General features: G+C 37.0%; 5 protein-coding genes and 3 non-coding genes across 11 annotated transcripts; 2 read left to right on the top strand and 6 right to left on the bottom strand.

Moving 5' to 3' along the window:
- Positions 1-1,751: 1,751 nt before the first annotated feature.
- Trnah-gug lies at positions 1,752-1,823 on the bottom strand. Its single transcript has one exon. It is a non-coding gene; the product is annotated as a tRNA-His (tRNA).
- Positions 1,824-1,942: 119 nt separating this feature from the next.
- Trnav-aac lies at positions 1,943-2,015 on the top strand. Its single transcript has one exon. It is a non-coding gene; the product is annotated as a tRNA-Val (tRNA).
- Positions 2,016-3,038: 1,023 nt separating this feature from the next.
- Trnav-aac lies at positions 3,039-3,111 on the bottom strand. The gene has a single exon. It is a non-coding gene; the product is annotated as a tRNA-Val (tRNA).
- A 10,250-nt stretch (positions 3,112-13,361) lies between these two features.
- On the bottom strand, positions 13,362-23,261 carry LOC6046033 (GATOR complex protein MIOS). Its single transcript, XM_001863259.2, has 6 exons — positions 22,974-23,261; positions 22,729-22,911; positions 22,529-22,669; positions 22,346-22,465; positions 17,590-19,483; positions 13,362-13,770 (listed from the first exon to the last, which is right to left on the bottom strand). The coding sequence occupies exons 1-6, from the start codon at positions 23,101-23,103 to the stop codon at positions 13,671-13,673; spliced, it is 2,568 nt and encodes an 855-aa protein (XP_001863294.2). The 5' UTR covers positions 23,104-23,261; the 3' UTR covers positions 13,362-13,670.
- A 371-nt stretch (positions 23,262-23,632) lies between these two features.
- On the bottom strand, positions 23,633-24,207 carry LOC119767253 (speckle-type POZ protein-like). The gene is made up of 2 exons (XM_038255423.1): positions 23,822-24,207; positions 23,633-23,662 (listed from the first exon to the last, which is right to left on the bottom strand). The coding sequence occupies exons 1-2, from the start codon at positions 24,191-24,193 to the stop codon at positions 23,633-23,635; spliced, it is 402 nt and encodes a 133-aa protein (XP_038111351.1). The 5' UTR covers positions 24,194-24,207.
- A 2,530-nt stretch (positions 24,208-26,737) lies between these two features.
- LOC119766357 (speckle-type POZ protein B-like) lies at positions 26,738-27,271 on the bottom strand. The gene has a single exon (XM_038250848.1). It carries the CDS (start codon positions 27,269-27,271, stop codon positions 26,738-26,740), a length of 534 nt encoding a protein of 177 aa, XP_038106776.1.
- Positions 27,272-32,199: 4,928 nt separating this feature from the next.
- Positions 32,200-140,883, bottom strand: LOC6046031 (leucine-rich repeat and calponin homology domain-containing protein). 4 transcript variants are annotated; one of them, XM_038250434.1, is made up of 10 exons: positions 139,787-140,883; positions 46,703-46,847; positions 46,208-46,577; positions 45,931-46,147; positions 45,579-45,768; positions 44,767-45,519; positions 44,602-44,710; positions 44,402-44,539; positions 40,932-41,009; positions 36,489-40,132 (listed from the first exon to the last, which is right to left on the bottom strand). In XM_038250434.1, exons 1-10 carry the CDS (start codon positions 140,091-140,093, stop codon positions 39,110-39,112), a joined length of 3,330 nt encoding a protein of 1,109 aa, XP_038106362.1. In that variant the 5' UTR covers positions 140,094-140,883; the 3' UTR covers positions 36,489-39,109. The 4 variants fall into 4 exon arrangements, with proteins under 4 accessions (XP_038106363.1, XP_038106362.1, XP_038106361.1 ...); XM_038250433.1 differs by having other exon boundaries at positions 45,579-46,147; positions 139,787-140,472; positions 140,738-140,883; XM_038250435.1 differs by lacking the exon at positions 36,489-40,132 and adding an exon at positions 32,200-35,155 and having other exon boundaries at positions 45,579-46,147.
- On the top strand, positions 67,302-68,831 carry LOC6046032. Its single transcript, XM_001863262.2, has 2 exons — positions 67,302-67,896; positions 68,191-68,831. The coding sequence occupies exons 1-2, from the start codon at positions 67,854-67,856 to the stop codon at positions 68,712-68,714; spliced, it is 567 nt and encodes a 188-aa protein (XP_001863297.2). The 5' UTR covers positions 67,302-67,853; the 3' UTR covers positions 68,715-68,831.
- Positions 140,884-144,179: the final 3,296 nt, after the last annotated feature.

Here is a 144,179-nt window from a genome sequence, read left to right as displayed (position 1 = left end):
AGCCAAAAACTTTTTGAACAAAAAACGACTGTTGAAATAATTCTCACGAATATTAGTTTCCATGGTGTTATCACATCCGCCTAACACGCGGAAGGCCCCCGGTTCGATCCCGGGTGGAAACAATTTTTTGAAAATACAGTCGTTTAAAAAAATCCATATCTACAGTAGTTCAAAAATGTGTTCACTCACGCCTCTACTCTTTTTATGTAGGGAGAGGGGGCTTTCAAAAAGCGATACATGGTACAGTCTATACTCGATTATCCGAAGTAGAGGTGGGCAAAACCGTTCTTTTTTAGGAACCGCTCATTTTCGCTCGCTCTTTGAAGGAAATGTCTATCAATTTTACGAAATTGCTTTCATTTTTGCTAAAATTCAACAAATTCTGGTATTTTATTTTGAGAAAATATTCGGCGAACCTTTTTCTACATTCTGATTTGATCAAAAAAGTCTATAAATGCCAAAGTTTTATCGGGCAGGAGGAGTTAGGATACGGCGTCAACTGGGGCGAATCAGGACACATGGGGCGAATTGGGCAGTTTTAACCATGTATGAGCACAATATTTTGATTTAGATTAGAACAGACTCAGGCCAACAAAATGTGTACATCCATTTCCAAATTTAAAACCATTAAATGCTCTAAACAATGCTGTTCCTATTCAGAGTGTAGTCCCGATTTGCCCCAGATGACGGTTATTTTTTCGGCTAAATTTTCCAAGTTAATCATTTTAAAATGCTCATATTTGTACTCGAGTAACTCTTTAATTTTTGTTTACGATCAGTTGTGCAATGAAAAGTTTTTTATTTTGTTCAGAAATCATTCACTTTTGAAAAAATTTAAGTACATGAAAAAGTACACCGTGTTCACAATTCTGACAAATTTGACTTTAATTTGTAAGCATTGAAACATTTTAAACTGCATTTTCAATTCTCAAAAACAAGTTTTATGTTACAGTTTGTTGGAAATACAAATAATTATATTTATGAACTTGAAAACATACAAAGGCCTAAAAATTGTTCCATTGTGGAATGGTTCTATCAAAATACCGGAGTTTCAAAAAGAACCGTGGCTCTTTTTTCGTGAGCCATGATTCGTTCGCTCTTTTTAGTGAACCGACTCTTTGAGCGGCTCGCTCCTTTTTTGCCCACTTCTAATCCAAAGCCTCGATTATCCGAAGTTTCGATAATCCGAAGTTCGATTATCCGAAGGTTTGTATGGGACTTCGGATGATCAAATCACGAACAAAAACAAATAAATTTACTTTCGTATTTTTTTTTTTCATTTTCTTTCTTTTAACATTAAATTCGAATTCTGCGACCCAATTTTAGTCAAATTTGAATAGTTGCTTGCCTTAAAAATTGAAAAATACATTTTCTCAATATTTTATCACCGCCATCTTGGATTCAAAAATTCTAAAATCACTTTAGAGTAGTTAAGGGGTGATACTTGAACCCGACAATTAAAAAAGACAAAGATTTTTTTTTTGGAGGTCTTTGGATAATAGAGTCTGGACTGTAATTTCAAATTTCAACCCTAATTTTGAAAAGTACGCAAAATGTCAAAGACAGTAATGTTTCAGCAATAGGTTTTCAAAATATTGCCTAAAATGCAGTTTACCAAATTTAGGTAAAACAATGTGAGTGCGTGTGAGTGTATATTCTTAGCTCTATGCTCAACTAAAACTTTACAATGATTATTGAAATTTATCCTAACTTCCAAATTATTAAAATGCCAAATGAAAAAAAATAACAACTGCCGTGACCAGGATTCGAACCTGGGTTACTACGGCCACAACGTAGGGTCCTAACCACTAGACGATCACGGCTGCGTTGGGTGATTAATCTCTAACTTTTCACTTCAAATTCACAATTATTGTAACTGAACAACTTGTTAATTATTCATGTTCGGACATGGCAAACATAAAATATTTCAACAATTTCATCTGTTTCCGTGGTGTAGTGGTTATCACATCCGCCTAACACGCGTAAGGCCCCCGGTTCGATCCCGGGCGGAAACAAGTTTTTTTTTGTAAAAAAAAAATAATCCAAAGACGAACTCAATCTTAACAACAACACCAGCCTGGTGGTCTTGAACTTTACAACACGTGTAATTGATTAAAATGACCCCGTTTTCCGTGGCGCGATCGTTTTACGGGGGGACACCACAAGCCATCTTGGTTCCCCTTCGAAGGCGGTGGTCACATTGGACAGATTGTCCGGGGCCGATGTGCGCGGTTTCATAATTGATACTGGAAGCTGGTCCATAACCATTAACCGAAAAACACTTCTGCGCTACCCCGATCGGCCCATCAAGAAGAGGTCATTCCGGAGGGGGACCGCAAAGAGGTCATAAAAGTTAATTTAATACCCCTCGAGGCGGAATCCGAAAGGAAATTGAAGCTCTATCCTGCCCCCGGCCGAAAGGATTCGCCAAGGAGAGCTCTGGGGGACTGTGTCTTTTTTCCGAAATGAGAGCTGATTGAAAGGAAATTCAGCCCATATTCATCACCAAATTGGAGCGTTTATTTTATGACCCGTAAGTGTATAGGACCACGTGTATTGCAAGTAGGTTGAGGCAGCAGCACATGTGTATTTAAAATTGGTTGCCACGAAATTGAATTCAATTTTGAAAAATTCAATTTCGTGACCTGGCACTTTGCGTCCGAACGCGCCGCACGGCTAATGAATGAGAGCAGTGGGTTGATGAATGGGGCAAACTTGGGGAGCGCAAGCACAAGCTTCTGGAAGTGGGATTGATTAATAAGAGCGTCCACGGTATGTTGGATCCGGTGGAGACTGGTGTGTGCTATAGTGAGGATCATGATGATGATGATGATGATTATGATGACAGGAAATAGGATCAATTTGGCGTGTGGTGGCAGACATAAATTTCGGTAAATCATATTACCGAAAAGGTGCTACCAAAAGAGAGAATGAGTTTTTTTCCGAAGTTTTGACCAAGTGATCAGTGAGAAAAGTATAAAATTTAAAATGGAAACAAAGTTGATATACACCACGAATTAAATCAACTTAAAAAAGTTTGTTTCCGCCCGGGATCGAACCGCGGGCCTTCCGCGTGTTAGGCGGATGTGATAACCACTACACCACGGAAACTTATACATACAGTATGTAAAAAAAGTATTTACACCCCTTGGGCACTATGCACATTTTGTGATAAAACATGTAAACAATTTAATGTTGACATAAACCTAGTACTACGTTTTGTTCAGAAACTTATGCCGAACATTTTGCTGCAAAAAGCTCATGAAAAGATGTTTTCTATAAAAAGTTATATAAAAAATACTATTACGAAAATAAAAAAAGGTGCAAAAAAAGTTTGTACACCTTTCGAAAAATTAACATAAATAAAGTTATTTGTTGACAAATCACCATAAATCCAGTCTCCCAACTCCAAATAGGCATCCTTGACTGATTAAAAAATAATTTGGATTGAATATAAAGTTTACTAATTAATCCGACGACGTAATTCCGGGTTGGTACGAAATTCCAACGAAAAATCTATTCTAGCGATACAAAGACCCCCAAAACGGTGTTATACCCACTCCAGAATGTTTATTTAGCAATTCTATAGTAATATATTGACATTTAGTTAAATTTAAAGTTTGCAAAATTAAGTTTAGATAAGTTTTATATAGAATTTCCAGAGTTATATAAACTTTTATACTAAGTAATTAGTAAACTTTATATTCAATCCAAATTATTTTTTTAATCAGTCAAGGATGCCTTTTTGGAGTTGGGAGACTGGATTTTTGGTGATTTGTCAACAAATAACTTTATTTATGTTAATTTTTCGAAAGGTGTACAAACTTTTTTTGCACCTTTTTTATTTTTGTAATAGTATTTGTTATATAACTTTTTATAAAAAACATCTTTTCATGTGCTTTTTGCAGCAAAATGTTCGGCATGAGTTTCTGAACAAAACGTAGTACTAGGTTTATGTCAACATTAAATTGTTTACATGTTTCATCACAAAATGTGCATAGTGCCCAAGGGGTGTAAATACTTTTTTTACATACTGTATATAGTTTGTTCGAATGTTAACAAGTGATTATACAACTAAGCCTTTTCTTGAGAATCTTCATATTGAACATTTTGTACTATATATTTTTGAATTCATTACATTGCTGCAATCATTTTGTCCTACTTACCGAGATGACTTTTTTTGTGGATCTATATAGTCAAAATATATACCGTCATCTGGGGCGAAACGGGAGACATGGGGCGAATTGGGACAGCTGTTTTAGCTTTGTTGCTGCACAATATTTGAATATTTCTATTAGTTTCGGATAGTTTTCCAAATTTCAAGCTTTCAAGTGCTCTAAAAACTGGTGTCCCTATTCAGACTGTAGTCCCAATTCGCCTTAGTTGACGGTAGAAATGAAAGCTGTACAAAATGGCATCCGTAACTCAAAACTCACGTGAAATAGGAAAAAATACAACCACTCTTTGGTTTGCGTCTAACTTTGCTACATGGAGTAAATTTTGGCTCCTGATCACAAATCCAAGTTCCTTTTTTGATAATCGAATCACGACAAAAAAGTATTTTCGCTGTCTTATTTTTGATTGTCGAGAAGTATTACGAGCAATTCCAGCTCAAGTGGTCAAAGACATACTTGTACACGCAGAAAAATATTTTGTAGAATCAGCCTGTGCGAGGTTTGATTCAACAAAATTTTTGTTGAATATAATCAACGTCGATTTTGCGTTGAAACAAACCTTGATTTTGTCAATTCCACAAAAATCTTTTGTTGTTTTGAAAAAGTTGCTTTGACGTTTAGCGTTGATTCAACAAAAATCTTGATTTTCTAATCAACAAAACGTTTTGTTGATTCAAATATGCCTTATTTTTCTGCGTGTAGGAAATTGTACGGGTTTTTTTGAAAGAATTTTACATTTTGCAATCACTTTAAAAATTAATTTTAATTTTTTTCAGTGTATTTTTTCAAAATTTCATACAAGTTTGTCTTTGGCCTCTTTTTAATACAACGCAACGGCTTCGAGGTACAGTATTTTTTAAATTACAAAATACAAAAAATATTGGAATAACATACGCCCTTCTTAAATGTCATTTTCGAGTTCAACTGACTCCATATACACAAAAATGGCTTATTTAAGCCTAGGATAACATGTCTACAAACTTTCATTGAAATCAGAGAGGGTCGGGTACAAAAGTAGTGCTTTAAACTTTTTAAATCCAAGATGGTGGCCAAATCCGCAGCGACAAAATTTAGAAAAAAAAATGCTTTTTGTAATTAAGGGTGCACAGCAACCAAGAAAGTTGGTGTCTTCTTCTTTCAAAATCTCCAAACTTACGGATCCAATCCTGCACCAATCTGATTGTAAAAATAGAAAAACTTTGTCGTCAACAATTTTGTAACAGTACTTTAGGTACCCCCTCCTGGACAATTGTCCATACAAAAAAACTTTTTTGTGTGGATCGTGGACAATCGCAAAAATAACAGAATCGAAAATTAATTCCTGTGCTGAAAAGTTGAACTTTTCAACACTAGTATTGAAAAGTATCATTTATCAGTATTTTTTTGTTTTGAACGATGAATTTACTAAACACATGAATGTTTGACATAAAATTCCATTAAAAAAGCGTTTTTCGGAATTGCAAAAAAAAAGGTAAGCAACTTGTTGCAAAACTTGATTTTTTCAGCACTCGTCGTATTTATCCAACTCGGTAAACCTCGTTGGATCAATGTACAACTCGTGCTGAAATAATCTTCTTTTTGCAACTTTTTGCATAAACTACTATTTTTTGTACTTTTTGCAACTCCGTTTTAAAACTTTCTGCTTTGCCTGACATTTTCAAATGACGAAACGGCCTACTTATCTTCATCAAAATCAACAGAATCATAAAGTAATACTTTTTGATACAAAGGTTGAAATTTTCTACTTTGCTTTACTGGAATAGGTGGTGAGAAGTGGAACTATAAAATACTTGCATCGAAAAGTAATACTTTTCGACATTATTTTGATTTGAACCGTGAATTGATGAGGCTGGATCATAATTGTTAAAGTTTGAGGTAAAAATAATAATCTGTCTTTAACATTCCAACTCCCAAGGCTAAAAAAAAGTTGGAACGGTAACTTCAAATCGCTGGTTCTCGGGAACAACTAAACCAATCGCGACGATTATTTTCTCCAGTGATTTGTAACGATGTCTAGATAACCCTAGATCTTTGCAGAACTCGATATTATCAAATCTTCAATTTTTATGATCAAAAAACATCGTTCCACCTTGTTTATGTACGCTAAAAAAACACCCAAAATTCTAAAGAGGCAGCGCGTTAGAAGAAGGTGGAACGATTTTTTTGATCGTAAAAATCACAGATTTGATCAAATCGAGTTCTGCAAAGTTCTAGAATCATCTAGACATCCTTACAAATCGTTCCGATTGGTTAAGTTATGCCCGAGAACCAGCGAGTTGAAGTTACCGTTCCAACTTTTTTGGAGGCTTGAGCGTCCGTGTAAGTTTGACGTGCGTTGGGCGCTCCAGTGTGAATGAATTTTGCAAGATGTTTCAGATTGATCAATTTGTACCTGACAAAATTGATAATAAAAGCCTAGCAGATGCAGTTCACCAGCGCAGCTTCCTCTTTTTGACCGATGATGTGTAGTCCAGAACCGGCAATTTTAAATAATTTAAATAATTTTAAATCAAATGATTTCCCGCACTTTGTCTTCCAGTGCTGATCAATATAGATTGTTCGGTATACATTTCTAAAAAAGAGATAAATAAAAGCTTATACATTGGAAAAAAACTAAAACCTTTGATGATTAGTATATTTTTTTCATTGAGGAGAACTTCAAGTACATATTTAAATAAACATAAACAGGTATTCTCATGACACCCTAACAAAAAACAAGTTTCACGACTTATCTCCTCGGCACTTTCATCATTTGAATAAAACTACATCGCATAGAACTGCCAAAACTAACAGTGCAGCTCAAGACCTCGTTACGAGTCGTACCTTTCCCTAAGTACTAACTCCCCTTCGAAGAAACGATGATATCACTCAGGTGTTTCAAGCCCAAACCTGTAATAAAAAATGTCAGTACCATAATAAAGCAAAATGGAGTCGAGTTAGTTTAGGCCATTTCTGAACGAATTGTAGCTGGAACTGTTAGTTTCTCAGAAAACAATTATGAATAATCACCTTTTTTTTAGGGGGGAATGTGAAAAAGCACCAATCTAGGGAAATTATGAGTGCAGTTTTCGGAAGGTTTCGTTATTGGGTTATGACTAGCCAACATTTAGGCTACTTTTCGAGTCGTAAGTCGCTCAAGCTTGGTTTATGCTAATAGAGTCATTAAAGGAAGATAAGGGACCATCCATAAACCACGTGGACACTTTTTTGGGAATCTTTTACCCCCCCCCCCCCCTTCGTGGACAATTGTCCATACAAAAAAAAACTTTTTTGTATGGATCGTGGACAATCGCCCCATACCCCCCCCCCCCTAAAGTGTCCACGTGGTTTATGGATGGTCCCTAACCAGAAACGTAATTTAATTTTTGAATTTTTGGAAAGGAAATTAAGGCAATTCATAACTTGGAATTGGACTTGAGTAGATGCAAGAAAACTATTAGTGTAACGGTTTGAAATAAATCTTGAAGAGAATCTTACAAAATTATTTAAAAATCTTTTTAATTGGAAACAAATTCACAAAATCCACCATCCTCGTCCATACTGCTTGCGTGCAGCCTTGAGCAATCATTACTCGGAATGACATGTTACAGTTTCAATTAGCTTCTATTAGTTCTGTTTTTCCTCGGAATAGCCGCACTAGAGGGGCAGTCGCAAGTCACATAACAAGTGCACACGAGGCTGCCCCCCTTTGCGAAGGGAAATGGCCGCATAGGTATGTAAAAATTATGGAAACGGATTTAATTAGCAACGAGCCATTGCAACTGTCAGCCAATTTCCTCTGTCCATTCGTTTTGCGTTTTGTTGCTGCTGCTGCCGGGGTTGCACCAGTTAGGATGGGGACCGTTAACGAGTGTAGCTTTGGCATGATAGGGACTTGAATAAAAAATTAAAAACGTTTAAGAAACAATTATTTTGAACCAGCTCAATTAAAGTTTTTACCATTTTTGGATGATGTTATAAATTCAAATCCAGAGTTTTTTTTTGATAGGTCCTATAAAAACATCTAGCTTTTTTTTTTTGAAAATGTCCTATAAGCTATTGTCTTTCATACGATTAGGCTGGTACCATTTTGTGTCTCCCTCCCTTCAAAGTTGGCCCGAGAAATCAGGGAACAAAAAACATATTTTCTCAAAAAACATCAAAATTTCAATGGAAATTTAAGTGCGATCAACTGAAATCAATATAAAATGCATTCCCCTGCGTTTAGAATCATTTCTAGCATATTTGGGTTGATTTAAAAATCTTTTTAATTTTTAAAAGTTTCGATGTTAATAATAATAATCCCAAAAAGTTTTTTTCGCTAAACATTTTTGTTTTCGACAAATCTTACATTTTTTGAAAACTAATGATTGTAAAACAACTGTACTAATGTAAAATGCATTTTGAAACACTTTTTCCATACAATTTATTTTATTTTTTCGCATGAAAAAACTAGGTAGGCAGTTTTAGATAAGACTAATGTAAATTAAAATACTAAAAATGAAATAAGAAAAACATAAAACAAGAGAATTAAAGTTTTTCGTAAAAATAACGATTGTAGTACAAATATGTCTAATTGTCTACGCATTCAAAAATACAAAGATCGGGAGTCAACTATCATCATTGCACCGATCGTAGGATGTTCACTGACAGCGACCGTTATCTAACACACGCGAAGGAGACCCGATAGAATGTCGAGCTCATCACTCAAACAGCCCGGCGACACGACGAAACATGCTCTTTCTCTTTCTCTTCATTCTCTTCTCTTTTCCTATCTCTTTCGTGTTTGTGCGGGTAAGTGTGGTGACAGCAATCATTTGAATGTAGTCATGGGCAAAATGATTAAAATTTTGGTAGAATTCGAACGAACGAGCTTTACACGATTAAAATAGGTGGTGAGAGTCAAATGACTGTATGAGTAACTTTGCGGTGCGCTCATTCGTTCGGATTTTTGTGAGCAAGAGCAGGGTATCAAAGTCAGGCAATATTAATGTTTATTGACATAAACGTTTTTTGGATTTTTCTTTTTACATTAGTATTAAAAAATATTTGCATCGGCCAAAAAAAGGCAAGAAAAACCTGTTTTTTTAATTATAGAAGTTCATCCAAACGAAATTACTATTTAAGCTCAGTAAATCTAGTCAAATATTGTTGAACCTCATTCAAATAATACTTAAATTGAAGACATAAAAAACAATTTACACATGAATTCAAATCTTTACGGAAATGTTTTCATTCGATTCAGCGCACCAAAAAACCATAAACAACCATCGAACCGATGAAGATGTTTGCCGCTAACTGTAAAGAAAAACTTTTTTTGAGCAATGGATTTTTCGAAAAAAAAAATGCCTTGATTTTGACCTTTAGTTTCGAATTGAGACTACAGTCAAAGTAAGGACATTAGTTTTTAGAGTACTTAAATGCTTAAAATTTAGAAACCTATTTAATTATGTACGTTTTTACATGAACAAATTGAAAATATGATCTATTGAGTAAAAGCATAGTTGAAATAGCTGTCCCTATTTACCCTATATGTACAGATTTGCCTCAGATGATTGTACATTCGGCTCGAATAAAATCTTACTTTGTTTGGCCTGTAAATAAGGCTTATTTCTGAAGTTTCAGCTTTGCAGATTTTTAACTGAAATTTGACCAATCTTCTGATAATTATGATAACATTACTTTTTTCATGTTGATCTTATGCAAAATTGTCTCAACTTGCTAATGAAAACGGTTACGAACACGGTCAAAATTTAAAATTAAGAGTAAGTGTCACAAAAACCCTAAGAATTGCCCTTGAAAAAATATTTTTTGAAATTTTTAACAATGTGTGAAAGAAAGCCTTCGCGATTACCTTCCAACTATATTTAACATTTTGATGTTTGGTAATGTATTTCGAGAGATATCTTTAGTCAAAATTGCAGCATTTTTCGATAAAATCCATTGTTCAAAAAAAGTTTTTTTGCTCATGTTGATTTCTGTCAATGACTGCTGAGATGAAAATGTCAACTGCCATTCCCGCAGCTGCCACTTGCAGTAGGATTTCTGTCAGAGTAACCTAAATTAACGCAAAATTAACAAAAAAAAAATGCTGGTTATTTCCTGTCGAAAATGTTCAGCTGTGAGGTTGTTGAAACTATTTTTTTTATTTATGTTCCTCGACTCGACAAAGTTTCAACATTTGGATGATTTAAGTGTTTGAAATTTTTTTTGAAATTAAATATGTCTTTATTGAACTTTCTTATAATAATTACATTTCATTTACATTCTAAGTGGTATGGCTACATGCTCTTCATCTTTGTTATATTTTTCGTTTTCTTATTAACTGTTCACATTCATTTATTTACTTCAAATTGTTTTACATTTTTGCATTGAATCGAATACATTTGGGTAAAAAAGAAAAAAAATCACTTTAACAACTAATCCTAACTTAAAACTAAAAAAGTAAATTCATTGAAATATTCAAAATCATCAGAACGAGTAAACTACGAACTGTATTTTAAGATAAATCCTCCAAGCGTTCTTACTTGTTCCGCACGAGTTTTGCAACCACGCAGTGTTGTTGTCATTTCGATGAAAATGTTCAAAAGTTCTTGTGGTGAAAACAGGTCACTACTGCCTTCATCCGTTGATGCTGGTTGGTTTTCCTTCGGTTGCTGACTGAAAACAGGAGGTGTTGTATTCTCTGCAACTTTTTGCCGCTGATTCAACGGCAATGGCTGCAGATTTGGAACCACTCGAACAGATCCCACTCCAGGTGACGCCAAAGCAGGAAAATCCACGTTCGTGTAAGTTGGTGGTGTTTTGCGACGATTTGGTTGGTGCCTCGTCGTCGCTTGCTGCCGAATTTTTACAAACTCAGCTCGTTTTGGGCAGCTTCGATTCTTTGTCGAATGGTCGCCGCCGCAATTGAAGCATTTGGCTTCGATGTTCTCGTTGATTGTTTCGCAAGCTTGAGTTTTGTGCTCACCTCCGCAGGTTGCACAACGACTCTTGATGAAACAGTTCCTTCCACCATGTCCAAACTGCAAACAGTTCGAACACTGTGTCACGTCACGGTGCACTGGACGATAACGTTCCCAAGTCACGATGATGTTGAAAATTGCCCGAACTGCTTTCAGCTCAGACGGCGTTGTCGATCCTCTCTCGAGATGAACCAGGTACAGTTGATCACGATACTTGATGTCCTTGTTGTGTCTCGTCATCTTGAAGACTTCGATCACGTTCAACTTAAGAGTTTTGAGCTCTTCTTTCAGCACACTCACATCCATGTCGTACAGGCCACGGAGGACCTGTTTCATGGGGCGTTTACCTGGATCGTCATGGCTGTAGTATTCAATCTTTGTGTTGTTCAGGAAATCCCGAACGTAGTTGTAATCCTTTCTGGTAGGTAGCAGAATTTTGAGTCCATCAGCACACAAGCGAATGGAAGCTCGTAAAGCACCAGATTTGATAAACCCGGTCAGCCACTTTCGCACCGAATCCGATGACGATGTTTTCACAAAAATGGGTGGCAACTTTTCCCGTCGTTCAAATTCTTCCTTCTCGCTCACGTCCACAGGGAGGGTAGCGAACTGGTTTCCAGACAATTTTGAGCGTCCTTGCTCAAACTGCCTGGCTTTGCAGGTAGCGCTTCGGCATTCTTCAGCTTCTTCAAATCTGCCGATCCTGCTGGTGAGGACCGCCTCTTTTTCTTGCCGTGAGGCATTTTTGCACTTTTTAAGCACTTTTTGGTTTGTGAGGGACGCACGTCTGACTCGCTTCTCTGCTGATCGCAGACTGATTTAAGTGTTTTGAAATGCATTGTACACCAATCCAGTTGTTTTGCAAACTTTTTTTTTTCAAAATATCAAAATATTTTCATGAAAATCAAAATATTTTAAACGTGCCCAAACATGGTAAGTAAATATGATTACAAACGCAGGAGAATGCATCTTAAATTGTTTTCAGTTGACTTCATTTCTGTTTCCAGCAAACTTTGAAGTTTTTCGAAAAAATATTTTTGTCGCCTGATTTTTCGAGTTGATTTTGAAGGGGCTTGCTTAACGATTTTTTCTGCATATACAGTGGACTCTCTCGTTGTCGATATTGAAGGGACCGTCGAGAGCGGGAGTTATCAAATTATAGAACGGAAAATCAAAGCAATCTATTTGAAGGGACTGAAAAATTTATTGACAGCTGGAGCAATATTGATATCGAGAAGATCGACAGCCAGAGAGTCCACTGTATTAGCAAAATCAAATGAAGAAAATCTCTCCTGATTTGTCGATGGATCCCTTTCCGTGCAAATGAAATAACAGTTTGTTAAAGCCATTAATAATTTTTAAAAAATACCATAAATTCTAGGAACGCAATAGCATCCAAAGTCCCTCCGACCTACAATATCAAACATTCACATGATTCCTTGCGGGCCAAACGCTGAAATTGTTATGTATTGGCACAATTAACATACACGCACCAAGTACGGACGGAGCAAATAGTATTACAACCAGTCATGCAAAATACCTTCACGATTCCCCAGCTCCCATCGATATGAACCGCAACGATTTAAACTTTATGGGGTAAACGAACCAACTGTTGGTAAAACAACACTTTAGTTACACACAAAAAAAGAAAAGAATCCTATTACCATAAATTATCAAAAAGCGGAGATAAATTCAATCGAGCACCGCAACAAACTAGTTAAAATTTAATAAAGGTAAAAACAGCCACGACGACGATGCCGCCGCCGTCACGTGAATTATGTACCCGCGGTAATAAATGATAAATTTAAATCAATTATTTTGCCGCGCTCCCATTCCCACTAAACGATGCACAGCAGTGTTTGTGTGTGTAATTGGAATCACAGGCCAATAATTGTGTACTGTCTACCTCAGTGTGTAACCACAACACACACCTTTCGATCGAAACGAACGACAATAAAATACCTTTACAGCAATTTATCCATCGGATTAATCGCACCGCAGTGGTATTGGTGCAATGAGAGAAAGAGACAACCACAGCAAACGGGAAAAAGTTTGCCGTTTCCTTCGCACTCCTAACCAATAAAAAATCGACAAAAAAAAAGAGTGGAAAAGAAAAAAGAGAAGGCGTGGCCAACATTTTCAACATGAAGGAATGGAAACGAATTTGAAACTGCGCAAGACATCCCTAGCTTCACCCAATGAAGTTAAATGGAGTATTTCGAAGCAATCAAAAAGGCAAACATAATCTGGGCATATTTTATTTTACGTAATTGCGTTTACCGTTCTTAATGTTATTTACAAAAATCTGCAGAACATAAAAAACAATCTCTTACAAACGAAAAAAAAATAGTTCATCAAGTTAAGGGAAAACATGAGCAAAAAAACATTTAAAAACTATTTCACATTACGAGAAAACGAAACTTATTACAAGAACTTTCACCTTAATCTGGCAGCACGATAAAGGAAACGATATTTGTATAACAGCTTTGCCAAAACACTGAGCTAGACAATCTTTTTCTGCTTCTTCTTAGAACGATGTGGTCAGTTGGTATCAGGACAGGGCGTACTTCTCGCGCGGAAACTGCGGCATCGGAAGATCTTTGGCGTAGCACTTGCAGCTGCACGACGTCACCGGACACTCGGTGTTTTCGCTGTGATTCGGGAGAAAAAGGTTTGAAGAAAATGATATTTTATTTATTGATATCATCTTTTTATGTTTTTGTATAGACTATTTTCAATCATAAACTAAACCATATTGTAACTGATAGGAATAAAAAAATAATTTAAAACATCATTAGAACGATTCGGTGAAGAATAAAAATGTTTAGATTAAAGTCATCCTAAATAAATAAACAACAACAAAGTTCAAATTTAAAGGTGATGCCACGATTTTTTTTGTTCATTTTTGTTGTGGAAATATCCTTAGATATTGCAAAAAGCCTCACAAAAAATATAGGATGATATATCTTTCCTAAAAAAAAATACAAAAATCATGTATTAAAACTGTCAGGGGAATCTTTTCTCCGGACAATTTTGAATAAAAGTCTCCATATTCACTATTGTCCTAATATACCTAAGTCGAATGCTTGTGAAAATATAGCGTATCAATTTTTCAGTCTCAAAAATAATTTTAACGGGAAAGCACGTCAAATTTTCAACAAAAAATTGAACTTATAAAAATCGTGGCATCACCTTTAAATTTGGCTTTTAAGCTTTAAAAATAAAAATCTCATAGAAGTGTCGTGTTTTTTTTTTTTTTTTTTCTTGTGGTACATTATGTTTTTTTTTCTTGCCATGTAATTTGTATGGTAACACTCTGAAACTAAGCAATAAATTTTTTATCATCCGTTTCGTAAAATTTATCTTTTTAAAACTATTTACAGCACAGCAAATATAAACATTAATAGTCAATAAAGGTTATATCACTGGTTATATCACTGGCTTTTTAAAGTAAGGGTCAATTACAGTGTTTTAAAACGTGAGTTTACTGGAATATAAAATATAATTAAACTTAAATAACATAAAAAGAGTAATATAGAGTAAAAATTAACTTGCTCAAATTGAGCAAACAAACATTATCGATTTCACTCGATTAAAAGTTGGTCGGTTATTTTTAAAGACTGTTTAAGCCATGATGAAAGATGTTGACTTTATTCGTTATCGTCGTATACTTGCCAATACACATTTGGTTACACATTAGGGTGATATCGAAATCGGTATTTTTTCTTGAATTTTTAATTTTTGTATTTTTTAATCCGACTGAAACTTTCATGGTGCCTTTGGTATGCCCGAAGAAGCAATTTTGCATCATTAGTTTGTCCATATAATTTTCCATACAAATTTGGCAATGATATATGAAAATTCAAAAATCTGCATCTTTTGAAGGAATTTTTTGATCGATTTGGTGTCTTCGGCAAAGTTTTAGGTATAGATGAGGACTACACTGAAAAAATGATACACGGTAAATAAATAGCTGGGACCGTGGTGTAGGGGTAAGCGTGATTGCCTCTCACCCAGTCGGCCTGGGTTCGATCCCAGACGGTCCCGGTGGCATTTTTCGAGACGAGATTTGTCTGAACACGCCTTCCGTCGGATGGGGAAGTAAATGTTGGTCCCGGACTAACCTACAAAGGTTAGGTTGTTAGCTCAGTCCAGGTGTAGGAGTCGTCTCCCTGGGTCCTGTCTCGGTGGATTCGCTGGTAGGCAGTTGGACTAACAATCCAAAGGTCGTCAGTTCGAATCCCGGGGTGGATGGAAGCTAAGGTGTAAAAAGAGGTTTGCAATTGCCTCAACAATCAAGCCTTCGAACACCTAGTTTCGAGTAGGAATCTCGCAATCGAGAACGCCAAGGCAATGCTGTAGAGCGAATAATTTGATTTGATTTTTTTTTTTGGTAAATAAATGGTGATTTTTAATATAACTTTTTGTCACAAAAACTTGATTTGCAAAAAAAACACTATTTTTTATTTTTTGATATGTTTTAGGGTAAAAAAAATATTGAAAAATTTAATTTTGAGTCATTAAAAAAATTTTTTTTTTAAATTTCCAGGTTGTGCGAAATTTGTTTTGCCCGAGTTATGAATTTTTGAATCGATACTAATTTAATCAAAAATCAAAATATTGGTCTCAAAAATTTTTCAACTTAATTTTTCGATGTAAAATCAAATTTGCAATCAAAAAGTACTTTAGTGAAATGTTGATAAAGTGCACCGTTTTCAAGTTATAGCCATTTTTAGGTAACTTTTGTGGAAATAGTCGCAGTTTTTCATTTTTTTTAATTAGTGCGCATGATTGCTCATCTTTGAAAAAATATTTTTGAAGAGCTGAGAAAATTCTCTATATTTTTCTTTTTTGAACTTTGTTGATAAAACAGGAAAATTGATGTTTTCTAAGTCTATATCTAAGTCGATATCTCAGCAACTAATGGTCCGATTTACAATGCTAAAATATGAAATATTCGTGAAATTTTCCGATATTTTCGAAAACAATATTTTCATTTTTTTTAAATCAAGACTAGCATTTCAAAACGGCGTAATATTGAATGTTGGGAATATAGAGTTTTGTGACTTTAAATAGCCTACTTTATATTTTGATATAGAGTTGAATTAAAGTTACTTTTTAGTGTCCCGTGGTTACTTGAGCAATTCTACTACAGCAAAAACACAAAATACCACAAAATCAATTATCCCAATATTCAAAATTTGAAAGAAGACCAAAAGTGCCTTATTTGATAAAAAAAACCAAAATAAAAATTTAACAATGTATTCTCAATACAGTAATTGTTCGGTATTGAGCGTTGTTCAAAAGGGCTGCTTTTTAAATGGACGCTCGATAACTGGGCCCAGCCCAGTTAAAAAGCAAACGAACGTCAAAAACCTAGTCAAAAACCCAAAACAAACCGAAATTACCGAGAGGTCAATGGATGCAAAAATCAATAAATAAAAAAAACTTATTCCAAAATTTTATTATATCAAGTCTCAGTTAAAGAAATATAAAGAGTAAGCATTGTAAATAAATTTGAGTAACTTTTATTTTTATACTTCATCTGGAAAATATTATGCATCCGTGTTCCCCTCGTAATTTTTCGTTTAGCCCTGCCCAGTCACGACGTTCTAGCAGGATTCTAGCAGAGTTCTTACAGAGCTGGATATTCTAACAGCATTCTAGCAGAAATATTTTGCCGTTCTAGCAGGATTCTGGCAGAACCAGCTCTGCTAGAATATTTCGTGACTGGGTGTTAGCGAGCAGCATTCGGTGATTGAGCTAAGTTCTCATCTCAGCCCAATTTCCGAACGAGTACTGTAGTTCACAATCGATTGTTTACGTTTTTTTCAATAAAAATAAAATAAAATTTGTTGGTCCTATGCAACTTTTCAAAAATTACATTTTCAATAAAATGATAGCTGGGCCGAAATAAAAACGTTCGTCATGCTTCATGCACTATTAGGTTTTACGCCGACTCGGTTTTTAGGTTAGAAATTTGACAGCTTGGCTGCACTGTTTACATTTTTTGCACGTGTCTCAGTGAAAATGTGTGTGCGTGTGCGCTCGTGACGTCACGCTGTAAAACCTAATAGCTCAGAAGTTGCCACGTTTGATCCACTAATATATAAAAAAAAATCGGGATGGGCAAAGATCGTCCAAATCGAGTTTGTGTAATAAAAAGTGTTGTGAAAACATCAGGATTTTATGTTCGTTCAAAATCGTCCTTCTTCTATTGTTGAAGACACCAAACCAAGCATCTCTTCTCAAGTTATGGATTTTCTAATGTTTTCATAGCACACTATTATGGACCGCCCTCAAATTTGTATGGAAACAAATTATGGACAAAATTTCATCTAAATATAAAATACAAATTTTGGAATCGCGGAAAAATAGCGGAAACTTAAGAATTGCGCACAACAGAAAATGTGATTACCAAAACGGTTAGTAGAACATTTTTCATTAATGTCATAATAAGATATACTCACTTGAACCACTCAGCCAGATGCTCCGTATGCCCTCCGTGACGACACGTCTGACACCACGAGAACCACTTCGAGAACGGCTTCGACTGCCAGCCGGCCTGACCGGTCTGGATGCCAGCGTGTCCTTGCGAGACCGCTCCCATGGTGGTTCCCATGTGCAGCAAACAAAGCGCACACCTCGGCAACGGCTTCCTGCAGTTCGGGCACGAGGACAGTTTGTGCATCACTGCGGTGTTGCTGCGAAGTCGTTGATCCTCCTGCAGGGTCATCGAGACGTTCTTGCCGCAAAAGTTGCACAGGAGAAACACCGAGCGGGAGTTTTGCGGGGGTGAGCGGATTTTACCGAGGTTTATGTCCAGCTGGGCGCGTTGCTCCCACAGACCCCAAATGTCCAGCAGGTCGCGGTAGGTGCAAATCCAGTACTGGACGCGGTAGTCGGTGAGCAGGTCGGAGGTGAGGAATCGAGCCGCGATCAGGGCGACCGTTTGGACGTCCTCCGTTCGATCGAGATGGCTTTGGAGCAGCTTGATTCCGTCGTTGGTGGCTCCGGTGAGTAGGAGGCCGTTGAGATCTCCCGTCTCGATGCAGTTCGCGACCATTCCCTTGATGTACTCGGCCAGCTTGAGGTCGGACAGGAAGTTGCACGCGAACGCCATTCGATCGCTGAGGGAGATTTCCGTTTCGTTGGTGACCGTTTCGAAGCCGTCTTTTTCGTGCGCCAGGAAGGAGAACATGCACCGCAGGTACGGATCGTCGATTTGGGTTCGTGCGGCACCACACTGCTTTCGCCACAGGCCGGAACGTTCGGCACTGAATCCGGACAGGGCAATCGCGGCTACTCGAAGGAGTGAGCTTGGATCGGCGGATTGTTCGGCGCCTCTGCCGAGGATGTCGATGGCCTGTTTGATTTTGAAGTGGAAACAGGTGATGAGGGCGGCCCGGGTGAACTCTTTGTTCGTGCACAGTTCGTCGATGAACGACGCGAAGGAGGACTCTTTGGTTCGGTCGAACGTCCAACCGCACAGCAGCTGGGCCGTGTCACGATGTTCGCTTCGGTACACGACCAATCCGCTACCAATCGCGAAATCTGTCCACTTCATCATAACAGGATCCGATCGGGACATGGCCGGACCATCGGGAGCGCTGCAAACTCCGAGGATTGTGTTTAACCCGAGCTTGCAGTCCTCCTTGGTCATGTGATCCAGCTGTTTCCAGACTCCCTTCAAGTTGGCATTCCCCGCCAAATCCCCATTCCGATGCATCTCCGCCGTCAGTCCGTAGTTGTTGATTGCCCGCTTCTGGATCGTTTCCGCTACGTCTTCTTCGTAGCTGTCAATCCCACAATCCCACTGGTTCAACGAATCCGATGGCGTCGTCGGCGGCGATGGCGACGTAAACTGTCGCAACTCGTTCCCGTTGTTCCCGTACAGATTGTTGTTGTTATCCCAAGATATCGCCACCCGCTGCGGAATCCTATAATCGCAGATCATCCCCGTCCCGGACAACGCCAACATCCGCTCCAAGTCATACGGATGCCACGAGAGATAACTCATCGAAGGCACCCGACTGCCGTGTCTCGTCGGAAACGGTGAAACGAACCGCTTCACCGAGTGCGGTTCCCCGCCGTCCATCTCCGAGCCCGGCCAGTGCAGATCGATCAGGTTGATCAGCGGCGAGTCGCGCTGCAGCGTTGTGAGGACCGACGACCGAGTCGGACACCACGACAGGTGGGTGATGTTCTTTTGCATCTGAATTTGACTGATGGCCTTGTCCAGCGAGCGCAGGTCCCACAGGTTGATCACGTTGTCCACGTAGCTGGCCAGGTAGCGCCCGTTCGGTGCGATGCACAGCCCGTTGACGGTGCGCGCGTTGGCCACCGTGACCGTGGCGGGGTTTTCTGTGGAATGGAAAAAAATTGATGGTTTAAACATTAATCTAACTGATGTTGTTTTCTTATACATTCTAACTGACTTTATTTGTTTTAACCCTCTACCGACCGAATACGGGAATCGATTCTCCAGACAATTTTACATAAAAGTCTCCATAGTGACCATTGTCCTAAGTCCAAACCTTGTAAAGATACAGCGGTTTTAAAAATAAAAATGTTAAAAAAATTGGATTTTGATGGTTTTTGGCAATTTCTATATGACAGACTTGATTTTTCAGTTTCGAAAATATTTTTACCGGAAGGCTCGTCCAATTTCCCATAAGATTGTCTTTGACCACATTGCAATGGAGCATTTCCATTCGAGCAGTTTTTGCTTTTTTCTACAATGTAGGGGAACTATACCCTTTCTCAGCCTCAGCGATGGAATAATCATCATCAAAAGAAAATCTCTGGACGTTCATCACGAGAAAAAATCCGAAGGGAGCATGGCGCTCCTCTCTCGCGCACGAAAGATCGGTAGAAAGGATCTAAAGAAATCATCATCTTGATTATTCGCTAGAACATCTTTTTCACCTCTACACTTGCAAGTGTAACGTCACACGTCGTAAAATGACCTGTCACATTTTGTGGATGGGCAATGTGTGTAAACAAAGTAAAATAAATGTTATTAAGTGGTGCTGACAAGGAAATTCACAAAAATCATCAGCAGATTGATTTTCTTGGAGAATTTCGGGAGCGATTTTCTTTTGCGTGATTTGCCTCCTCTCTCTTTCGCGGGTGAAAAAAGTTCGCAAGCGAAATTGATTTTTTTGCGATTATTCCATCCCTGCTCAGCCTATTTCTATTATCGGCCTATCAGCACTTTAATCATGAATTACAGTTTTCATAAAGTGTTTTTGACTGTTCCAAAGTAATAAATAGCTCAAACAAAAGTGAGCAAGCAACTCTTCATTGTTGATACATTTGAAAATGTTGATTTAATAACGAAAAACGGCAAAAGTGATGAAAATTGGTCGAACGGCTTAGAGAGATTAAAATGGGCATATTTCCCCTATTTCTTATGGAGCGAACTGTCAAAAACTGCTCGACTGCGGGTACTCCAATATAATAAATATGGGCTTACAGATATAAGCTAATAACGTTGCTCATAACTGAAAACAGATTATTTTTTCAGTGTAGTTCAGTGGATGGTAGTAACCTTTTATGTAAAATTGTCTGAAGAATCCCGAGAATCGATTTTTACGTTTCGAGCACTTTTCAAAAAACAGTTTCAGAAAATGATTTTTATGTTTTTTTAGTTGAGTAGCTCCACCCTGCATTTTTCGTGAGTCTTTTTGTAACATCATAGCTATTTTCACAAAAAATTTTAACGAAAAAAAATCGTGGGCTCACCTTCAAATTTGACTTTTGAACGTAAAAATCAAAAAATCTCATAAAAGTGGCGTGTTTTTTTCTTTCAGTGTATTTTTTTACAAGTTTGTCTCTGACCACTTTTTTTACGATGCAACGGCTTCGAGATACAGCGATATTTGAATTACGAAATTTAAAAATATTTAAAACACTCACGCCCTTCTCAAGTGTTATTATCGATATACACAAAAATGGCTTACCTAAGCGTAGGACAACATGTCGACAAAGTTTCATTGAAATCGGAGAGGGACGGGAAAACCGATTCCTTATTTGACACGGAATTGCTCTTCTACGAAAAACTTTATTTCTCTTGTTTTATGTTTTTTGTGTTTCATTTTTAGTATTTTAATTTGCATTTATCATGTTAGTTTATGTTTGTTTTTGGTAGTATTTGGGTACCAAACTTCTTATCATTGCATTTTGCCTATCTAATTTTTTCATGTTTTTACATTCACTTTTTTAATTTTTTGATTGTTTTTCAAATTTTCTGCTATAAAATGGCACGATTATCATTTAAATTGTAAAAAAAAATCCTAGAGGCATAGTCTGGGACACTAGAAAAATTACTGCATACTTATTTTTACTTAAATATAAGAAATGTTAGTAAAAAACACACCAAAAGTTGACACCTAAAAAAATACATTTTTAAAAACATTGGCAAAGTCACATAAAACAAGTAAAACTTCCAACCCATGAGTTTTCTAAAATTTTCTTCTTTCCAATGCTTTTTAAATATCAAAAATTGGTTGAAAAATGTTTTTTTGTGATTTTTTTAATCGAAGCCTGTCTAAAGGCGGGTTAGGTTGTAGAGGGTTAACATGTATCCCCCCGGTATTTCCCTAACACAGACCGTCTGTGACAGACGTAATATTCAAGTGATTTAGTTGCCAATAACATGAACATTTATTTTATGAAGATATACTAATACCAGTACGCTTGTAATATACCCTCGATAACCTCCTACAATTAAAAAAAATCGTGTATACAAGCTACAGGTTTCCTGAATTAAACAGATTAAATTCAATTCAAATCTATTCTTATTATAGTGCGAGTATCCTGTTGCTGATTCTACATTTGGTCCCAAATCAATGTATGTTTCTCAAATTCACGGACCTTAAAATGTCCTCCAATATTTTTTTATGATCATACTCAGTAAAAAAAGGAAGCTGAACTCAAATCAGATAGTTTTGCTCAATTTAATTCCAATACAATAATATGTACCACGATTTTGAAGGTAGAGGTAATTTTGTTCTTTGGTTTGTTGATTAAATGTTCAGTTACTATTCAATCATTTATCAACTAGGACAAAATTAAGTGAAGGGTATTATGTCTTTAACTATAAAATATCGGTTCCTTCCACAGTATTCACACCAACTGCACATCTATAATTCTAAGGTTGGTAGAACTAGTAGACGCTCTTGTTCTGCACCACGCAATGCAATTCGCATTCATTACACTTACGCCTGAAATCCATCATCTTGATGTACTTGTGGCTCATCCCGGCAATCATAACCTGCGGGAAGGTCCGATCCCAGCAGATCGAGTGCGCCGTTTCCGACAGGCCAATCAGCTGAAGAATAGCTAAAACAAAAAATGCAATTTAAATTACGTAACATCCGAGACAACCCTCAAGTTCCTGCATACACGTCTGGTTTGGCACGCCCCGCTCGGTGTCCCAGATGGTGATGCAGTGGTCGGACCGGTTCCGGTCGTGGCCCATCGCAATGATGCTCGGTTCCAGCTCGCTCCAGGCGAGACATGTGCAGGGCCGAGACACGCGAGGTGCTGGAAAGAAAATGGACTGATTAAATTGGAAAAGACCAACGAATCCGTTGACGCCATACTGAATTCCACATTATTTTCGTTGGCAAAGTTGCACAGCGCCACCTTCCCGTTGGGGAAGCCGGCCGCGAACAGAATCTCCCCGGACCCGTGGTAGGACGGTGCGACCGACCGGATAAACTGGTAACGCGTCTCGAAGGCAATCAGTGTGGCAGTAGTGCTCTTGGAAATGTCCAAGTTGATGTCTGCAAAGTAAAGATCGATCAATAATCACCAAACACAAGACTAAAACAATTTCTAAACTCACTTGTATTGATCCCATGGTCGACGAGGTCACGATTCTTCACCTGATAAAGATTAATCTCCGATCCGGCCGTCGTCAGAAAGCGGTCCGAGTACTTGGGGAACCAGTGCAGTTCCACAACGGTTTGGGTCATCCTGGACGTTGGCGTTCACTGGGCGCACATTACACGCAACAAAAACAGATCAATTACGATGCGTAACGAGACGTTTTTCCTAGAAAAACAGCAGATTTACACACAGAAATACACGCACTACTGATAACAGCTTGTCCAATGTTGTTGTTTTGGTTCTACGCGGCTCACGAGGCGCATGTGATTTTGACAGCTGGCGGAGGAGAAGTGTGCGCCACGTTAGCCCCATAAAATGAAAGCGTTGAGCAGTGTGGCAGCTCACATTGAAATAAAACATTTTTTGAATACTGTCATCTGGGGTGAATCGGGACACAAGGGTCGAATTGAGACAGCTGTTCTAACTATATTGGAACATTTTATAAGTTACTTTTAAAATGTTCGGAAATTTTTCGATAAAATGCAAATTCAAAACAACCAAAGCACATTAAAGCTATTTATTTTCATGTTTTCAAGTTTATTCAAAATTTCAACACATTTAAATCATGAATTATTTTAGAATTCGAAAAAAACAATCGCCGAAAATCATAAACTTCTAGCGTAGTTTAGTAAGTTCTGAGAACATTTCTGGAGTTTTTTTTGAAAAGGTCCTATAAACAAATTTTCAAATTTTTGCTTTTTGGGTATTTTAAGAACCGCCTTGAGTCAGGGGTATTCAAAAATACCCAAAAAGCAAAAAATGAAAATATTGTTTATAGGACCTTTTCAAAAAAAAACTCCAGATTTCAGCCGCAACGTCCGCATTGTTCGTGAGCAGGTCCTTCCAATCGTGCGTCTGCATCGACTTGATGTTCTTGGCAATGAACTGAACCGCCAGCTGATGCAACTGCTTGGCGTGGTACAGGTCCGCTAGGTGTAGCGTTTTCGTGACCGTTTCCACCGACAGATTTTTGCCCAAACATTCCTCGCACATGTTCCTCAAACGGTCCAGCGCGTACTTGTCGGCCGCTGCCAGCAGCTCATGAGCCAGCTTGTCCAGCCCTTGAACGGTGTCCGTGTAGATGAATCGAAGAACTTCCTCGAAGACGTGCGGTTCGATATCATGAATGACCACACGCTTCTGCTGCGATTCCGCCATCTCGGTGTGCTTAAACATGGCAGCAAAAACGGGACTTCAAACGGCCAGGATAACACGGTGAGCCGGAAATTCCCGCTTACCGATGACCACCGTCAGGTCACTGAAGAATTCGTTCGATGAAAACAGGCTAGCGTAGTTGTCCAGCAGCTGGGAATCCTTTTGCAGCATTTGCAGGGGTTTTTGCATTTCCGAAACGATCTCATGGAGCGAAATCCTAAACCGAAGTGAAAGTGTATCATCCTGAAGCAGATACCTCTCCCAGTCCGTCCGGCTCATGCTCATATCACAACCAATCTTTGTAAAACCCGACACATCAGTGGAACCTGTGGTATTCGGATTGTCCTTCTAGCGTTTGTTGAGTTCGAGCTCAACGTCTGCGTAGAACTTGGATGAGCCACCGTTATCTATTTTCAACATTACATCAACGTATGCCCTATCAGAATGGCCTTGCGGGTAAAATGAAAAGTACCAGAATACAGCACGGGATGTAAACGCGGATAATCCGGTGAATATGGCCGAACTGTACTTATCCGTCTGGATAGAGGAGAATCCTTTGATGATCCAGATTGAGTGGAAGACTGCCGTTTTCATTTCTGTTTTGCAGGCCGGATCCATCGTTACCTGTTGGAAATGATAGAACATCGAAAACAATCTTGCGAACAAAATTAACTTCAATTAAGAGCGAGTTTTTCACCGATGTGAAACAGGTCGTATCGAGGTGCTCCGATTTGGATGAAACTTTCAGGGTTTGTTTGTCTATACATGAGATGAACTCATGCCAAATATGAGCCCTCTACGACAAAGGGAAGTGGGGTAAAACGGGCACTGAAGTTTGAGGTCTAAAAAACATGAAAAATCTTAAAATAGCTCGCATTTCCGTAAAACTTCATCAATTCCAACTCTCTTAGATGCATTCGAATGGTCTTTTGAAGCCCTTCAAAATGTGCTATAGACATCCAGGATTGGTTTGACTTTTTCTCATAGCTTTTGCAAATTACTGTTAAAAATGGATTTTTTTAAATCCTTAATAACTTTGCCAACAGCCTCCAACACCCATACTCCCATAGGTCAAAAGTTAGGGAATTTCATGGACTATAAGCCTACAGCAATAACTTTGGCCAATCGCAGTTTTCTCATAGTTTTACGATTTTTCTAGAACAAACATTTTACAACGTTAGTTTTTGCCCTGTAGGCCTCCATAGCGGCACTTTTTGGTCTCAATTTTGACATATTCGGAATCCTCAGAAAATTTTACATTAGATTGAAGTGTTGTAATTTTGAATTTGATTGTAAAAAATGCCATTTAGAATTAATTAAAATATTATTTAGCATTTTGTCGGATTAGGGGTAAAACAAGTTTTCGCCTACTTGATACAGCATTTGACGTATTGATCACAGGGTAAATATGATCTATTTCTTTTTTCAAAAATGTTTTATTTAATTATTTTTTAAAGCAATATTACAACTCCAATAGTTCTAACTTACGTGAAATTGTCCGAGGATTCCAAATATGACAAAATTGAGACCAAAAAGTGCCGTCTTCTTGGCCTACAGGGCAAAAACTAACGTTGTAAAATGTTTGTTCTAGGAAAATCATAAAACTATGAGAAAAACTGCGATTGGCCAAAAAGTTAATACCGTAGGCTTATAGTCCATGAAATTCCCTAACTTTTGACCTATGGGAGTATGGGTGTTGGAGGCTGTTGGCAAAAGTTATTAAGGATTTAAAAAAATCCATTTTTAACAGTAATTTGCAAAGCTATGAGAAAAGTCAAACCAATCCTGGATGTCTATAGCACATTTTGAAGGGCTTCAAAGACCATTCGAATGCATCTAAGAGAGTTGGAATTGATGAAGTTTTACGGAAATGCGCTATTTTAAGATTTTTCATGTTTTAGACCTCAAACTTCAGTGCCCGTTTTACCCCACTTCCCTTTGTCGTAGAGGGCTCATATTTGGCATGAGTTCATCTCATGTATAGACAAACAAACCCTGAAAGTTTCATCCAAATCGGAGCACCTCGATACGACCTCTAGAACAAACCGAGCAGAATCTACAAATACTGCCTCTTAAACATACTTCTGTAATATTTCTTCTGAATCACAGTTAAAAAATGATTCCCAGGTACAACACTCTTTGCTGAAGACTACCACGTTAACAACAACAGTGCTGACAAATGAAACAATGCCTACTATCAAGACGAAGTGGTATAATATTAGTTGCGTACTCTCTTGGCTCATGTGCCATTTAAAATGAGTTATCAAATTATAGAATGAAAGATTAAAAGATGCTACATACTTGCAGGGACAAAAAAAATTAATAACAGCTGAAGCAATATTGATATCAAGAAGATCGACAGCCAGAGTGCAAAAATGTGTAACAAATAGGTAAGAAGCCCTGTGAAGAACCAGGTCCAAGAACGGTCAACAGTTATTTATGAAACCTGGAATGAAACTGACGCATTTACAATATTTTTTAAATATTTTTCCAACTTTATTTATTGCTGTACTGAAACTGAATCGATCAACTACCATTACAAAAACCTAATACAAACTTATATCCCTAATTCAACATTTTCGTTAGTTCGGAAAACATTTCAGCCGCCACGTCGGGATTGTTCGCCAGAAGGCTCTTCCAATCGCTCGTCTGCATTGCCTTGATGTTTTTAGCGATAAACTGAATCGCTCGGTGTCGCAACTGCTTAGCGTTGTGCATGTCCGCCAAATGCAACGTTCTGGTGACCGTTGCCACCGAAAGGTGTTTGCCCAGGAACTCCTCACACATCGTCCCAAGCCTGTCGAGCGCGTACTTGTCGGCAGCTGCCAGCAGCTCATGAGCCAGCTTGTCCAGCCCTTGTACTGTATCGGTGTAGATAAACCGAAGCACCTCTTGAAACACGTGCGGCTCAATGTCCGGGATGGTCACCTGATTCTTTTGAGACTCCTTCATTTCGGCGTGTTCGAACATGGCCGCAAACACGGGACTACGAACCGCCAGGATGGCCCTGTGGACGGTGAATGTTTCCCCATCGACGATAAGCGTCGTATCGCTGAAGTTTTTGGCCATCGACAGCAAGCTGGCAAAGTGATCTAACATCTGTGGATCGGGATGCGACTCTGTTTTGGGATTCAGAGGATCTCCGACGACCACTTCGTGTAGAGCGACCTTGATGTTCAGTGTCAACACGTCGTTCTTCAACAAATACTTTTCCACAAGTTCTCATTCCTGGTCCGATTGATTTGTCTTCTTGATCGAATGTGCCCGATGACACTTGTTTAGATTTTTCAGCTAAATTGAACTCAACTTCAAAGTCTGCGTGAAATTGCGATTGCCCGACGTTATCCTGACCTCCAGAAATAACCTTAATTGATGTCCAGCTCGTACTCACCCCAACCTCTATTGGAACTAATTTGTACCTCCATGTTAGCGTTCGCGATGTGTGGGCAGATGTTCCGGCAAATTTGGGCGACAACAGATGTCCAACTTTGATGGCAGAGAAACCTTTGATAGTCCATTTTGTTTCAACCAGGGCCGTTTTGATCTCTGTTGTGTGGCTTTGCTCCATTGTGTTTCTGATCTGGAATAAGTCAACCAGTTAGTCTAAACGATGCCCTGCTAAATCATTAAAATAAAACTCGGCTTACTTGCTTGTAAAGACAAAATACAGAAAAAAAACAAATGGAATCCCTTGATCTGATAGAATACAATTCTCAAACAAACTCAGCTATAGTGCAGTCTATGTTCAACAAAGCAAAGAACGAAATCGAAACAATAGGTCAGAATGTGATTAGGACTAGCCTGTCCCATTTTGGTAAGCTTCAAGAGCAAATTTTCATAGACAAGAAACAAATTATAAAATACTTTTTGTAATTTCGTTTTGAAAATTTTCTGTTATATTACAATGACGAAATAGCCTGTTTATCATCACCAAAAATAACAGTTCTCAAAAATTCATTATGCCACCCATTTGAGTGCTGAAAAGTAAGTTTGTCAGCACTAGTATTGAAATAGTAGTTTATGCAACAGAAGATTTTTTTCAGGACGAGTTGGACAAATATGACGAGTGCTGAAAAAATCAAGTTTTGTACCGAGTTTCATTGCAATTCTGAAACAAAAAATCCTTGAAAGAATTTTTGAAAGAGAAAAAAAATCTCCTACCACGCGGTGGCTGAATGACATGTGGCGTCCTCTGATCGAGGCAGCCTTCTTAGTGTGCTTTGATTTATCCCTGTACATTTTGTTGGGACCATGAGAATTTCGGTGACGCCGGAATGAATCTGCTTCTAGGCAAGATTAGAGGCCTCGGATCATCTTGCACCCTTCAGAGGAATTGTTTCCCAGATCATCCCCTTAGACCCCATGGTATGCAAAAGTCGTTAAATTTCAACGACAGACTTGTACATAGCAATGTACCCGATTGCTCAAGTTTTACGGGTTAATTCCCATTTAAATTTGTTCCTGCTCAAGGCAAGCCAATTTTCAACCAAATGGGCTGAAATTTGGGCTGGAGGCCCCATTTTGAGTACTCTTTCGGGCAATCTCATACACTTTTCGATTTGAGCAATTTTATTTTTTTTTGACCCGGGCTAATAAATATGTGACTACTCAAAATTGTTCACAAAATACTGTATTTTTACGAAAATACTAAATTTTTCATAATTTGCCATAGGGGTATCAAACGAAGCGAAATTTTGTAAAAATTCTTAGTTATAATTCCGGGGTGACTTTGATAGTCATAGTTTTTCTTGTTAAAATCATATTTAGGATGTTCAAACTTTATTTGTACGCTAAAAGTACCATCACTAAAGTAGCTTATATAGTTTTTAAGAAAAAAATCAATGTTTATATTTTGTTAACTAAGTGTATAAGCTTTTTAGCAAAATACATATAAATTTTAAATAAAATTGTTAAAAAGTCGGAATTTTGCCTGAAATTTGTTAAAACTAGTTTTGTTTATAAAATTATTGATTTATATTGCATTTTATACTGAATTCGAAGCACGAATCACAAATTTTCACATTTTACATGAAATTTGTTCAACTGAAATTGCCTATAAATTTGAAGATGTTTTTTAATTGTGTTTCAAAAACACATATTATTTATTATTTACAGACTTTTTTAACCTTCTCCTAGTGGAAAATTGTCCAAAGAATTCGAAAATGCATCGCGTTTTCCGATTAAAAATCATGTTCATTGAGAAAATCATGACACTTTGAGAAGTTTAAAATAATGACTTTCATCAACATTTTCTTAACTATAGTAAACTAACTTTTTAAACTTGTCAAAATTTTATGAAAAGTTTTTCTTGAGGTACTTTGAACACTTCTCTACCACGGTCAGTATGTTTCTAAACCATTCCTTACGTATTTTAATTGTACTCTTCATTTTGCGGAAAAATCGCAAACCTATCAAAGTCACCCCGGCTATCAAAGTCACCCCGTTTTACGGTACCATTGAGCCAAAGTTTTGAAATATTGATTTTTGGAAATATTTTTGGTTTATATGTAAAATTATCATAAAATACTAAATATAATAAATATATAAAAATACAAATATTTTTTGAAGATTTTGGGGGGAGGGAGGGGCAAAAAAAAAATATAAAAATTGAAATAACAAGCCATGGCCTCAACATTTGAATGAAAAAAGTTTTTTAAAGTGCATTTTACACCTGCCCAGTTGTTTTGCAATCATTAGTTTTCAAAATATCCAAGTATTGATTAGATTTTTTTTTCTCGCCGAAAAAAAAAATAGTGGTGCTGTACATTGGAATCCCACAAAAATTGAAAATATTTTTGATCGATCCCAGACATGCTAAATATGATTTTAAACACAGAAAAATGCATTTCTAATTGTTTTCAGTTGGTAAGACTCATATTTTCTATAAAATTTTGAAGTTTTTTGATTTTTTTTTTGTTTTGCCCCCTGATTTTTCGAACCGATTTCAAAGACATAAACTTTGAAAAATATTTGCAACGGCCTAAGAATAAAAATAAAAAAAGGCGTTACAGTATCAGCAAAACAAATAAAACCATATGAATCCAAAACATTGCTGAAAAGTAACACTTTGTAGCACTTAAAAACATGCTGAAAAGTTCTAAAAATTCAAATAAAAAATTGATAGTTTCACAACGGAATTGCAAAAAGTAATACTTTTAGACACTATCCAACGCCAGAGCCACGTCAATTTAATTTAAATTTATTTTGATAAATTATCAAATTGGGAGGAGTCATCATACAACCTTGCAAGAAAAAATATATAAATCGAAACTTTTGCTTGACTTCAAGAAATGTTTTATTTGCAATTTGTGTATTTCACCTGGCTTCGTCCTTCAATTTAAACCTGCATCGCTAAACATTGCAGCGATTTTCATGGATAGCATTTTTTTGTTTTTGCGTTTACCTTTATCGACAGATTGATACTTAAATTTTTCACCTTTCTTCTAAATTTTGGCATTCGCAGTGTGCTTCATCATTCCGGATAATACAATATACGATAGTGTTTGTTTTTTGCTGCTGCTGATTATTACTTTGTATTGGGTTGGCCTAAACACAGTAAATATTTGTGCCAGGCCACCAAATCCGTAACGGGGAAACCAGATTTTGATTCAACTTCAGAGGAGACGTCAGTTTGCACGGCTTGTTAAAGCCTGTGTGATATTTTTTGTGTATCTGAGTATTTTACGTAACTTTTGAAAACAACTAAAAGGGCCCTGTTTCTTACCCATCGGATGTGCAGGGTTGAAAAATGAACTACATTTGCGTGTTTGTGTGTATGTGTTGGAAGAGTAATAGTAGTTAGTTATCACTTCGATGCTCGGGTTAAATTGTGTATTGTTTTCTCGCGGAAACAAACAAATCTCTATTCGACTATTGCTCTTAGGAATTTGATTTCGATTGCTAGATTACTTCCACTTTTCTTTGCTCTGTCCCTCAAACGAAACTAGTCTACTCTAGAAATATATATTGCCATAGCACGACTTTACACTATCCTTTCCTCACTATTATTCAGCATAATCCACGTTTTGTTTGGCCATTTCTCTCAGCTACTTCACTCCTTCAGCGAAAGGACGTCCAATCGAAATACAACGACTACGACGACGACGACAAAGTACAAACAGTTTTGTGTAAAAATCTTGCGCTACAGTCATCCCACATATTCGGAACACCCACAAATTCGGAACACTTTTGTGATAATTTATCAATAACATGGCAAATGCAGCTTTTTTGTCGACCCTACTATTTTTAGGACCTTTATTTGGACATTCTCTTGCTATTTCACTAGTAAAGTTAGTACTTTTTGAACAAAAAACCTAATTTCAAGACTATTTTATCCAGAGCAGCAAAACACTGCCTCCAAATTGCCTGTTCCATAATTGTGGGATGTTATTGTGCCTCCCACAATTGTGGAACACCTGAATTTAACTGATATTTTCATAAAAAAAGTTATCAGACCACTTATAAAACATCACTTAGCTTGAGTTTCGTTGGTTTCAGTGCGAGAAGTCATTATTTTTTAAAAATTATGTACTCACGGAGAGAACCAAAGTTTGTTTACATCCGTAAGAAAAAGTGTTCCGAATTTGTGGATTTCAAGGGTCAAAGTTTTTCTTCAAAACTTGATATAAAAGTTAAAATTTTGCTGTTGTTCGATACATCATTCGAAAGATCTCAAGAAAAGCTTTCAAATGAAGGTAAAAGCGAATTATTAAGTTCAATGATCAATTTGCTATGATTTTTTGAGCATTGGCCGATCTGTAAACCGTTCCGAATATGTGGGATGGCTGTACTTACAAAAAAAGTCTACCGGTAAAATTCGAGAGGAAGAGCGCGAGATACCGTGATTCGCCGAGTTTTACAAAAATACCAGTCAGTTTGGTTGATCCGCTTATCCGTTTGCCCGCATTTTCCTTTATCATTGTGTCCTCTAGATCAGCGATTCTCAACCTTGTTCTAGGCTGGTACCCCCTACCATGTAAATCAAGTAGGCCCGGTACCCCCGTTGAGAATCGCTGCTCTAGATTGTGTTGCTTACCTTTTTTTTTTTTTTTGCTTCTGTAAACAGTGGTGTCTGTAATTTGTTTTTTTTTACGGAAAGTATGTAAATTTACTAGAGATTTTCCATTTCGTATGTAGTTTGCTGTACACAACATCAAAATGGTGTAAAACATGACTAGGTTGATATTTTTTGTTTATTTTATATCCTGCGAATTTTGTTTAACCCATTTCAAACCTAGCTTTGAGACCCTAACGAAACAAACTGCCTTTTCAACGCATTCGCCGTGCCAAATTTGACTGACAATCGCTTTAAATTGAACTATCTTTTGGGTTTCGTCCCGCACTTGTACAGTTGAGTAATTCTCTAAAAATTGAAGATTGCTTTCGAAATTTTTAATTTTGTAATTTTTGAGTTGGTTAAAAAAATTATCTGATAGTTCACAATAGTTCAGAAAAGATGTACCCATTCCCAGATGTAATTTTATCTCAGAAAGTTTGTAATATTACACATTTTTTTCTATTTCACTTCATCTAATGTGTAATTTCGATTTATCCTCTAAAATTAGGGTAATTTTACACCATAAAAGGTAATTCTACAGCAGTAAACGCAGTAAAAAATGTGTAAATTTAGAAGGTGTAATTTTGGAATTTTGAAAGGTTGAATATTACCTCTTTTATGATGTAATCTTACATAAAAGATGCACCCCTTCCCAGATCTAATATAACCATGATTGTTTTTACTGTGTACGGTATTGGGGTCCATTTCGACCCCAAACTTTCTAAAATTTCCAAAAATCCCATTTTTGATCAATTCTTATTTCCTTTATCTCGAATAGAAGCTTAACATGTCCCATTTTCGAAACCGACTTGAGAAACCGGATTTGGTCACTGTGGCTACCGGAAACCTGCTTCAACCGAAAAAGAAACCTTTTGATACCCGTGCTTTGACAACCTGGCCATCCGGCAAATCGAGTAGTATACTTTGACCATTAATGTCATGGCCAGATGAACTTCCGGTTCCGGAAATCCGGAACATCCGAATGTTTATTTTTTTAATGTTTTCCACGTATATGCGATACCCATACCATTTCACTAATGATAGTTGAAATTGATCCATAAAACTCACTAAAAACAGAACACCTGATTGCCAGAACCACTTTGTAGTCATATTGACCAGTTCCGGTTAACCTGTAACCGGTTCCTGTATTCTTAAAGAATCACCAATTTGACTATTCTGATGAAACGTCAGCATGTTGTATTACAAACTTCATTAAATTGAAAGATATGACAATATCCGTTGTTTTCTGGCCCATCCTGGTCATTCCGGAACCGGTCACCGGTGGCCACTTAGGGGCACTTTCGGAATATGGAACAAATCCGACATATCAAACTTCATGAAGTTGAAAGTTATGAAAATCCACGACCAGTCTATTGTTCTCTGACACATCCTGGCCACTCCGGAACCGGTGACCGGTGGCCACTTGGGGACACTTCCGGAATACGTAAGAAACCGTATCATCCGACATATCAAACTTCGTGAAATTGAAAGATAGGACAAGCTATGGTCATGCCGTTGTTCTCTGGCCAATCCTGGTCAGTCCGGAACCGGTTACCGTTGGCCACTTGCGGACACTTCCGGAATACGTAAGAAACCGTATCATCCGACATATCAAACTTCGTGAAATTTAATGTTATGACAATCTATGGTCATACCGTTGTTCTCTGACCCATTCTGGTCAGTCCGGAACAAGTTACCGATGGCCACTTGGGGACACTTCCGGAATATGAAAGAAATCTATAATCCGACATACCAAACTTCATGAAATTGAAAGGTATGACAATCTACAGTCAGGACGGTTATTTTTTACCCGTCCTGGTCACTCCGGAAACGATGACCGATGGCCACTTAAGACACTTCCGTAATTAAATTGAAAGTTATCTAACACATCCTGGAACCAAAAAAATGGGAAAATTTCGAATTGCACGTAATTCTAAGTCCCATTTTATTTATTAAAAATGTGCAGGAAAATTTTAAATTAAATAAAAATAAAACAAAGATTAGGCACAACCCTACAAGTGCGGAACGAAACGTTCTGTTTTCTTCAATGCTTTAGTCTTTTCTGCGAAAAAGTTCGACTCCAGTTGATTATGCTCGTGGTATAAGAATAAATAGTATACCAAATTTGCAAATGATTACAATCAATTGTTGATATTTAAACTGTAGCTTACTTTATACAACGGGGAAACCCTAAACGTCATCCCATGGTACAAATCCGTCCGGAATCCTAGAAAAACTCGACTTACGTCAAGCTAACTTATGTTTTCAATGGAATAACAAAGGAGAAATTTTGAACGTTTAGTTTGATCGTTCTTTTTTTTAATATTTACAGTGTAATGATCAAACCTAAAGTAAATTGATTTTTAACCCTTTGTTCTATTGCTTAAAACGTAAACAAAACGCAAAAAAGGTGTGTGCTGTGCAGTCTCTCTAAACCTAAACCGAGTAGTAATAGTTTTTGGGCTGTCGTATGTCACTTGAGGTCCGCGTTGCCGAACGGGTCGAAAAATTCCCGCGCCGTTCGCACGCCATCTATTTATTGTTACAACTTAAAAAAAAAACCCCTATCCTTAAATCCGCCAAACCTCGTCGTTCGGCGACTTGTGAGCACTCATCTCGACCAGTCCGTACCCACCGCTTCCCGGAGGGCCGGAGGTGGGCGATCCCAGCTCCGGTCAGGTACTGCTTGCCAGCGTCGAAATCGGTGACGAGCCCGCACTCTTTGGTCCACTGCCGGAACTGCCACTGCCGCTGCTGCTGATGGTCGTCGTCGTGGTCGGTGACATCGATTGGCCGTTGTAGAAGCTTCGCGTCGGCGATCGCATGTGGTTCGCCGGGTTGTGGAACTTGAGCAGCTCCACCACGGTTATGGCCACCTGGACGATGCCGCGGCCCTCGAGGACGTCCGCCGCGCAGCAGAGCAGATTCTGTGGGAGGGGTGAAAAAGAAAGAATTGAGAGTTATTTTTTTTCAGTGTATAATTTGTATGGGTCACGCGGAAAGTAAAATGTCTTGCTTTATTTTTAAGTAAATTTATTAACTTTCTCGAAATGTTGGTTTTAGTTTAAGCACATTAAATGATGGAATCGCGATGAATGTTTTGTTCTTTTACACAAATTAAAACTTGAATTTAATGTTTTCTCAAAACTATTATTTTTAATCTTATATAGACTGAATGTATATTTTATATCATATTGACAAACTGTAGGACAGCTGACGGAAAAAAGGCAACCTTAAAAGTAAGTACAAGGTATATTGTCTTGTGTGTATTTGTTTTAGTGTACGTGTTTTTATGAGACTCTTATTTGCTTGTTTTAAATCAAATCATTATTATTTTCAGGGGACAGGACACTGAAAAAAGGTGTTTCACAAATCAGCAGATCCAACAATTCCAACAAATATTTAAAATGATATAACAAGTATTTTTAAAAGTTTTGAAATTTTTAGTTAAAAATATTACTGCAATGTACAATGTAAATACTAAACAAACTCTAAAATTCTAAAATTCTAAAATTCTAAAATTCTAAAATTCTAAAATTCTAAAATTCTAAAATTCTAAAATTCTAAAATTCTAAAATTCTAAAATTCTAAAATTCTAAAATTCTAAAATTCTAAAATTCTAAAATTCTAAAATTCTAAAATTCTAAAATTCTAAAATTCTAAATTCTAAAATTTAAAATTTCTAAAATTCTAAAATCTAAAATTCTAAAATTTAAATTCTAAATTAAAATTAAAATTCTAAAATTCTAAAATTCTAAAATTTAAATTTAAATTCACAAATTCTAAAATTCTAAAATTCTAAAATTTAAAAGGTTCTAAATTCAAAATTCTAAAATTTAAAATTCTAAAATTCTAAAATTCAAATTCTAAATTCTAAAATTCTAAAATTTAAAATTCAAAAATTTAAAATTCTAAAATTCTAAAATTCTAAAATTTAAAATTAAAAATTCTAAAATTCTAAAATTCTAAAAAAATTCTAAAATTCTAAAATTCTAAAATTCTAAAATTCTAAAATTCTAAAATTCTAGAATTCTAAAATTCTAAAATTCTAAAATTCTAAAATTCTAAAATTCTAAAATTCTAAAATTCTAAAATTCTAAAATTCTAAAATTCTAATATTCTAAAATTCTAAAATTCTAGATTTTGCATGAAATTGCGAGTTTCGAAAGAAAAGTTCAGCACAAACAAAAATTTGATTTTATTACTGTGTTTTTACCCAGAATTTTATTTTCGTTTAAAAAAATTCAGATTGTTTTTTTATTTGTTGGATCGACTTATTTGTGAAACACAATTTTCAAAACTGTAATAAACTCATCTTGAATAAAGCGCCATCCACAGATAACGTAGCATTTTAGGTGGGAAGGGACGGGGATCTAGAGGTTAGTGATAAGGCTTATAAAATTACATAGTTTTGTATGCGGAAATGCTTTGACGAGGAAGGGAGTTCAAAAATCCATGGAAAAATGATACGTCATTTGTGGTTGCTTCTCAAAATGCTGCATAAGTATGATTAAAGCGTTTTTGCTGGTTTCCTTCAACAGATTTTTCAAATAAAAAGTGGAACTTGATAGTCGGAGTCACCACAACCTCCGTGTGTGTTTCTGTGATTTCAGTCTGCTTAAAACGAGTGTGATTAACGTTCGATAGGAGAGCACTCTTGCTGCTAGAAGGCTTGAACTAAACTAAAAGCTCTAATTCTTTTCACTGTGTGTGTGTTGTGTAATCCATGCATGGTTTTATTAATTTTTCATTCCTACAATGCTGCGTACAATCAGCCCAACAACTAACCTAGCCACTTTTTAGCGTGCTCAAATTTCATACCCTAAAGGAGTGTGTTTATGTGTGTGTATTTTTTTAAGTAGTTGCTAAATAGTGTAAGCTAAAACCTAACCAGCTTACATAGGATAATATGCGTCGCAAATGGTGAATAAATATAGTGTGGCATTTTTTGATGATTTTAATGATAAATACTCATGCTCGTGGTTTTAAGTAATAAGTACAATACTTTTCACTGGAATCAACACAAAGTGTTTCGCCTTTTTTTCACTGTGCAAAACTTGCCGCCATGTGTTCGTGCGTGTGTGTGGAATGAGTTTTTGTTTTGTGTGTGTGTTTTTTATGAATTCTAAAGCTACCGATAGTCAGTTTGTTCCTGGGAGATCTCGTTTTGGTAAAAATGACGTAAAATTACGTGGGTGTAAAATTATGGGTGAAAGTGTAAAATTGTAAAACTTTAAAACAATAAAAATATACGTTGAAGCCATCGAGATTACGCACTATTTCTTTGAACTTAAGTCGTTTTTTTGTAGTTGTAATTGTGTGGTTTTTGGTAAATTTAATACAGTTTTTTTTTCGTCTTATGAAATCTTACTTCATTTTCCATGTAAACGCGCGAGTAAAAGTAAAAGTGTAAATAAAGTCATAAAATAAAATATACGCACTTGGGCTCAGGGAAATAAAAATAAGTACTCTTTCTTTCTTGCTGACTAGACCAAAAGTTAGAGAGATTCGTGTAGTTAAATCTTTTTTCAAAAAATAGAGAGATTCACTCGCAGCTGCGTGGGAGAGTAGTTTTCCCGGGGAAAAGTGTGAGTAGGAAAATAACGTGTCATTTCTATCTAGTTTTACACACGCAGATTTGGGTTGCTGCCTTGCTTCGCAAGGTTCATTAGTTATTAAAATAAGGCAACTGCTTTCCCTTCAAGTTGGTTGTTTTTGCTTTGTTTTGTAAGACATTTTTCGTATGAGTGTGCTTATGTGTCTGTGACGTAAATGTACGTGGTGTTGCATGTAAAATTACTTCTCGTTCGTATGTTGCGTGATTGTTCACTGGTTTGCTCGCACATTAATAGCGTTGTTTTAGTAACTTTTTTAAATTTTGATTATACTTTTTTTTTGCAAATTTTGCCTAATCTACGACCTAATTTATTTAGTTTTCAAAATTGTATGATTTTCGATAATAAATAATCCTAAAGTAAAAGCTTATGAACGAAACGAAACTAAATTCACACACTCAAAAGCAGGAGAAAACTGAAAACCTCGCGAGATATGAGATGAACTCGAGTGCCGTGAAATGATTTACTTTTTTTCTTAAAAAAAAGTGCAATTTATTATTTTTTTCGGGAAAGTGAAATGGAATGTTGCATCAAAACTGGCAATGTTTGGAAAATTTTGCATCACTTACCGCTTGCGATTTGGGGAATGCCGATTTTCTACTACGGGGGAAAAGAAGGGTGAAACATGACGATTTTAACAGTTCTTTTGACGGTGAAAGGAATGAAAAATCGTTTTTGGGGGTGGGTGGGAAAATGCATCTTTTTTATATAGCTCTCAAACATTCCTCGCACAATCTCACAATAATAACGCGTAACTTTTCACGCACGTAAGTAAATCAATTCACATTCCTTCGAAACAACAACAAAAATTACAGAGTGTGTGTGTTTTAATACTAAAATTATAAAATAGTTTGCGCACAGAAAGACGATTCTTAAACTAAAATGTAAACAAAAGTTGGCCGCTTGGTATTAGCGTGTTTTCCCGCAGGGAAATAACGCCACTTTTGACAGCTATGAATCCGTTAAACGGTTAATTTTTAACGCGTGGAAAGTGAAACATTTCCGCTATAAGACACTTGAAATGTTTCGGAAACAGCTTTCGTTGGAAAATTACGCCACATTTGACAGCGGCGAATCCGTTAAACGGCTGAAGAGTGAAACATTTCAGAACCGTTTTCCTGCGCGTTAAGTACACGCTTAAACACAATAAATTGTACTGAAATTAAAATCTGGGAAATCTTCGTTCTGTTCTCGCCAACAGAATGTAACAAAAAAAAAATAAGAAAAAAAAATCTCTGCTCAAAAATCAACAAAAATTGCCCCCGCCTAGTAATTGGGCAGCGGGTACAAGTACAGATACACCACGGCAAACAGGAACGTCCCCAGGCACAGAATGGTCGACAGAACCGGATGCTCCGATTTGCGCGGCTCCCACGCCTTCACGGCATTGTCCTCCTCGCTAACGCTCCGTCTCAGCTGGGCACCACCGTTGACAATCTTGTCCCCTCCTCCGCCATTCTCAAAGAACTCGATCCGCTTGCTGACAATCTTCCGGCCGCCAGCCTCCCCGTCCTCTTCCGCCGCGTTAATGTTAAAGTCCACCACCGAGGTCGTCACCGCCGCCGCCACCGGACTCATCGTGTTCAAATCGTTGATCGGAGCGTTGGTCGGCGTAAAGGCCGTCGCCGAGTCCTCGTCGTTCACCGACGATTCCGAGTCCTCGTAGTCGCTGGTGCTGCGGCACCGAAACTTGCCAATGTCGCTGTCGTACTCGCACTCCTCTTCGACGATTTCGTTCAGGTTACGCCCGGATTGATCGAATCGCTTGCCGTCGGTGCCTCCGCCACCGCCAAACTTGGAAGCCGGAAATTTACGCTTCCGACGCGAAACGGTTCCCCTCCCCGAGGAACTCAAGTCCAGTGAACCCGGCACGTGCCGTTCTGGTCTGTCTTCCTCAGCCTGCGGCTGCAGGTCAAAGTGGTACTCGAGCAGCTTCTTGGGCTGTTGAGATTCGGCGTCACAATGTTCTACTTGTTGGACTAGCTCTGTTGTTGTTGTGGTATTGGTGTTGGCTGCAGTGAGTGTAGTGGTGTGGGACCGGGGTGGCGGAGGCGGAGGGGGACCGGAAGGTCGGGCCAACTGGTGGACGACCGCGGGGACGTTCCACAACTCGGCAGCGCGCAGCAGTGCCACAATCGTACCGTACATGGCCGCGGGGTTCGGAGGTTCTACCGAGTCCGGTTCCGACGCTTGCTGCTGGTTCTGGTGCTCCCAGTCCCCGGCGGCTGCGGCGGCCGGAAGTGGTGCGGATGGCGCCGGGACGATGTCCTGACAGGAGCATATCAACTCCTGCAACCAACACCAATAACAACAGGAGAGAGAGTTAGTGTTCCGCGTGGTCATTCGGTGGGTCGATAATCGTCTTACGCGCCGTTGCGAGACGATTCGAGCCTTTTGAGAAATTAGCCTAAATCTAGGGGTTTGTTTTGGTATTGGTATATGTACACAACAACAGAACAGAGAACCTGCCTAATGCGCTCTATCGCTATTGCACATAATACTTGTTGAATGAAAATTACAGAATACATAAGAAGCACCACCCTAGTGAACATGTGTGTGTGTGTTGTTTTGTGCGAGTGTGTGTGCGCGCGTGTGTATTACAGACAGATAGATTGTTGAAGAATAGAACAATCGCAGAAAGTCAGGTTAGTTTTTGTTAGTTTTTTTCTATTCTAAGTCCCTGCCAATATCTACCGCATCTACTTATACAAGAGTTGAATAGTTTGTGCTACGCCAATACTTCAAGAAAGTCGTCCTAATCTTCTCGTAATACCAATTGCGATTTTGCTTTTGCTTGGTGAAGGTGAAAATTTGAAGTTTTTTTTTTTTTTTTTGCTTGTTTAGATGATCCTTGAAGAAACGCACACGTGTAACAACAGTTCCGGAAGAGTGAAACCAAAAAGGAGCAACCAAGGAATTGAGAAAAGAAAAAACAGAAAAGAAAAGATATACAAAAGAATTGAGGAAAATAAAATAAAATGTTTCCGAAATAATAAACCCCAAAAGATTCTACGATCAACAGATAAAGAAAGGAAAAATAGAATTGCAAACACACAAAACGAAAACAGGTGGTGGTTACGAAACTTACCTCATCGACTCCGATTCGACGGCACGCGTCCAGGAAGTTGTCCACGTTTCGCCGGCAGCGGGCCATCGTTAGTTTTGGCTAAAATAGAGGTGGAGGAAATTAGCGCGACATTTCATGGCTTTGGAACGGATTCTAAACAAATGGATTTGAAGTTTCTTTGGAGAATTCTTAGTTTCTCGTTTCAAAAGTTATTATTTACACTATCATTTCCAATTTCAAGGTTAAGCAAAGTACGGAGCTCGGAAGGAACGCGATAAAGAAAAGCAAAAACAATAAAATATTTAACATTCTACTCTACATGTAAATAAAACATCAAAAAATATTCCTAAACTTTAGAAAAATTAAAGTTTGAAATGTCAAAATATCAAAAAAATAATAAAAAAAACATCAAAATCAAGCTTCCCATGCGCCAGTGTCAACGCACACCGCGGGTTTGGTTTTCTAGCTTCGGCACGAGCCTGAACCCATTGTGTGTTGGTATTTTGGTTCATCGTACCAGCGCACCACGACAATCTCGGCTCGTCGCCTCGGTTGTGTGTCTGGCACTCACCCGAGGCATGAACCCAGCGTGCCGTGGTACGCGCCGTGGTATTGAAACCGGTTTGTACCGCCAGCGCGTACCACGGCACGTACCTCGGCTCGTGCCGAGTGAAGCACCTTGGTTCATACGTTGGGTTCATGCCTCGGGTGAGTGCCAGACACACAACCGAGGCGACGAACCGAGAGTCGTGGTGCGCTGGTACGTTGAACCAAAATACCCTCGGCTCGAGAGAGTCGGGTACGGGTGTAAACCGAACAAAGCAGGCGCAAAGCAAAACCGAGGTATAAGTGAACCGCGTGTACCGCACGGTGCAGGGAAGCTTGATCAAAATTAATATTTTAAACTCGATTTCCAAATTTCTTAAATTCTAGAACTTTTAAATTTCTAAATTTTTAAGTTTTTTTTCTTTTCTAAATTTTAAAAACGTTTAGAATTTTAGGATTTTTAAAGAATTTTGTGATTTATAAGAAATTTGAGAATAAAAAGAAATTATCGATTTTTGGGATTTTATAAAATTTTAGGAATTAAGAAAATTTTAGAATTTGCAAATTTTGTGTATTTTTGAGAATTTGGAGTAATTTTGAGATTTTCTGAAAAATTTGAAAATATAAAGAAAATATGAATTTTGAGAATAAAGAGAAATTTGACAATTTTGGGTATTTTGAAAATTTTGGGTATTTAGAAAATTTTGAGTATTTTAGAATTTGCAAATTTTGAATATTTCTGAGAATTTAGATAATTTTTGATAATTTAGAAAATTTTGATAATTTTGAGAGTTTTTACAATTTTGAGAATCAAGAAAAATTTAAAAAATTTAAGGATTTTTTGAAAATTTTGGGAATTGAGAGGATTTTGAGAATTTTAGAATTTACAAATTTTAAGTATTTTTGAGAATTTTGAGTAATTTTGAGATTATTTGGATAATTTTGAAAATAAAAAGAATTTAAGAATTTTAAGAATTTTGGGAAGTAGAAGAGTTTTGAGAATAAAAAGAAATTTGAGAATTTTAGGATTTTTGGAAATTTTGGGCATTTGGAAAATGTTGAGAATTTTAGAATTTGTAAATTTTGAGTATTTTTGAGAATTTTGATTAATTTTGAGATTTTTTGATAATTATAAAATGTTTTAAAATTCTGGGAATTCAGAAAATTTTGAGTATTTTAGAATTTGCAAATTATGAATATCTCTTAAGAATTTTAAGAGTTTTGAGAATTATAAGAATTTGAGAATTTCAGGATTTTTAGAAAATTTGGAATTTTGAGTAATTTTGAGATTTTTATGATAATTTTGAAAATAATTTTTTTTAACAATTTTAAGAATTTTGTGAAGTATAAGAGTTTTGAGAATAAAGAGACATTTGAGAATTTTAGGATTGTTGAAAATTTTGGGAATTTAGAAAATGTTGAGGATTTTTGAATTTGCAAATTTTAAGTATTTTTTGAAAATTTAGAGAATTTTTGATAATTTTTAGAATTTTGAGAACAAAGAAAAAATGAGAATTTCAGGATTTTTGAATATTTTGAGAATTTAGACAACTTTGCGGATTTAAGAATTTAAAAGTTTTGAGTAAAATTTAGAGAATTAAGAGAATTTTGAGAATTTTGAGAATGTAGAGACTTCTTAGAACTAATGTTGGTAAAAGTTCAAAATAGTAATTTTTTTTCATAAAGTTTATTTTATTAGGTTGTTTCAAGTAAACAAATAAATAGATTAGTGCTGCAAATTATATTCATATATTTTGATTTTAAGAAAGTAAAACAAAGATTACTTTCAAAAATGTGTTTATTTAATTAATTTTTATTTTGTTTTGGTAAAAATTGTATTGTGATTGTTTTTGTCGATTGAAATTAGATAACCTGATATCATTAACTTTAAATATTCAAATCTCGTCGTTGCAAGTTTTTATCAAGTTTGAGAATCAACGAGACAAGATAACATTTACTGAAATGAAATTTGAATTCAAAAATTCTTTACGAAAAAAACATTGTTTGCGTTGTTGTGAACCTTTATTCAAATATTTTACAAAACATTTCAAAATGATTTTAAAGACACGAAATTTAAAAAAAATTATAGTTTTTAATTCGTCTTTCTTCAAATATCTTAGAATTATTCAAGTAAATGAAAAAAATGCTGTCTCTAAGATATTTTTTGATATTTTCAAAAAATTTACAGCGATTTTTATTTTCGGTATGATTAATTTGCTTTTTTAGCTTTTTTCAACAAACTTTATCATTGAAAAGTTATTCTGAAAAAAATACATTATTTTAGCTAACTCATTTATGAAAAATCAATTTTAATTCAAATCCTCAAAAATGTAACAATTCAATTAGAAGTAAAAACAGCCAAAACATTAAGAAATTTTTGCACATTTTTCAAGTTATTGTTATAGAAATATATAGAAATGATAAGAATTAAATTCAAACATAATGAATGTTTAAATGTGAAATAAAATCAAAAGAAGAATCCAAACAATACGTTGAATTAGCAACATTTTATGTCAAAAGCAAATAAATGTTTCGTTATCGGTAATATCTGAAAATAAGATCTCAAGATTTTTTTTAATTTCGACGCTAAATTTATTTACAATTTATGAACAGCCTTTAGGGCCAGTCCTAGAACTATTTTGAAAAGCCGTCGCGGGCCGTATGAAATGGCTTCACGGGCCGGACGTTGGGCAGGCCTGTATTAGAGGATTTAAAAATTTGCAAATTTTGAGTATTTTTAGAGTTTATAATTTTTTTAAAATTTGAAAATTTAGAGATTTTTTTTTATATTGTAGAATCAAGAGAATTTGGAGAAATTCGATAATTTCGAGAATGTAGAGATTTTTTAGATTTTAGAATTTGATAGTTTTAGAATTTTGGAATTATTAAATTTTAGAATGATAAAAGTTGAGAAGTTTAGAATTTTAAGGAATTGTTTAACTTACCACAGCCGGTGACGGCACGTGGATGCTTCCAACCGAGCGCGGTCGCACGTGGTTCGCCAGGTGGCACAACACGACGCCGTCGGTCAGCGCCGGCGCAATGTCCTCCGGAAGCGTCATCTTCAAACGAGTTTCGATAATCTGGAGAAGAATTAATTTCGTTAGGTTTAACTATTTAACACTAGATTTTACTCAAATTATACCTGTCGAAGCTGTTCGATCAATTCGGTTTCCTCCTTCTGCTTGTCAAACTCCCGCCGCATCGTAAAGCTCAGCTTGTCCGTTGGCACGTCCCGGTTCCAGGAGACAGTTCTACAAGTAGATTTAATTTAGTTTTAGTTATTGAGAAAGACTTCGAATGAACTCACTTGTTTGTTTTCTGTCCCGGTTTGGCGTTGTTCACGTACCCGACGGTGGCCGTCAGCGGCTTCTGGTTGCCGTTGCTCGGTGAGTGCGCGCCGTTGGCCGTCGGTTTCGGAATCGACGAAGGAACACTGTTGTGCGACAGGATGCCGCTGGACGCCTTGCACGGGCTGTTTGGTTTCACGTACGCGTAGTCCACCGAGCAGCTGCTGTTGGTGAGGGCCGTCTTGACGGGGGTTCCACCGTTCGCGACGGGGATTTTCCCCCCGTTGGCCGCCGGGGAAGCGCCGCCGTTGGTCGAGAGGTGATTTCCGTTGAGGTGCGTCGGCGATTGATATGTGGAGGTAATGTTGCGCGACGGGATGACCTTCTGGACGGGCCGCTTGTTCGGGGTCGAGCTGGCGCTGGAGGTGCTGGTCGTGGTCGCCGTCCCGTCTTCGAACATGACGTTCCGGTTGGGCGACATCAGGGGACTAGAGTTGACGGGCGGGTTGAACCCGTTGTTCCCGTTGGCGGCGTTCATTTGGTTCAGCTTGGCGATGTTGGCGTGGTGCGGAGACAGGGGAGAACTTTGGTTGCTGCTGGTGAACACCGACGGTGACGGGGTGGTCGCTGCGGATTTACTGCTGTACGGGGAGAAATTACTCAGCGGAGACTCCGCCGTCGACCCGCCACTGTCCGGCGTCTGGGGCAGTGCTTCTTTGGGCCGGTAGATGTCGGTTTGGTTGCGCTGCTGACGAAGTGCTTCTTTGTATTCCCTGTGGAAATAAACCCCCAAATTAGCTCCTGTCGACACTCAGAACAGTTTGACTCTTACCTGTAAGTTTGAATATTTCCCAGCGATCGCATCTTGTCGTCAGCCTTCATACTGTCCGGCGTGAGATCACCGCCCTCGGGGGAAATGTCGTTAGCCTTGTTCCTCTGCTCCTGCAGCGCCATTCCCTTCTTGAACTCCTCCTCGAGCGTTCCCTCGCGCCCGTTTGAATCCAACAACTCCGGCCTAGACCCTGCAGCGGATAACAACAACAACGGATTAGCGCCCGTGGCCGCGGGAAGAACCGCGTGACCACCGGCTGGCGGTTTACCGGCAAAGCCAGTGTGCATCGGGATGGGTGACCACTTGGGTGAGTTGGTGCCGTCGTGCGGGTCGTCCTGCGACCATCGCTTACCCTCGAATCCGCCGCCGTCGCTGGTGCTGTACCCGGAGTCGACGTGCGCTCGCCGGTTCCGGCTGGTACCGTCCAGCAGACTGCCGGAAGAGTTTTTCGAGGAGAGCGCCGACCGCCGCAGGGTGGCGTGCCCGTCGAGGCCGGTTTTGGATTTTTCCTCCCGGGCAGCGGCCGTCTCGAGGTACTTGAAGACGTGTACGAGCCCGCGTACGCAGAGCTGGAAGAGGCGAAAGGAATCAGTTTTGTGAATATAAAAGAGAGATGTAACTATACTCACGCTAGCCGGCGGCGACGTCAGCGGGTTGTTGCCCAGCTCCAGGTCAACCAGCGAGCTCATCAGCCGCAGCTCCACCGGCAGCGTCGCGATCCGGTTCGAGCTGACGTCCAGAAACACCAGCTGCAGACAGGTGAGATCGCGCGGCAGGTAGACCAGCTGGTTGTTGCGCAGCGTGAGCGACCGCAGATTGCGCAGGTCGCCCATCCGGGGAGGAAGATGGGTGATTTGGTTGCACGCCGCGTCCAGCTCGGTCAGCTCCTCCATCCGGCCGAGCTCGTCCGGGAGCGTCACGAGCCTGTTGTTGGACAGCAGCAGCACCTGCAGCGGCAGAAAGCAAATCTCCCGCGGCAGCACCGCCAGCTGGTTGTTCCTGGTGGTGGGAGAGGGAAATTCAATTGCGTTAGTAATCAATTAAAAACGCGCTAATTGAGTTGCAGTGAATCGCGTTGATTGTAATTGCGCAAACATCTGGCGGACCGTTCATGGGAGACTAACCTTAGGTCTAGGTAGGTGAGTGAGTGCAGTCCGCGGATGGTGTCCGGAATCGACCGGATCGTGTTGTGAAAGACGAGTAGCCGCTCCAGGAAGGCCAGCGATGTGATGTCCTCGGGCAGTTCGCAGAACCGATTGCGGGACAGATCTGTGAAGCGAACAAAAAGAGACAAAGAAACGCATCAGTTACCGAGCACAGTGGAGGAGGTTGTACGTGATTCGATTGACTATAGATGGTATAGGCACGAATTTGGAAGGGCACCCTTCGGGGGGGGCGAGCTCGCAATTGTGACCGGAATAATCAAGCTTCATTGATCATCGGAAGCGAGTAACAAATTCAAGGAAATGCGTGTTCCCATTTCAACGGCGCGAGCGTCCAATTAAGTTTATATTAGAGAGGCGAAATTTCCTGCCCTCTAAACAAAAAACATCCACCCAATCATGCGAGAGAGGGTATCAAGTGCTTCAAGAGTGCTGCTGGTATCCAATCATGTTTACTCGCCTATCTAAACTCTATCCATACGCACAGTTGTTTATTAATAGCTTTTATATCTTCCGCTCATCAACGTCTTTCAAAATGCGGAATAAGTGGGTGCAAGTGTAATTAGCAAGGTTTTATGAATTGAGCAATTGGTAATTAACTAACTTGTGGGTATCTTTTTTGAAGAACGCGCGCCGCAGGAGAGTTTTGTTTAAACTTCTATGTTTGCAGACATAAATTATGTTACAAAATTTGACTTGCAAATAAATTGCTAAGGGATTTGTTTGTTTATTTGTGAATTTTCATCGCTTGTTTGCTATCTTGTGACAATGCCATTTTGGTCAAAAAGGATTAATAATGACATTTTGTTAAACTCAACAAACCCTACAAGATGCTTTGAATCGATTTTGGAAATTCGCTTCCGATTCCCGGATATCGCAAAACATGCATGATTTGAAGAAGGCGGATAAGCATTTTGACAGCTAAACTATTTTGCAAAAACAATAGGTAATTTATTTATTAATTTGAAATTTAAGCCAATAGCTATTTACCGTTTAACACTGTCGGTTTTGTTAAATAATACCTTGTTGTCTCGGAATTTGCAAAACAATTCTAGCTGTCAAATGATTTTGCGCCCTTTTCAAATGTTGCTCCGGATTTCATTTTGGAAAAAGTTATTTACTGTAATTCAAAAATAGCAGTGCTGAAAAGTTCATTATAGCACTTATTTGATTGAGTGTGGAAATGCTCAACTTTTCAACACTAGAAAATATAAGTTTTCGACAGTGTTTTTTTTTTGTTTTTTTGTTGACGTAAAACTAAAACTAAAATTCCATGAAAAATTATATTCAAAAGTTTTTTTGAGTTGTGCAAAAAAAAGAAGATGTGTGCAACTATTTGCAAAACTCGATTGTCGCAGCACTTATCATATCTATTCAGCTTTGAAGAGCGACTTGTGCTATAAAATAGTAGTTTATGCAACAAGTTGCAAAAAGAAGATTTTTTCAGCACGAGTTGTACATTTATCCAACGAGGTTTACCGAGTTGGATAAATACGACGAGTGTTGAAAAAATCATGTTTTGCAACGAGTTGCTTACAAAATTTTTTGCAATTCCGAAAAACGCTTCTTTAATTGAATTTTATGTCAAACATTCATGTGTTTAGTAAAATCATCGTTCAAAACAAAAAAATATTGAAAAATGTTACTTTTCGATACTAGTGTTGAAAAGTTCAACTTTTCAGCACCCATTTCAGTGCTGAAAAGTAGAACTTTTCAGCACTATTATTGAAAGATATTAATTTTCTATTCTGTTATTTTTGGTAGGGAAAAGCAGGCCGTTTCGTTTCTCCAGAAGGACAGGAAAAGTTGACAGTTTCACAGTGGAATTGCAAAAAATATCATTTTGCAACATGTGGCATTCCTCGTCTCAGACTAGCGTCAGTGTGTTTGGTCAACTCAAAAATCTAAGCAGTGTCGAAAAATATTACTTTTCAATACAAGTGAAGAATAGTTAAACTTTCCAGCACGGAAATGAGTTCTGAAATGAACTTTCTAGAACTGTGTTTCTTTTATGGAAAGGTAAGTATTTTTTTAAACTTCTGTTATAAGGATTTTTTTGCTAAAAGTGTAAAAACAACTAATATTTCAACAGGTCGTAATACTGAAATTTGGCCTTTTCAAATGATAGTCCTGATGATTGTTTAGCACCTTTAGTTGCTGAGATATTGGAATTAGAAAAAGGGGGAAGGGTGATTTGGGTGAGACTTTGGAAACGTAAATTTTCCTGTTTGTTTTTCTTTAATCCACGGTATCTCAGCAACCAGAAGCCCAATCTTCATAAATTCATAGACTTAATTTTAGGAAATTTTCTAAACTGCAAAACAAAAATATTTTCAGCAATGGTCACGTATGGGCAAGATTAAAAAAAATCGAAAAACATCAGTTAGTAATAAAAATTAAACCTCACAAATTAAATAGAGAAGAGAAGTGTTCAAAGTACTTCAAGAAGAAGTTTTCAGAAATTTTTGAACAGTTTCAAAAATTAGTTAACCATGGTTAAGACAATATTGAATAATAGGATTATTTTGAAATTCTCAAATTGTCATAATTTTCTCACAAAAATGAGTTCGAATCGGAAAACGGAGTAGAACAAGTTTTATATAAAATGTGAAATCTATTGATTCGTATTTTGAAATCTTTTTTGAATGCAATATAGATCGATTTTTTTACAAGCCAAACTTTGAATGCAATATAGATCGATTTTTTTACAAGCCAAACTAATTTTGAAAAAATTTAGCCAAAATTTCGATTTTTTTACAATTTTACCTAAATTTTTTATTATTTTGTGTAAAAGCTTCAAACTTATTAAGGGACCATCCATAAACCACGTGGACACCTTAGGGGGCTATGGCGATTGTCCACGCTCCATACAAAAAGATTTTTTTGGTATGGACAATTGTCCACGAAGGGGGGGGGGGGGGGTTGAGATTTCCTAAAAAGTGTCCACGTGGTTTATGAATGGTCCATAACTACATAAAAACATTGATTTTTTTTCTTTAGCACTATACCAGCAACCTAAGTGATGTTATACATTTGACGCACTTAGCAGCATATCATTTTTGTTATAGCTGGCAAAAAATCATGTAATTAGTTGGAAATGTTGAAATATTATCAGGATGTAGTATAAACTGTCAGTTGTAAGAGTTTGCATGCAAAATTTGTCTTTTCTAACATTTTTTCATCAGAATTTTAAAATTAAAATGACTTGTTGTGCTTCGAATCCCGGGCACTGATAAAAGCTGATTCGAAATCCGGACAGTTTTGCTTCGAATTCCGGACACTCGATTTTGCTTATGAATTGCCAAAATTTGGACTGAATTTTAGTGAATGGCATTCTTTAGATCTCAAATAAGCTGTTGACATCAAAACAATCGATATTTTATATTAAAAATTGCTAGAATTTAAGAAAATTAAAACCATAAATTTCTGCTTTGCCCGGTGCTTCAGATGCCTATGAAATATTTCAGAGAAATGTTTCACATTTTCGGTAAACTTATAATTTTGTTTCATTTTTTAGGCATTAACTACAGTGCAGTGTTCAAACAAACTTTAAAAGAAAGTTGATGTTAGAATTCATCAAATAACACAGTTTTGGCATTCATAATGCGAACTTATATCCAAATAATTGGAGCCTAACATTTCAAAAGGGCACATAACTTTTGTAAACAATAGTGTATCCCTTTCACTCGAATGACAGTTTACATAAGGTGTGAAAGGGACACACTCTTGTCTATAAAAGTTATGTGCCCTAATGAAATGGCAAGCACGAATTGATAAAACAAGTTGAAGTGTCCGGATTTTCGAAGCGTCCGGTAATTCAAATCACGTTATTTAGACAAGCCTTACAAGTTGAAAAATATTTAAAAAATAAATTGAAATCCTATCAATGCCACCCCGGTTTACGGTACATATTATTTCTGAATAGTCCTCAAATTTGCCGTAGACACCAAATCGATCAGAGCATTCCTTCAAAAGATACAGATTTCCGAATATTTACGTACCATGACCATGGACAGCTGTCAAAATTGTATAAAGACTAAAGGTCATAGGAAAAGCCCCAACAAAGTTTGAGCCAAATAAAAAAAAATACAAAAAATAGAAATGCGCAAAATCGGCCGATTTCATAGAGAATTGCTTAAAACTGTTATTTTTGACGATGCAAAGCAGGCCGCTTGGTTATTCGAGAGAGTATGTTGTATTTCCATTCTAGAAGTTTTGTTTACAAAGTATGTCCAAATAGCCAAATTATTAGCAGCTTTTTTTTTTTAATTTATATTTATTGAGTTTTCTTTTCCATGTACATTCATTCAGTTAAAATATTATTGAGTGTCCAATCACAATCGATGACTTTTCACCTCAATAATTATTAGCAGCTGACAACTCTCCCAAAGTGTTCAATCCACTTGACCATCAAACTCGATTCGAGGGTAGTTCGATGGTCCATTTCGCGTATAATTTATTCCTCCTCCAAAAGAGTTCTCAGAAAATCATCTCTCCCGCCTCTTGCCCCAAAATCCATCGAACCCAGACTAATGGCACTTGTATTCAAATTAGTACCAATTACTTTCCGTTGTTCGATCCCACGTCGCCAACGTCCAAGTGGCGCCCACTTTGTCCTCTTCTTCTTCTTCTTGAATGGACCACCTCCTCCGGTTGATGAAGTGCGCTGCATATCTACATAATTTGTTCCAAACCCGACGCTATGTCGGTGTGTCCTGGTTGGCACGAAACGCCGTAAAATATATGCTCACAAGTTGCACATGCGACGACGACGACCTAAAGTTATGAATGAAAAGTGCGAAGGCGTCGTCTAGGTGGCGTCGGAGTGGTCATACCGGTTCGGGGACCGAAACCACAAGAAGAAGAAAAACTCGTTCCATGTGGGACAGTCGTGAATTCTGTGGGTTGCGCACCGTGTGGGATCAATCAATTGGGACATGATTTTATGGCGCATAAACAAATCTACTTTTTTTTTTTTGACACAATGCGAATTTCAGCAGCTTTTCAATGTCGACCGCATATAAATGAGCAAATGAGCGAAAAACGATAAATAAACACAACATCAACATTTGATGTGACTAATGATCGTGACATTCGACGACCGAGAGACGAAAATAGTGCATGACCTCTCGGTTTGTGGAAATCGTCCTGGGGTTGACAAATGTGTGTGTGTGTGTTTTCCATCAACAAACAAGACACGTTGTGTGGAAAAATGAACGAAAATCGCGCTTCAGTTTGAAGGTAAACATCTGCTACCACTTGGCACTCATGTCTTGGTTTTGTGGTGGGAGGATGAGCGAAAGCATTCCATAGAACTACATACTACTAGCGTTTTGCTACTTTTTAATTAATTAAGGTCAATTAGATTTTGATTGGTTCTAACAAAAATGGTAAATTTGATGGGGCCAAATCTTGGAGTTGAAATCAAGTTTGATAGCCAATGTGTATCGCATATTTTTGTGTTACGATTGAAACAAAAATTAATTTGTTGAAGTTTACAAATATAAAGAAAAAATAATGGTCTAAAAATATTTTTAATTTAATATGAAAACATCTTGAAACTTATAGATCCAAATTGTAATGCAATAATAGTAGTTTGTAAAACAAGTTCAAAATGATAACTTTCTCAGCGCGAAGCTCTACCATGTTGTATAAATACGATGAATCATGAGAAAAACAAGTTTTAAAACGAATCGCATGATTTGTTTTCGAAATTCCGCTTTTAAGCTGTTTTGAAAAGTAATACTTTTAACAATTCCATTATCAAACTATATACTTTTTTTCTGTCATTCTAGAATTACGAAACGGAAAAGTAGGCCGAAAGAGGCAGCAATAAATAACCGCAGATTAATTCTTTACGATTTCGCCATTTTTTCGCGATTTTTCTAATTTTCATTGTTTGATTTAGATGAAACTTTGTCCATACATTCTTCTAGTCAAAGGAAGCAATTCTGCATCATAAGTTTTTCCATCCAAGTCTCCATACAACTTTGGGAGTTGATCATACAATATGGGTATGTAAATGCAGCATGATAAAATCGCACGAAAAAAGACACGTAATATTACACACTGCATGTACAATTTTTGAAACCGCAAAAAAAAGTTACAATCGACGGGATTCAAAGCCAGGACTAAGAGTAAGGACTGGCGCCTTAGCCCGCTCGGCTATCAGACCTTTGAAGAATGATGTATGAGCTTGACAATTCGGTCAAGTAGGTTTTCCATACTGGTGGGCTACATGTTTTAAGGTGTAATAAGACATAAAATTTTATTTATTATAAAAAATGCTGTGTGTATAAAATTCTGTATCTGATTGATTTGGTGTATTTTGTAAAGTTTTAGGTTATGATTAAGACTTTTTAAAACTTAAGTTACAAAAATACGAATTTTAAAAAATTCGATTTTTTAAATATGCTTTAGGGGACTTAAAAAGACATCTTCTGAGCCATTGATAGTGGAAAATCTGGTTCAAGAGATATGATTTTCTGAAAAAAAAACCCTGTTTTTCTTAGAAAAATATCGAAACCATGACAAAAAAAAAATTTAACACAATTTTTAAAGGCAAATGAAATTTGCAATCGAAAAGTGCTTCAGATTTTTTTTAAATAAAATGTTCGAATGTACCGTTTTAAAGTAATAGCTACTCTTAGGTTAAAAAAAACGTTTTTTTTTCACTTTAAAAAGCACCCCAGAAAAAATATTTTTGAAAACTTTGAACTTTGAAAATCGCATAATTAGTTTCTAGAACAGCCTCACAGAGAATTCTAATCGATGAAAATAAAACTTTCTAAGTGTCACCTAATTATCCTGAAATTTGCAATGTGAAAAAATTGAAACTTTTGCAAACTTTTCTGATCTTTTCAATACATTTTTTTCAAAAGTTTTATAATTTAGTCTAAACTATGTAATATAGTTAATTATGTATTGGTGGACATTTTCAATAGTAAAGCTTGTTTTTAAATTTTTTAAATATTTTTATTGAAGCCTCCAAAGTTGATTTTATCAACCTTCGTCGTATTTATCAAACTCAGTAAACCTTGTTAAATAGATGTTCGACTCGTGCACCCATTTCAGTGCTGAAAAGTAGAACTTTTCAGCACTGGTATTGAAAGGTATTAATTTTCCATTCTGTTATTTTTGTTAAAGAGAAGTAGGCCGTTTCGTCGCTCGAGAATGACAGGAAAAGTAAGTAGTTTCACGACAGAATTGCAAAAACTACTATTTCGATATGAGTGCTATAAAGATTAATTTTTCAGTACGTGTAGCGATAAGAAATACTTTTCAAGATTGTTTTGATTGCATATGAAAGTTTCACTTATTCAAATAGTGTTTTTCGGAATTGAAATAAAAATGTTATGTGAAACTCGATTTTTTCTACACCCTTTATATCCAGAGTTTTTTTTTAAAAGGACCTATAAGCTATTGTCTTTCATATGTTTATAGGACCTAATCAAAAAAAAGTCGAGATATGTACCCGACTTGACTGGCATAGGCAATTTTGAAAAAAAAATCGCAATTTGTAAAACTACGGTAAATTCACAAAAAACATGTCAAAATTTCAACTATAAAATTTTCACTAATTTAAAGAGTACTTCTTTCGAGTGCTTAAAAAACAAAAAAATGTTGAAAAATTGTTTTAGCGAGTTTTTTTTTTATCGAAGAGAGAGAGAGAGAGAGAGAGAGAGAGAGAGAGAGAGAGAGAGAGAGAGAGAGAGAGAGTTAAGGGGAAACGAATAGGCTGCGCCATATTGCCACCACGACTTGAGTTTTTTCAAGCAGCTTTAAGGAATTGCCGTAACTTACAAAGCCAAGTTTTTTTTTCAGAAGCTTAATAGGTTAATAGCAATCCGTCAAGTCCATAAATTGATTCAAGTTGAAGAGGAGTTGTCCAAGAACGGGCGTCCCTTTTCACCTTAATGACATTGTTTCTGAATAAAACATAGTTGCAATTTTTGGACTGGACTGCAACTTATTTTTTTTTTTTTTCAAATATTAAATCAAAATTAGAAGACTAAAAAGCAAGTTCTAACCTTTCATTTATCTCAACTCTTATTTGTAAGTTTTCAGCAATAATGAGCGTGATATGCCGCAAAAATCCTCCAACACGCAATATTTACCCAAGCCCACTTACATTCCAGCTCTCGAGCCCATTAAGGGGGCGCGCGATGCAACGTAATTTCTCACTTCATTATAATTTTATGCATATCTACATGAGACATGCGAACTGTCTGGCACGAGAGCGACGTACGCGTCGTCTCGTTTGCCCGGAATATTGACAACAAGTGACACCGCCGCCGTTGACGGGTATGAATTTGCTCCGTTTAAAATCACGTGCGGAAATTTGTGCTATCTCGTTACATGGTTGAATCTATGAGTCTATACTTTGACGGAGAAGACAGAACGTCCTGGCTCCACACTTGACGTCGTTAAATAGAGTGGTGCCGGAATGTCAACTTTGCTCCCCTTTTTGCGACGGTTCCAGACGGGTGCGTTTAGCCCAGTCATCGTCTCTCCAAGATGCACCAGAAAGTGGGGAAATTTGCATCAATATTATATTGTCTTGGGCTGGCGTTATCGTGAGCTCAGCGAACTGCGGCAACTGTTTTTTTCTGTCGGCTGCATACTTTCAGGGGGGAAGACTCACTTCCGGCCAAGCAAATGTCTGCCCCTTTTTGAAATTCAAATTTTTCTTCAGTGTTCAGGGAGCATCCAGGAAGCAGAATGAAACAGCAAGAAAACACGAGCTCAGAATACGATATTTTCACAGTCACCAAGGTTCCTCTTCAAGTCACTGAAGGGAGTTCGGTTGGTTGATCTTTCGTGGACCCACGGAGACCTCTGCAGAGCGCCACCATCGGCGAGTGCATAACATAATAATTCAATTTGAAGGTTTGCTTTTTGCTTCCATCAGCGCAGAACAAGAAGATATATGCGTTCATTGTCAAAGGTTTCAACCTTCTTTTTTGCGTCCCAAGTGGACACATCACGATTAGTACTTGAAGATTCTCCGTTGAGTTAACCCTGTTTAACTTTTTTTTTCTTAATCGTTAAATTTTCATGTGTTTCAAGTATTGTTTTTTTAAAGACCTTTTCCACAAAATTTTTTAGAGACAAAAAATCAAGATTATTTTTGAATTTTTATAAAAAAGGATTCCCAAAAAATTAAATAAGGGTTAACAATGACTATCCTGCAGCACGGGCAATCCATTTCGGAAGAACCGCACGGCGGTGATTTTATGTCACTGATTAGCATAAAATAAGGGCAAGCTCAGGTAAGCTGCATCCGTGGGACAAGTTGATTTATGATTGCATTATTTGTGGAGGTCACCTCCTTTGGGGAAGCCCTCAACCTAGATGATTGATGGTGTCCCCGTTACGGGGACATTTCGAGGACAAACGACGAGAGTGACGTTTGAATGAACCAAATTTCGAAATCTCATTTTCGAACAAATTCCCAAGTGACCTGTCAGCGGTTTCGTATTTTCTTAGCTTTTCATATGAAATAATTTACGAGCAAGGCGTTTTCAGCATCGTGGGTGGTGTGCTCAACCAGGTGTGTACAAATAAATCAGTTTTTAATTTGAGCGCGCAAACATGTGTGTCTGTGTGTGGACTGCACGTTTTCGAATAAATTAACACGACGCAACCGGTGGTCCAGGTGGCGCCACACCGCGGAGAGTAATCCACGATTAATTGCACGTTGGTGGATTGGCACCTAGATTAATGGATTTGTACTGGAAGCTGTCTGCAAACCGAGGTCAATTTATCTTTATTGAGACAACCTTTTTTTTGTTATGAACGATTTCAAATTTATAATTTACATTTTCTTCAAATTAGAGAGTGATTTCCCACAAGTATCATTCTGTGTCCGTTCAATCACTACAAAACTCTCCATATCGGCATAACCTTTTCAAATTTGTAGATTGACAGCGGTCAAACTAATTCCCCTTAACCAAATCTCGTCTACCCTATAGATCTGCATTGCATGAAACCGTTGTCTCCCTCGAGCTAGACATAACATAACTGCATCCCAAATATAACAGTTAACCGCTCAATTATTCAGGAAATCCCACGCCTGGGACTACCGGAGGGGCTTCGAAGCTGGACACATATCACTTTTAATATTTATAGAACTGCCCCTCGTCGTGGTACTCTTACACCAGCTACCAGCCAATTGTGGCCAGCTGAATGGATGTAGTAACTATACTGGCAAAACTCCACAGGTCATAAATTTGCTTTGCTTCAGCCGCAGAGATTGAAGTGCACTAAAAAAAATGTATTGTGGATAAGATTTTTTTTTATTTTTTTTTATTTTCTTTTTATTTTTTTAATAATGGATAAAAAGGCATGAAAAACATTTTTATAAGATAATCAGATATTTATCAGAAATTTATCATTAAACCACAGCCAACCTCCTGTGGCCGAATGGTTACGGGTTTCGCCTCATAAGCGGAAAGTCATGGGTTTTTCTCAGGGTGGCAGCCTTAGGTTTAAGTTCAGAGGTAGCAGCAACCGTATGAGTATAAAACGGTTGCTTCACGTGCTCTTCTAGCATGTGATCAATCTTGGGATATTCCTTTGCGCCTCTTCCCAAAATACTTTCCTCGTGTCTTCGCATGTAAATAATGCCCAGCCGATCGGTATTGCACTGCAGTCCAGTCGCTTTGTCCAGATCAGAGCAAAGGGAACATCGCAAAAGTAGCACCGCAAAAAGACAATTGTCTTTACAAGACCCCGCGCGGCAAATAATAGCTGCTGGGAAGAGCTTGAAAAATGACACGAAAAAATTGTCACCGCGGTTCTAGCGATACATAGCGCACAAGGCACAAGGAATGGAGTTTACAGCATCTGGATGGAACAGCACTTTTCCTCTCAATAGGAACTGTGTTATAGATCTGGAAATGCTTAATAACAGTAAAAATGGGTAACACGATACAATAGTCCTCGTAATCAGGATTCCGTGTCTTAATACTCAAACAGAAAAAAAAAAAAAAATCATTAAACCAGGGCTGTGGAGTTGGGTAGTTTTTGAAGCGATTCCGACTCCGAAATAAAAATAGATATTAATCTGATTTAGAATTTTCAGAAAAAAAGGTTCTGGTTTAAATAAAAGGCTTTTTTAAATCAATTTTTAAAGCAATTTGACCAAATATTTTATTTTCTTTTTTTTTTTTTTGGGAGGGTGGTCCAGCCGCACATCGTTGATGTTGAAACCTCTAAACTGGGCCCTCGTCCTGTCACGTCCGTCAGTAGTCTTGTCGTACATTACAACTAGAATCAGATCTGCCAATGAATTAGTACACTTCGACCAAATAAACACTGACGCTGTATGGATCTGACTCTAGAATAAATGCACAGTTGTGTGTTATTCATAAGTCCAACTTATTCAATTATTCATTTAAGTCCAAATATTCATTTGCTAACTACTTTGGATTGAAAATCTAAATTTTAATCTAAAATCCTCTAAACTTAATGTTCAAAACTAAACGCTCCTTTAACTGTTGCAGTACTACTTCAATCAAAAAACAATAAAAAATTGTGAACTGATATACAAATAGGATAGAAATCGCGATTTGAAAAAGAAATGACTATTTACGTCAAAAGATCCGCAGTTCCTCGATTCGCAACAATGGTCAATACAACCATAATCCGAAAACCGTTAGTTCAACAGATCAACGAATTTTGTCCGATATCATTGCATTATTGATTGATCGAGACTCTATGGAAATTTTGACATAAAAGAATGCCTAGTATTCTACATCAATCAAAGTTTATTGACAGCATTACTCTAACTTAACAATTGCAACTAAATTTATCATCAAATAGATTTGGAAAGGATACAGATTTATTTTAAATGCTAATGCTAAGCAACAAATCAATTGTACTATCCTAAAGTCCCACCTAAATCCCACATTGTGATAGTGAAAAAGTCACAGAAGCAGCGGTGTCTTGTGCAATTGTGATATTTCATTATCGGAGAACTACCTAGTTCACGAAGACAGCTTATCGGTCAACGCTTAAGCCGTAGCATGCAAGTGGTGTCCATACACCCAGAACTGGGCATCGGCATACGAGAGGATAAAGAGCACGATTCGGTAGTAAAATGGTACTGTGTGCGGACGGAGAGGATAAATCCCGAAATTACCGAGAGTACTTTACTCATGGGTTCATTTTCAAAAAAAGTTCATTTATCAAAAAAAAGTACCGGTACCGAGACTCGAACCCAAGACCTTCGGCTTATTGAACCGTGCCTTTGCCGTATGGGCCACCATGGTTCGGTAACTAAGTGGGGGTCATTTGTCCATACAAGCCACTCACTAGGATGAACTGTTCCAATGAACGAATGAACACGCGAGAGGTCTTTACTCAAGCAAAATAGTACTTTCCTCACGTTTATTTTCGGGAGAACTTTCCCCTCGTTCTTTAACTTTGGGTGTAGTAGCATGAAGTGGTGTCCATAGTGCTTATAAAAAAGAATGAATACCCAAATTTTAACTAATGCACTAGGATCAAATCATGCCCCTTGACTTTACAAGGCCCAGGGAAATAAAAGGCTTTTTTAAATCAATTTTAAAAGCAATTTGACCAAATATTTTATTGATTAAAAATATATGTTTTAGCATTTTCTTTAATTTTTTATAAGTTAAACATGTATATTTTATGTGAAAAAAGCAATCTTGCATTAGGATAATGCAACCCCTTCTCAATTTCCTTAAAAAATCGGAAATTTTAATATTCTTTGGAAAAAATCATAAAAAATGGTTGACAATTTAGAATATATTGTATAATTTAAATACATTTTTAAATAAAAAAGGGCTTCACAATTTGCTTTACATATTTTTATTTTGGAGCCACAGATCAGGAAACTTCAGTAAAACATATTTCCACAAATTCATTGACAGTTTAAAAATGTTGACAGTAACATAACTGTAATAATGTATTATTTTATAATAATTTGTGAATCATTTTGAAACAAAAGCCTTATTTTTTTAATTTTTCTTTTTTATTATTATTTAAAGTGCACAATTTTGATTTACAAGCATGATCGATCTCGAGAAAAAATCATAAATTTTTAAAATAATGCTGAAGTCTAAATTTGAAAAATATATTTTTTTCAAAAAGTTGAGATTTTTTTGTCTTAAATCGTGTAGGAAACATTAAAGATTTTTTTTGTTTCTGAGATACAGCCCCTTAAATACAAAGAAACAATGAAATTAAAACTAAAATATCATCCAAACAGCACTCAATTTTAATTTAAAAAAGTAAAACATTCGTATTTTTTCTGATCTGATTGAAAAAAATATTTTGAAAATTTTAAAATCAGGACTAATTTTTCAAATGGCTGAAAGTTCAATACCTAATATTTACATAATATTTTTTGTGGAGTATTGCTTTACTGTAAACCAGAGTGACAATGGAAACGCTATAGTTTTTTGTTTGCAAGGTGAAAAATACGAACGTAATGGCTTGAAAGCTTGTTTTAATTGGTAGAGAAAAAAAATCTAAATTGTTACGTTATTTAGAACTTCCAAATATTTATGATTTTCTTTATTAAAATAATTTCAACTCGTCAAATTTACTGAATTTTTGAACACTCTAAGTCGCAAATTTTTAAAATTTAAGTGTTTGAAACGGAATTTGAAAAAAACAGTGAATATTTCTTGGCACTTTCAATTATTCAATTTATTGGTAATAATAATACATGGCATACTTTTAGTATATGCTTGTTTATGATAAATCATAAGAGCGGAAAATTGGCCCAATATTTTCGAGTAAAATCTTTTACAAATCTGGTTAAACTAATAATTTTAAGACAAAAAGAAAAATATAAAAAAGGAAGGGTCACCAAAATATAAAATAAATAATAGAACATTTTTAAACTGTTTTATTCCGATAAAATTAAGTAATTTTGTCGAAATTCAAAAACTGTTTCTAAATCCTGATTTGTGAAGAAAAAGAAAACGATTACCTCATTTTTATTTTACGGTTCGATTAGGATTATGTTTAATTTTCTCAATTTTTTGTCTTATTTGTGTATTTATTTCAATTAGTAATAAAGTTTTAAAAATTATCAAGATTTGTCTAGAAGGATGATTATTTTTGTCCCTTTTGCGTTAATGATTTATTTTTTTAATAATGATTAAATTTTAAATGAATTAATTTAAACCAATTCATTTTATTTGACAAATTAAAATTTGAAGCATAAAAAAATACATTGATTTTTAGAGTGTCCATGACATAAAACATTGAAAATGACAATTATTTTACTTTCATCAGAATCGACGCCCGAAGCGAACCAAAATCCCAAACCAGACAAGATAAATTCATCAATTTTGGTTGACGTTCGAAACTGAATGGGTTCAGAGACAGAGAAGTGCACACACACAAAAAGGCAAAAAATAAATAAATTTTCTTATAAAATTCTGATTTCCAATGATTTTATGAAAACAAAATTAAATATTGTCAATCTTCGATAAACAAATTGTAAAAAAATCCAATAGAAGTTTATAAAATTAATGTTTAAACAGTGTTACAATTCCAAACGAGTACCAGAACCGGAAAACCGCAATGCTGTCACGAGAAATCAAGTCGACTTTTTGCGGTTTAAACGCCTTTCAAAATGTTGATTTATTTCGTACACCATCCATCCGGTTTCGTCGCCAAATTTGGCCAAGTTTAATGATAAATCAACTTTACCTTTCTCAACGGTTGGGCGATTCCCAACCAAGCCATACACTTTAAGTCCTGTTTAAATATTCCGCTCGATTTTGGCACGTGATTTCCCCCCTGCTCGTAGCAAATTAATTCCCAAATGAGCGCAACGACGTCGTCGACGGTGAGAAAATATTTGCCCAGATCGGAAGTAGCTATTTTTCCGAGAGGAAATTAACGAAGCCATGAGATACGGTGCCGGTTGGTTTCTTCTTGCAAGGTTTTTTTTTTGCTTGAGAAACTTCGATAAGTAAACACACTGTGGTATTGGATGCTATTTCAGAGCAGGAACTGAGATGGATGTTGCTGTCTGTTGCAGATTGTTTGAGTTTTCACTAGAAGGTTGTCAGGAAAATGTCTGATTGGAGAGAATTTCATCTGTCGAAAAGTTTGGAACGGGCACGTGTCAAAAGAAATGGTTGACAAAGGATAAACTTAACCCTCAACATTCAAAAAAAAATTAAAAGTAATAAAATACAAACAAGAAAATAAATAAAATTGCTAAATCCACTCATTCAACAGACAGAACAACTCAAAGAAGCCAACCAAATCCGCAGTCCTCGCAAGTGAGGGTTAACAAGTGGAAAAAGCACGACACCGGGAAGTTCACGGAATTAATGTGGGGAAGAAGTAATTCGATACAAATCAATTTTCCTGTGGTGGTTTGGCAGTCGTCACTAATCGGCTTTACCGCAGCCACCTCGGCTTAAAGCTGCAGAGAGGGGAAGTTCCGTTCTACTTAGTGCAGTTCAACCGGTCAATTTCCATACATTTTGTGCTGGGGTCTATGGCTTCCCATAAATCTCGCCGTCGTTTTCCGAATAAATAAGCTAGCAAGGAACTCTACATTCTTGTGGCGAATAAACTTTCCTTTTTTGATTTTCTTTGTACGTAGAAGTATTTCCCCCCCAAATCCCAAGTCCATCAATATTTGAAACATTCCATCTACACTTTCGGGAAAACAACTCCCGAAAAAAATTGCTTCAAGAACTAGGTTAAAGAAAGCAACTCCACAAGGATTACCTAGGCTTCAGTAATGGAACTCAAGTGGGATTTCACGTGCGACTTCGTTTGTTTGAAAGAAGCAGGATTTGCTGCTGAGCCGGCCAAAATCCAACCCCCCCAACCATAGTTAAAATGGAAAAAGCCGGCCGGGAAAATTTCCGGACGATGTTTTTCAATCGATTTTCCCTAAACAAACTGAACAGCACACGTGTGAGTTTGGTTCGCTTGGTGGAGGTGAAATAAATCACCTCGCCATATCGCGTCTGGAAGAAGTGACGAAGGCAAAGAGAGAGCTGAAGAAATGCAAAATTTCCGGGAAACGACGAAGACGACGACGACGCGTGTTCGAACTCATGGGATTTATATTTCGGGTTTGGTTGGGAATTGAGTGTGTGGAAGAAAGTAGTGTCAATTTGTGAAAACAAAACGGAATGAATATTTTACTAACCACTTTCCGGGGGCTTCGAAAGGGCGAAGTCTTCCGGGGGAAAGGTTGCTCGTGGCGGCAATCAATTTGGTTCCCAATCTTATTTGAGGTCGTTTTGGATTAAAAATATGGTTGATTTGTTTAGACAGTAGATATTGGTAATTTGGCTGATTTTTGATAATAATTTAAATTAACATAAAGAGTTCATGGTGTGTTTCCTACTTACGATAAATATGTCGGCAAGTCTGATATTTGGCACCATGAAAGAAGAGCTCTTTCCCGAATTTCGGGGACTGTTAAAATATTTCGTCGGGTGGTCTAGAGCACCTTTTTTTCGGTTCTATAGGATTTGTCTTCAGAAAATCGCCCAAATTTGTAAAATAAAAAGTGACCTTCTCCAAAATTTCTGGATTTAATTCCCATTCAAACGTTCAACACCGCCTATTGAGTTTTTTTTAATGATTAGGCTGGTACAAATATTTTTAAAAGTTTTTGTCACCCCCCCCTTCAAAATTGGCCCGAAAAATCAGGGGGCAAAAAAAATATTTTTACAATAAACTTAAAAATTTCAATGAAAATTCAAGTGCAACCAGCTGAAATCAAATTAAAATACATTCTCCTGCGTTTAAAATCATTTTTAGCATGTTTGGGCTTATGAAAAAATCTTAAGATTTTTTGAAAATTTTCGATGCAAAATCTTTTTTTTCGATACAATTTTTGTTTTTGTCAGATCTTAGATTTTTTGAAAACTAATGATTGCAAAACAACGGAACTACTGTAAAATGCATTTTTAAACACTTTTTTCATCTAAATGAAAAAACTATGGCTTGTTATTTAAATTTTTATATTTTTTTATTTTTTTGCCCCCCCCTTGACCTTGGCTAGGGCCGAGGGACAAAAACTTTTTTAAATATTTGCATCGGCCTTATAATAAAATAATTTCCATAAATTAAAAAATATATAAATAATTTTCATATTTCTAAAAAATATTATTGTTAAAAAAAAATATTAATATTATGTACTTTAGAATCTCTCAAGGCGTACTTATGCGAAATTTGATGAATATTGACATGAATTCATCGAGTTTCAGCGACTTTTCTGAAGAAAAATCCTATAAAATAAAAAAAAATCAAAAATACAGATGCTCTAGAGACCCCCAACGAAATATTGCGACGGACTCCGCAAAAAATCGGAAAAAAAGTGAGCAAAGGTTCTCAAAGTTTTTCAGCATCAGTATAAAACCTTTTTTTTATAATCCTTAACAATTAGTGCGTCCATCCCGGGAATTCCCGGGACAAAAATCCCGGGATTTTTCCAAAACCGGGAATTCCCGAATCCCGGGATTTTCTATAATTTGTCCCGAGAATTCTCGAAATTGAAAAAAATATCATATTTTGGTCTGGAAATTCAGATTTGGTTGTGAAAATAGTAGAACAATAAAATTAATTAAAATTTGTATTCAGCAAATCTCAGCATAAAATTGGCTTTTTAGGAAAAAATATTACAATTTTAATTAACAGGTCCACAAAATGCCTAGTGCTTTAATTTTTTTTTTTTTTTTTAAGACTGGATATATTTACGTATATTTTCGATTTTAAATTTGAAAAAAAAAACAATCTCATATCAAATTATTTATAATCAAACACCGGCATCTAGGGCAAATAAGTACAAATGTAACGAATAAATACAGCTATTAAAGCAAAAAATAATTGCATGACGATTTGGATGACTTTGGTTAAAACAAGAACAGAAAAAACAATTTGTACTTCCAAATGTATTGCTCTAAAATCTCCTGTACCTATTTAGACTGTAATTCTGATTTTCCCTCGGTTGGCGGTAGTAACTTGAAGATAATTTGTAAAATATGTTTTATATAAAACAATTAATTTAAAACATATCTAAAATTTTACATTGACTGGTATCATTTTATTTATTGTCGTTTTTTGTTTTTTAGACATATAAAATATTTTTTTTAGGCTGTTTTGACCATGTCATATAAAAATAAATACAAAAGAAAAAAAATATAAAAGAATTCCAGAGTTTTTTTGAATAGGTCCTATAAACATATGGAAGACAAAAGCTTATTGGACCTTTTTTAAAAAAAACTCAAGAATTATGTAATTTGATTCGCAAATAAAAAAAAATAATCATACTGGAATTAAAAATAGTAGTTGATATAAAATCCTAAATACCACAAAGACAAAAAAAAAATTCTTTTAGGCTATTTTGAAACTGTCGTCTTTGTTTAGATTGAAGTGAGGATTATCACTATTTAATATTATTAAGCTAATTCAATGATTATAAGCTTGAAAACATAACAAATATAATGAAATATAGATTTTGTTACTGATTCAAAAATTTCCCGGGATTCCAAAAATATTTTTCCCGTTTCCCGGGAAATTCAAAACCCGGGAAAATTGGACGCCTTATTAACAATGTCAAGAAAAAAAGTAGACAAAAACTATGATGAAATGGAAGTTTTCAACGATATGCATTTTAAAATTTGACTGGACGATGATGTTTTAATTTTTAGATGAATAATTTTCATCTTATTTAGGCCAATGCAAATATTTTTCTACTTTTTAATGAAAAATTGGTTTAAAATGCATTTTACAAAAGTTCAGTTGTTTTGCAATCATTAGTTTTCAAAAAATGTAAGATTTGAGGAAAAATAAAAATATAGCATTTTTTTTTGCGGTACAGTCATCCCACATATTCGGAACACCCACAAATTCGGAACACTTTTGTGGTAATTAGTCAATAGAATGCAAAATACAACTTTTCTGCCGACTCTGCTATTTTTAGGGCCTTTATTTGGACATTCTCTTGCTATTTCACTAGTAAAAGTAATACTTTTTAAACAAAAACTGCATTTCAAGACTATTTTATCCAGAGCACCAAAACACTGCCTCCAAATTGCCTGTTCCATGATCCATTAACTGATATTTTCACAAAAAAGTTATCAGATCATTCATAAAACATTACTAAGCATGAGTTTTATTGGTTTCAGAGTGCAAAGTCATTATTTTGTAAAAAATATGTACTCCTGGAAAGAAAAAAAAGTTTGTTTACATCGTAAGAAAAAAGTGTTCCGAATTTGTGGATTTCAAGGGTCAATGTTTTTCTTTGAAAACTTGATATAAAACGTAAAAATTTACAGCCGGTCTATACATCAATCGAAAAATCGCAAGAAAAGCTTTCACATGAAGGTAAAAGCAAATTATTATGTTCAATTATCGATTTTCTATGATTTGTTGAATATTGGCCGTTCTGTAAACTGTTCCGAATATGAGGGATGACTGTATTGTGCATCGAAAATTAACAAAAATTTAAAAGATTTTTGAATAAACCTAAACTGCCCATGTTCGCATAAATGTCCCATATGCAAAAACAGCAAGCTAACAAAAACGCTACTCAAGTTTGTCCCACACATAAGGCTACGTGTTAGTTTTGGCGAAAAAATGGGTTTCCTATTGATTTCTAGAACAAAGTACTGGATGTAATAGGCTCAAAAGTGATGAAAATGCATATGGGACATTTATGCGATCAGGGGCAGTAAACATGCTTAAAATAATTCTAAACGCAGGTTAAAGCATTTTAAATTGATTTCAGCTCATTGCACTTGAATTTCCAATTAAATTTTGAAGTTTTTTGAAAAAAATAAATTTTTGGTCCCATGATTTTTAGGGCCGATTTTGAAGGGAAGGGGGGATGGGTACAAAAGAATTAAAAATATTTGTACCAGCCTTATCATAAAAAATAAGAAAACTGGTCGATCGATTGTAACTTTGTTAGCAACGGCCTAATTGGAAAACTAATTAAAATCATCGAGATGAATTTTATGCACAAGCAAACAAAATTAAAAACGAAAAAAAATATTACAGAGAAGGCATACCAAAATAAACATTGAAGAAATTTTTTGATATTTTTTGCGTGTTCAAGAAGTTCAATTTCGAAAATAGAAAAAGTTGTAGCTTGGTCATAAATTTCCGCAATTTTTAAGATTTATTATTTCTTGGACCTTTTCAAAAATAAACTCCACATCAAAAACGATAACGATTTCCAAACATTCCATTTTCAAAGTGTTCGCATAGCCGACAACACTGCCCGCTTCCATCACAACCGGCACAGAGAACATAAAACAGCATCAATAACGTCACCACTACCATCCTCATCGTCGTCAACGCATATTTAGAACCCAACTCGAGAGGGCCACTGCTGAGAACCTTCCACTCCAAACCGACAGCATAAAAACCACTCAACATAAGCTTATGCGATGCTGTTTTTATGTCGTCGTGCGCGAGAATGTCCCCCGCGCTAGTATGTGTGCTAGTGCAGAGTTGTTTTTGTCGCTCAATCTGCCAGCATACCCAAGACCTTCGTAGCTGTCTCTCGCGCTGAGTTCTCCACTGAGTTCTCTACAGCATAAGCTGACAGGCTGCAGCAGCGTTGACCAGGTCCCTCAGTCGCGCTTGGTTTCGCTAGTTTCAGTGTGGTGCGCGCCGCGAGAGACACAGAGCAAGTATGCGTCAACAGAGTTGAACGCGAGCAGCAGGAAGAAGGTTCTTCACAGGAGGTAGAGCCAAGGTGTTTTTTGGATTTCGCCGAATTTCGCTGAATAGACCCCGCGCGGTTATCTGTGCGCGCCCGACCTTCGATGAATCAAAGTTTCGCGAGCTGACACGCGCTGAATTCGCAGTGTGGCGTAGGTTCTTCTGCACAACGCAGCACGACTTCACAGATCTTCGTGGTGTGGTTGTGGTGGTCGTCCCTTTTGGAGTTGCTCTGCTGCTGCCTTCCCGAGGGGTGATACCAGTTTCGAGCGAGCGTTTGTGTTAGTGCGAGAGTGCGTTTCAAGGTGGAACCATCTCTCGTGTGCATCAGTACTGCTGGACGACGGCTACGGCGAAGACACGGTGGCGGAGGTGTAAATAAAGAGTCTTGAAACAACTCGAGCAAGCCAAAAAAATGTTCACCAAGCAACTCCTGTCGTGGCTGCTGGTCAGCGGATGTAAGTATAATTTGGAGGTACCTCTCTCTGTTTTTCGAAGGGTGTTTAATCCAAAGGGTTCGCCTTGGCCCGGAGGAACAGGTAGTTTGCCGTGCGCGTGTTGGTGTTGGTGGCTTCAGAGCGATCCCCCGCACACACATGCGTCTCGAGCCAATGATTTCGTTGCTTGATTTATGCTTTGCTGGTGAAGCCCTTTGTGTCTCGATGCCCTTGGATATGATCTCGATTATGGAATCTCGCGCTGATCCAAAACTTGTTTTTCCTCGTCTCTACTCCCTTTCTTCTCCACAACAGTCGTGATCGTGTGTTCCTCAGCTGGCGGCAGCGGCGGTACCGGCAGCAGTGGCGGATCAGGGGGTCGCTCCGGCGGTCTCTACAACTATGGTGGCCTGGCCGCGGCCAACAGTGGCTTGTCGCACCCGTCCTCGGCCGCGATGCTCGCCGGATCGAGCTCCCGGGGTGCGCCGTCGCGGTTCTACATGCCGGCCGGACTCGGCAACCCTGAAGACCCGCGCGGATACCGATCGACGACCCCCAGCCAGCCGGCGACCGTAACGCCCAAGCCGAACCGTATCTCCGCCTGGGGCATTATCTCGATCGTGATGTTCGTCATCATGATCGGCGCCGGTGCCTACTGGGGCTTCATCTGCTATCCGCTGTTCTGCAAGAAGGAACGCAACTACAACATGATGATGAACATGTCCTCGGCCACGACCGCCACCCCCACGCGATCCACTGAGTTCGAGAAGCTCGAAAACTACTGCTCCAAATCGACCACATCCAGCCGAAGCAACGACACCGGCATCAGCAACATCTAGCGATCTTCCGCTGCTCAAGCACAACCTACTACTAGCTGATAAGAGAGAGAGAGAGCTTCAAAATATCAACTTAAATTTTCGGCTTGCCATACGAACAACTAAGAAATTTAGGAAAAACCAATAACTTGTGAAACCCCCCCAACTAGCCTTAAGAACATACTCGATCAATAAGTTAATCGATAAGAGACTGATGATAAATCTTAAATAAAACGCGCGATATAGAAGTATTACACACGGTTGTAGACAATCCCAAACGAAAACGTGAATAATTTTTTACAAGACAACTTTTTTTTTGCTAACAATAAACGCATTGTTTTACTCGGCGGTTCCCAAGAAATCCTTGATCCAGCGGAAATTTCTCTCAAGAAGCGAAACAATAACCGGGGCGAAATTCCATTCCATGTCAGAACGAGCATTGAGTTGTTGATTCACATCGTTTAGAATGAGTTCACCTATCCAGCTTTACGCAGAAGTCGGAATTCGTCGAACCCTGACAATCCTGAGGTATTTCTTATTAGAACTTCAATTTCTCCAGCAAGACTTTGGTGTCTCTAAAGGGTTTCCAGACGATTCAGGAGAAAATGTACCCTTACTCACACACACCTATACAAACGTTAAATTGTAAGAGCCTCGGGCGCAGATCTCGGAATCGATATGCGCAAGAATTTGACGATGACGGTGATGATGATGATGGCTTTATAATGATGACTTGGTTGGATTTTTGTTTTGTTTTATATGGGTATTTTTTGCCTCCGCCAGCTTATGTGAACAAGTTTTGAAACTGGAGAATAAGATCAGAGTCGGGATCAACTCGAGGGTGTGCGCGAGTAACGAAAGCAATGTTGAGCTGTAACTAAATGGGCACGTTTTTTGGAGATTTCTACTTAATTAATTATTTTTTAACAGAAAAAGACACCCAAAAAAAGATCAACGACAACTAGTGTTTGAACTGACCAGATCCGACTAAAAGGACATTTGGCGATCAAAAAATTACATTATTTCAATTTGACGTTTACGTCACTTATTCATATTAGGGAGTTAAAGGGGCCCATTTGCAACGTATTTACATTACTTTAAGGGACGTCTGTATTTGGTTATTTGTTGTCAAAATCATCATTTCAGATCGAGGCCCTTCTAGAGACGGGGTTGGGTTGTAGAGGGTTAACATGATATGGAACAATGTTGATCAATTCTGCCATTATTTTGGCCATACAATGTGGTCTTTGAACAAAACTTTTATAAAATTTAGAAAAAATTGAAGTCGTATTTTTATTATTGGTACACCCTACTAGTCCATAACGAAATATGTTTAATTTTTTTCTATATTGCTAGAACTTAAGAATTTTTTTTCAATTTCACTATTTTGGTTACCGTGAAACGGGATGACTTTGATAAGTTTGAGATTTTTCCACAAAATGAGGAGTACAAATTAAATACGTACGGAATGGTATGGAATCATACTGACCGTGGTAGAGAAGTGCACAAAGTACAGCAAGAAGAACTTTTAATAAAATTTTCAATTTTGAAGAGTTTAAAAAATTAGTTAACTATAATGTTAACTATAATGTTGATAAAAAGCATTGTTTTAAACTTCTCAAAGTGTCATGATTTTCTCAATGAATTGGACAATGATCTACTAGGAAAAGGTAAAATAAGTTTGTAAATAATAAATATCATGTGTTTTTGAAACATAATGCAAAAAAAAAATCTTTCAGTCTTTACGGGACCATCCATAAACCACGTGGACACTTTTTTGGGAATCTCGAACCCCCCCCCCCCCCTTTCGTGGACAATTGCCCATACAAAAAATCTTTTGTATGGAGCGTGAACAATCGCCATACCCCCTAAAGTGTCCACGTGGTTTATGGATGGTCCCTACAGGCATTTACAGTAAAACAAATTTCATATATAATGTTAAAACCGTCGTCGTCGTCGTCGAATTCAGTTTAAAATGTAATATAAATCGATTATTTTATAAAGAAAACTAACGAATTTCAGGAAAAATTCTGACTTTTTAACATTTGTACCTAAAATTTATATGTATTTTGTTAAAAAGCATATAAACTTAGTGAACTAAATATTAACATTGATTTTTTTTTTCAAAAAAACTACATCAGCTACCTTAGTGAGGGTAGTTTCTACAAAATGTGTAAATTGAAGTGCATCCACCAACAAAATTTATTCCAAATTCAATATAAAATTTAAAAATGGAGTAGGAAAATTTGTCTGCGAATATTTGGAAATTTTCTAAAAAAAAATCTGTGAGAATTTTGAATACTGAACACAGAAAACAAAATTAAGGTAACATTAAATCTGGGAATGGTAACAGCTTTTGTGTAAAAACATGTGTAATTTTACATGAGCAACTTGTAATATTTTCATCAATTTCTGTTGAATTTCACATCTTTACACATTTTTCAGGTAAAAATACTAAAAAAGGAGGTAATATTATTTTCATCACTTCAAAATTCTTTTTTTTTTGTGTACTCTATCCGATTGTTTGAAGCAAAAAAAAAAAACATTTTATTATTTCTTTGGTTGAATCTATAACAGAAGTTTAATTAGTTCGCAATCAAAATTGTTCTCTTCTAGAAATTAGTTCAACTAATCAAATTACCAACTATTTCAAAAATTACAGATTTTACGCCAGATCCATTTTTCAAAATATTATTTTGCGATTTTGTTACACAACAAAAAAATATATGGTGAAATCGCATGCAAAAGAATGCAAATTACATTTATGAGAAATGCAAACTTGCTGGAAATCGAGCACACACGGAGAGGACTGCGCCTCAGCCTACACAGCTATCGGGCCATTGAAAAGGGGAAAAGATTAACGTCATTAATAGCTTAACATTTCGGTCAAGTAGATTTCTCATACATATTTTTACGTGTAATGTTACATAAACTTCATAACAAAAAATGCAAAATTGATTTTACACGCAGGTCTCTTACACGCCGCTAAGTTACTACTTTTTTGATTTGTAGCTAGGTTTTACAATATATTTCCCAAAAAGAGTCCCCGTAAATTGCTTTTGCAGTTATGCAATGAATTTTTGTTTTCAGGATTGAGTCATTAGCCCTTGTAGCTATGTTACACTTGAGTTGTGCAACAAAACATGAGTTTTAGTTTAAGTACGACGAAGTTGACTTTATAGCTGTCGGCCACCATTGCTAGTACCAACCACTAGTGTCTTCCTTTTTAACTACGAGGACTTCGCCGTCCTGGGCTCCTAAGTGTACTAGAGTATAGCACGGAGCGACGGCGCCGAATACCCATATTTACACAAAGAATTTTAGAGCGCCCGCCGCGGGATTCGAACCAGCAACCTCTAGATTGTGAGCCAGTGCGCGGTCCGATTGATCCACACGGGCGGGTCAAGTTGACCACATTTTTAATCCCTCCATGCTTGTATGCTCTTTTATACAAAGTTTACTGGAATTCCTATCTCGATAGGTCAAGGGAGCACACGAGCATCGCCCTGCTACTAACAGGATTACAGCTTGCTCCAACTTGAACTAAACGTTATAAAAATTATCCTCTTACAGGACCAAACAGCTGAAAGTCAACTGCGTCCTAACCTGCGAAATACTTTCGGCAAATAATCTCCATACAAACAACAAACATAAACTCTGTGCCAACAGATGAAGCCACGACGCCGACCAGCCAAGCTCTTCGCGGAAGCAACTTATAAGCCCACCGAAGAGCGACTATAAACTGCGCTGCGGTCGAGAATTGTGCAAAACTTGTACCCGCCCAGCAGTGTGGGTTCGGTGGGGTCAAATGGAAATTTCAAGCTTTTGTTAGAAAAAGTTACATTTTAGTTGATTTTGATTTGACAAAATAAAAAAAAAAACTCACTTCAAATCACATGCAGGTTCAACAGTTCTAGTTTATGTTCAAAAGCCCATTTAACCCGATTGTTCCGAATCCAACCAAGAACAAGGTACGGAGGTCAGGGTAGCTCTCATCAGAAAGCATCAAACACCAGCAGATGAAGGGACCTGCCGGGAACTCACTCTGAGCTCCAAGCTCAAGTTTATGGCCGCAAAAGTTAATAGTCCGATCCGCGAGACGACAGCTTTGACATGCCGGCCAAGGGATGTTCTGGACAGCTGCTGCCGAGAACAAGTCCATCGTCATCGTCGTAAGATGACTGTTTTTCTTTGCGCTCTGGAGAGCCCGGTCTTTGTTGTGGGCACACGGAAGATATTTACGCGCCGGTAAGCAGACAACTTAGATGGACAGCGGTCAGAGTTCGGAGAGGTGTGTAACTTGAATTAAATTACTGCTCTGGATCTGGGGATGAGCGCAGGGGTTCTCAAGCTTGTCTTTGTGTAAAACTGTAATAATCAACTCAACAAATACACCGATTAATACGACTATGTAGAAGCCAAGTACACAGGATGACAATTATATTATGCCATCAACAAACAACAACCGGTGTGAAACGCGTTTCCTTTCCCCCTTCTCGGACGAGTTAAATAAATGACACATGGTGCTGCGTTTGCCACAAGTCACTCAGGCAGTAGTGTGAAACGCCTTTTAAAGAGTCGAACGAAAGGAAGTGAGCACACAACACACGCCCTTTCCTTGGGCCCGAGGGGTATAATTTGAGGCTTACGGGCGTTTCGGTAGACTACTGCTGGCAGAGCTCTCGTATGTGCCATATGATGTCATCAGGGTCTACGAGCCAGAAGCGTTCAAGGAAATCCCTCGAGCTGAGAGTGAAGGGGGGTCGGGGAAGCAACGACGACCCCCCAACAACTGCAACATCGTAGCTATATGTTGAGGAAAGTCGCACAGATGCGAATCTTGCTGTGGCGAGTGTGTGTGCGTTTTCTAATTAGATTCAAATTAGTGGCTTCATGGTAGCTGTAAAGGCACATGCATGAATGATAAATTTAGCGTAGAAGCTGCTCAAAAATAAAACCAAAGCTCCTGATAACAAGAGCCAACCAATAAATCAAAATTGAAAAAGTTAAGTCCAGAAAGGTCAACTCAACTATAAATCAACCACTTTCGCCATAAAACGGTAGCATCTTCCTCCTGAGCAATTCTCTTCGAAATCGGTCTTTTTTTTATTTGATTTTTTGTATTTTTAATCCGGCTGAACCTTTTTTGGTGCCTTCGGTATGCCCAAAGAAGCCATTTTGCACCATTAGTTTGTCCATATAATTTTCCATACAAAATTGGCAGCTGTCCATACAAAAATGATGTATGAAAATTCAAAAATCTGTATCTTTTGGAGGAATTTATTGATCGATTTGGTGTCTTCGGCATAGTTGTGGGTATGGATAAGGACTACACTAAAAAAAATGGTAAAAAAAATTTGGTGATTTTTAATTTAACTTTTTGTCACTAAAACTTAATTTTATTTTCAAAAAAAACACAATTTTTTTTATTTTTTGATATGTTTTAGAGGACATCAAATGCCAAATTTTGAGAAATTTCCATGTTGTGCAAAAAATCTTTGACTGAGTTATGAATTTTTGAATCAATACTTATTTTTTCAAAAAATCGAAATATTGGTCGCATATTACGCCCTTTTGAAATGTTAGTCTCGATTTTAAATTTCACGAATGTTTCATATTTTAACATTGTAAATCGGATCATTAGTTGCTGAGAAAGAAAATGGCAGGTTGTTTGGGTGAGACTTAGAAAACATCAATTTTCCTGTTTTTAAACCATTGCATGGCAAAATCTCAGCAACTAAGGGTCTTATCAACAAAGTTCAAAAAAGCAAAATATAGAGAATTTTCTCAGCTTTTCATTATTTTTTTCAAAAGTGAGCAAACATGTGCTTTAATTTAAAAAAAATGAAAGACTGCAATTATTTTCAAAAAAAATGTTACCTAAAAATGGCTACAACTTGAAAACGGTGCACTTTATCATAATTTCACTTAAGTACTTTTTGATTGCAAATTGTATTTTCTATCGAAAAATGAAGTTGAAAAATATATTTCGATTTTTTGAGAAAATCAGTATCGATTCAAAAATTCATAACTCGGTCAAAGATTTTTTGCACAACCTTGAAATTTCTGCAAAGTTGGCATTTGATGTCCTCTATGTTAGAATCAAAGCCGGGGATTGGGGAGGGAGCATCAGGGCAGTGGACAGTATGCTGTAATGGCGGAAACTGGACGTGGATAGTGGAAGACCAGAACTACGTCGCAAGAGGAAAATAGTTTATTAATTGAACAATTCTTAAGGATTGTCCAATTACTACATCTTTTGACCTCTGTCAGTTTCCAGCTGTCTGCCGCGCCCTTTTAGGCCCCCAACAGGGTGCGAGCCCTGTTTTTCAGCTTTGTCAGACTTTTTTCGGAGTTATTGGAGGTTACTGTCGGAAGGAGATTCTCTTCCCCTGAGGACACCGTGAGTGATTTTGCTTGTTCGCGTCCAACCACCCCCTTTTGGCCCTTCATACGGCAGTAATTTGAAGATGCTCCCTTTAAGTCTGAGCCACTGTAATTCTAGGCAACCGCTACATAGGTCATCCTTGTGGCCCTGTTGGTTATCTCATCAAATCAATCAAATCATCAAAAGTTGGCATTTGATGTCCTCTAAAACGTACCGTAAACCGGGGTGACTTTGATAGGATTTCGATTTGTTTTTAGATATTTTTCCAACAGGTAAGGTTTTTCTCAAGGTTATTATTTTTAAAACATGTACTGGGGTAGACCACAAAGGTCCATGCAGTATTTCGGAAAAAAAGTTTTTTCAACAATGTTTAGAAAAATAGTTACGTTAAAAATTCTTAGTTTTAATTCCGGGGTGACTTTGATAGTCATAGTTTTTCTTGTTAAAATCATATTTAAGATGTTCAAACTTTATTTGTACGCTAAATGTACCATCACTAAAGTAGCTGATAAAGTTTTTAAGAAAAAAAAATCAATGTTTAATTTTAGTTAACTAAGTGTATAAGCTTTTTAGCAAAATACATATAAATTTTAGGTAAAAATGTTAAAAAGTCGGAATTTTGCCTGAAATTTGTTAAAACTAGTTTTGTTTGTAAAATTATCAATTAATATTGCATTTTATACTGAATTCGAAGCACGAATCACAAGTTTTCACATTTTACATGAAATTTGTTCAGCTGAAATTGCCTTTTAATTTGGAGATTTTGTTTTAATTGTGTTTCAAAAACACATATTATTTATTATTCACAAACTTTTTTAACCTTCTCCTAGTGGAAAATTGTCCAAAGAATCCGAAAATGCATTCCGTTTTCCGATTAAAAATCATGTCCATTGAGAAAATCAAGACACTTTTAGAAGTTTAAAATAATGACATCAACATTTTCTTAACTATAGTTAACTAACTTTTTAAACTTGTCAAAATTTTTGAAAAGTTCTTCTTGATGTACTTTGAACACTCCTCTACCACGGTCAGTATGTTTCTAAACCATTCCTTACGTATTTTAATTGTACTCTTCATTTTGCGAAAAAATCAAAACCTATCAAAGTCACCCCGGCTATCAAAGTCTCCCCGTTTTACGGTAACAGAAAATTAAAAAAAAATTAAAAATAGTTTTTTATTGCAAATCAAATTTTAGTGAAAATAGTTAAATTAAAAATCACCATTTTTTTACCTTGTACCATTTTTTTAAGTGTAGTCCTTATCCATACCTACAGCTTTGCCGAAGACACCAAATCGATCACAAAATTCCTTCAAAAGATACAGATTTTTTAATTTTCATACATCATTTTTGTATGGACAGCTGTCAAATTTGTATGGAAAATTATATGAACTAACTAGTGATGCAAAATGGCTTCTTTGGACATACCAAAGGCACCAAGAAAATTTCAGCCGGATTAAAAAATACAAAAGAAAAATCGAATGACCGAAATCTGAGAGAATTGCTCTTCTCTATTCAAGAGATCCCAACCGGTAATCACACTTTGAAAGAAAAACACCACCAAAGTTTGATGCCTTCTAGGCCTTGAAGATCAATACTTTACAGTTCCGAACCGGTTCTTTAATTTTGATCTATCGATGGATGTCACGACTTTTACACGCCACCGTTCAAAGTCTGGGAGTGTTTGCAATGGGAAAATCGACTCGTTTAGCAGAGTTGAACTTTCTACCTTTGACCTTTTTTTCGACGAAGATATGAAACAGTGATAGATACTCAAAGTGTTATTGCTTGAGGTATGGAGAAGAAAATTGAAGTTAAACTGATTTTATGGCAGAAAATTACACGGTTCAAGGAAAATTGCAAATGGTGTGAATTTTTTCCAAGTACAAAAATGTGCAAGATTAGAAACAAACCTTTAGAAACCAGAAATTTTCTCGCTTTATTGGTGGAAGAAAATTTACCTGAAAAGAAAAGAGAATGCAAAGTATGAGTAATCGATTTAACAAAAAAAAGTCAAATTCTTCAACCGAATATTAATAAATCTCCCTATTTTGAAATAGATCCTTATTGTGTTATCCTACTCAAACCGCTCCTTTTCCTTCAACAGAAGATTATTTTTTCCACCAACACAATCCCTCGCAATCCCTGAGGACCACCAGAAGGTAATATGACTCAAACTTTTTTCCCCGCAGCGTCAAACTTTCTCTCCCATCTCCCACTCCCTCTGACAGATATTAGTTCTAATTGGATGACGAACGACTGCAGTCGCCCACGGGGGACGAGATGTCACGATGCTTTCAGCAAGTTATTTCTGAATAGAAAAAAAATTGAATTCTTTTCAGCGCTCGTTTTATGAGCAACAAGGGGAAGAACGCTTCAACGTGCACCTGACGGAATGGTCCTTTGATGTCCTCGAGTACCTTTTTGCAGATGTCTTCAAAGCTGTTTTGTTTGTATCATTTTCAAACAAGGAAATAAGGTAAATAACAGTTGGCGGAAAATATGTTGCCTCCTGAATGGGAGAATCTCCTTTAAGAACCGATCCATCACTCTTTTGAAGCTATTTCCGGCTCCCAAAAGACGATTATTGATAGCCTGACAAGCCTGCGTGATAATTTCTCATCCTAGTGGCACGGTAATTGATTACCCCCAGTGAAACCAAACAAGAGCCAACGGCTCAATTCCTTTCCCCCAATCAGAAAGACGACTCAATCACGTATCGGAAAAATTGATAGTTTTGGTCACGACAAGGCTCTGTCTCAGCTCAATTAACTCGCGGTAGAGCGGGCGTTCATTAATTAATGAACTCCCTTTTCGGTGGCTTGCGTTTCATTTTTCCAACATTCCATAACTAACCTCCATTTCTCCTTATCAGTTGGAACGATACCAAACTGTTTGGACACGAGCCGACGCTGCACCAGATGTGTCTGATGTTGTGCAATTGCACCTCGAGAGCTCGCGTTCAACCTGTCGGCGCATTCCGACACACTTCTTGGGAAAACGCAAAACATACAAATTTTCGATGCTCGGGAAAAAAACAACATTATTGCGCCTTGCAGCAATTTCTAGAGTTTTGTGTCAATCGTGCTAGGCCTAGATTTTTTCATCACACTGCTTTGCAGGACTGAGAACTGTCAACTTTGCGCACTTTGCACCTCAGTAGAGTGCTGCGGGAAAATTTTCATCACAGTTGGCAAACTGATTTTCCATCACACCATCAAAACAAAACAAGTGTAATGCATCGACTTCAGACCACAATCTAGTCACCAAGCTGTGGTAGCCGAGGCTGTAAGTCATTGAGATGGTCTGTTAAAGGTTCCTGGCTCAATTCTCGTAGCTGGAACTTTTGAGTTTTTTTGACAGGTTATTTTTTCTAATGAGCTCGAGGGCATAATTCTATCGGCCACCTCGAGATGTGGTCGCTGAGTCCGTAAACGGTACCATGAATTCGCTATAAATTTAACAGAGTTCTAGCTAAAATAAATACTCCGTAGACGAAAGAAGCCTTTACATTTGTCAGTAAAAACAGTTTGTACCCTATTGGTGCTAGAACCGAGAGAACATATTTTTTTAAAAGACTTTATTAGAAAAGATTACAAGTATTAAATTGCATTAATACATCGGACAAGCTCTAGCTTGAGCTCCAGGGTAGCGAAGGGTAACAAATCGCCCTCTCCATCGGCGAAACTCCGAGCATCCGTCCATCTCGTACTGATCGTATTAATCCGTAGCGTGAATCCCGCGCAGCTTTCCTCCGCCGCTGTCTGTCACCTCCACGTATGAGGACCGTAGAGGACGATAACCCTCAGGCCACTGGCCTTCATCGCCATGAAGGGGCTCCTCTCGGCAGCAGGATCAGCGGGTGTTGGGGATACCGATCCAACAAGTACTGAAGACGCCTGTCTACAACGTAGCCAGCAATGCCCGCTGGTTTTCAACAATCCGTCCGGCAAAAAGTCAAAAATCCATTGTAAGCCTCCACAACACTGCTGCATCCCGACACCGGAGACCACGATTCCGCAACAAGCCTTCATCCCTGAAATCACTTAGCCAGTCCGTAAAACTTTCTCTGGGCTGGACGAGCCAATAGTTTCTGAATTTCCAAAAATAAACAAATAAACATAAACAGCCTGCCATAGCAACGGATATCGTCGGCATCACTGTGAAGAAAAATCACTGTGATGAAAAAATACTGTGATGAAAATAATTGCGCAACACTCTAGTAAAGTGCAAAATGCGCAATATGTTTCTAACACCTTTTTCCTCCCCGAGGGCACACGCATGGCCCACGTGAATCGGTGCAGCGAGGGGAGCGGGGGGAGATAGGCCAAGTCAACCAGCAGTCAAGTGTTGACTAGTTGAACTAGTTTGTGTTTTAACGCAGAGAACACATCGAGTTGCACTGCGGGATCTGAGTAGGGTGGTACAGAAGGTTTTGAATCTCTTGAACATTCGAATCCCTCAAATCTATCAAATTTCTTGAATGTTTTCAAAATTCCATCCCTGCTCTTCTCTCTTCAATCTCTTGAATTCCTCAAATTTCCAGAATCTCATCAAGCTTGGATCTTAAAGATCACTTTAACAGTCTGGACCCGAAGCCTAATTTTTCTTTTACATTCTTATTGGAATTCCATATAAACTGTAACGGGAATTGCAGGCACCGGGTCCTCACTATTAATCTCATTGATATGTTTTTGAGTCCCTTGAATACCTAGGATCTATCATCAAACAATTATATGAACTCGATTAAATCCATCGAATCACTTGGATCTTTAGAACCTAAGCAATCTTTTTATCGAACCTTTTTTGAATCACATCATTTTATGCTATGAAATTGATTCACTTAAATGACTTAAATGTCATTTATATCATGATCTCCAAACCCCCCTAATATCATCGATGTATTCTTTGTATCCCCAAAATCTCTTAAATCCTTTGAATCTCTTGAATCTCTGGAATCTCTTGGATTTCTACAATATCACTCTGCTATGTTATGGAATCGATCTCTTTAATCTCCTATCAATCTCCTACACCTCAAAAATCTCTACAAAATATCAGGAATTCCTTGAATATTTTGAATTGAATCTCTTGGATATCTACAATGTCCCCAAACTATTCTATGAAATCGATTAAATCTAGCAATCTGTTGGATCTATAGAATCTGATCGATGCTATCATATGAATTCTTCTAATCCTCAGAATCTTATCAATTTTGTCTATTGTTGTGTAATCTCTGGAATCTATTGAATCTCCCGACAATCTATTGAATCTCCCGATAATCTCTTTTTTCTCAAAAATCTCTACAAAATATAAGGAATCCCTTGAATCTTTTCATTCCCTAGAATCTCTTGGATCTCTACAAAATCACAAAGATTTTCTATGAAATCGATTGAATCCACCTCTTGGATCTTTAGAATTTCACCAATGCACAGTTAGAAAAAAGGGCCCAAAAAATTACCGCAACATGATTTCGCGCAAACCATCGATTGCTTTACACCAAAAGCTTCGTTTTTGCACCAGGAACAATAATCCGATGAAAAATTGCACTGCACGGACCGGTGGCCGGAGTACAGGCCACCGGAAGATCCGGATTTTTGGAAAAAGTGTCAGATTTATCCAATTTAACTGATAAGCTTTCTTCTACCATGAAAAGGCATGCAAAACAATCCTAGAATAATATCAAATACCATAGGACCCATCGGAACCGGTTCCACCGATCTCCGGTGGCCAAATAGTTTGATAACGTCGTTTGATACGTCGCATGACTAGTTTACGCTGTTTCCTAATGCGGTTCCGGATGTGGCTACCGGAGATCGGTGGAACCGGTTCCGATGGGTCCTATGGTATTTAATATTATTCTAGGATTGTTTTGCACGCCTATTCATGGTAGAAGAAAGCTTATCAGTTAAATTGGATAAATCTGACACTTTTTCCAAAAATCCGGATCTTCCGGTGGCCTGTACTCCGGCCACCGGTCCGTGCAGTGCAATTTTTCATCGGATTATTGTTCCTGGTGCAAAAACGAAGCTTTTGGTGTATATTAATCGATGGTTTGCACGAAATCATGTTGCGGTAATTTTTTGGGCCCTTTTTTCCCACTGTGCAATGGTTTCTATAAAATCTATCGAATCTATTGACTCTTATAATCCCCACAATGTCATCAATTAATTGTATTATATCTTTGGAATCTCTTGAGTCTCCAATCAATCTCTTATATCTCAAAATCTCTACAATATTTCAGAAATCCCTTGAATCTCTTGAATTTCTTTAATCTCCTGAATTGCTCAAATCCCTACAATTCCACCAAGCTATTTATAAAACCGATTGAATCCATGAAATCTCTTGGATCTCCAGAATCTCATCAATTTATTCTTTTAAATTTCTGGAATGTCTTCAATTTCTTAGCAATCTTCAGGTATCCAAAATATTAGGAATCCCTTGAAACTCTTGAATCTCTATACTGTCACCAAGCTATTCTATGAAACTCTTAAAATCTCTCAAATATCGAGAATCTCATCAAGCTATACCAATAGATCGAATAGATTGAATATCTAGTTACGCAACAAGCTTATGCCCGAATGATAGAATCCTTCGAATCTTCAGAATCTAATAAATCTATCAAATTAATATATTTTAAATCATCATAAATCTCCGGAGTTCTATTTTCGAACCAATCAGTCATTTGATTCTTTGAAAATTATTAAATCTAAAGGATCTCATTTGAGGCATTTGTACAAATACCAACTGCGTTCAACTATATAACTTGAATCTCATAGATCTATTCTTCGAATCTATTCTTAATGAAACTGTGGGATCTTGTAAATCTACTATCAATTGGGTTTCATCAATACTTGAATCTCTACATTTTCTCACATTATTTAGCTTTCAAGTTTTCCGACATTTTGATCTATCGATCTTATACTATATTAAAGTCCAGTTACCATGGTTAGTATCCTCTCATCAAGGTAACTTTCTTCGATCTTGAGTCCACCCTATCGGCCCTTAACGCAACTTCAACCGCCCAGATATCACCCTCGAATATAAAACAAGACGAAAAATCAACACGTGCCGCACCCATATCAGGTGTCGGCGAGCAGAGGCAAGTGTAGGTTGACCTCATTTTCTCACCAAAAAAAGGTACTTTTTCAAATCGGAAAGTTGATAACAAACTGCCCAAAAACCTCCTACCTGCATGCAACACAGTTCAAAAACATCACTTTCAGTACGAAGAAGGAGGGTATGTAATTTAGCAGAAAGCTGGTTCGACATTTAATTGTACTTTTTTTTGCAAATTTAGTTGTGAGCCACTTGAATGCAGCTCAGACGACGAACGGTCGTTGATCGCTTCCGCTGCCAGCGAGGAATGCACGTGAAAAACAACCAGTATTGTTTGGCTGGAAATTGTTCCATGTAACAGTCGGTTGGAATTGATACATGGAAAAGTTGCGCTGAAGGCAGATGGGTTGCTAGTAAGATGGTACGATGTTTCTCTTACTTTGCAGTAATTATTTTGTTATTCTGATACAGCAGAAACAGATGTCTTACACGAGATATCTGTTGAGAAAAGCTTAACGTACCATATTATCATAAACTAAGTATAAGTAACACCATAAAGCTATTTAAACTTCATTTTGACGCCATTGTCATCCATTTCCAGTCGAATAACTCGTCAATTCCCAGAAACCATATCGTCATCATTTCCCCTCATAGTGTTCACCAATCGATACGGTTCGACATACCGCACCACATCCCCAGCCAGCCGGGATCGAAAGGAATAAATTGAATCAATTTATTTCCAACCAAATGGAACCGAATTTACTATCGGTTCGTTATCCTCGCCCTTCATTGTTCCGAGACACGAAACCGTTACCGCAGGACCAAAATGGACTCTGATTGCGTCGGAGCAGATAAAAATCACCTCACCCTCACACGCCAGGGTGGACCAGAATCCGGGGGCGTTGATGGAACTCTTCGCCATAGCGTCCAACCAACCGTGCTGGGTGGTGACATGAATATGATTTTTTGAAGTGCAGAAAACTGCGGAAGAGCAGGATGCGGACGCTGGAGAGATTTGAAGAAATTTTTCGTTCGGGTACTTGTGATGCTGGTTGAAGTGCAGGACCATTCTTCTTACAATCGGATATGGTCCAATTATTGATTGGTTCTGAGATGGGGGAGTATCAGGACAATTGAACTCTTCAGAATTTCTTCAGAAAGTAAAGGTTCTGATATCTGCTAGACTTCTCTTATATCGAAGAGAGCATATTTAGGTCTTTGGTATATTCGGATCTTGGAATATATTATGTCCAATCCTTAGAATCTCTTAAATAATAAAATTTTGAATCTCTTGGATTTCTTGAAACTATCGATTCTCTCGATTCAATTGAATCCCCAGAATCTTTATACTATATCTACATTCCGGACTCGGAAAACTCTTCAAACTCTTCAAAGTTAGACATCTAATGATCTAATATATCTCTTCGATCGAAGAGATATCTCTTAACTTAATCAATAATCTTAACTAAATCAATAAAATCTTTTCAATATCTTTTGAATTAATGAAAGTATTCAAATAATTTATCTCAAGAATAAATTCTTATGAATCATATGAATATCATTCGAATTCCCAAAATCTGAAAAATCTCTTAAGTATCATGGATGCTTTCGTCATATTTAGTTATCAAGATGGATGAATCTCCCGAATCTTTTGATAATTTCAGTTTAAAAAACTCCTGCATACTTCATTAATTGATTTTTCGAATAAACCTAACGATTCTCATCAAAAGCAATTGAATTTGTTCAAACTCTGAAATTCTTGGAATCTGAAGAATCTTATAAATGTTATAGATCTCCTGAATCCAAGGATGATTTCAAAATAATTAGACTTCAAAATGAATTCTCTTCGATCTTTGGATCTTTGAATACGTGAATCTCTAGAATCCCTAAACTCTCTAAACCAAATGAATTTCGGCTCAAGAGTTTCAGTATTCTAATGAATTAAATGAACCTCATGAACTGGAATTGAATCTGTTAAAACTCTCAAATATCTGGAATTTTAGGAATCTCTTAGACTTCTTGAATCCGTATATGCTTTAGAAAATTCATTGAAAAAAATTAAAATTTTTGGAAATCTGATTTACATTTTAAGAAATTTAGATTCAATAAATACCAGGAATTCAAGAGATCCAAGATGGATGTCCATCAGGGTGACAATAAAAAAAATGTCATCAGAGATATCCTTTGGCCCGATTCTTTAGGTAAGAATAAGTAACTGTGCTAATTTTGAGCCAAATTGGTTAAAGTTTAAGGTGGGCTATTGATCGTTGAATTTCATATGGGTAAAATCCAAAAAAATGTATGGAGAAAACCTAAATTTTCAAAACTCCACCAAAAGGTGGCGTTAAATGTGTCGAATCATTGTCAAGTGTGAGATTCTTATGTCGAGTTATTAGCGATTTGAAGAAGACGTTTTTGTATGAAAAGATTGTTTTTCATCAACTTTAACGGTCTATAGCAACCCTCAACCTTAACCGATTAGGCTCAAAATTGACACAGTTACTTATTTTTACCTAAAGAATCGAGCCAGGGGGAATCCCTAATGACGATTTTTTATTGCCATCCTAAAGGACAACCATCTTGGATCTCTTGAATACCTGGCATATATAGAATCTAAATTTCTTAGATCTCTTAAATTCATAAATGAATTTGCTCTTAAGTCAAGTAAAGCCTCTGAAATCTCTTCTGAAACTCAAACCTAACGATTTCGTTGTGTCTTTCAATTTGATTGCATCTCTATACTCTAAATTCTATTGAATATAATAAACCTCACGAAAATCATTGGAATCTCAACTTCAGGAATCTGAAGAATATCTTGGTATGACAACTCTCCAGCACCCTTCACCATTGAATCGTCTAAAAAAGAGGAAATTGTAGATCGGTCTCCGATATCTCGTTACTTAGCGTGAATCGTAGTTGATCATATCTTCACCACCGAGTACAAAATACCTTTTGATACAAAAGGGCACAGTCCCACAATTATCATGTCTCGCGCGAGCACATGTTCGCACGTCAACCCCGACTCGAATCCCAAAAAAGGGCACCGCCAGCAACAATTAAGAGATAATACGTGCATGCTACAACAATTATGTGAACCTTTTCCCGTTCATGTTCAGTGTTATTGCGCCTGACCGAATCCAGTTCCAGCGATAGCTCGGTGTGAATCTCGGAAGACACATACAATTGCCAAGCCATGCTTCATTACCTGGAGAAGGTGTCCGCGATGCTCGCTACACTTGTACATTGCGGAAGGTAATTTTTCACCATTCTCGTGCGCACGAAGTACCGTTTAACCTAATTAATTGGCGTACAATGCCATCGGGAACAGTACATCAACGTGGGACACGCAAGCTGTCAGATGTTGCCGGTATGTAATCATTGTGCGGGATTGCTGTTGTTAGATAAGTGTTCAGTGTGATACCAATTAGTTGGAATTATACTGACATCCAATTTAGTTCTAATACATACGAGGTATTCCTGATTTATTGTTACCTGACTCAATCTACATGGGTCATTCCATCCCAAGTGACCACGCGTCCAACATCGACCTTCACCAAATCTGCTCATATTTGGCATGGGGGTTGTTTTTGCCCCAAAAACAAAGAATCCCAAGTTTGGTGACATTTGGTCCACCCCCGCGCCCTTGGCACCCCCCTCTTTTTTCTGAGATTTTGAAAACCTCATTTTTAAAATGCATTTTGCTAAGAGAAAAGTTTACAAAAGTGATCTTTGGGTATGCATATTTGAAGATTTTTGACGTAGAATCGAATGGCGTACTCAAAATTTATGTACAGTGTGGCCAGATATGAAAATTTTGCGCTTTACGTTTTAAAATGCATTTTTACCCTTTTACGAGCACTTACGCTGACAGTTGCATTCGATTGCTGAGGGTTTTACATTAAATTCAATCAAAACCTCAGGGTAAAATGAATATTTCTCGATATTACATTTTTATGTTGGAAAGCTCTGTATTGCATAGCAAATGTTTTACTTCCATCATTTTTCGGAGCATAGTAGGCCTTGAAATTTGAATATTCTTTTTCAATTTCTTAACGGAAGCAAGTGAATGATCCAAAATTGAATTTATGTATGTATGTATTGTAAGTATGTATGTATTGTATGTATGTATGTATTGTATGTATGCATTTGAACCCCGTCTTGGCAGGACTTGGCGTGGTTCACGGATATAAGAAAATGACAAAATGTCTAATTTCGAGCGCTTTAACCGGAATTTTCTAGTTTTATGGTCCCAGAAGCTAGCCTGATAACATGAGCCCATTTGGTTAATGTTTAGTGGGTCCAGTTTTGACCTGAAGTTAGAATGGAATTTTAATTAATTTACAATGGGGAATTTTCATTTTTAACATCTTCTTCGACAAAGTTTCCCAAAACGCTATCAAATTTTCTTATTGTCAAAATTCTCAAAGATTTTGATCCGGGGAACAACTTTGTAGAACATCGCAAAGCGCTAGGAATTGATCCCGAAAATATACAGGTTAATTTTTTGAGCAGTTTTTTAAATTTTGCCAAAAAAAAACTCCAAAAATCCTTCAGGTCAAAACTGGACCCACTAAACATTAACCAAATGGGCTCATGTTATCAGGCTAGCTTCTGGGACCATAAAACTAGAAAATTCCGGTTAAAGCGCTCGAAATTAGACATTTTGTCATTTTCTTATATCCGTGAACCACGCCAAGTCCTGCCAAGACGGGGGTTCAAATGCATACATACAATACATACATACATACAATACATACATACTTACAATACATACATACATAAATTCAATTTTGGATCATTCACTTGCTTCCGTTAAGAAATTGAAAAAAAGAATATTCAAATTTCAAGGCCTACTATGCTCTCACGCAATGTACTGTTGAAAAATGATGGTTAAGTAAAACATTTGCTATGCAATACAGAGCTTTCCAACATAAAAATGTAATATCTCGAGAAATATTCATTTTACCCTGAGGTTTTGATTGAATTTAATGTAAAAAACCCTCAGCAATCGAATGCAACTGTCAGTTTTCCCGTAAGTGCTCGTAAAAAGGGTAAAAAATGCATTTTAAAACGTAAAGCGCAAAATTTTCATATCTGGCCACACTGTACATAAATTTTGAGTACGCCATTCGATTCTACGTCAAAAAATCTTCAAATATGCATACCCAAAAGTTCACTTTTTGTAAACTTTTCTCTTAGCAAAATGCATTTTAAAAATGAGGTTTTTCAAAAATCTCAGAAAAAAGAGGGGGGTGCCAAGGGCGCGGGGTTGGACCAAATGTCACCAAACTTGGGATTCTTTGTTTTTGGGGCAAAAACAACCCCCATGCCAAATATGAGCAGATTTGGTGAAGGTCGATGTTGGACGCGTGGTCACTTGGGATGGAATGACCCACATACAAAAACGAAAAAAAAATATGAAAAAAATATGATCCTAACAAAAGATCTATCAATATGAAGCATTCTTCACATTCTATACGAAAGTCTCTTTGAAGTCCTGGTATTAAAAATATGTAACAATTCCAATCCCTCCTTCAGGATTTCTCCAACAATTTGCACAACCTTCACTCCCTTTGGCCACATTTTCATCATTAAACACACATGCACTCTCATTTAGGCCCGCAGTGCAGCCGCTGTGTGCGCCTCTTATTTATGTTGACTGTTATTGCTCAGTGTGCCCTCCCTCTGCCAGGGCACCCCGCAAAATTAACATCCCGGAGAGCATACGTCCATAAATACAACCTTCCTGCCTGTTGTTGCCATTCCCGAAAATTGCCATCGGAAATCAACCCCAATTCGGCACAGAGTTTCCCTCCAACAATGGCTAGGCGTAGTGCAAAAGGACCAACTTTTTCCACTTGAGCTTGAACATCGTGGAAAACACTTGCCGCTGTGCGGTATGAAAAGGTCCCCTACATTTTTTTTTTTGCTTTTTCGTCACTGTATTGGTGAACACCGCGAAAATGGGAAAATTATTTCCCTGAACTTGACCGACCCTTTTTCCGACCGCTGAAGTCGGAAAGGGCGAAAAGATTTCCATCCCCTTGCACGCAAAAAAAAATCTTCAAACTCTGATCGATTAGGTTGCTGCGGATTCGCTTGAATGAAAGGTTTTGTTGTGGTATTGGTGTGCTGGATGTTTGGGGTGAGGGTGGATTCTGCGGTGGTATTAGTGACATCATTGTTAAAGGTGCTCTTACAGATGGGAATCAGCTGTTGAAGTTGGATAATTACATGCGAAAGTTGATCCAGATCAACGAATCCCATGAAGTTATACCTAGTGTTACAGAATCTAATCTTAGTATGCAAAACAACGTGAGATTCAAGCGCCACTCACTAAATCCCGTTTGCCATTGTCAACGCCACTGCTGTCACTGACAGCTACAAATTGATCCCAATCTTGCGGTTTCTCACACGCGACGCGAGGCAACAATAACAGCTTGGGTCACGTTTTAGCCCGAGATTCTCGGTAATGGGGCGTCATTAGAAGTGTTGATCTAGATTTGTATCAGTACTCAAGACGAACTCTGCGGTGAGGACAACCGTCAAGCAATTGTTATGATTCCCGCGTGAAAAAGCTGGATTAACTAATCACGTGGCGCGGTAATTCAAAACTCTCAGCTCGGATTATCGGGAATCGTGGTTTTAACAGCACCATTACGGCGCCCGATTGTCGCAGTCAGAAAACGTCAACGGAAAGCCATAAAAAGTTCGTCCGAGTGTGATACAATGTGCCGGACACACCCAAAAGAGGGATGTCAAATCCGGTGACAAGATTGGCAGATCTCTGACACCGAAGGACATAAGATTCTGTAGAAATTGCTTCATCTATACGTTGTCAATAACACGGAGAAAAATCAGTTCCCAAAATCTTTAACAAGCGTTCATGAAATTCTAAACAAAGTATTCAAATTACGGTACGTTTTTCCATAACATTCATGAACGCTTGTTCACGATTTTGGGAACCGATTTTTCTCCGTGTATGGAGTTCGACAAATCCAGAAAAGCCGGAGTCGGATTCAGTTTATATTCAAAAACTTTAAATTGTTGTTGGGGATGGATGTCGAATTAGATAGATATTCAGAGCCCGCTCGGAGAAAAATGAGTTCCGAAAATTGTTTACAAGTGTTCATGAAAATATTAACCACGAACAAAGTGTTAAAATTCCATGGAACGTTTTTGAAAAAAGTTCCATGCAATTTAAACACTTCCGTAGTAACAGTTCAATAGGGCGAATCTGCGTTTGTAAACAAGCAGTCTATCCCTTTTGCTCAAGTGACAGTTCACGTAAGGTAAGAGAGGGATTCGCCCTATTGAACTGTTACTACGGACTTGTTCGTGGTTACAAATTTCATGAATGTTTGTTCCAAGGTTGTTAATCGATAATATTATCGTCGTCGGTAATATTATTGTTATCGTTATTTAGATAATTCTATCGGCGTTAATTTTATCGCCGATAATGAACGATAACTCATTTTTTAAATCTTTCTAAAATCAATTAATTCAACCATATAATGTTAAATTTTCAATGCCTTCACTAAGAATATATTTTTTGAAAATGTAGTAAGTTTCAAAGTATAAATATGCACTCAAAATTGTTCACAAAATAACGTATTTTTCGAAAATAATAAAATTTTCATAATTTGCAATATGGGTATCAAACGAAGCGAAATTATGTATGTTTTTTCACTTTTTATTAAAGTTTTTTTTGTAAAATACTAAAATTTTCACAAAAAACCTGTGTTTAAAAAAAACTATTAAATAAAAACAAAAAACAAAAATTCAATTCGTTTGATACCCATATTGCAAATTATGAAAATTTGAGTATTTGCGGAAAAATACGGTATTTTGGTTATTAATAAAGTGGAAAACAATACAAAATTTTGCTCATATTGTAAATTTAGAAAATTTGATTATTTTCACAAAATTACGGTAATTTGTGAAAATTTTAGTATATTAAAAAAAAAGCATACAAATTGCAATTCGTGTGATTCTCATAAAGCAAATTTAAAAAAAAATGTATTTTCGAAAAAATACGGTATTTTGTGAAAATTTTAGTATTTTCAAAAAAAAACTCTAAAAAATGCGAAAAAGCATATGTACAAAATTTCGCTTCGTATGATACAGTTCAGACTCGATTATCCGAAGGCCTCGGAAAAAATTCACTTCGGATAATCGAATCACGAAAACAATTTTTTTTTTCGTTGTCTAATTTTTGATTGTCGAGCTTAGGTATGACCCCTGAACTACGCTAAATGATTTAGAAATTTTAAATTCAAGATGGTTGCCAAAATGGCGGTGATGTAATATTGAAAAAAACGCATTTTATTTTTAATAGGCAATCAATAATTAAAATTTGACTAAAATTGAGTCGTATAACTCGATTTTTATGTTAAAATCAAGAAAATGAAAAAAATACGGAATTTTTTTTTTTCAAATGAAATCTTTTTAGTATGAGCGTGGACAAAATCGCCAGTTGTAAAAGAACTGAGTCGATCAATTCGGATATTTTTGAACAGCTGGAGTAGGAGTCAACTGATTTTCAACAACTTTGTACGAGATTTATTGCTGGAGCTGGATTCGATAACTTTCAACAACTTTGTACGAGAGTTGTTGTAGGAGTTGAAGGTGGAGTCAACTCATCTTCAACAACTTCGCATGGGAGTAATTTTTGGAAATGGATTTGGGCATGATACAGTCGGATTTTCCATGGAAAGCTGGAGTTCATCAACTTTAGACGGGATTTGAAGAATAATATGAATCGGAGAAGTCGAGTTTTTTGTAAGCAGGTATTGAAGTCGACAACTCTTTGTTGAAGTTGGAGTCGACTCAACAATCCATCTCACCCGACTCAACAATCCATCGAGATCAATATTTTGGATTTTGTATCCACATAAGATGACACAACTCTTCCGTTTGGGTGTACGCCGAGGGAACGAATCTCTCTCCCGCTTTACGACACAATCAAATCATTCTTGGAGCAGTTCGAGAATCGATAATTGGCTTCCACTTGAAGTGCACTCCACATTTGACTTCAACACAAATTGAACGATACGAGCTGAGGAGCGCTCCGCCGTTGACGTACATACACTCGATTTGTGTACGGGGGCAAGACAATGCGCGATTATCTCTTATGGCAGAACGACACTTCATCAGGGCGAGCATCCCATATGGAGCAAGTAACGCTCATAAGGCCTAAGTGAAAATTACTCGAGAAAAATTAAACAGAAAGAGGGGGGAGAAGGCGAAAGATGATGAGCCAAATATTGAATGGAATGTACAACGTTGGAGGGTACTTCCTGTGCCAACTTCAGCCAGCCAGGATGAGGTGTTCATTTTCATTAATTTTGATCCTCTTTACGAGCGGAGCGTACTGACGCCGGTCGGTAGCAGCCAGCAGAGATAAATTGCTAATAACCTTTCAGCTCTGAATGGATAGAGCTACTTGAAGTAGCGTATACTCTGTGAAGTGGAGTTTGGAGTCGACGACAGTAACCTGAGGAGGTTGGGTACTCGAAAGGGAAGATGCATTGCTGTTGCTTGGTACCTTCTCGCGTGATATATGAGATGTTAAGTGAGGGGTAATGAAGTGTACGGTTTGATAGGATGTTTTATTTTTGGAGAGAAATTGGCTACGGTTAGAGTTGGGGGAACGGTTGCTGAAGTAACTTCATAAAGGCTAGCCATAATCGACCATTTTACGAAATTGCGATCAGAGCAACAATTCAGAGTAGTTTGTTACTAGTTGATCCCATGAATACCAAGTAGCAAGAAGGTACTCCAACTATCAAAATGTACAACAGAAGGTTCAAACAACATCTTTGTCGAACACAACTTCCGTAGATGCTCACAGTACCAACCTCAGCTTCCCCTTTCAATAACGCACCGTCTAGTTATTCCCCCTGGGAGTACCCGGTCACGCGCGGGACAACCGCCGAAGATTCTCCGCCATCCGCTTATTTTTGCATATGCCGCATGAATATTTAATTCGGCTCAACACTTTTTCGCCCATCGGATGTTGTTTGCCTATGGAAGCTGAATTATAATTACTTTCGCGAGGGAGATTTTGACGGCGCCGCAACCTTCACGAGCATCCGCCGCGGAACCAGCTCCGGCATTAAATCGAATTATTCAATTAAGGCACAACAGCAACATTAACACGCGGCATTGCGTTGAACTAATTGAATAACCGGAGCCGTGAGTCGCGTCTTGTTTCGTTGCGAATTGTGCACATCTAGGTTCGATCAGAGACCATGACCTTCAGCGCTTCTTCGAGATTCAAGTTCGTGGCGTAATTCGCCATAATCCCTTACTTGGACTCGACGTAACTTCCGTTGACGGAGTGGCACGTGCGGCCGTAATCCCAAAGCTGTATTGATTGACGGTGACTACCGACCGACAGTCCGATTAGGACATCAAGCTATGGCGATGCTACCTCAGAAGCAGCAGAAGCACTTTACGGTCCCGATGTGGACTCCCCATAGCCATTACTGCGGTCTTCGGAACTCAATGTGCGGGTGCGCCGAAGAAATTTATGGCCGTCATGTTCTCGCGGCGCGAGTCAGCGTGGCTACCACCAGCTTAAGGTGCGAGGGCAACGGACTCACCGTTACACGACTGCTGCTGGACGCGCCGCCACCTACAACATCTTGATCTGCGCGCCACAGTCGGTCGCGTAACAGTTTCCACGTGGAATCAATTTACTCACGATTATTTCGGGAGTAAAAGTGCAACGCTAGGGTGGTACTTGAGCAACTTATTCAGTAGACCTAATTCTTAGATTAAGAGAGACTTTGATCTGGATAATATCTTTATAGAACATCAAAAAGCGTTTTGATTTGAACCTGTAAAGTTACAGAACAATCCATGTAAAATACATCTTGTTTGAACCACCCTAGCGACTGCACTGTTCCCGCAAACTCACCCAAGGTAGTCTAATCTTAGCGCGATCGGCAGCTTTTTCGGCCTATTTTGGAGCAAGAATCGACGGCGGTGCTGAAGATTGTTCGCCGCTGGGATCACCGCTTTAAAAATATCTTCCGCTGAGATGCACTCTTCCGTGTGTCGGTGACGACCTCGACGAGATGCGCCAGGAATCCGGGCGTCGACACGAGAAGGTCGTCAACGTCAAAGGGATTAGGTTTCCCGTGGGGGTCGTCCCGTGGTGATGTCATCAGCGTGTGACACTTGATATCTTCCCTTTGATGGAGGAGTTCAACTTCAGCGCGATGTTTTGATGTTTTGGGATGAAACGTAAACAAAGGCTGCATTTGAGATTGACCTCATTTCGGCGTGCGCCGGTTCTCGTTACTGCCAAATTGCGGTCCGGGCAAAATTGGCCTATGATCAGCGCGCGGCCACAAATTGGAGATCGCCGTTAATAGTATCGTCGGAGAAAATTGCCGAAAAAAAAAATACACGCAGCAGGTACACGCAGATTACATCACTCTCGCCGGTAATCTGCAACGGTTTCGAATCAGTCAAGGTTGAAATCGATGATCATCGATGGTGGATCGCTTTGGTGTGTAACGCAGTGTAATACAGTTATTAGCGATTCGCTCAACCACAGCACACTCTTTGAAAAAGTTGTGCATTCAATTTGTTCAAATTGAGTCCACCCATTAAAATTTCATACACAGCTCAGCAGGTAGCGAATTTCCCCTCGGACGGTCCTCGGATTTGTCCGGAGGCCCACAACAAAGTCCCTAATGGTGTTTATGTTGACACCAGCTGCTGGTGTACCAGCAGTGTACGGGCATAAATCGCGCACCGTATACCAAAATACCCGGCGGGGGAGCACACCCGAACTTTGCCGAGATACATGGGATTTGCATTCCACCGCAGCAGACAACACCCTCGCGCAGATCTCCATAATCTGGTAAAACAATACCGGAGGAAAACCACCGGCAACATTTTCTGGATGTTGTGTGTGAGTGTCCGCAGTCATAAAACAGGAGCGCATATTGTTGGGGTCGTTAGGGTGGTCCCAGATGTAAATGGATGAAAAATAATATTTTGTGTACCGTCACCAGGGGTGACATTGGGTCTGGAGGGTGAGATTGAGTCATACAAAAATGCAGACATTTGTATGACCTAATCTCACCCCTCAGACCCAATGTCGCCACTGATGACGGTATGCATTCGGTGGATTTTTTACTCAGCAAATCAAATCCTTGACAAAGATGGAGAGCTCATAGAAAACATCAACTAGAAGAAGTTTCATGTTTTTTTATGATCATTATCATCATCCTTTTTTTAAAGATATATCATGCAAAAGACTCTCTCAGTAAGTGCTAAGTGATTTTTTTGCAAATCGAAACGATATCTCTTGAAAGTATTCCTGAATTCTCACACACTTCAAAATGGAAACACTTATATCTGCGATTCAAAGTGAAACCTTGTACATTCTACCTTTCTTTATTTTTATTTTTTTTTAGTTAAAGCTTTTGAATTATGCTCATGCATAGAATTGTAAAGTTCATTTTGAAATTTGCAAACATAAAGATTTTGTTCCTCCACCTCCTTATTCTTTTGAAAAATTCAAAATATTTGAAAATTCGTTTGAAAATATGTTTTACAAGTATCGTTTTAAATAATGTAGATTTTGATACATCATTTTTGAAAACCAATATTGTTCCATCGAGTTGCTAGTATTTTAATGTTTTGAATTATTTTTATTTAAAAATCCAGCTAAATAAAAACTCATATTGTGTGACATTTATAAAGAGACAAATTCTTTAAACATATTTGTATTGCAATGATGTTTTTTTTCGGATTTATTGTTATTTTATTTACTTTTTAAACGAAAAACCATTTTGAAATATTTACTACCGAAAAAATATTGTCAAACCGAAACTGGAATCGCTTTTTAAAATATTTATGCAATAAGGTCTGAAATTAAGCTCAAATAAAATTTTGCGTTATAATTGAATATTCGAAATGTGAATATTGATATGGGATTGTCTGATCGATTTGATGCCATCGGTAAATTTACAAGTAATGATAAGTCCTTTTCAGAAAATAAAATATGAACACGTTTAAAAAATCCCATTATAAATCAGACTTTTTTAACAAAAGATATTTTTCCAAAATACGTAATTTTCGATTTTCGAAATTTTATTAGGGGAACATGCATCATTTACGAGTTTAGAAATGCAAAATCGGGCACCGGAGACACAAAATACAATTAAAAAAAAATAACAAAAACCGGAAAAAATTGGAAACAAAAAAAAAAGGAAAAAAAAACTATAATATTGTCAAGCAAATTTTGAAAATCACTTTCAAACAGTATTTTTTTCTTCGAAAACAAATATTTTTTAAGGAAAAATATTTTAGGAAAAGGTTTTTTTTTGATTCAACAATATTTCTGAAAAATTGGCAATATTGTCGATCAAAATTTAAGAATCATTTTCAGACGGTAAATATTTTTTTTATAATGTATTTCTGATGCAAAAAACTTCTTTGGAAAAAAAAATTGAAAAAATATATATTAAAAAAATTGGGAAAAAATGCTTTCGAAAAAAAAAATTTAAATAAGAATATTTTTTAGCATGAGCATGAAAGACCACCCATGGTTGTCCTTCTCCGTTGCAATTTCTTGGGAAAAAATATTCTTGGAAAAAAAAATTTAAAATTGAAATTACAAGCCTAGGTTTCAACATTTGGATGAAAAAAGTGTTTTAAAATGCATTTTACAGGCGTATAGTTGCTTTCCAATAATTAGTTTTGAAAATATCGATGTATTGACTGATTTTTTTTCGCAAAGAATTTTGTTTCGTGCACGCAGAAAAATGTTTTGTAGAATCAGCCTGTACGAGGTTTGTTTCAACAAAATTTTTGTTGAATATAATCAACGCCGATTTTGCGTTGAAACAAACCTTGATTTTCTCAATTCCACCAAAATATTTTGTTGTTTTGAAAAAGTTGCTTTGACGTTTAGCGTTGATTCAACAAAAATCTTGATTTTCAAATCAACAAAATGTTTTGTTGATTCAAATATGCTTTATTTTTCTGCGTGTGGGACTGTACATTGGTATTTCATGAAAATTTAAAATGTTTTCAAAGGAGTTCAAACATGCTAAATATGATTGGAAAAAAAAAATTGGAAAAAAAATCTGGAAAAACAAATTTTAGGAATGATTTTTTTTTGTTGAAATAATCTGAAATACAGTCCAGGCTCGATTATCCGAAAAATGGATTATCTGAAGTTTCGATTATCCGAAGTTCGATTATCCGAAGGTTTGTTTGGGACTTCGCATAATCGAATCATTAATAAAATAAAAAATATTTTTTTTAATCAAATTTAAGTAGTTTTTTTTATTTTAGTCAAATTACAAAATGCTTTTTTAATATTTCATCACCGCCATTTTGACCGACATCTTCGATTTTAAAATTCTAAATCACTTTATCAAGCACAAAAACCAAAATTACGATAACAACAAAAAAAAATGTTTTTTTCGAGATTCGATTATCTGAAGTGAAATTCTTCTAAGTCCTTCGGATAATCGAGTTTGGACTGTATTGCCAAAAAAATCATGTTTAGGTGCTAAATCAAATTTGCCATCAAAAATTACTGTACACATTTTTTGATAAAGTGTACCTTTTACAATTAACACTTACCAGCCTAATTTTTTTAAAATAATTTTTGAGTTTACGATGGCAAAATGATTTGTTTAGTTTTGAAAAAAATATTTTTTTCTGAAAATGATTTTTTTTGAAATTTTGCTTGACAGTTTTTCAGATAACCATCTTGAAATCTAGCGCAAAAGATGTCTTATGTAACCCTATAAAACATATAAAAGAATTCTAAAATATATATTTCTTTTTATTGCATTCTCTTCCGAGACCCTGTGATGTTCAAAGTCAAAATAATCTAATCTAATCTAATCAGACCCTAGCGCAGCCAATCTTTCGAAGGGATCCTGGAGAGTGCCTTAGGTTAGATGACGCCTAGCACTCTTCTTGTCATTTATTACATTACATCGGAATGCATTGAAACATCACAAGCGTTAAAGCGGCCAGGCCTACTGCGTAAAGCCGTATCGCAGAGATGACTCGTAATTGGGTTGAGTTTGAGCACAGAGTGTTCGAACAACAACACAATTCTGAATCGACAGGGGAGGAAGAAGCGTGGGGACACACCACCATACGCTCCGAGATTTTGGTTGTATTCGTTGGGAGCACCATGCTAAGAAGGTTTGGTACTCCGGGACCCTCTGGGATGGGACATTGTATTTCCACGAATGCCCTGGACACTATTTGCCGTGGTTATAGCGCCACAACTCGCTCTCTGTAACAGTATTCCTAATTCCAGTCCAAGTTCACCAAGTCGTCATGGCCTAGTGGTTAGCATTTTTGCTTACCAATCCAAAGGACGGAGGATCGAACCCCGTCTCGAGCGACTTTGATTTTTCGTTCATAATCATCATTTCAAATTTATGTGTTCTTAACTTTCTCGTTGGGAGCAGATGGGAATCGAACCCAGAACCATTCGCTTACAAAGCGAACACCGTAACCAGTCAGCCACGGCCGCTCCTGATGTTCAAAGTCAAAATAATCTGCTAAATAAATACAGGTAGATTTTATTTCTTGAAAAACGTTTAATTTTTTTTCGGAAATGATGGTATCGTTTTAAACTACTTGGGAAGATTTTGATCACTTGAGAATATTTTTGATAGTTGACAGTAAAAAATGTAAAAGAAAAAATCGAGCGATAGTGTTTGAACTGGTACAACCCTAGTGGCCATGATATCCCGCAGGGAATGATATCCTACATCGGAACCTGGTAAGTTTTTTTTTCTGCACAATCAACAGATTCGGATAGTGCATGATGGTACAACGAATGCAAGATTTTTTCTCTAGCCCAGTCGATCCAAAGTAATCCCTTCCAAATCATCAATCTGCATGTTTCCACCAAACTTTTCGGGGCAGCATGGAAATGGCAGCTGTCTTTTCAGTTTGTAATTTATGGGGCCCCAAAGTGCTTCTAGCGCTGGAACCATTCTGGAGCCCCCTCTCTTTTTTCGAGGAATATTTTGTTATAGAAATAAATCCGAAGGGGGACCACGAACGACCCAAAATCCAAAAGGTAAACGTTCGCATTAAGGCTGGCACCACCATCTTAAGCGGAAGAACACTCCCCCAAATTTAGTTCACATTTTGGGAGCGCGAGATTCGCATGAATTAGCAATGTCAAACCATCCACAGCAAGAAACGCACTAGCATAATAGGCGTCGATTTGGTGATGAAGCAGAGGGTGGCGACGGGTTAATTATTCATTTAATAATTATGGCCCAAGTAAAACGTGAAATGTTCATAATTTTGGCCCAAAAGCGGCGGCCGCCGGCGCAATCATTGCCATTATTATGTTTGCATGAGTTTTACTGGATTGTGCTGTTGTTGCTCAGAAATGGTGGGATTCCTTGGGGAAGAATAATTACATTTTTTTCTTGCCTTTCGTTTGTTCTGAAAATTGTGTGACGGGGGAGGGGGTGTTTGGAGTTCTGCGTGGGACAGGCCGCGTTATAAATGACTGTTTTTCCGTTTTGTTTTTCAAACAATGGGTTGGATTTGTTTGCTGGAAGAAGGAACTTGTGTAAAAAGTCTGGAGAATTAAGCGTTTCAAATGGAAAGATTTGAGGACGTCAACAATTTCCAATTTGAAGTAAATGTCAACAATGAAACTGGAAAGCGACAAAATGGTAAGAATTGTCTTGTAACATCAGCGTTTAAAGGCAAAACTACGTACACTAAATCACACCAGCTCTATCCACTGAATATTCAATTACCCCACTGGAATATGCAACTGTCGATTCCGAAGATTTTCACAAAAGTTCATTATTCTCAAGTACCCATTCTCCGTAAGCAATGCTCCAGCCGTACCTTCTCCCCGCCATAAAAGTTTATTGCTTTTGAAGCTTAACCACCCACTTTGGCCTGGCTTTTGTCAACCCCAACCTTCCCGGACCGGAACAAACCGCGAGGTCTTTGTTGTCTGTGCACTTTCGTTGCAGCACTTCCTCTTTAGCAAAAGTTTGTGCACTCGGAAATTCCAAAGGAGACGGAAATGTGAACCCCACCTCCACCTATTTTTCGCTTGAAATACAGTCAAGTTCTGATAGTTTGATACTTTTTAACTTTTTTTGTTGTTGAGAAAATTATGAAGATTCTTCAATTTCTGATTTGACTGTCAAACTAACTTGGTTATGGAATGTAAGCAGTTCTCTACGAAATCGGTCTTTTTTTTAATTTCATTTTTTTTGTATTTTTTAATCCGGCTGAAACTTTTTTGGTGCCTTTGGTATGCTCAAGGAAGCCATTTTGCATTATTAGTTTGTCCATATAATTTTCCATACAATTTTGGCAGCTGAGCAATTCTCTACCAAAACCGGAAATGGATTTTGTTTGTATTTTTTGATTTGGCTCAAACTTTGTGGGGGCCTTCCCTATGACCAAATATGCTATTTTGTGTCATTGGTTCACCCATACAAAAAATCTGCCGCCGAGTTATGAATTTTTGAAAAAATAGTGATTTTTGGAAAAATTTAAGTTTCATGCAAAAACAAGTTTGACATTATTTTTTTAATGCAAAATTGAATTTGCAATCGAAAAGTACTTTACAGATTTTTTGATAAAAGGGCTCCGTTTTCAAGATATAGCCACCGAAAGTTTGATTTTAGCGAAATATTTGCAGTTTTTCAATTTTTTAAAAAAAGTGACCATGAGTGACCATTTCTAAAAATATTTTTTTTGAAAAGTTCAGAAAATTTGCTATAAAATTGTCTAAGAGACATTGAAGAATGGACCTCGGGTTGCTGAGATAGAGCCGCTTTAAGAAAAAGAAACACGAAAATTGAAGTTTTCTATGTCTCACCCAAACAGCCCACCATTTTCTAATTAAAAAATAATGTCAAACTTGTTTTTGCATGAAACTTCGATTTTTTCCAAAAATCACTATTTTTTTCAAAAATTCATAACTCGGGGGCAGATTTTTTGACCATGTTTCTCTATGGCTCAAAAGTTGCGGATTTTTGTCCCCTAAAACATATTAAAAAATCTCGAAAATAATAAAATACGTATTTTGGGAAATTGAGTTTTAGTGAAAAAAAAGTTGATAAAAAAATCTTCCATTTTTTTTTCCGTGTACCTATTTTTTCTCAATAGTCCTCAACAATACCTACAACTTTGCCGAAGACACCAAATTGATCAGAAAATTCACTCAAAAGTTACAGCTGTTTGAATATTTACATACCATTTTTGTATGGACAGCTGCCTAAATTGTATGGAGACTTGTCATAGGGAAGGCCCCCACAAAGTTTGAGTCAAATAAAAAAATACAAAAAATAAAAATGGTCGAAATCGGCCGATTCCGTAGAGAGTTGCTCAGCTGTCTATACAAAAATGATGTATGAAAATTCAAAAATCTGTATCTTTTGAAGGAATTTTTTGATCGATTTGGTGTCTTCACTGAAAAAAAATGATACACGGTAAGTTTTTTTTTGTGATTTTTAGTTCAACTTTTTGTCACTAAAACTTGATTTGCAAAAAAAAACACTATTTTTTATTTTTTTAAACATTAAAAATTACGCTGTTTTGAAATGTTAGTCTTTATGTAAACAAATTGAAAATATTGTTTTCGAAAAGATCGGAAAATTTTACGAATGTTTCATATTTTAACATTGTAAATAGGATCATTAGTTGCTGAGATATCGACGTTAGAAAATGGTGGGTAGTTTGGATGAGACTTAGAAAACATAAATTTTACTGATGTTAAACATATCTCAGCAACTAAGGGTCGTATCAACAAAGTTCAAAAAAGCAAAATATAGAGAATTTTCTCAGCTTTTCAAAAATATTTTTTTCAAAGGTAGGCAAACATGTGCATTAATTTAAAAAAATGAAAAACTGCGACTATTTTCAACAAAGTTACCTGAAAATGTCTTTAACTTGAAAACGGTGCACATTATCGAAATTTCACTAAAGTACTTTTTGATTGCAAATTTAATTTTACATCGAAAAATGAAGTCTAAAAATTTTTGCGACCAATATTCAATTTTATTTTAAATCAGTATTGATTCCAAAAATCAAATTTCGGTCAAAGATTTTTTTATCCCGTTCTGGAAATTTCTGAAAAGTTGGCTTTTGATGTCCCCTAAAATATATGAGAAAATGAAAAAAAGTGTTTTTTGCAAATCAAGTTTTAGTAACAAAAAGTTAAATTAATAATCACCATTTTTTTTTACCGTGCATCATTTTTATTCAGTGTAGTTCTTATCCATACCTACAACTTTGCCGAAGACACCAAATCGATCAAAAAATTCCTTCAAAAGATACAGATTTTTTAATTTTCATACATCATTTTTGTATGGACAGCTGCCAAATTTGTATGGAAAATTATATGGTCAAACTAATGATGCAAAATGGCTTCTTTGGGCATACGGAAGGCACCAAAAAAGTTTCAGGCGGATTAAAAAATACAAAAAAAATCAAATGAACGAAATCTGAGAGAATTGCTCATGTGTCAAACCACCGGGGTTCAACGGTACAAGGAAATTGATTTTTCCCAGAACCCCGAGTCCGATGCACCCAGCAGAAAGAGGAGCGAGCATTGTTACACGCTAGATTTATGCTTCTGCAACTTGTATACAATAACCGTATAAAAGTCACACTTGACCACTTGGAAAATTGTTTTCACGACCAACCCAGCTTAAGGTGCCACTAGCTAGTTCATAAAGTTCATATTTCAAACCGGGCGGAATCGCACGCCATTTAATTAAATTTTATTGTTTTGCCTCCACCATAATGGTGTAGAGACAAGTAACAGCCCCGCTAAACGGGCAAAAGAACCTCCGCCGACGTGGAGTACAACTCCTTATCACCGCGAGCTCCACGGGGCAGCAACCGGTCCAAGAGAGCATCGTTTGTAGTGTCAGACAAACGGCGCACATTTCCCGGGCCCCTCAATCTCATTCAATAAATTTCAATTACGCGCCGAGGGCTTTTCCTTTGGCCAAAGAAGCCGCCTTTAAGGCGGCATCCCGAGTTGTTTAGAAGAGAGAGGCGACGAACTAACGATCGGGCCAAGCAATTCAATTTATGCTAAATGTGCGCACTCTGTTAAGTGCATTACTTACAAATAAAGGGTAAGTGTCAGGTTGAGTTGTGGGAGAAGGTGTTTTTACTCTTTTTCACAATTGTGTGAAAAAAAAACTAGATCGTTTTAAAAAAAATCCCAAATTTTATTTTTTTAGCTTTTAAATTTTTGTTGTTTTTTGTCTTTAAAATAATTAAAGACCATCAATCATTCCAAACTCAAACTTTTTTAAAGTCGTTATCAACCCCTTTCAACATCTCATCAAAAGTTTTTCAATTCAAACCACTTTTCTATGAGCCCGTTGATGTCTGACATTTCCGCTTTGCAAACCTCACCACAAAGATACGAGAATTTTCCAAACGGACTGCTCATTTCCTCCCTCCTCGATGGGGACGTCGGCGCACCCCAATGTTTACAATTGCCAATAATCCTTCGTATCCCATTTCCGATGGCGAGCAGCATCCATGACAACACCGTTCCGCCGGCATCTCGAATGTCCAGAGAGGGGTTGCTACCACAGCGAAACATAAACATCAAAATCGTCTCCCCAAACTCAACCCTCTAGATATACAAACAACAGCTCTATTTAGAATTTCGAAATTAACTTCCCCCTCTCGTGAACGAGGCGCTCCCCCGCACATTTAAACACATCACATCGTAAACTCAAACAAAAACTCACCACCCCCGTTTCGGGGCGGTTAGATTAGTTGAAGCTTTTATTTTGAATGGATCCCCAGGCCGGGCGTAGACCATGATGAGCCATCATATCTTCAACTCTGGGATTAAGCGGACACAAACACACACGTGACTGACAACCTGTCAGGCTTCGTGAAAAACCCATTCTTTCCCAAGAGTGGTAACCACGTTTACTTTAATTGGGCACTAACATTTAGAAAGGGTTTAAAATATTTTTTGCAATTTGCTGAAATTGGAATGTTTTTTAATGGTCCGATGTTCCGTCTTTTTTTTTTCGTTTTTTGGTTATTTTGAAACCACCTAAGCAATTTTATAAAACGGCCAAAAACCTCAAACTTAATAATAAGTTGATTGGATCATTAAAAAAACCTCCGGGCATAAATCTCTAAAAATTTCAAATTAATTGTTAATACTATTTTGCCCAAATAAAGCTATGTGACGTATGTGACATTTTACAACATTATGTTGTACTCGCTATTATTGTTTTATCATTGGGGAATGTGGGAATTGAATTTCGCCATTTTGCATTTGGTGTCGATCCAAATCCCAAAATAAAATTCCCTGACTTTTCCCTGACCTCTCCAGACCACCAATTTTTTTTATTTTCTATTTTTTACTAACATATTGTTTAGAGCGTTTTTATGGTTTCATGCATTTTCCATTTTAAATATTGGAAATTTAAGATATTAAAAAACTTCAATGACTTTTTTATTTTACTTTTTTAACGATAGATTCTGCCAAAACTCAAAACTTTTTTTTTTATTTTGTCATTGTATTTTTATTAAAAAAAACTAAAGGTTTTGGAGACAAAAACTTGAAAAAAACATGTAATTTTGCAGAACCTTAAGAAAGATTTAGAAAAATCAAAAAATAAGAAAAATATACAACTATGTGTGAATTTTTCAAGCACATGTTTACGGGTTTTAAAAAAGATCTAGGTTTTTTTTCAACAATGTTTGTATTTAAAGTCAACAGTTTCTGGATATTTGAAGAAAACATCTTCGTAAATAATTTTACAAAAACATATTTTTGCTATAAAATTAAAAAAAAAAGTTTTCTACCTTGACCAGAGCCTACAGACGATCATACATTTTATAAAAATAAAAACAAAATACAACCTGCTCGAGCTTTTCGAAAAGTCATTATTTATCATACTTAGATATTTGGATGTTTTGGAATAGATTCCAAATCTAAGCTCAATCTGACCACGGGAACTCCACCTTGTAGCCCTTGAATTTTGTTTGGGAAAAATATGTAAAATGTAGTTGTATCTTAATTTAAGTTGAAACAACTTTTCCGAAGAGACCATATTTTATAAATTCTTGAACTCTCAAATTCCTTTATTCAGGGTTGTTACGGAGAAATCGAAAAAAATATCCGCACCATCCCAAAACCCAATCCGCACAAAATCCGCGTCATTTTAAGAAAAATATTTTTGCGACAAACATATAAAAGAATTTCATAATAAATTCAATTTTGTAATCTCAGAACACAGAATCGATTGTGTCACGTTCCCCAGAAAACCATTTCCCAGAAAAGTTTTTTTCTCGAAAAATATTAGAATTTGATGCAAAGTAATTTCAAAGAATAGATTTTTTAGGAAATTCTTAGAAAATATAAAAATTGGACTTAGTAATTTTATCCATGCCAAGAAATTTCATTTCTTTTTTGACAACAATTCTTGAGAAAATAACAGAAAATGTAAATTCGGCCTATGACACGTTCTATTATTCTAAGAAATTTTCCCTTATTTCAGTCATTATAACACATTTAGTTATACAAATGCCGAATAAATTGCAGTTTCTTTTTATTTTTTTATTTTCCGTGAATGGTATTTTTATTTTGTAAAGAAAAAAAATGCTTTTTAAAATTAAAATAAAAAAAAAAGAAGAAATTAAAATTAAAGAAGGGAAAACTCTCCTCCTCCCTTTTAAAGGTAAAATTCAACTTATGTCAGTCAGTAGAGTTTTCACTTCTTTAATGAAGGCAAAAAAAATTCAAAATTTTAAAAAAGATCTAAAAATTTTAAATTTAAAAATTAAAATAAAAATGAAAATAAATTATTCAAATTTTGTAATTTCAAAAAAAAATCTAAAATTTTGGAAAAAATATCAGAATTTCAGAATTTTAAAAATTTAGAATCTTTGAGCTTTAGAATATTAGATTTTTTTTTTAATTTTCAAATGTTCGATATTTTTACCTTTGATTTTTTTAATCATTCAATTTTTCTGACAAAATGTATGATTTTCTCTATGGTCTCTATATGCTGAGCAAACGACCAATTTTAAAACAAATCTCTGAGGATGGTGGGGCAACTGCCTCATATTGTCCCACCCTGTGTGCGCTAGTAATTTGTAATTTTCAGTTGAACGCAAATATTCGTTGAAAAAAAAATTGTTTGATTTTTAAACCTAAACATATTGCAAACAAGCAACGCGCAAAGTAATGCCAAATGCAATTTTTCGTTGCTGTTCCTTTTCTTCGTAACCCTTTTCATAACCTTTTTTATATGGAGTTTCGCGTTCCTTCCGGACTGACCAATATAAAAAATTAAATATTATCAATGTTGCAAAGTTTGGCCTGGAAGACATTCAAATACATCATCAAGGGCGAATTTTCAAAAAGAAATGAAATTTTGTAGTAATATTTTTAAGATCATCGAAATTCCCTGACCCAGCTTAAAATTCCCTGACTTTCCCTGACTTTTCCAGGTCAAATAAAATTCCCTGACAATTCCAGGTTTTCCCTGACTTTTCCAGAAATCGACACCATGACAAAAACAACATTTGAATTTTATGATTTGTATTTTTTTTGTGACAGTTTGTCCATTTCTTTTTACTATTTGGGTAATTCTCCGCCAACTCACACAGCAGTTGCCCCGACCCCTCTTCGATTTGCGTGAAACTTTGTCCTAAGGGGTAACTTTTATCCCTGATCACGAATCCGAGGTCCGTTTTTTGATATCTCGTGACGGAGGGGCGGTACGACCCCTTCCATTTTTGAACATGTGAAAAAAGAGGTGTTTTTCAATAATTTGCAGCCTGAAACGGTGATGAGATAGAAATTTGGTGTCAAAGGGACTTTTGTGTAAAATTAGACGCCCGATTTGATGGCGTACTCTGAATTCCGAAAAAACGTATTTTTCATCGAAAAAAACAGTAAAAAAGTTTTAAAAATTCTCCCATTTTCCGTTACTCGACTGTAAAAATTTTTGGAACATGTCATTTTATGGGAAATTTAATGTACTTTTCGAATCTACATTGTCCCAGAAGGGTCATTTTTTCATTTAGAACAAAATTTTTCATTTTAAAATTTCGTGTTTTTTCTAACTTTGCAGGGTTATTTTTTAGAGTGTAACAATGTTCTACAAAGTTGTAGAGTAGACAATTACAAAAAATTTGATATATAGACATAAGGGGTTTGCTTATAAACATCACGAGTTATCGCGATTTTACGAAAAAAAAGTTTTGAAAAAGTTGGTCGTCATCGATCATGGCCGTTCATGGTCACCAGCGACAGACACGGACGACGAAACAAAGAGAAACGCAAAAAGTAACTTTTTCGAAACTTTTTTTCGTAAAATCGCGATAACTTGTGATGTTTATAAGCAAACCCCTTATGTCTATATATCAAAATTTTTGTAATTGTCTGCTCTACAACTTTGTAGAACATTGTTACACTCTAAAAAATAACCCTGCAAAGTTAGAAAAAACACGAAATTTTAAAATGAAAAATTTTGTTCTAAATGAAAAAATGACCCTTCTGGGACAATGTAGATTCGAAAAGTACATTAAATTTCCCATAAAATGACATGTTCCAAAATTTTTACAGTCGAGTAACGGAAAATGGGAGAATTTTTAAAACTTTTTAGTGTTTTTTCGATGAAAATACGTTTTTTCGAATTCTGAGTACGCCATCAAATCGGGCGTCTAATTTTACATAAAAGTCCTTTTGACACCAAATTTCTATCTCATCACCGTTTCAGGCTGCAAATTATTGAAAAACACCTCTTTTTTCGCATGCTCAAAAATGGAAGGGGTCGTACCGCCCCTCCGTCACGAGATATCAAAAAACGGACCTTGGATTCGTGATCAGGGACAAAAGTTACCCCTTAGGACAAAGGTTCACGCAAATCGAAGAGGGGTCGGGGCAACTTTTCCCGATTTCGTGTGAGTTGGTAGAGAATTACCCATTTAAATTAATTTTCCCAAAAAAAAGCAAATTTTTCAAAAAATTTTCTTTGTTTTTACATTTTCTGAAACTGAATGAGACCATTTGCATCATTAGTCCATCCATTCAAATCTTCGTACAATTTTTGCAGCTGTCCATACAACAATGCTTTCGAATTATCGATATCTTGAGGCTAGTTTTTCAGATCAAACCGAAGACGCAAAGGCAAAGTTTTAGGCATTAAAAAGAAATATTCAGGCAAAACTATAAAATTTTTTTTTCAAGAATCGCTTTTTAAACGGTTTTAAATCGTTTTATTTTGACCATTTCAAAAGTAGGGCTATCATTATTCGACATTGTAAATAAGTCCACTATTTTGTTGACAATTTTGTTTTTCTTTCAGAGCAAGTTGCATTTTTTAAAGTATAAATAAAGAAAAGAAAAGAAAACAAATATTTTCAGAGAAGCTCAAAAAACAAAACAACAAAACGATATAATAAAATAACATATTTATTTACACCCATACTGATATAATAAAATAACATATTTATTTACACCCATACTGAAATTATAAATTTTTTTTTTTTAGGTCAAATGCACAAGTAAATTTGAGTTTTTAGTTTAAAATCCTTTTTTTTAAATACCTTTTTTGATACATATTAAAATTATCAAAAAATAAATAAATTTGAAAAACAGCAAAAATGCAAAACAGCTAATAATAAAATTTTCACTAAATATCGTTTTTTCAATATTTTTTAATTTTAGATAAAAAAAAATAGCTGTGAAAATATGAAGAAAAAAAATCAACAAATACGCTATTTTGTAAAATAATTTTTTGCTTGCAAATTATGAAAATTTGAGTATTTTTTGCAAATTATGAGACATTTAAGTACAGTCCAGACTCGATTATCCGAAGGCGTTGGCAAAATTTCACTTCGGATAATCGAATCAAGAAAGAAAATTCGTTGTATTATTTTTTATTGTTGAGCTCAAGTATGACCCCTAAGTTACTCTAAAGTGATTCAGAATGTTTGGTTCGATCACTTACCAAGATTGCCTGATAATTGACAGAGCTCGAGAGTCAGCTATATCATCGACCGGACATCGTTGAATGTTTACTGACAGCGCCGTTCATGATCGTCATTTGGAAGCGACCGTCAGTTGAAACACACGAAGTTGACTCGAAAGAATGCCGAGCTCAAAACTCAAACTGCCCGCACAGAAAAAAATGGTTATATTCATCAGGAAATGGTGACAGATTTTGTGGCAAAAAAAATGATTAATTTTACCCCAGAAAATGATGAATTTTCATCAGTTTTTGATGAATATTTATCAGGTTCACATTTATACACATTTTTTATGTAATATTAATCAAAAAAAGAGGTAATATTCAACCTACCAAATTTTCAACATTCCAAAATTCAACTTTTTTTTCTGTGTTTTGTAATAATCTAGGCATCATATGAAATTGAAAAGTAATAATTAAGAATCACAACAACAACGGTACCTAAAGTAAAAAAAACAGTCAATTAATTTGTTCACTTTCATTGTTTCACCTTTCATCCGTGCCCAAATGACGACGGCAGGTGAACTCGCACTTCGATCAGTAGTAGGTTTTTTCATACGTACGAACTCTCCACCTTTCATCCACGGACATCAAAAATTGAACACATTCCTCGTGTAATTAGGCGCGAAATCAACCTCCACGTAAGTGCTCTTACCTGAAAGAGCAGAGAGAAAGGAGAAAATTTGATGGAAATTAGTTGAAATTAAAAGTTGGTGCGCGAACATCACGTCGAGACTAAAGACAAGGAAAGTGAGTGTTTTTAATTGATTTGGACAATTTGGGGGGAACATTTTGGTTCGAAAATTTTAAGTCCACTCCAATACGGTTCCGAACGGGTGATTCTGGTCGCACTTGCACGATAGTTTGGCATAATGTGGAAAATTGAGCCGTGAAAAACTCATTTCCACTTGTTGTAAACTCAATTATCGGTTTAGTGCACCGTCTAAATGATCCAATTGAAGGTACAAAACGCGGGGGTAATTGCCTTGTCTATTTTCCTCACGTTAGGCTCGGACATTATGTAACGCGATTTGGATTAGGAATGAGATTCAACAGGAAGCTTTGGACGAGTAGTTGTTACATCATAGCATGAGGATGAGTCAAACCGTGTCAAAATCCATTACCCACTTATTCAACGTACTATTTTTATCCCGAGAAGCCCCCCAATGGGACTGCAGCAGGTATCCAACAGGTTGACCCAGTTCCAGTGAACCGAGGACTCATCGACGAAGTGGCAATTTACTGTCACTCCCTTTTTTCCATTATCGCCCATTCCCTCTCTGCACACAATCCCTTTCGGATTAATAAAAGTGAGAAAATTGAATTAGAATCTCGGGTCTGCACTTGCGCTATAAATTGCTTTTGCTTATGAAATTATTCACCTTTCAAGATCCGGTGCGGTAACGAGTGCCAAGTATTGCATACCAGCTATGAACTCTCAGTTTTTTTTTTTTTGCAAATCGATTTATATTAGATTTTTTTCATAGTTTATTGAAGATTCGATTAAAAAAATTGTTTTATTACAGAACAAAAATTTAATTCATAAAAAATGCTTGACTTCACTCTAAAAAGTAATAAACAATTTCCCCCCAAGATAAACATAAACAAACCCCAGTGCAATTGCACCGCCCCTCGCAACGCTAGAGCTGCTCAAAAGGGCGTTGGTTCTCAAAACAAAGCCGAGATGCACCAGTCAATCCGAGGCGTTTTTTGAATTGCCTCCAAGAGTTGGATGTCATGAACGCTGAATGTGCGAATGTTTGTTTTCTAGAAATCTAGAGAGAGAGCGAGGAGGGGGATTTTCCCCCCTCGAGGGTAAAAATAGACTTTTTACGAGTTTTATGCCTAGCCGCCGGCTTCCCCCCAGAATGAAGCACCCGCCGTCAACAACGGAGAGCAAATTCTGGGCGCTGAGGAAGAGATTGGCCACGGATTGTGGTGTGGTGTCCGCAGGGCATATTTAGCACCGTGTGCCAAAACGGATGATGGCCGGTGCACAAATGTCATAAAAATGCACGAGCGAAATTTATTGGCTGCTGTTTGAGATTTAGACCATATTTTGGTCCAAGTTGGGCAAATGTGGGACACGAGTTTAGATCAGGGGTGCTCAAAGTTTTTTGAGGACGGGCCAAATTTGAAGCTCAAATGAGCGTGCGGGCCAAATTTACAAAAAAGGTTATTAAAAAATTAAATTACGTTATTTTATTTTTAAAGATTTAATTTCTGTTATTTAAAAAAAATCAATTCAAAATAATAGAAACCACAAAATAACGGTTTTCTATCGGTATTGTTGATTTTTTATTTCAGGTATTTGAAAAAAAGTTTTTAGCTGAATGTACTTGTTTATTCAAAAAATAATAGTTTTGCTTTTATATTTCGAAAATGTTGACATTACATGTCGAACAATTCATCTAAATGCGTAATTTTATCTATAAGTTAAGTGTGGCTAATGAAAAATCTTAAAGAGCCAGAATTTCAACATTTCAATGAAAAAAAAAATTTAGAAAATGTTTTAAGCTTCCGTATAGTTAAAATGCAATTATTATTATTATCGACACAAAAAAAATTAGCGAAAAAACATTTATTTATTTCATCGAAAATTCACTAAAATTCAAATTATTTTCAATAAACCCAAACATGCTCAAATGATTCCAAATGCAAAGGAATGCATATTTAATTAATTTCAATTGATTGCACATAAATTTCATTTTTTTTTTATATTTTTGAAAATATATTTTTGCTCCTGCTTTTTCGAGCCACTTTTTTAACAATGAGGGAGGGGTGGGTTGATCGACGAAAGCTTTGTAAAATATTTGTAACAAACTTGACCCTCCGATTTCCACATTTTGTCTGCCTAGATCAGTTGGTATTCAATCAGATTCGTTATCTAACTGTTATGAGTTCGAATCCCGAAGGAAGTTCAATGACCCTCAACAGTTAATAAAAGGGTCATTATAACTTGCAAATTAATAAAAAAAACTTACATTTTTGCAACTATTACAGAATTCTACCTAAGTCAAACATGAACGTTTTTTAAATATTTCCGAAAATGTTTGATGAAATATTTACTACTTTCACTCACATTGAAACGTGTTTTGTTTTAATTATAATTTTTTTTTTCGAGCAAATTATTATATCCTAAAGTGGGGATCAAAATACTGATATATCATGAGTTTTTTTATTAACAAAAAATAAAAGTTTAAAATACACCTTAATGTTGAAAAAGTATAAAATCACTTTACAAGTGGTCAACGGGCCATTTTACATGATCATTCAAAATAGGTCCGCGGGCCATAAAATATCACCTCGCGGGCCACGTTTGGCCCGCGGGCCATACTTTGGTCACCCCTGGTTTAGATCAATGGGTTAAAAACTTTAGTGAAACAGATCGGTCTAAGATAACTCTATGGACTTCGAAAAGACAAATTTGAACGACTCTTATACAGGTAAACCTAATACAATAAAATCTCTACTGCTCAAATTTTCTCAATTTATTCATCTTTCGTTTTAATATTATTGAACAACTTTTGTTTTACTTTTGTTTTGACTACCGTTATTCAAAATAATCTGGACATGAAAAGATTTATATTTTATGCATTCAAAAGTATTAGTGGTCCTGTGAAATATTAAAAAAATAACAGTTATCAAACTCTGTTTGATAAATTTTTAGCTATACCATGAACCCAACTCTCAGTAATCATGACGCAGACCTACCGTTAAATGCTATAAATAGGGCCCATTAACCGCACTTATCGTAATATTCCAAATCCATCGCACATCGTTTTGCATACCAGCTGCAGCTGTTGATCGCGCGACAAACAACCTTCCTGACGTCACGATCACACGGAGCGCCTTAAATAGCTGCCTCTCGAAGCTGTCGCCACATAACCTCAAACATAATATACCTACAACCCATACAGACACCACATATGGCACAACAGCGGGACGCGTGTCTTGGTGTGATTCATTGAAAATAACTCCCGCAAGCCTGCGTTGCTCATGAGTCATGGATTTATTCTACTCCAGGGTAATGACGAGATGCCTTAATGAAACTTAAGTATCATTACAGTGAGGGGCCCCTCCACTTCAAAGGATCAATCAAAAGTGAGGAAGCTACCATTTGGCAAACCGTTTGATTTATTTTCCCTCATTTTCCTGGATCGGCGAAACCACTTCTCGGACTCTCTGGACAGAACCAGACCCCAGTAGTAAACAAGCCGCGTTTATTGATTTTCTGAGAGGAAGATACTTCAAACAAGAAATATGAGCTATAATTGATCATTCGCGAAATTGGGATCAATTTTACAAGATCGATCTACTGCGCATATTGCCTCACCGCTTGATACTCGCTTTCGTTCATCGGTGTGAATGAAGTTGCTTTTATGTTGCAAAATAATGCTCAGCTACGCAGGGGGGCGGCTTGCCACAGCTGGACACTTGGCATAGTTTGTATGATTATTTTATATGTATGAGAGAGGTATAACTAACGCGTAGGCTACGTGGGCACTTGGTGAAGAGACCGGTTGGATCAACCAGCATTAGTGCAATGATCAAACCTACACTTGGCACAACTTTTTATGACACCGTTATTAGAGACAATTTCCAAAGTGCGGTCGTTAGATCTTTGCGCAAATAATTGTTGTTTGAGCGACGACGGGACACGCCGTACGGCCGCGGGATCACCTTATTTGGTTGACAGTTGTGGACCTTTGTGAGTGACCCCAGCGCATACACGACAGCTGCAGGGTTTAGTCACCCCTTATGCGTGTGTTGAAGGGTTGACCTATTGCATTTTTTTATCCAGTACGTCACGGTTGCTTACGTTTTCCGCTCTTAATTTGTTTAGTTGCACGATGTTCAAAAAATTGCTTGCAGTTTTGTATGGGCAAAATCGAAAAAAATGTCTAGTCTAATCTAACCCTAGCGCAGCCATCCTTTCGGAGTCATCCTGGAGGATATTGGGATGATTACTTCCAACATACTTCTTTACTAAACGGCCAGGCCAACTGCGCAAAGTTAACAAAATGTTCTGCGTTGATAATTCTTTTTACAACGATTGAATCATTTTTAACCCACCGGAGGTCGCGTACGTGTACTTTGTACACAGTTTGTAAGGGCACTTGTAAGAAAACACGCGCCTTCCCGAAAGTTAAAACGCTTAAAACTTTTGTTCCCCTCTTCCCTTCCTTCCCGTGTCCTCTATTTTGGCCAGAGTCAAGGGATATAAACGTCAAAAATATTTGTATCGGCCTTATTAAATTTTTTGAATATCTGCTGTAGTCAAAAATAAATTTTAAATAAAATTTGTTATGGTTCTAATTCTAGAATAAATGTTTAGTTGTGTTTATTCATAAGTCCAATTAATTCAATAATTAATGAAGCCCAAATATTTATTTGATTTCTTTGCGCACTTTTGCGGAAATTCAATAATATTCAAAATAATTGTGAATTAGCCCTAACGAGCTAAAACATTATGAAAAAATTAAAATTAGTTTCTCCAGGTCACACAATTAGTCTGTTATTTTCAACTGACGAAATCTCGGAAACTATTGGTTTGATTTTCAATGAAAAAAAAAATAAAACTTTAGCTTTTTTTCAAAAATATTATAATTTGGAATTAGGCGAACTATCTATTTGTAGACCTTTTCAAAAGTAAAGTTTGATTTTTTTTTTCATCCTCTCAAACATATTTTTTCAAGGGAGTTTTTCTTTCAAGAAGTATTTTTGAAATGCAAAAAAACGAAAAGATCGAATCGACAATGTATACCTAAAAGTAGCTACAACTTGAAAGCAGTACATTTTATTAAAAACAAAATTTCGATTGCAAATTCAACTTTGCTTTAAAAAGTATCATTAATAATTTTTCAGTCCAAGGTTTAAATACTTTCCAAAAAAAAAACGTTTATTTCAAAAATGCATATCTCCTAAACCAGTTTTTGCACCATCACGCACTATGGTTAGTCCCTTATAATATATTAAAAATTTCGTAATTTGGGAATTTAACCTTTAGCATGAGCATGAGAGACCACCCATGGTTGCCCCTCCGTTGCTGAATAGAACCGTTATATCCTATCCAGAACTACTGATCACAGGCTTCGACGATCATGTGGTGTTTCCCTTATCAATACCATGTATGAGTGCGCTAAAAAGATAATACACCACGATTGCTAAAACTAGATCAGTTGCGAATAGGTAACAGTCATTGGCCACCAACGGCGCCCACCATGTCAGTTTGTAGATCTCGAGTTTGAGGGACAGGAATGTTAGTAACCAGGGGATTTTTTTCCGTGTACCATTTTTTTCTTAAAATTCCAAATCATAACCAAAAACTTTGCGAAATACACCAAATTAATCAGAAAATCCCTTCTCAAAATACAAAATTTCATACATTTTACATACCCATTTTGGATGACCAGCCCCCAAAATTGTTTGAAGACTTATACCGAAAAACTAATGATGCAAAATTGCTTTTTTGACCTAGGGAATGCATGGACAAAGTTTCACACAAATAAAAAAAATACATACAAAGAAAAGTGCGAAATCGTAGAGAACCACTTATTTTTTTTTTTTTGTTCTACCAATACCGCTCTGGAAATTTACTACACCATACTGCAAATAAAATACAACATCACAACAAACCCGCAAATTTATGCGACACCATCATCACTACTCATCCTCCAAAATCCATTTCCAAAAATGACGTAAACGCCAAACCAGAAACCCCTCCAACTCTCCCACCATCGATGGCGCATACGCCACTTTCCTGTGAAATTCCACCAAAGTACCACGCGATGGAGTGCAGTTTTGCACTGAAGATGCGCCCAGGGAAAAACCTCAAAACCAAAACAACAAGCGAAAAACATGTCGGCGTGAAAAATCCGTACCCATCAGCGAAATTGTCGGCTCGTGGCCTGGCACTGCACCCTCCCCGACTCTCGGTGGGTACAGAATTAAAAAGTTCTGCACCATTTCAGCCATCTGATGTTATTTTTTTGTACTAGAGAGATTGATCGAAAAATGTTTGAAAATGTCGATTTTCTTAAAATTTCAATTATTGTTTTCCATTTTTAATATATTTTACAAATGTTGCTCAATATTTAGCTACAAATTGCTAAAAAAAATAAATTAACTAAATATAAATTGCCAAATACGACTTTCTGAAAACTCTTCCAAATGCAAACACTGGAGGTCTCTTTTTTTGCAGATATTCTATATTCTATGGCACGAGCGACGACGACGCCAGGCTGCTGCCTCATCTGATTGTAATGTGCAGAATAACTGCAGAATGAAAAAAAAACGCACGTACCATCCGGAAAGTTATCTCTTTTCACTTTTGAAAAACTCCATGAAAAATATGGAACCTAAAAGGGGGGGAAGCATCCTGATTGTCGCTTGTCGTAAAAAAAAATCCGTCAAAAACAGCTTTCGGGACGCATGTACGTGAAACGTTCTACAGTTCCGGTGAAATCGTTTGACCAGATTTAATGGTGTGAACTTTACGACTTGAACCCTTTTTTGTTTTAAAAAAATTACCAGTAAATTTCCCTCAGTGTCAACCAATTTCCCGCAGTCACGGCGTCGGTTTCAAGTTTAAGGTACAAGCGCAATTGCGAACGGACCTTCACAAACCCACGACACAGCGACGCTGAGTTTGCTACTATGTTGGCTCGCTTTCAATTTCATGCTCGTTTCGCGGATTCCGCCGGAGCTTGTAGTTGTGAACTTTCAGAATCCACACAAGGGGTCTCGCAAAACAACAAATCAGACACGAGTCAGACAAACAGACTAGGCGTTGAGAAGAAGATTGAGATCACCGAGAACATTGGCGAGGTGGTAGTAGTTCATACGCCAGCAACCCAATTAAATAATAAGGCCTACGGCGAAGTTTGTTCTCTACATGTGAGCGAGCTTGAATGGAGTTGGGATTTGAACTGTAGCAGCTATATCTGTCTCTCTCAGTGTATATCAATTGTAGCTGTTGGCGATGAATCATCACTTTTGTTGCACAGCAAAATGTGCGTTGCTAATGGGTTTAGATTGAAGTTTGATTGTGCGAGAGAGCACAACACACAGCGGAGATTAGCATATTTTGCACACCACGTGGTTCGTATTACCCCTCTGAATGGTTAGGGATATCAAGGTTAGTGTGTTTCACGGAGCAAAGGTTGATAACTTGAGATGCGCAGTTGAAACTACTTAATGCATGGACTAAGCTGAATAAAATTCAATTCAGCCTAATTCGTCCAAACAACTTTCAATTTTTTATACAGTTTTTGAATCTGACCATACCAAAATTCAAACGAAATAATCAAATACAATTTTTTTCTATCAATTTCATGTCTCCGAAAAAGGCACAATCTGCGGTCTTTTTTAGTTCAAATTGAATTAGGTTTTTCGTAATTATTTTAATGGGATTACCAGCGAATGACCAAGAAGGTTAAAGCTGCCAGAAATAAATGAATTAACAACAACAACAACCAGCAGGTTGGGCTCAAGGTGCATTTTCTGTTCATACTGAATTCTTACAAAGTTTTAAAAAATCGGATTTTTATCAATTATGAGATAGTATTACGTATTGATCAGATATCTTTTGAGCATCATAGTTCATGATGGTGCAAAATTTGATTCTGGATTTTTTAAATAGTGTTTTTTGAAAATGTCGAAAAACGAACAAAAAAAATAAAAAAAAAAACCAAATTGAATTTGCAATAAAAAAAACGTTACAGTTTGTTTAATAAATAGCACCGATTTCGATTTCTTTTCTTTTTTTGCAATTTAAGATTACTTCTTGAATGAAAAGCACCTCCAAAAAAATATTTTTGGAGAGCTGAGGCATTTGCCAACCGTTTTCACTCTAGACATTAAAAAATTGGACAGTTAGTTTCTGAGATCCAGCCACACAAAGAAAAGGAGTTTTTTAAAGTGTACATTTTTAAATGACGATATATCGAAAACTACCAGTTCGATTTTCATTATTAAAGCATGAAACTTTTGTGAAATTCTGGAAGATTTCTGTAAAAATAATTTCAAAATTTTGAAATTTGGTCTAAATATGAAATGAGGAAAATTAGCTATTTGTATACCTTTTCAAAAGTTATACCCAACATTAAAATTCTGAAGGCATTTTTTTAAATGATCAGAACATTTCTTAAAAGTTTATTTTTTAACATGAAAATCGAATCAATATCGTCAGTTCAAAATTATAGGTGACACTTACAAAAAACTCATTTCAGCGATTCGAATTCTTTGTAGAAAACATTTTCAGCTTTTTCAAAAATATTTTTTGAGTGTGATTTTTTTCTCAAGAAGAATTTTTTAAATGCAAAAATATATACCCAAAAGTGGCTTAACTAAAGGTACATTTTATCCAAAAAATAAGTATTTTTCGATTTTTTTTGTTTTTCAACATGTTTAAAAAACACAGTTTTTTCAAAAAATCACTTCTTGCACTATGCGATATAAATGCCTTTAAACCAAAATTGCGACACAACATAATTGTAATTGTATAGAACTTTTTTTTAAAGTAAAACGATCATATTAAGTTTTTGATTTGTTTATTTGTTTACAAATCTCTGGAGTTTTTTCTATAAAAAATATTGAAAGGGTGATTTTCAAATCGTGATTCATCTTCAAGCTGCGATGCATTTAGAGAAATTGTTGCAAAAAAATACCCCTTTTAAATTCATGTCTAAATGCACCACCATTTAGCGAAAAAAAAAACCCGTTGGATTCCGACCAACTTCTCTCTCAAGATGCGTGGGATTTGTTTATTTACATGTTACGCGTTCCAAGCCGATGTTCGTCGCGCCCAGGGCTACTCTCTGGCTTGGCTCATTTTCGTACCCCATAAATCCAAGTCTGAAACTGTATAGATTTATAGCAAGCGTGTTGACATCGGGTTCGACACCGCGGTTGATCGATCGTAAACCGCGATTTCTGAATGGGGAAGCAACGCTATCTGAAATGTGTAAACAAAGTCGACTGATAAGTTCACTTTTCACAACATCGAAGCAACGAAGGAATGGTGCAACGCCTAACGCTCAAGCGAGGTGATTCATCAATTGCTGGCTAATCTGATTGTCTGTTGCCAACACAGTGGTGAATGTTATCCTGTCTTTCCCCTGACCCCCTGGCGCTTTTTTCATTTTCGTTGTCAAGAGTCGAAACCCATAAGGAACGACTACTGTGAGATTAACCATATGGATCACTAAACTATAGCGTCCAGGGCAGAGTGATCTCATTTGTTTACGGTCGGTTTCCGGTACGTCACACACTATATTTATAAAGCAAAAAAACTTGAGCAAATGTAGTCAAGACTGGCGCAAACTGTTATCAGAACGACTTACTACAACAGAGTTAAATATTGTTGTGTTGATTTCTGTGACCTTTGCAACACCTCGAAGCAGTCGTAAGCTGTGAGTAAATGTGTTTGAATTTGCATGCTGAAATGCACTGTGGTAGTAATTAAATAGCTTTGCATTGAACGCAGCTCCTCGAGGAACTGATAAGCCAAAGTCGAACATATTTGCTGGGGTAGACGCTATGACTGAGTCAGGCTTATTTCCTTTAATGACAGTTTTCATCATTTTTCCCCCAATTATGTACAGTTTGAAGTTTAATATAAAATATGCTCAAATTATTCCATAGTGTTTTGAACCATCCTTGACATCTAGAAGAGGTGGGCGCTGCAACTCTACGTGCAATTTTGACGAGTCTGAAGCGCTGCGGCGTTGAGTACCCAATTTGAATGCAGATGAGCTTTTTGGAGGCCGGCTTCATTGCTTCGGCTTGTTCCTGTCATCTCCATGTAGAGTGAGCGTGCTATTCAGAGATGATGATTTCCGTCGTCCGAGCTGATTTTAAACGGAACGGTCTTGTCTATAAATTTTACATTTCTTTTTGTGATTTGTTTTTTCCTTAACATCGCTGCCACAAGAAATCTTGTAAAGAGACTATTTCTTCGAAAATTTATATTTTTTAATTTGATTGAATCAATATTTTTAATTTTTGCATAAAAATTTTAATCCTCATGATTTTGTCTACATCCACCACTACTACGTTACAACGTTACAATTGTATGCAAATTGGCCACCCATTTTAGGCCTAGTGAAAGACCCAAACTTGGCCATTGATTGTTTGCAGATTGACGACGGCGTTCAGCCCAATGGGCTGACGATTGCGGACACATTTCCGTTTGACATGACTATGAGTTTATGTATGGGGGCATAACACACTTCTTCTTTGGTTGACTCTGACTTTTGAAGCGCGTCACAAAAGTTACAACCAAACGATGATTTTTTTTTTATTTGATGTATAATACCTAAAACTGTTGTTAAAATTGTCATTTTATTAAATCAATTTTTAAATTGAATTAACACTGTTAATTTAGCTATCTTTTTGTATACTACACAGCAAAAAAAGTAATCCAGCTGCGTGTAAAAGGCTTGGGTGTAAATTAAATTTGCAATATTGCATAACATTTAATGTAATGTTATACCCGGTAATGTTTTGCCCATCAGTATGGAAAACCTACTTGTCCGAAATGTCAAGCTGATATAATTAAAAAAAGTTGAATTTTGGAATATTACCACTTTTTTAAATAAGTTTACCAACAAAAAATTGTAAAAATGTGAACCTGAAAAAAAATCACTGGAAACTGATTTAAATTCACAAGTTTCTGATGTAATATTACACATTTTTTAAAACAAAATCTTTCAACATGTCCTGATGAATATTACCATCATTTTTTCTGTGTAGACTTCCCACTCTTAAACGGTCTGATAGCCGAGCGGGCTAAGGCGCCAGTCCGCTCTGTGAGTGGTGGAATTGAATCCCGTAGGTTGCAACTTTTTTGTGAGAAATGTGAAAAAAAAACTTTACATGCATCAGTGTGTAATATTAAGTGAATTTCTCACAAAGGTAATGTACATGCTTTTGCATGCGATTTTGCTCTGTAGTGAAAATCAGACTTGTTTTTTTTTGTTATTTTTCGCGTACTCTAATAAGCATTTCTTTCAAAAGAAGCGATATTAACGAAGCAAATTTGACCAAAAATGGCGACTTTCAATTGCTGATTACGCGGACCAAAAGTGGGCTTCATATTGCTTGAAGAACTTGAAAGAGTGTTTAGCTGCCAAGGCAAGAAGAGGTCAACCGCTCGTATTACAATAATGTGGCGTGGAATTTAGCACGAAGGTGATGATTGATGGATTTTTCGATATCTTTAGCGAATTGACGTGTTGCGTGCGAACTTGCTGGGAGATATTTTTTGTTGCTGCCTTTTTAGCTTGATGTTAATAAGAAATTAGAGTGACATTTTAAATTGGGTATTCAAATGAATCTTTTTTTTTCGGATTTCGGAAACATTTTTTATTAAATAGAAAAGAAGAATTGAACTTGTTAAATGACCTGATCCTTCCTTAGTCAAATAAAGTCAATTGGCATATATACTGAAACTTGCGACTTACAACTTTATCTCATATGTTCTACTTCCCAGATGTGGTTGTTCAAATATGTGTTAATTAACGTACTATGCTACTTCCTAGTCCCCATAGCTAACTGAGAAATCCAACCACAATCTGAATTGCGCACTACAAAGCACATCTTTGTTTAGAAAAAAAAGTACAAACTTTCCCAAGAAATGTCTGCTCGTGTGGTCTCCAACACCAACCAATCCTCTCCATCGTCTAGCAGCGCTAAGCCAAGCCAATTGCATCATCTTGATAAGCACATAAACAAATAATATACCGGACGAAGCACGAACCCGCCGGAGTTTACAAAACAGTGCAAGCTGCAACTCTAAGCCCATGCATTACACACTGACCAAGTTTTGTTTGCCATGCTTCTACTCCTAGAGCTTGGCGCGTATACAAAAGGCGCGTGTGTGCCGCTAGAATCAACACCAAAGTGCATCGTGCAGCTAATCTCTCTCCGTCGCTAAGTTGCACTTGAGCGATTCTCTGTGAAGACGGAAGCTGAGCTCATTTTGTACTTGACGTCTTACTTTGCATTCACGCGAGATAAATGAGATCAAAAGGCCATTACCACAGCGAAGCTGCTCGGAAGGCACACCGACGGGAAATTAATGATTAATGGACCACGCAAGTATTATGCTAACAATCCCATCTACTTCCTCGTGATCTTACGACTGGTCGTAGCCGGCGCCGATATTAATCAGTATAATGGCCCGTCCAGTGAGCAATTTTGGGTGGTTCTGGTCAACAACGTAGTAACAATTACGGGACTTGTCTTACTTTTTATAGTCTTGTTCTTTTTTGTGGATTTCATTCAGAATTTTTTTTGTGAATTCCTCTGTTTTTCGCAGATATTTTTTTGCTTTTGGCCTAATTTTTTATTTTTTATTTTTCAGTTCTCTTGCTAACACTATGCAAAAACTTTATTTTTAAATAAATTACAAAAAAACTAGTTTTTCTGTAGAACAGCTCACTTACGCTCGATGAAGCTCATTGCATGCGTCCGCCCAAAACGGCAACAAACGCCCGGGGAGGTCTTTGAAGTCGGCACAGCGGGAAAAGTGCACCGCGCCGATTCGAGGGAATCTTCAGCGATTTACAAATTTCCCAACACTCCCACCCATCGATCGAGTGCTTCTTCCACTTTGGAGAAGTTGCGCGCGAGACAAAGAAATGGGCCTCGAGGAGAAAAAAATCAATGCTATTTCCTCATTTTGACGCGATTTCACCAACTGGGCGAAGAAATTAATTATATCGTTGAGCGCCCTCTCCTCTCCTCGCAAGTTCTGTTTACCGAATGCATCCCATAAGCATTAATCTGGCGGGTTGTTTATGGGTTCGCGCGTTAGAGAGAACAGAACTTTAATGAAAATTGGTGGACTAATTTTTCCCCAAACTCCTCAACTGCATACGAGAATGACCCAGATTGGAGCGACAGCCTATAGAAAACGAAACTCTGCAAAATATTCCCCGTCTGTTTTACGGTCCATTTCACTAATGAAAACGGCACATTAGAAGTGAAGTTTTATTGCCATCAGCGACGAGTGGAGGCTGAAATCGAAAAAATGCGTTAAAGTTTCTTCGGAGTAAATCAGTGCTCGTTTTTGTCTTTTGTGGACATGTTTTATGTCAAGTGGGTTGACTTTGATTGGCAGTGATTTGTTGAGTTGAGTAAGTTCATGTGAGTCATTGTTGAAGAAGCATATTTTTTTAGGCGTAAGCCCTGATGACTCTTTCAAATTTAAGCTCGATTACTTTCATTAAATTCAGGCAGACTTGCAGTCACCAACCCAAAAAAAATTCACCCCTTTTTGCAAATACAGGTCGGAAACGAGTGCACTCACGCAGTTCCTGCCTTCGGGTAATTGGCCCTTCCATTGACCTAGATGACCAGTCGAGGAGATCGTACACAGGGAGATCGTCCCTGAGAAACAGACCTCGTGCGAAAATGTCAAGAACTCGGCTCGGCTGGCGATAGTGCCTCCACAAGTCGTCATTACATTGTACGAAGATCTGTAAATTACGCTCAACTGGACACTCACATAAGGAAGGCTAAGTTTTGCTGATAACTTTTGTTTCCGATAATGAAAAACTTTCAAAATAGACTTATCGAGATTCGAAACGGTGCCCTTTGATTACCCGGGCAGACGGTAATAACAAAATTCATGCAATTTCAATAACAAATATTATTAAAATAACAGAAAGTGTTATGGAATCTACCTGAAAATTCCATTTTTGAATAAGGTTTTAATAACAGTTTATGTCATCATAACAAAATTTGTTATTGGTCAGATATTGGGTGAAAGCCATAACAACTTTGGAATAACATTTTTTGTTATGGAAGAATACCTCCAACTCCAGAGTTTTTTTTGAAAAGGTCCTATAACCTATTGTCTTTCATATGTTTATAGGACCTAATCAAAAAAAAGTCGAGAACTGTAATTGGGATGATCGGATTAGTTGTTAAAATAACAAAAAATAATAGCAAAAAATTGTTCGAAAAATAACTAAAAATGTTATTAGTCCGTTGTTGCAATGACAACCCGGGCAGCGGAAATAACAAAATTCATGCCATTTCAATAACAAATACTGTTAAAATAACTGAAAGTGTTATGGAATCTTCTTGAAAAATCAATTTTTGCATAAGGGTTTAATAACAGTTTTTGTTATCATAAAAAAATTTGTTATTAGTCTGATATTGGTTGAAAGCCAAAACAACTTTGGAATAACATTTTTTGTTATGGAAGAATACCTCCAACCTAACCTCCAACTGTTATTGGGATGATCGGATTAGTTGTTAAAATAACAAAAAATAATAACAAAGATTTGTTCGAAGAATGACTAAAAATGTTATTAGTCTGTTACAACAATAACAATCCAATAACAAAAAAAAATCATAACGACGAACAACAAATTTTGTTATAAATAACATAAAATGTTATTGGCCTAGTGTTTTCAAATATCGAAAAATGTTATTCCCAAGTTATTTCCGTCTGCTCGGGAATCCAATAACAAAAAAATCACAAAGACAAATGAAAAATCTTGTTATAAATAACATAAAATGTTATTGACCTAGTTTTTTTTTTTAATTTCAAAAAATGTTATTCCCAAGTCTGCTCGGATAGTAAACAAAGTGGCAAAATGCGATTAATAATTAAGATCACCAAATGTCACATGTTCATGATTGTCACAGATCTTTCCGTTGGGTGTATCAGGCACGCGAATGACGGAATCGATAATATCTTGGACAACAACGAGTTTCGCCAGTAGCAGAGTCCAAGGGCCGTGTGCGATCATCTACGAACTCCGCCGCAAGTTGACATCACTATTTTGCTGATGTAATTCAAGCTTAGAGTTCTGCACTGCGTTTGGTCATTTGTCAGGACGGGGGTACCGTTAAAGTGGTTTTCCGTTCTAGAGCAGGTTCCGCACACTCGCACATCAGTCCCGTAGCTTTCCAAGAAATGCAACCGCTACGTGATGTCTGGCAGACTCTTCTTTTTTTCAACTTGAAGAAGAGATTGCCAACTTTTTATTTATAATATTCGTCGCGGAAAAGCGAGTGAGATCGATCAATTTTTCACCATCTTTTTGTGTCTGTCTCAACCCAGTTGCAAGTTGGCCCAATTATCGCTCGGAGATAATGAAATTCGGCAAAACGTCAAAAATGAAAGTGTGGACTCGTCGGACAGACGAAAATTAAGTGTGCCCCGTCAAGACAAAGACCGCAGGGAAAAGTAAACCGCTAATGTGCGGAATTGTAATTTTAGATAAATTACGCCTTCTGTGTTTTTAACGGCCTTCCTCAACATACATCTTCACACTTGGGGTGAGACGAAAACGGGGGGAAAAGTCTGCGGGTTCCTCTTTGTGGTCACAGGTGTTCATCGTTGGGGTCTTGAAGGAAAGTATAGTATTAATGTGATTTGGCGGGGAAAGCAGATTAGAATTTATAATGGATGATTACTCAGTGGAAAGATAACGTAAGAAAATGAGAAATGTTTTGTTGTGAAGTTATTTGGCTTTGTTTTGATTTTGTTTAAAAAAAATCAAAATAAAATCAAAACAAGCATACAGTAAAAAAAACCCATGGTGATAATATCACCTGACATTAACTGGGAAGGAGTACCTCTGAAAATTTGTAAATTTTCCAGTTTTTCAGTGTAATTCTACTTTTTCAATCTAAATTGCAGTAATATTACATCATTAACGAAGTAATATTATTCATTCGAATTTTACATCGTTTTTTACTGCACTGCATCTGAAATTCAACAAACTAAGAACAGAAGCAAGCTCCAACTCAACCTGTGATGCCACGTGGCATCGTTTCGTGGAGTTGCCTAAAAATAGCTATCTTCTGCACGCGAGAGAAAGGGCACCACTCGGTCTGAAGTCTGAAGTTCAGTTTTCCGAAAAGTCGACTGTTTCGGGAGCACTCTCCAACTTGTTACGATTTTCAATCAAACGAAAAACAAAAAAAGTAAAAGTCGTTGGCGTTTCTTTCTTTTTCGATCCAAACTCGTCAGGTATTGCAACATGACGGACTATTAGATCCGCCCACGCGAAGTTCGTATACGATATGATGAACGTTTAATAACCATACATTTTGATACCAGACTACACGCTGCAACGAAGAAGATGTTCGTGAAAGGTTCAATTCACGGTTCGTGTGTTTGATATAACCGTCAGCCTCGAGGGTTTGAGGCTGGTACAAAACATGGCATTAGCAGCTATGCTGGAACAAGTCTGCGAAAATGCGTTCCAGCTTGGTGGGCATACCGACGAAACCGGTGTCCGTTCGTGTTGCGTGCAAAACGGTTTCGTTTTTTGCAATAATTTGAAGTTTGTTTTGTGAAATAGTTGCAAAAAGAGGCATTTGTTATGGCAGGGAAATGTGTCTCAATGTCGGTAGATTTTAGAAGAATGATTGTATAGTTTAGTGGAGCGGATATTCTTGATGTCTTTAAACTATTTTAAAATTACATAAACTTTATGTAATCAACCTCCCTAGTCTGCATCTACGCATCAAACCCCTTTCATTTTGCTCTACTTCTTTCCAAGTACATTCGATCTGAATCGATCCAATCAGTCCGCGATTCAAATTCGCGCGCGGCCACGCAATTAAATGGCCATTTCAGCTGCGCCCCACAAAAGACCATTCACGTCCCTACCTTTTTTCCCGAAGCAACCACCTATTTGTTCTACTTTAGATTCCACCATTCGACCAATTGAACACTTTATTTCTGTCTGTTTAGTTGTTCGCACCATCAGCTTCATTGTATTCAAAAGGGTTCCCGCATTTAGTATCGCACTAAAATGTAAGCTTTTTTCCACTTTCGGTTTTATGGACGTTTTAGCGCTCGCGTCAACTTTGTTGATGTTGGCTGGCGGTGCACAAAGTGGACCAATAGAGCACGCGGAACGCATCGGATACCCCGTGCCCATTAGATGCTTCTCTCTTTCACCTTTTACGGGGTGAGGTAACCCTTAAAGGGCGAGTTTCAAAGTAGGAGTAATAGAAAAAATAGCCTAAAATCTTCTAAATGATTATAAAATGATTATTGGCAGGAAAGCATCAGAATTCAAGAGTCAACAAACAGCTAAAATGTTAGCTAAATTTGCCAATTTGGAATTGCTAGAATAGCAGACCCTGATTGCTAAAACGACAACCAACACGATAAATAAGCATTTTGACATTTTGACAGCTGGAAATTTCAAAGCAGTTTGAAATTACAAAAAAAAATATGATGTCATTGTTTTGTATTTTTGGTATTTGTGGTATTTGTGGTATTTGTAGTATTTGTGGTATTTGTGGTATTTGTGGTATTTGTGGTATTTGTGGTATTTTTGGTATTTTTGGTATTTTTGGTATTTTTGGTATTTTTGATATTTTTGGTATTTTTGGTATTTTTGGTATTTTTGGTATTTTTGGTATTTTTGGTATTTTTGGTATTTTTGGTATTTGTGGTATTTATGGTATTTGTGGTATTTGTGGTATTTGTGATATTTGTGGTATTTGTGGTATCCAATCAGTCCGTTTCAGAGTAGGAGTAATAGAAAAAATAGCCTAAAATCTTCTAAATGATTATAAAATGATTATTGGCAGGAAAGCATCAGAATTTAAGAGTCAACAAACAGCTAAAATGTTAGCTAAATTTGCCAATTTGGAATTGCTAGAATAACAGACCCTGATTGCTAAAACGACAACCAACACGATAAATAAGCATTTTGACATTTTGACAGCTGGAAATTTCAAAGCAGTTTGAATATACAAAAAAAAAATATGATGTCATTGTTTTGTATTTTTGGTATTTGTGGTATTTGTAGTATTTTTAGTATTTGTGGTATTTGTGGTATTTGTGGTATTTGTGGTATTTGTGGTATTTGTGGTATTTGTGATATTTGTGGTATTTGTGGTATTTGTGGTATTTTTGGTATTTTTGGTATTTTTGGTATTTTTGGTATTTTTGATTTTTTTGGTATTTTTGGTATTTTTGGTATTTTTGGTATTTTTGGTATTTTTGGTATTTTTGGTATTTTTGGTATTTTTGGTATTTTTGGTATTTTTGGTATTTTTGGTATTTTTGGTATTTTTGGTATTTTTGGTATTTTTGGTATTTTTGGTATTTTTGGTATTTTTGGTAATTTTGGTATTTTTGGTATTTGTGGTATTTGTAGTATTTGTAGTATTTGTGGTATTTGTGGTATTTGTGGTATTTTTGGTATTTGTGATATTTGTGGTATTTGTGGTATTTTTGGTATTTCTGGAATTTTTGGTATTTTTGGTATTTTTAGTATTTTTAGTATTTTTAGTATTTTTGGTATTTTTGGTATTTTTGGTATTTTTGGTATTTTTGGTATTTCTGATATTTTTGGTATTTTTAGTATTTTTAGTATTTTTGGTATTTTTGGTATTTTTGGTATTTTTAGTATTTTTGGTATTTTTGGTATTTTTGGTATTTTTGGTATTTTTGGTATTTTTGGTATTTTGGTATTTTGGTATTTTGGTATTTTGGTATTCTGATATTTTGGTATTTTGGCATTTTGGTATTTTGGCATTTTTGGTATTTTTGGTATTTTTGGTATTTTTGGTATTTTTGGTATTTTTGGTATTTTTGGTATTTTTGGTATTTTTGGTATTTTTGGTATTTTTGGTATTTTTGGTATTTTTGGTATTTTTGGTATTTTTGGTATTTTTGGTATTTTTGGTATTTTTTTGGTATTTTTTGTTTTTTTTTTGGTTTTTTTGGCATTTTATATTTTTGGCATTTTATATTTTTGTATTTATTTTTTGTATTTTTGTAAACTTGCTTTTTCTAAAGAAAAAAATACAAAAAATATGTTAAGGGATAGAAACCCCCTCCCATTTTCCGGTGTACCCATCGAAGCCCATAGGGGGCTGCTTGATGACCACGCACTTGTGGCCGCCGTAATTAAACCTTTCATCGAAAGTGAGGTTATAAATGTAATTATTTGCTCTCGAGTATAGACCGCAAAGTGCACACAGCGCATCTTCATCGAAATAAGGTCTTACAGGTGCTGGTCGAGAGTTGAGGGGGAGGTTGCTACCTTATTCCGAGTTCGTTAACTTTGTCGTAACTTCACCGCCGAAGCCAGATGGAGAAGGTATCCATTTAATGGCTTACGTCCATTTTCTCGTAATGCTTAGGTGATTAGGCGGCGCGGGCTAATCTGCTTTTCGTGTGTAGACTTCCTGCGTCTGGGCGAGGGCGTACTCGTGTTATGAAATTGTGTTCACTAAGCTAACGCGTGTAATTAAAGTTTTGTTTTTTTCCTTTCTTCCACTTTCAGGTGAGTTTCAAGTACCTCAAGTCTTCATGAAATGGTACGACCTAGAAAAGTTTCACTCGAGTCCTTCAAGTTCTGTGCAATAAATCCAATTAAAACTTGCCCCGTACCGAAAGCGGAAACACGAATTAGCATTTCAGCCGAAAAACAGCCAGGGTAGACGTCACTCACCGCGGGAACATCCGAGCACCGCCGGTGCGGGCTTGTAACCGGTGACGACCCGCGATGAAGTAAAAATAACCGGTGCTGTTTACAAGCGGATCGCGTGCCAAACGACACTCTACCAGGCACTAAAACAAATCTGGATGGGAAAAAGTAGCACAAGTCGGTCAGGCCAGGTTGCCCTGAACCTGAACTCTCCGCCTCGGTTCGTGCTGCTTCGTGATGGCGTGCACGGAAGAGAAGCTTGAAGATCGATTTGCTTGGAATGTGACCCAAGCAACGGCGGCTACTGTTGGGTTCTGCTGTTGCTTTATTGAAGGAAACAGTCCTGCGGGAAGCTATTAATTAATATGACATTAGAAGCGGCCCTCTCGGGTGATGGATGTGGCCGGGATTAGGTTTGCTTCGTTCGTGACAATTGAGCCATGATTGCCAACGCTTGATTCCGTCTGGATTTTCTTGCCAGGGACAGCTTAGAAGTTCTTCATCAGCGAGTGTTGGAGAAGCAAATTGATGGAGACTCATTACAGTTCTGAAAGCATTAACGGCATATTGCGTGTTTCTTGAAACTGTCCAGACTACCGTTCGTTCGGCAAGTCACGCACGGGCCCCCGCCCTAATGTATGCAACCGGGCGCTGACCAGACTGCTCACACTACAAAAGTCTGGACGGCTAACCCTCCCCCCCGAAGGGACTTGATGAATGTCAAGAAAGTCGTGTTCACGAAGTGAAAAATTCAATTCCATTTATCACCGTGCGATACCGATCCGGTGCAGTCGGCATTCAAAATCGCGCGAGCCCTCGTTTTGCAAGCAACTGCTTTCAATTTAGTGACGAGGCGTTGAATATCTGCGACGAGCGCACCCGTTGTACATTTGATTAAAATCTCACCCGCGGGACGATCTCGCCACACAAAGTCCGTAATTGCCTCCAATGTCAAAGTAATATTTGACGCGGGGTTCAACGGGGTTGGCCACTTCGACGTCGTCGTGCTATCATGTCGCACCCGCCATTTTGACGTTCCGAGAAAAACGCGTTTTAATGTTTGACCTTGAATAAACAAAAACGAAATCACGCAATGTAAACAATAACGAACACGTTTTGTTTGGCTGACCATTCTGTGCATTGCCCCGAAGTTTGGTTGAAGTTGGTTGCTGGAGTCCCGAGTTATAATTAAAAATGTTCACGGTAGTCTAACTTGTACGTGCGTCAAACGCATCCTGACCTGAAATCCCTTTGCCCTTTGTCGCACTTACATCAATTTTCAGAGAGTGACAAGATAGCACGACAGGATTGAAACTTCTTTTATATGTAGAGTGACAAAAATTTTCGGAGCTGTTTTGGTTTTCATTGAATATCTCAGGATTGAAATCGAATTTTGGGGATCTGTAAAGGTCAAAAGATGAGGCATTGTGAGCTGCACAAAAATGGCGTTCTTAACTCAATTTGGCCCAAAATGCACGTACGACAAGTTAGCACGACGGCGACGACTTTAGATCTCGCGAGTAATTTGTTTTGATGTTGTCGCGCATTGCTTCTACTGTTCTACTACCAGGCGATTACAACCGGTCATTAACGCCGTTGCGATATCGGGAAGACCCTGGAGAGGTAACCAACGTCACCGATAATGGGAGCGCAACCCGGGCTCGATTTCAATATCCGGGCTCACAGCCCAAGAGCCATCTCGCGATAGAACCGAATGGAGTCCAATTTATCTACGGTTGGTGGAAATTTTGCCACGCCGATTTCTAGGACATGGCCATTAAATTAAAGCCGCGCGGGGTAATCGATTCGGTGATTCGTTCTGGCGGAGGAGGCGCGAAGGTCAAGCGGCGGATAGAGTGTGATGAAGTTTGTGGTTGGCGACTAGAAAGTGGGCCCCGTATGTGGGACACACAGCCGGGGAATAGATTGGCGTTCTCCGGTGTGATGGAATGGCATGATTCCAAGGGAAGGATCAGTGCCAGAAAATGTGGACCATCGGAGTTCGTTAAGTTGGCAACTTTAAAAAGCACGAATCGCAATTTCTGAAAAACCGAAAGCGAAGTCGGAGTCACTGAATCTTCAGAAAGTCGGAGATGAGGAGTCGGAGTCGCTATCAATAAAGGTCGGAGTCGGAAAACGAGTTTGTGGAATACTGGAATACTTAAATATTTTAAATCATTTGTGGGCATAACCCACACAGTAAAAAAATATTGTAAATTTGGAAGCTGTAATTTTGGTAGGTTGAAAATTACCTCTTTTATGATGTAATTTTAACTCGATTTTGACTGAAAAAGCGACATTACACCAGAATAGTGGTAAAATTACACATTTTCAGAGGTAAAATTACACATTTTTTTCTGACATAAAAGATGTATCCCTTCCCAGATGTAATATTACCATGATTTTTTTTTCTGTGCATCGAAAGCACACAGTAGAAAACCAAAAAATCAATTGACTGTAGAATAAACGGGACCAACCACCCCCACCACCACCAACGCAAATCTGCAGTGTAATCATTAAAAATCAATTAGTTTTAGTCTGGCCGGCTAGCCGGACACAGGACGTCGCGAACACCGGTCCTTTCTTCCTCCTGGTCCCAGCAATGGAATGCTTTACGGCTAATTACACCCAGGTCTAAAAATAGCCCAAGCTTTGTATGTATATTACAAAACGACGAGCTTCCCTCCAAAGTCCTTTCTTCACTTTTTTTGTGGGTATTCATTCAGCCTTCATTTGTGTGGGTGTGTCTGCGCGACCGAAAAGCCCTTTCTGGTGGCCGTGGGCTGTCTAGCGGTCGTCGTTCTAGACTTGCATAAAAGAGTGGTGGTGTCGCTCGCCGGAAGGTAAGAAGGAAGCAAATTGCACCTGTTTTCAAGCACAAGTCGACGGGTCCTTTCATGGCTGCTGCTGCTGGACTGGAAAAGTGCTTTTCACGGTGATGGAATTTTAAGTGGCGTTTTTTTGTGGTTGTTGAAGGAGGGGAATTGATTCCCGGACTTGAATGGTTATTTTTGTTTCAACATATCATAAGAAATCGTTTTTTTTTTTTGTTTCAAAAGTTTTTAAAGCCAAGAAATATAAAGTTTTATTCACAACTCGACATTTTAAAAGTAAATGTCAGTAAACGCATCAGTGTCGTCAAGGTATGATTGATTTAAGCACCATGAACACGCTCCAATCGACAGAATTGAATTTTAGTGAATTACCTGCCAGTAATAAAATTGTAAATTTCGGGTATAAATGATACTACTCCCCAGATAAACGTGGGTGCGCATGGTTGCTTAAGATGATTCCAAACTATTTATACCCGAAATTTACAATTTTATTTATTGGCAGGGAATTCGATAAAATTCAATTCTGTTGATTGGGGCGTGTTCAGAGAGCCCAAATCTATCATTCCTTGATGAAACTGGAGCGTTTACTGACATCATCTTCAAAATTGTTGAGTTGTGAAATCTAAGATATTCACAGTTCAATAAGACAACAACAGTAAACTGTTATGCTCTAAAAGTAATCCAACAATCTTCCTTTTTTCCATTCACAAAACTTAAAGATCCCCCTTCCCCCGGACTGACAGACAGTAGCGCTGGCGACACTCCCCAGCAAAAACTCTAGCCCAAAACCTGCTGCCGGGCTGTAATCATCGCTATCATTTATCATTCCCCAATGTTTACGCTTTCCCCCCACCAAAATTGCTCTTTTTCACCGAAATCGTTAATGGTGCTTTTTACTGCCCTGCTAAGGATAGCCACCCGGTTGCGTCACGGCTTCGTCACTGCGGTGGGGAGTTTGTAATGCCGGCCGGCCATCATATTTACGCACTAGATTGGCACACGATGACATGGACGGAAGTTTGAGTCCTTTTCGAGGAAAGTTGGCTCCCCAATTTTGCTGGAATTTGACTTGATGTTCTGCTGGGATTACGACCAGCAATTTTAAGGTAGATCGATATAGAATTCTGACGACTTTAAAGACTATCGAAAACTCAGCTGAGGATAGTTGAATGATCTTCAATCTATGATCCTACTATTTATACCTGCTCATACTTGCTCACAAGCAATACAAGCTGGTCTTATTATCGAGATAAACGTATGTTGAAGTTACGAAACACGAAGAAGACCGCATGATTAATGTGCATAGCTTACACTAGACTCCATACGGTCAATGTACTTCAGACGAGAAGCCCTGCACCGGATCCAACTGATGTCCGGATGTTCACCAGAATCCCCGTAATACATCTTCCTCATTCAGGGTAATTCATCCTTTCCAACGCTTCGAGCACCTGCTCCCTGAAAGATAAACCAGCTCACTTCAGCGCCCAGCAATCGTGCTTTTTTATCACTCATTCTGTGTTTGATGCCCCCTCAGGCCATGCAGAGACTTTGAGACAACGAATATGGGAACGTCAACGTGTCGTTTAGCTCGGCTTCCCAGCATTCCCACGGGGCGTTGTCGGGATAGGACAAAAAGTCCCATGTATAACATGGAACCATTTTGCTCGTGAGCTTTTTCGCACACACATACACACACACACACACACACACACACTTTTGTGGTGTCTGCGTTGTTCTCTGTACTATGTTCTATGTGGCGTTATCAACCGGTCAGGAATCGTCGTACGAGCGTCTTTTCGATTGCATGGTGCAGGCTTGCAAATATGTTTGAGATTTTAAGGATATCTAAAGACTAAAGTTTAAGAGAAATTCTCTGAGATTTCGGTCATTCGATTTTTTTGTATTTATAAATCCGGCTGAAACTTTTTTGGTACCTTCGGTATGCCCAAAGATGCTATTTTGCATCATTTGTTTGTCCATATAATTTTCCATACAAATTTGACAACTGTCCATACAAAAATGATATAATAAAATTCAAAAATATGTATCTTTTTAAGGAATTTTTTGATCGATTTGGTAAGTTGTAGGTATGGATAAGGACTACACTGAAAAAAATATAAACGGTAAAAAAAATGTTGGTTATTTTCAATCTCACTTTTTGACACCAAAATTTGATTTGCAAAATAAAACACTAATTTTTTTATTTTTCGATATGTTTTAGGGAACATCAAATGCCAACTTTCCAGAAATTTTTAGAACGGGCAAAAAATCTTTGACCGATTTATGAATTTTTGAATCAATACTGATTATTTAAAAAAAAAATCGAAATATTGGTCAACTTCATTTTTCGATTAAATTTTGATAAAGGGCACCGTTTTTAAGTTAATGCCATTTTTAGGTAACTTTTTTTGAAAATAGTCCCAGTTATTAATTTTTTTAAATAAGTGTCCATGTTTGCTCACTTTTGAAAAAAAATATTTTTGGAAGGCTGATAAAATTCTCTATATTTAGCTTTTTTAACTTTATTGATACGACCTTTTAAGTTGCTGAGATATTGCCATGTAAAGATTTAAAAACACGAAACTTTATATTTATAAGTCTCACCCAAACAATTCACCAATTTCTAATGTCGATTACTCAGCAACTAATGGTCTGATTTTCATTGTTAATATGTGAAACATTCGTGAAATTTTCCGCTCTCTTCGAAAACAATATTTTCAATAAGTTTAAATCTCGGGTGAGTTTTCAAAAAGTCGTAAGAGCCACCGTGACCTCCGACACTAATTTTCATTTTTCTCCAAATTGAAACAAAATTTCATTTATCTTTAATGTAGAGCACTTCAAGGACGTGTAGATGAACAATCTCAAGCATTTTGGAAATTGTTTTTTCGTAAGTAGGTCGAGTACCGTTGCAAAAAGGGCTTTGTTTACCAATGGCTCTTACGTCTTTTTGAAAACTAATCTGGGAAATGAAGACTAACATTTCAAAAGGGCTAGCATAGCATAGCATAGCATAGCATAACGGGTCTGCACCACACTGTAGGGGGTGCCACAATGGTCAATTCAATATTCTTAGACAATTTGATTGCTGAAGACTAACATTTCAAAAGGGCTAAACATTTAATATTGCGCCCTTTTGAAATGTTAGTCTTGATTTCAAAAAATTAAATATTGTTTTCGAAATGATCGGAAAATTTCACGAATGTTTCATTTTTTTTTTGTTTTTTTTTAAGCGACCAATATTTCGATTTTTTGAAAAAAAATCAGTATTGATTCATAAATTCAAACTCGGTCAAAGATTTTTTGCCCGTTCTGAAAATTTATGAAAAGTTTGGCAAAAATATATCAAAAAATAAAAAAAGTGTTTTTTTTTTTGCAAATCAACTTTTAGTGACAAAAAGTGAAATTAAAAATCACCAAAAAAAAAATTACCGTGTATTATTTTTTTCAGTGTAGTCCTTATTCATACCTACAACTTTGCCGAAGACATCAAATCGATCAATTTTTTTTTAATATACAGATTTTTGAATTTTAATACATCATTTTTGTATCGACAGCTGTCAAATTTGTATGGAAAATTAAATGGACAAACTAATGATGCAAAATGGCTTCTTTGGGCATACCGAAGGCACCAAAAAAGTTTCAGCCGGATTAAAAATAAAAAAAATCAATAAAAAGGTGAATAGAACTGCAAGAATGTTGACCACGAAGGTCACTATGATTTAGAAGAAGCATTCGATGCCAGAAGTCTTGTTATGAGGTGTGGCTTTCCTACAGTCAGAGAACTCTAACAATAACAAATCAAAATTTAAAATTCTGAAATTACCTGAAATTAAGATTTTTTCTCCTAGTTTGGTCACCATGCTTTTACGTCACGGTCTATCTGGCAAAGACAAAACAGCAGTGACTTCCACATAGTGTATCGGAGAGACTCGGCGTCGCCGAGAATCGTTGGCGCCAGCAACAGTTCCGGGGCAGGGCAATGCCTTCTTTCCACTCTCTCTCCGAACAGTTTGCAAGTTCTATGACCATCATCCGCCCGTAATTGATCGTGGAAACTTTGTTGCGGTTTGAGGTTCCGACTATTAGCCGCACTTTTGAGGTCATTCTTCAAGAATCGTCCTTTTTGGGACACAAGTTCTACGCGCAATTGCTTGAAGGACACGTCGGACCAATATCCCGTTGCTCGTACATCAGACTTTTATCGAATTCCTCATGTCGTGACGTTTCTTGGCCATCGTCGTCGTCGTCGGTCGATTCCAGTTTCCTTTTACGGGCCTGCCTGCTGGAAGACGACGCAATTTTATTGTGACTCGTTTTTGGTAGCTACACGGCAAGGTAATACCTGCGGAGACGACCTCGTTCAAGTCAAGAAGTTCTTCGCCTGCAACAAGCTTGACACAGTTGACAATTACATTCGTTTGATGTAAATTTCTTCAACGACACAAAAAATAAAGAAACACGTTCAACTTGTTTCCCGTGTCGGCGTTCGAGCTGATTCATCAACGTGAACTTCATGTGCATACTAAAACGCAAGAAGGGCTTCTTCATTAAACGAAGAAAGAAAAGAAAAAAAAAAGTTCAAAACTGTACCGCCCCAACACGAACCCCAATCATGCCTGCATCCAAAGCGCACGTTACGTAAAACTCGAAATGAAGCCAGGAGGTTTCCACATTCCTGGTGACAACTGTTTCCATATATCTGCTCTTTTTTCTTTACTGACTCCGCGCTGCTATCATGTCGAGCCCCGGCGTGTGTGATGGGTTGATTAATATAATGCTTTGTAAACAATTCTTAAGCGCGCTAGGTTTGTTCGCTATATTTCTTTTTTTCGAAAAGGGAGTTGAAAAAAGTGTAGTGTGTTTTTTTTTCGAGGCAAACACGTGGCAGAGGTAGTTTTTGTTTTTTTAAGAACGGGAGTTGGGTTTTTAAGGCTACCAAATCTTGCTTAGCAAAAATCCGTACACTTTGACGCTGATTTGACCCCAGAGCATAACAAACTGTTAAAAAATGATTTAGAAAGAAATGGAATTTGGGACAATGAAGGATTGATCTAAAGATTCACAGCCTCATAATTTCAATTTAAAGTTTATGACTTGAACGTTTTAAAAACATTTTCAAAATAAACCGTAACTTGGAGCACTAAATCATTATTATTTTTTAAATTGTTCCAACTTAAGTTTACGAATCTTGTCACGAATTGTCAAGTTTTCTTTTACGAGTAATATCGCTGAGTGTTTATATGAGAAAAAATTTTAATTCAGATTTTCACAGGTTTTCGATATTTTATTGAATAATTTGCGTTGAAAAGAATTTAAAAACAATTTAAAATAGTTTATTATTAATAGTTTATTAGTTTATTTTTTTTTTTTTTTAACGAGTTGCATAAACTACTATTTTAAATTCTTTTTAAATTCTTTTCAACGCAACATTTTTTGCAATTCCGAAAAACGCTTCTTTAATGGAATTTTATGTCGAACATTCATGTGTTTAGTAAATTTATCGTTCAAAACAAAAAAATATTGAAAAATGTTACTTTTCGATACTAGTGTTGAAAAATTCAACTTTTCAGTACCCATTTCAGTGCTGAAAAGTAGAACTTTTCAGCAATGTTATTGAAAGGTATTAATTTTCCATTCTGTTATTTTTGGTAGGGAAAAGTAGGCCGTTTCGTTTCTTCAGAAGGACAAGAAAAGTTGACAGTTTCACAGTGGAATTGCAAAAAATCTAATTAAAAAAGCATTGGCCAAAGCAAACAAGCAATTAAATTTAAAAAAAGTTGTTATAAAATATGGAACATATTGTCATATAAAATTTAACAATTTATTTTTAGGTGCTAATTCAAACTTGCAAAACTTTTTTTTCCCTTTTTTAGGATAGAAGCGTTTTTAGGTAAATATTTTTTCGTTTTTTTTTTTGCAATTTTTTCAAGGCATTTTCCAATGCTATTTAACGGGTTACATCCATGTATATCGGCAAAAAAGTGAAGACTCGTTAAACCGATTCCGTGTGCATGACGAAGCCCGATTTTCAAAAAGTTTATTTAAAAAAATGATAAAAATATTTTTGCGTTTTTTATATAGAAAGTCGTTAGTTTTTGATTTTGGTATTTTTTTAAAAAGCAAATTTTAAAAATTGGGCTTTGTCATGTACACGGGATACATCTTGAGAGTCTTCACCTCAAATTTCAGCCAATTTGGTCGATCCCATCTCGAGATATTGGGGCACCCGTAAATCAACTCGGGGATTAGAGAAAAACGCCAAAAAAGTTTGACAGCCCGCTTTGCGGATGGCAAAATTTTGAGCTTAAATCTCGGATTAGTTTTCAAAAACAAAGCCCTTTTTGCTACGGTACTCGACCTACTTAAGAAAAAACAATTTCAAAAATGCATGAGATTGTGCATCTACACGTCCTTCAAGTGATCTACATTCAAGATAAATGAAATTTTGTTTCAATTTGGAGAAAAATGAAAATTAGTGTCGGAGGTCACGGTGGCTCTTACGGCTTTTTGAAAACTCACCCGAGAAATCGTCTCTTACTCAGTTTAATCATGAGATATCTTCATGAAACTTTCAGGAGTGTTTAATAATCATCTTTTGAGTGGATTTAACAAATATTCTGTAATATAAAATTTTGTGATTTTCTACATGTATGTAACCCCTTAAAGATCACAAATTGGTGAAAGATGGAATGTCGGCGAATTTTTAGATCAAAGATTTTTAGAATTTAAAAACTTGTGAAAATTATTTATTCTCAGTGCACAGTGGTCCAGATCGTAAAATTGAGTGGAAAATTGATTTTCCGAAAAATTGTTGTTGTTCAAAATGGATTATGATGAAAAACACAGCTGAAAGGAACTCAAAAATTTTGTTATTTACTTCAAAATAACCTATTTTAACTTGATTATTCACTAATAAAACCAAATTGAATTAAAATGAAAAATGGCAAAATTGTCTGCTCTTTTAATTAAAAAATATTTCAAATTTCAAATCAAGCCTAAGACTTTGATTTTTTTTTTAAAAAAGAAGGTGTGTTGAGCTTTTTGCTATGCTTAAGCTTGATTTATATTGAACTAAGCTAAACATTTGACAAAAAAATAAATTCGCTTTGCTTATTAGAATCGATTATCCGATGTTTAAATTATCCGAAGTTTTCTTTGATGGCCTGATTTTTTGAAAAAGGCATTTTCTCATTATTACACCATCTTCATTTTAGCGCACTTTTAGGGTCCTTTTTGAGCTCAACGACCCAAAATTAGTCAACGTAAAAGTATTTTTTTTTTTTTTTTTGTGATTTGTTTATTCAAAGGAAAAAAATTCTGAGAACTTCGAATAATCGAGTCTGGACTGTATCTTTAGTTATACAAATGCTAGAGCCTTAAGATTTTCATACATTGAATTTATATCATTTAAACATTTGAAATAGTCCTACGTCAATAACAGATGAACTTTTAACGACCCCTAGGGGAGCGTTCATAAAAAATAGTTAATTTTAAGGCATTAGAGTATTTTTCGACCCCAAACTTTAAAAAATATACAGACAATTAAACTTTTGACCAAATCTTGTTCTATTGACCTCAAATGAAAGCTTAGCCTCTTTCCGAAACCAACCTGGACACCCAGATTTGGTCATTGTGGTCAACGGGAACCTGCTACAACAAAAAAAATCTTTTTGAGACTCTAACTTTGACGACCTGCGTATCTCCGGCAAATTTCAACCAATCACAATGCTCTGGGTTAAATTCGACAGGTATTTTTGTATTCTTTGGCCAAAAAAATTAATGTTAAGGCCAGATGACCTAACGGTTCCGGAACATCCGAAAAGTTATTTTTTACGGTTTTTCACTTCCATCCTTGCCCTGATAAAAAGTCTAACTAACAGGATATCGTTGCCAAATAAAATTACTATTACTATTACTATTACTTATATGCAAAACCATTACACTTACGACAGTTAAAATTGATCCATAAAACTTACTAAAAAACACAAAACACGAGTGCCTAACCGTTTTCGAATCTTATTGACCAGTTCCGGTTAACCCGGAACCGGTTCCCGTATACCGGAAAAACGGCCATCTTTACTACTTTGATGAAACCCAATCATGTTGCATATCAAACTTCATGAAATTGAAATTGTCTTATACCGGCCACGCCGGAACTGGTTACCAGTTGCCGCCAGGGGACATTTCCGAAATATAGAAGAAACCATATCATCCGTCATATCAAACTTTATGAATTTGAAAAATATGAAAAATTACGGTCATGCTATTTACACTATTCCGGAAAGGATTAAAGGTGGTCACTTGGGGACACTTTTGAAATAAGGAAGAAAATGAATCCCAGACAATAAAAACAACAAAACTCACCTGCAATAACCGTATCGCTCAGGTTGAACTTTCCGGCCGCCTTCGGGAAGTCCTTCAGCTTGCGCCCACTGAGCTTCAGCTCGCCGCTGAGGTTCGCATCCTCGAGGATGCGCTCCAGCGACCGGGTCAGCTGGCTCTGCAGGTGACCCCCGATTGCTCCCCCTCCGGTACTGTTCATACTGCTGGCCCCACTTCCCCCGCCGATCGTTACCGAGGAGGACGACGTTCCGGACAGAATCGACCCCGCGTTTGACGACGAGGACGAATAGAACTGGTTGCTGCCGGTCTTTAGACAAGCCACGGCCATATTCTAGCCGCTCATCTGGGAGGTTGGGAACCTTTTTTTGATTTTCGGGGTGGAGTCCTTTTAAAACTTTGGCACAAACTTATCAAGGACTTTTTGGTATTTTTCACTATCTCGGCAGGTTTGCGGCCGAAAGCAGTCGATTACGGACCGGCTGGTAACCCTGAAATGGCCCCCGGACCACCGGACTCACACACAGAGACACACCCTCCGAATAATAACTCGAAGTCAGGTTTTCACGCGGCTCCTTCGATTAAATTTAAAACACTCTTGTTTTCCTCTCTAGATTCTTTTCAGTAAAATTTCGCACGCACTCGCACTTGGTTTGCTTCGATTGCTAAAAATTTACCCGTAATTAAAAGCACTTTCTTTCACTTTTTCTCTAAATAAAAACAGAAGAAGGAATTCTCTTCAAAAATCACCATCAAAAATTTCTTGCCTTTTTATTTTCTGGCCGTCGCGACTCACACCAACACTCTTGCACACACACCTGCTCCGCACACACACCGAAAGGCGCGCGCACACGCAGCAGGCACGGAAGGAAATTATTCTGCTCGGAAAAAAGAACTTTCTTCAATTTTCACCAAAAACTTTTCAGAACGCTAACGGATTCTGAATGAAAAAGTGTGTTAATCAGTCGTACTCACACTCGTACACACACACATTCACGCGATCCAAAAAATCGACTTTGATCGCCGGGTCGCGCGCACACAGCCAACAAAAGCAAGCAATCAATTTTGCCTGTCGGATGAATTAAAAAACAAACAGCCGCGCGTTCTACTCAGCACGGCGACTCTCAACGGACTGACGGCGGCGGCGGCGAACAAGTCGAAAACAGACCGCGGAGAAACAGTGTTTGAGTGAGGGAGATGGCACACCCCTCGTAATGTGATGTGAGAGTGAGGGAGATGTAAACACTTTTGTTTGACGTTTCGCTTGCGCGCATGCTGCGGCGCTGTTTTTGTTTTGATGGGTTGGGGTGGCGGCAGCTGTCAGCTGTCAAAGCGCGAGTAGCCCCGGTGTGAAAGATGAGGTTACTTTTGTGAAGTGGTGAAATGGTTTGTAACGGAAACAAAATTTTGTAAACGCGCACACAACACATCCAAAGCTGATTCAGACTGCATAGAGTTATCTAAGGCTGCTCTCACGCACACTAGCACATCATTTGTTTTGCTGGCGAGTACAAAATTTAACCTCAATCTTTTTGTATACGTACACGCAATACATGCGCACGTAGATAACTCTATGAAATGTTGTCTTGAAACAACTGAAATTGTGATAATGTGAATGAACTATTTTGGGTGATTATATTCAAAATCGGTTTATTCACCTCAATCAACAATGATACCGATACTCGATGGTACCTTCAATGACACATTTCAAGAGTTTTTTTTTAATAGGTCCTATAAACATATGAAAGACAATAGTTTATTGGTCCTTTTAAAAAAAAACTCTGAATTTAAAAATTTGTCCAAAAACTGTTTCAAACTAACCTTGGTTATTCATACATTAGCTTTTGAAGTAGTCGAGGTTTAAGTCATGTGTTTTCAAAATTATTGAGTCTACTCCGATCCGGATCTGGGAAGCATTGAGTGTGCAACCCCTTGCCACATGTTAGCCCCCACTTTTGTGCGTCGCCAGTGCGCGCGTTCAACGGTTCAACGGCGTTAGCTGTCAAACGCTGTTTTGGAGGGAAGCTTCACTTCGACTCATGTTCTTGAAAAGTAACTAAAATAAATACACGCGCTTTTATGTACATTCGATTAACTGAAACCGCATTTTAATCACCGCGTCGGTTGTCCTTCCGCTGTAACACTTTAGGAAGTGGTTCAATGGTCGTTTTTCCGCGAGTGTGATGACGATGTCCAACGGGGCTTTTTCGTCCTGGTGACCGGAGGTCCGGAATAATTCTGCATCTTTTCGTGGGTAAGCGTTTTAAGAATAATATTCTGCATCACATATTACAATTTTCACCCGATTCCTAATCTTAATTTTAACCGGATCCAGAATCAAGTTTTACTTTTTCCAAAATACTTAGGTAATTAGCATTTTTGAAATATACTCTCAACAACATTTCTTGAGTGAAGAAAATTCTTGGATTTTCTGTCCTGGAATGGATCCCATTTTTTCGCCATGTGATTTCCGAACTGGTTGTTGAACTCATCTACCATGTTTCTGAACGTCCCCGAGAACCTTTGAACGCTGGAAAAAGCGCTTTTTCTGTTGTTGAACATCTCTGCATCCGTTAGAAAAGTGCGTGTTTTGAGTTAGTTATGCAAGTGCAAGACATAGGGGAAGGTGGGGCAAGACGACCATATGGGACAAGAGGAACAATCGCTCGTACGGCCGTAATTTTTAAAATTTTGATTATTTCCAGTATGAGGAATTGTTGCTAGCAATGCAATTAACTGATTCTACTACCACATAACCGCCAAAACGACGTAAACGTCACGGGGCATAAGATTTAATAAGGTTTTTTTCAAAACTTAGTTTTCTTATAATATTTGGAAAGTACAAAATAAGGCTTAGGGTTCGTTTTGAGGCTCATTTAATCAAAATGCTATTTTTCCTAGATAAGTCAATGACTTGCACTTATTATAAAGTAGGATTTAACTTTTAGTTATTTTTGTTGAGAGCTTTTCAAAAATCTTGTTCAGGTGGGGCAAGTGTACCATATGGATTTTTAGTATGGAAAAAAATCGAATTACTGCAAAAAAATATTTCATTGGGAAATAAATACATAAAGTACTTGAAAACTGATAAACAATTATTTTAAAAAAAATGTCCATACAGAATCTAGCGATATTATGAAAAATTACTATTTATCATAAAAGTAATAATTTGTTTTCGTAAAAACGATAAAACATTTAGTAAAATATTATTATTTAATCTAAAAATGATAGAAACGTTTCAAATACATTCTAATCTGATGTATCTAAGTGATAACAGTACAATTGCTAGCAAATTAACATGTTGTTTCATGCCTTGTTCCTCTTGCCCCAACGGGTTGTTCGTCTTGCCCCACTAGTTGAGTAGAACGTACGGAAAATCAAAAATTTTAAAATCGATTTTTTACATTAAAAAACTGGATTTTTTAAAAACTTGTTCTATCAAAGTCTTAGTCAAGACTTGGAATAAGATGATTATAAAAAAAATCCGACAGATTTTTCAACGTTTTTAATGGGTTATAACGAGCATTTCTTTAGCTTGTTACACTTGCCCCACTTTCCCCTTGCATAGAGAACGTTTGTTGAACATGTCATAACAACTCATGACCACAAGATTCTGAACTGGGTTAGATAAACGTTGTCTAGTCATTTTTTATTTATTTTTGCATTAAAATGAAAAAAGTGATGAGAAATGGTTTTGATCGTGTTTTTTACCGTTGTACATAAAAATTTACATAGGGCTTTAGTACCCAATTTTTATAACTTTCTGTGCTTGTTTCGTCAACATGTACTTGTTCGGTTTTTAAAACACGAACGCGAACTACACATAAACAGCTTGTTCACGAGAAATCCCAGCTGAAACCAAAGGTTAAATCTACTATGTTATCCTCGATGTTATCATGTTAAGCAAACTGAAATGAAACATCATGTCTGCAAATGTCATTTTGCTTTTCGAGTTCCACAAGCATGTTTCATTTAAGTCAGAATAAACTTCAAATTGAACTACACTCAAACCCCGATGGTTTGACACCAACTGTTGTCAAACGAACGGGGTCACTTTTTAGTTTGACACCCCTTTTACACGGAGTTCACACACACTACCAAACGTTTGTTTTGATAGTGTGCGTGAGCGCCGTGTAAAAAGTGACAGTTCGTCACTTTTTAGTTTGACTTTGACCAACCAACGGAGTACAAACTAAAAAAGTGTCAAACGAGAAAGTGACGAACCACCGGGGGTTGAGTGTATTCGTAATTAGGTTTTACGTCGACTCGATTTGGAGGTTAGAAAGGAGTGCACTATTTACATGGACTTAGCACAGTTTGATGCGGTCCTCGATTTTGTTCGGGGAAATTCGTCGACAATCGACGAAGACTATGTAAACAGTGCACAGGAGCTGTCAAATGACGTCACGGTGTAAAA

This window comes from Culex quinquefasciatus, chromosome 2, assembly GCF_015732765.1.
Source record: "Culex quinquefasciatus strain JHB chromosome 2, VPISU_Cqui_1.0_pri_paternal, whole genome shotgun sequence".
Classification (NCBI taxonomy): Eukaryota; Metazoa; Arthropoda; class Insecta; order Diptera; family Culicidae; genus Culex; species Culex quinquefasciatus.
The sequence above is the reverse complement of the archived record's forward strand: the minus strand, read 5'-3'. Positions and strand labels throughout refer to the sequence as shown.

Coding starts and splice junctions, on each gene's coding strand:
- LOC6046033 (XM_001863259.2), bottom strand. CDS start 23,103: ATGACCCAAACCGTTGTGGAACTGCACTGGTTCCCCAAGTACTCGGAC. Junction 22,670..22,728: donor CGAAAATAATGTGGAATTCA/GTATGGCGTCAA, acceptor TTTTCTTTCCAG/CACCTCGCGTGTCTCGGCCC. Junction 22,466..22,528: donor GGGCGTGCCAAACCAGACGT/GTATGCAGGAAC, acceptor TTTTTGTTTTAG/CTATTCTTCAGCTGATTGGC.
- LOC119767253 (XM_038255423.1), bottom strand. CDS start 24,193: ATGTTTAAGCACACCGAGATGGCGGAATCGCAGCAGAAGCGTGTGGTC. Junction 23,663..23,821: donor ATGCGGACGTTGCGGCTGAA/ATCTGGAGTTTT, acceptor AAAACTCCAGAA/ATGTTCTCAGAACTTACTAA.
- LOC119766357 (XM_038250848.1), bottom strand. CDS start 27,271: ATGTTAGATCACTTTGCCAGCTTGCTGTCGATGGCCAAAAACTTCAGC.
- LOC6046032 (XM_001863262.2), top strand. CDS start 67,854: ATGTTCACCAAGCAACTCCTGTCGTGGCTGCTGGTCAGCGGAT. Junction 67,897..68,190: donor GTGGCTGCTGGTCAGCGGAT/GTAAGTATAATT, acceptor TCTCCACAACAG/TCGTGATCGTGTGTTCCTCA.
- LOC6046031 (XM_038250432.1), bottom strand. CDS start 140,093: ATGGCCGTGGCTTGTCTAAAGACCGGCAGCAACCAGTTCTATTCGTCC. Junction 46,848..139,786: donor GAGCGATACGGTTATTGCAG/GTGAGTTTTGTT, acceptor TTCGCTTCACAG/ATCTGTCCCGCAATCGGTTC. Junction 45,520..45,578: donor GGAAATATTCAAACTTACAG/GTAAGAGTCAAA, acceptor TTATTTCCACAG/GGAATACAAAGAAGCACTTC.